At 45.4% G+C, this 144,179-nt stretch overlaps 2 protein-coding genes across 6 annotated transcripts; one reads left to right on the top strand and one right to left on the bottom strand.

Annotated features, from left to right (window-relative positions):
- Positions 1-32,136: 32,136 nt before the first annotated feature.
- LOC144280222 (rano class II histocompatibility antigen, A beta chain-like) lies at positions 32,137-37,477 on the bottom strand. The gene is made up of 5 exons (XM_077842085.1): positions 37,357-37,477; positions 36,825-37,091; positions 35,788-36,069; positions 34,706-34,816; positions 32,137-32,420 (listed from the first exon to the last, which is right to left on the bottom strand). Exons 1-5 carry the CDS (start codon positions 37,460-37,462, stop codon positions 32,338-32,340), a joined length of 849 nt encoding a protein of 282 aa, XP_077698211.1. The 5' UTR covers positions 37,463-37,477; the 3' UTR covers positions 32,137-32,337.
- A 15,345-nt stretch (positions 37,478-52,822) lies between these two features.
- NARS2 (asparaginyl-tRNA synthetase 2, mitochondrial) lies at positions 52,823-143,704 on the top strand. Of its 5 annotated transcripts, none has more exons than XR_013344833.1 (15): positions 52,823-53,128; positions 54,982-55,091; positions 56,089-56,209; positions 56,924-57,064; positions 63,609-63,689; positions 77,067-77,167; positions 99,412-99,544; positions 109,081-109,179; positions 109,324-109,361; positions 111,310-111,376; positions 112,730-112,867; positions 113,548-113,669; positions 114,536-114,633; positions 122,265-122,291; positions 131,095-131,206. XR_013344833.1 is itself a non-coding variant. In XM_077807494.1 (15 exons), exons 1-14 carry the CDS (start codon positions 52,991-52,993, stop codon positions 131,237-131,239), a joined length of 1,437 nt encoding a protein of 478 aa, XP_077663620.1. In that variant the 5' UTR covers positions 52,823-52,990; the 3' UTR covers positions 131,240-131,282; positions 136,989-143,704. The 5 variants fall into 5 exon arrangements, 4 of the variants coding, with proteins under 4 accessions (XP_077663620.1, XP_077663639.1, XP_077663611.1 ...); XM_077807494.1 differs by lacking the exon at positions 113,548-113,669 and adding an exon at positions 136,989-143,704 and having other exon boundaries at positions 131,095-131,282; XM_077807485.1 differs by lacking the exon at positions 113,548-113,669 and having other exon boundaries at positions 52,824-53,128; positions 131,095-131,554.
- Positions 143,705-144,179: the final 475 nt, after the last annotated feature.

Here is a 144,179-nt window from a genome sequence, read left to right as displayed (position 1 = left end):
CCAAAAGCCATTATCATCAGATGGCTGGTTTTGAGCTATGTTAAATGAAATTGGTGGTTCTCAGTTCACTTCCTGCTGAACAATGTTTGTATCATATAACTGATCACCACCAGTTAGCTCAGATTCAAGGGTTCATGGACCAGAAGTCAAAACAGGTTGCAAGGGGTCATGACCCTCCATTCTTTCCCATATTGCTAAATGGAAAGTGGGGGGTGGTCTTGGGAGACCTGGCTGGAAAACTTCCATTTGTTAGAAATTGCCCATTCGCTGAAAACGAAACGTTCAATTTCCATGAATTTCTGCCAGAATCCTGTCTGATTTCCCCTACCTGTCTCCTCAGCAAAGCCTCCAGCAGGCCAACAGAGGGCTCAGACTTCCAGGCTTGCATGGCTTCCAGTGCTCATAGCTCAAGGGCAGCCTGCCAGGGAGACTGCCCTAGAGCCAGGCCTCCATTCCCTTTTGCAGAGAATTTTAAGATGTTTGGTTTTAGTTCCAAATCAGAACAAAACCAAACATCAAAACATTGAAATCCTCTATGAAATGGCAGAATCACCTTTCTCTGCCCAGCTCTAGTTCTAGCTATATGAAAGGGCAGGGAGGGGGAGAAGGTGTCCCCGTATGGAAAAGTTGGTCTACATATTGAAACATCTGAGAACTGATGCCCGAACTGACAATCTTAGCAGAGTGGCGGAGCACAAAAGAGGTGTGAACAACAACACTTTTGGGCAAATTCTGGCCTCATAGACTTTAAGGCCAGAAAGGACCATCATGATCATCTAGTCTGACCTCCTGCCAATGGCAGGCCACAGAACCTCACCCACCCACTTCTGTAATAGACCCCTAACCTATGGCTGAGTTACTTAAGTCCTCAAATCATGATTTAAAGGCTTCAAGTTAGAGAGAATCCACCATTTACACTAGTTTAAACCTGCAAGTGACCATGCTGCAGAGGAAGGTGAAAACCCCCCCAGGGTCTCTGTCAATCTGACCTGGGGGGAAAATTCCTTCCCAACCCCAAATATGGCGATCAGTTAGACTCTGAGCACGGAGGTAAGACCCACCAGTCAGACACCTGCGAAAGAATTCTCTGTACTAAGTCGGAGCCCTCCCCATCAAGTGTCCCATCACTGGCCATTGGAGATATTTGCTGCTAGCAGTCACAAATCACCTACATGCCATTGTAGGCAGTCTCATCACACCATCCCCTCCATAAACTTGTCAAGCTCAGTCTTGATGCCTGTCAGATTTTTTGCCCCCACTGCTCCTCTTAGAAGGCTCTTCCAGAACTTCACTCCTGTGATGGTTAGAAACCTTCGTCTAATTTCAAGAATAAACTTATTGATGGCCAGTTTCTCTCTGTTTGTTGTTGTGTCCACACTGGTGTTTAGCTCAGGGGTGAAAGTAAGGCTTTAAAGGACCCTGCTTAAAGCGCTGCTCCTTTTGTGTCCCCCTGTTGGCGGCCCTGCTGGGTCCCTACTGGCAGGGCCGCCGAGGGGAGGGAGCAAAATGGGCAGCGCTATTAAAGTGCTGCCATGGCAAAAGGACCCTGCTTAAAGCAGCTGCGCTTTAACGTCCCTGCCCCCTTTTGCTCCCCCTTCCCCCCCACCGGCTGCCGATGCGGGAGGGTGAAAGGAGCAGCTACTCCGAGCCCGGCGATTTAAAAGGGCTCGGGGCTCTGGCTGCTAGGGCAACTGTGGCAGCGACCAAAGCCCCAGGCCCTTTAAATCAACACTGGGGCCCAGCCCCACCCCTTCTGCCTGAGGCCCTGCCCCTTCCGAGGGGGGTGGGGGGAAAGCTGTCCCCCCACACCAGTAAGAGAGAAATTTTACTTTCACCCCTAGCTTGGCTTAAATAACTCCTCTCCCTCCTTAGTATTTATCTCTCTGATGTATTTAGAGAGAGCAAGCATATCTCCCCTTGGCCTTCATGTGGTTAGACTGAACAAGCCAAGCTCTTTGAGTCTCTTCTCATAAGGTAGGTTTTCCATTCCTCGGATCATCCTAGAAACTTTCTCTGCACCTATTCCACTTTGAATTCATCTTTCTTAAACATGGGAGACCAGAACTGCACACAGTATTCCAGGTGAGGTCTCATCAGTGCCTTGTATAATGGAACTAACACCCTATCGCGTCTGGAAATACCTCCCCTGATGCATCCCTAGGACTACATTAGCCTTTTTCACAGCTGCATCACATTGGTGGCTCATAGTCATCCTGTGATCAACGAGGTCTTTCTCCTCCTCTGTCTCTTGCAACAGGTAAATCCTGAGCTTATAGCAAAAATTCTTGTTGTTAGTCCTTAAGTGCATGACCTTGCACTTTGCACTATTCAATTTCACCCCATTTCTACAATTCCAGTTTTCCAGGTCATCCAGATCTTCTTGTACAATATTCTGGGCTTCCTCCATATTGGCAATACCTCCCAATGTTGTGCCTTCTGCATATTTTATTAGCACACTCCCACATTTTGACCTGTAATTATATCTGGTGAACTCACCTGCCATGGGTATAACTGAGGGTGGTTTAATGGTACTTAGTTCTTTATACCTGCAAAGCACTACCTTACCCAATTAATCCTCAGAACCCCCTGGAAGGTAGATAAAGGGAGGTGGGTTTGCATTCTTCAAGCACACACCCTTGTGGTATAGCATGCCACTGGAATCCCCTACCTCAGTTTCCCTGAAGGTTCCTGGAAATAGAATCATAGGATTAAAAGGGATTGCAAGGGTCATCTAGTCTAACCCCCTTTCAAGATGCAGGATTTGTTATGTCTAAACCATCCAAGACAGATGGCTCTCCAGCCTCCTTTTGAAAACCTCCAGTGAAGGAGCTTCCACGACTTCCCTAGACACTGTTCCATTGTCCTACTGTTCTTATAGTGAGGAAGTTTTTCCTGAGATTTAATCTAAATCTGCTGTGCTCTAGTTGGAACCCATTGCCTCTTGTCTGCCCTCTGTGGCAAGAGAGAACAGCTTTCCTCCATCTTTTTTATGGCAGCCTTTCAAGTCTTTGAAGATCACTATCCTGTCCCCCCTCAATCTCCTCTTTTCCCAACTAAACATACCCCATTCCGTCAGCCATTGCTCATATGGTTTGCGTTCCATCCCTTTGATCATCTTTGTCACTCACCTCTGGATCCTTTCCAGTTTCTCTACAGCCTTTCTATACATTGATGACTAAAACTGGACACAGTACTCCAGCTGAGTCCTAACCAGCACCAAGTAGAGCGGCATGATCACCTCCTGTGACTTGCATGCTATCGCCTCTGTGATAAATGAAGGGGGCGGTAGCTACCTTTTATGGACACCCAGCCAGCCAGTTAGCTATAAAATCCCCGTTAGTAGCTGTTCTCTACTTGCTTTACCTGTAAAGGGTTAAAAAGTCTGACTGCATGCATAGGTAAAGGGAAGTGAGTGGGCACTTGGTGAAGAGAGCCAATGGGAAGGCTAAAACTCTTTAAAATTGAAACAAGACTCCCATTTTGTCTGTCTGTGGTTGTTCTTCCTGAGAGGAGACACAGAGCAGCAATGCTGTAAGAAGCTTTGAGCCAGGTATGAAAACTCATCAAATCCTACCTAGGAACTACTCATTTGAAACCCCAGATATGTAAGTAGATCAGGAAATGTCTAGGAAGACATGATTCGGTTTCTCTCATTTATTTCTTTATGGCTTGTGAACTCCTCTGTGATAACCCCAGGTGTTTTTGTTTTACTGGTAACCTTTAAACGGGACCTCAAAGTTATTTTGAGGCTTAACCCTTATAAGTGGTTCTTTTTAAAATCTAGCAATAGTCTGAGTTTTTAAGATGTATTTTCTTTTTGTTTTTAATAAAATTTACCTTTTTTAAGAACAAGATTGGATCTTGATGTCCTACAAGGTTTGTGCAGATGTTGTTTAATTAGCTGGTGGCAACAGCTGATTTTCTCTGTTTTCTTTCTCAGCTCTTCCCCGGAGAGGGGGTGAAGGGGCTTGAGGCACAGGAAGGAATTCCCAAGTGCGTCTTCCTCGGTTCTCAAAGGGGTTTTTTTGCACTTAGGTGGTGGCAACATCTACCCATCCAAGGTCAAAGAAAAGCTGTAACCTTGGGAGTTTAATACCAGCCTGGAGTGGCCAGTATTAAATTTTAGAATCCTTGCGGGCCCCTACCTTCTGCACTCAAAGTGCCAGAGTGGGGAATCAGCCTTGACAGACTCTGTCAATGCAACCTAAAATTGCATTTGCTTTTTTTGCAACAGTGTCATATTGCTGACTCATGTTGAGGTTGTGATCCACCACAACTTCCAGATCCTTCTCAGCAGTGCTGCTGCCAAGCCCGTTATCCCCTATTCTGTATTTGTGCATGTGGTTTTTCTTCCCTAAGTGTAACACCTTACTTTGTCTTTGTCCAATTTCATTTTGTTGTGTATAGCCCAGTTCTCCACTTTATCAAGATCCCTGTGAATTTTAGGTCTGTCTTCCAAAGTGTTGGCAATACCCCTTAAGTTTGTATCATCTGCAGATTTAATTAGCATACTCTCTGTTCCTACATCCAGGTCATCTAGTCCTAATCCAGTCACAGCCAAGGTCTTTGAAACAATATCCCCTTCCCCCTAAATCATTAAATATCACTCCGCTCCCCAGGCCTCTTTCCACTCACCCTTCAGCTTTAGGGATCACAGTCTCCCTTTTCTGGGACTGTTTCCAGGCCTGGCCTGGCCTGCAGACTCTCTGCTCCGGTTCAGGCATTTCACGCCCTGTTTGTTGGGGCAGCATCCTGCCTGAGTTCTGCCTCTCAGGAACACTTGCACCAGCTCCTTTTTTGACCAATCTTGGAGCTCCCTTTTTAGTCGCTCACCCAGTCAACTAATCACTCTTGTGACCTCCCCAGGCAGGTCTAATAATTCCAAGCACCTGTCTCCTCTGGCTGGGAGAGTGCGGATCCTTGCCCCCACCCATTCTCCAGACTCCTGGTCCCAGGCCCTTAAAGGGACACGTTCTGGGTTTTCCTATACTTCACCATCCCAGACACTATTCCCCAGGACCATCTTCTCTCCTGGCTTCAGTTGTTTCTTTTGGCTTCATTCACTTTCTCTAGACACACAAAACAGGGTACATACCTTTTCTGCCCTTATCCATTACAGTAAGCTATATTATCCCCATTTTACAGACAGGAAAGCTGAGTTACAAACAGGTTAAGCACCTTGCTTAAGGCCACTTTGCAAATCAGTGGTAGAGCCAGTATTAAACGTGAATAGTTGGTTAGCTATCCAGTACCTAATCCTTCCTTGAGGTGCTGAGGTATGCTGCCCAGCCGTGAGGGAAGTTTGCTCACAGCTCCTACTTGGTCTGGGTGAGTTTTACTGCAAGCTAAAAGACTTCAGTCTCTAGGGCTGTCAAGTCTTTAACTAAAACTGAATTGTAATAGAGCTTTTGCAGTTTCGCTTGGTTTACTTTGTTCCTTTGATGTGCAAGGATTTAGTGACATGCTTAGGAATACTGTAGCCTGAGAGACCTTGCAGAAAATCAAATCACTGCTAGTACAGAAGATTCCAGATGTAAAGGCTCACTTGCTACCACAAACATGTAGCTGCCTGACTGCAGGCTTTTGGCCTGAGACTCAGGCTTTGGGGGGATTTCTCTGAACCCTTTGCAGCACCGCAGCTGAAGGCACCAAGGCACCTGCACCATGCTACGACTGTGAAACTGACGTTGAATGGCCTAAGGGAGAAATATAGGGATAGCCAGGAGCGTCACTGCCTAAAAATGCCTTCTTGCACCTTCCGCTCAACAGGAAGCTTAGCCCCTTCTTCCTGGACAAAGACCTGGGCACAGTGGTCCAAGTATTTGTCACTGTCAGGCTGTATTACTGTAATTCACTGTCTCGGATGATGAGCGTGTAACCCTTCTGCCAGGTAGAGCCGGCAGCAACAAGGATTGGGTTCAGTATTGAGGGGTTCCTTTTTAACAATACAACACAGAACTGAATCAAGCCCCTACCCAGTAACTTGGGCCAATTACACGCCATCCTGGGCACCTGTACACACTTCCCCTCTCGCAAGCACTGACTGTGTGTATGTAGAAAAGAAACTTTTAACAAAAAAGGGGAAAATAACCCAGCATTAACTTGGGAAAACACCACAAGCATGGTTCCATAAGCATAAGACCATGAGCAAAACACCCACCCCGGAGTATGTTGGGCAGTGTCTGTTGCCTCAGGTCCTTAAGTCCAACAAACAAAAGTTCCTCTAACCAGCCCTTCCCCACTCCCTCCACTGCACCCCACTCACAGTTGTTATCATTGGTCAGTGAAGACTCAGAGGTGCATTCACATGAATTCACCTCCCACCCAGAGATGGGGGGAGTAAAAGCACCTTGCTTGCTCCACCGCACACTCTAGGATGTCTAAAGGTCCCCCCTTCATGACACAGCTCTCAGTACGTTCAGCTGTTACTGGGGGAGCCTCACTGCTGATGCAGGCTGGGCAGTCTCTTTCACCACAGGCACTGTCCCAAAGTAAGTCTAATGCTTAGAGCTGGTTATCAGTTATTTCAACTCTATTAATCTGCCACAAAGGACTCTCAGTTAAGTCTTAATCAGCTCTATCGTTACACGGTAGAAAGAGGATGGGTTATATAGTGCCTAAGGCCCTTCAGCACCCCAGACACAAACACCTATCCCCACTCTCTCTCATCTCTACTGGCTTTTGGCACCCCTACCCCCTGCTTAGCAGTTCAGCTGAGGGTAAGCCCCTCAATCAGGGCATGCCAAGCACCGTTCTACTGCTCTTTAGTCACACACCAATGGTAACACACTTTATTACCCCTGCCCCACAATAACAAACTGACTTGCAATCCAACACCAGCCAGAAGCGATCACTTGGGCAAAGCAGCCCCATCATGCTGCGCACACAGGCATCGTGGGCGTGTCTATGCAAACAAGGTCAGTACCTGAAGTCTTCCCTCCCAGCTCATTACTAGATGTCAAGGGCGAGCTCATTCAGACCCTGCTTACAGCTGTGAGGAAAGAGCCTGCACTGCAGATGATGAAGGCTGCAGCTGTCTGCCTTCTCCAGGCGCAAGACCCTGGCGGCGAGTCAGCCACCAATGCCAGTTTAAGGCTTTAGTCCTAATCTGCAAAGCAATTAATGGATCAAGCCCCAGCTACTTCAAAGACCAAATTGTGACTTACGAATCCCTACAACAGCTGTGCTCCTCTGGGAGAATGCCCACCCCTAAGCCCAGGATGGAAGCTGGGGACAGATCGTTCTCCATGATCTCAGTGGGAGTTAGCACCTACCCTGAGTAGGTGTTTTTGAAAATCCTACTAGGTGCCTATCTGCAACTTCAGGTGCCTAAATACCTTTCAAAATCTGGGCCCTGGATACGATGGTGATGGGTGGCAGTATGAAACACTAAGCAGGACTGATAGTGTGCTGGTCAGGCAGGCTGCAGAGCAGACAGTGCTGCATCCTTACAGGAGGCAGTATAGTGATTTAAGAAGAATTCATTCTCGCCTCCACATCCCAAATGGCACAGGAGCTTGGCTGTGGGTTGGAGGAGCTAGAGCAGGTCAGCTGAGAGGAAAATATCTCATTGTAGTGCATGTTAGGATATAGATATTCAGGCCTGTCGGTAAAGGCCTGTACTCAAAGAATTTAGGTGTATTCTTATCACTTGGGTATTTAGAGATATAAAAGAAAGAATCAAAATCACTGTCTGCCGGTGTAAGGTCCTTCTCTTCCTGTGACAGTCTGAGGCCCTGTTCTTCGATTAAGGCCTTTGGCTAAGCAACAGAGGCATAAGCTGGGAAGTGAATGGTCACATCCTCACATTCCAACCTAGTCACATTGAAAGAAGGTGCTATTGGGCTGTTAGGAATACAATCCTGTCCTGATAGTGCCTATCGCCTCCAGAGAAAGGGAAGTGCCTAGAAAATGTAAAAGGAAACTTAGTTTCATAGCATCCTGTCTGGCAAGAACTCACTTATCAATAGCTGGGATGTGAAATCCTCACTTCTATATTGTCTTGTCATTATAGTTCCTACTTTGCTATTGTTTGTCTGTATAATCTCTGCCTGGTTCTGTGATTGTTTCTGTCTGCTGTTTAATTAATTTTGCTGGGTGTAAACTAATTAAGGTGGTGGGATATAATTGGTTACATAATCATGTTACAATATGCAAAAAGAAAAGGAGTACTTGTGGCACCTTAGAGACTAACCAATTTATTTGAGCATAATCCATAAAGTGAGCTGTAGCTCACGAAAGCTTATGCTCAAATAAATTGGTTAGTCTCTAAGGTGCCACAAGTACTCCTTTTCTTTTTGCGAATACAGACTAACACGGCTGTTACTCTGAAACATGTTACAATATGTTAGGATTGGTTAGTTAAATTTCAGGAACATGATTGGTTAAGGTATAGCAAAGCAGAACTCAAGTTTTACTGTATAGTCTGCAGTCAATCAGGAAGTGAGTGTGTGGGTGGGGGAGATGGGAACAGGGAATGTGGGGTAAGGAAATTGGAATCATGTTTTGCTAAAGGGGGAAATGGGATCAGGGAATGGGAGTGGGGAAACTGGAATCATGTTTGGCTAAGGGCAGGAATGGGAACAGGGACATGGGTGTAAGGCTCTGTGGTGTCAGAGCTGGGAAGGGGGACACTAAGGAAGGAAACTGGAATCATGCTTGCTGGAAGTTCACCCCAATAAACATTGAATTGTTTGCACCTTTGGACTTCGGGTATTGTTGCTCTCTGTTCATGCGAGAAGGACCAAGGAAGTGAGTGGGTGAAGGAATAAGCCTCCTAACAGTGCATCTCCTCGCTAAAGCTCTGATCCTGCACCATTAATGCTAATGGGTGTTTTGACTTCAATGAGCTCTATCAAGCTCTAAAGCCCAAATCATCAGTGGTATTTAGGCTCCTAATTTCCATTAACTTAAAGAGAAATTAGGAGCCTAAATACTAGGGCTGTCAATTAATCACAGTTAACCCAGGCGATTAACTCAAAAAAATTAATCACAATTAATCTCAGTTTTAATCACACCATTAAACAATAGAATACCAGTTGAAATTTATTAAATATTTTGGATGTTTTTCTACATTTTCATATATATTGTAGTCTGTTGTAATTGAAATCAAAGTGTATACTATTTTTATTACAAATATTTGCGCTAAAAATGATAAACAAAAGAAATAGTATTTTTCAGTTCACCTCATTCAAGTAGTGCAGTGCAATCTCTTTGTCATGAAAGTGAAACTTACAAAGGTAGATTTTTTTGTTACATAACTGCACTCAAAAACAAAACAGTGTAAAACTTCAGAGCCTACAAGTCCACTCAGTCCTACTTCTTGTTCAGCCAATTGCTAAGACAAACAAGTTTGTTTATATTTACAAGAGATAATGCTACCCTCTTCTTATTTACATTGTCACCAGAAAGTGAGAACAGGCATTTGCATAGCACTTTTGTAGCTGGCACTGCAAGGTATTTACTTGCCAGATATGCTAAACCTTCGTATGCCCCTTCATGCTTTGGCCACCATTCCAGAGGACATGCTTCCATGCTGATGATGCGTGTTAAAAAAATTAGGCGTTAATTAAATTGGTGACTGAACTCCTTGGGGGAGAATTGTATGTCCCCTGCTCTGTTTTACCCGCATTCTGCCATATATTTCATGTTATAGCAATCTCAGATGATGACCCAGCACATGTTGTTCATTTTAAGAACACTTTCATAGCAGATTTTACAAAACGCAAAGAAGGTACCAATGTGAGATTTCTAAAGATAGCTACAGCACTCGACCCAAGGTTTAAGAATCTGAAGTGCCTTCCAAAATCTGAGAGGGACAAGATGTGGAGAATGCTTTCAGAAGTCTTGAAACAGCAACACTCCAAAGTGGAAAATACAGAGCCCTAACCACCAAAAAAGGAAATCAACCTTCTGCTGGTGGTATCTGACTCAGATAATAAAAATGAACATGTGTCAGTCCGCACTGCTTTGTTATAGAGCAGAACCCATCATCAGCATGGACGCATGTCCCCTGGAATAGTGGTCAAAGCATGAAAGGACGTATGAATCTTTAGCGCATCTGGCATGTAAATATCTTGCAACGCTGGCTACGACAGTGCCATGCAAATGCCTGTTCTCACTTTCACGTGACATTGTAAACAAGAAGCAGGCAGCATTGTCTCCTGCAAATATAAACAAACTTATTTGTCTGAGTGATTGGCTGAATAAGAAGTAGGACTGAGTGGACTTGCAGGCTCTACAATTTTAGATTGTTTTATTTTTAATGCAATTTTTGTACATTATGCTACATTTGTAAGTTCAACTTTCATGATAAAGAGATTGCACTACAGTACTACTTGGCTCTGGGAAGAAGGATAAAGGAGTTTGAGGTGCAAGTGGTGTTCTCGTCCATCCTCCCCGTGAAAGGAAAAGGCCGGGGTAGGAACTGTCAAATCGTGGAAGTCAACGAATGTCTACGCAGGTGGTGTCGGAGAGAAGGCTTTGGATTCTTTGACCATGGGATGGTGTTCCATGAAGGACGAGTGCTGGGCAGAGACGGACTCCACCTAATGAAGAGAGGGAAGAGCATCTTTGCGAGCAGGCTGGCTAACCTAGTGAGAAGGGCGTTAAACTAGGTTCACCGGGGGAAGGAGACCAAAGCCCTGAGGTAAGTGGGCAAGCAGGATGCCGGGAGGAAGCACAGGCAGGAACGTCTGTGAGGGGAGGCTCCTACCTCATACTGAGAATGAGGGGCGATCAGCAGGTTATCTCAAGTGCCTATATACAAATGCACAAAGCCTTGGAAACAAGCAGGGAGAACTGGAGGTCCTGGTGAAGGCAAGGAATTATGACGTGATTGGAATAACAGAGACCTGGTGGGATAACTCACATGACTGGAGTACTGTCATGGATGGTTATAAACTGTTCAGGAAGGACAGGCAGGGCAGAAAAGGTGGGGGAGTAGCACTGTATGTAAGGGAGCAGTATGACTGCTCAGAGCTCCGGTACGAAACTGCAGAAAAACCTGAGTGTCTCTGGATTAAGTTTAGAAGTGTGAGCAACAAGAGTGATGTCGTGGTGGGAGTCTGCTATAGACCACCGGACCAGGGGGATGAGGTGGATGAGGCTTTCTTCTGGCAACTAGCAGAAGCTACTAGATCGCACGCCCTGGTTCTCATGGGCGACTTCAATCACCCTGATATTTGCTGGGAGAGCAATACAGCGGTGCACAGACAATCCAGGAAGTTTTTGGAAAGCGTAGGGGACAATTTCCTGGTGCAAGTGCTGGAGGAGCCAACTAGGGGAGGAGCTTTTCTTGACCTGCTGCTCACAAACCGGGTAGAATTAGTGGGGGAAGCAAAAGTGGATGGGAATCTGGGAGGCAGTGACCATGAGTTGGTTGAGTTCAGGATCCTGACACAGGGAAGAAAGGGAAGCAGCAGAATACGGACCCTGGACTTCAGAAAAGCAGACTTCGACTCCCTCAGGGAACTGATGGGTAGGATCCCCTGGGGGAATAACATGAGGGGGAAAGGAGTCCAGGAGAGCTGGCTGTAATTGGAAGGAATCCCTATTGAGGTTACAGGGACAAACCATCCCGATGTGTCGAAAGAATAGTAAATATGGCAGGCGACCAGCTTGGCTTAACAGTGAAATCCTTATGGATCTTAAACATAAAAAGATGTGGAAGATTGGACAGATGACCATGGAAGAGTATAAAAATGTTGCTCGGGCATGTAGGAATGAAATCAGGAGGGCCAAATCGCACCTGGAGCTGCAGCTAGCAAGAGATGTTAAGAGTAACAAGAAGGGTTTCTTCAGGTATGTTGGCAACAAGAAGAAAGCCAAGGAAAGTGTGGGCCCCTTACTGAATGAGGGAGGCAACCTAGTGACAGAGGATGTGGAAAAAGCTAATGTACTCAATGCTTTTTTTGCCTCTTCACGAACAAGGTCAGCTCCCAGACTGCTGCGCTGGGCAACACAGCATGGGGAGTAGGTGGCCAGCCATCTGTGGAGAAGGAAGTGGTTAGGGACTATTTTGAAAAGCTGGACGTGCACAAGTCCATGGGGCCGGATGCGTTGCATCCGAGAGTGCTAAAGGAGTTGGCGGCTGTGATTGCAGAGCCATTGGCCATTATCTTTGAAAACTCGTGGCGAACGGGGGAAGTCCCGGACGACTGGAAAAAGGCTAATGTAGTGCCCATCTTTAAAAAAGGGAAGAGGGATCCTGGGAACTACAGGCCAGTCAGCCTCACCTCAGTCCCCGGAAAAATCATGGAGCAGGTCCTCAAGGAATCAATCCTGAAGCACTTACACGAGAGGAAAGTGATCAGGAACAGTCAGCATGGATTCACCAAGGGAAGGTCATGCCTGACTAATGGCCTTCTATGATGAGATTACTGGTTCTGTGGATGAAGGGAAAGCAGTGGATGTATTGTTTCTTGACTTTAGCAAAGCTTTTGACACGGTCTCCCACAGTATTCTTGTCAGCAAGTTAAAGAAGTATGGGCTGGATGAAGGCACTATAAGGTGGGTAGAAAGTTAGCTAGATTGTCGGGCTCAACAGGTAGTGATCAATGGCTCCATGTCTGGATGGCAGCCGGTATCAAGTGGAGTGCCCCAAGGGTCGGTCCTGGGGCCGGTTTTGTTCAATATCTTCATAAATGATCTGGAGGATGGTGTGGATTGCACTCTCAGCAAATTTGCGGATGATACTAAACTAGGAGGAGTGGTAGATACGGTGGCAGGTAGGGATAGGATACAGAGGGACCTAGACAAATTGGAGGATTGGGTCAAAAGAAATCTGATGAGGTTCAACAAGGATAAGTGCAGGGTCCTTCACTTAGGACGGAAGAATCCAATGCACCGCTACAGATTAGGAACCGAATGGCTAGGCAGCAGTTCTGCAGAAAAGGACTTAGGGGTGACAGTGGACGAGAAGCTGGATATGAGTCAACAGTGTGCCCTTGTTGCCAAGAAGGCCAATGGCATTTTGGGATGTATAAGTAGGGGCATAGCCAGCAGATCGAGGGACGTGATCGTTCCCCTCTATTCGACATTGGTGAAGCCTCATCTGGAGTACTGTGTCCGGTTTTGGGCCCCAGGCTACAAGAAGGATGTGGATAAATTGGAGAGAGTCCAGCAACAAAAATGATTAAGGGTCTGGAACACATGACTTATGAGGAGAGGCTGAGGGAACTGGGATTGTTTAGTCTGCAGAAGAAAAGAATGAGGGGGGATTTGATAGCTGCTTTCAACTACCTGAGAGGTGGTTCCAAAGAGGATGGTTCTAGACTATTCTCAGTGGTAGAAGATGACAGGACAAGTTGCAGTGGGGGAGGTTTAGGTTGGATATTAGGAAAACCTTTTTCACTAGGAGGGTGGTGAAACACTGGAATGCGTTACCTAGGGAGGTGGTGGAATCTCCTTCCTTGGAAGTTTTTAAGGTCAGGCTTGACAAATCTCTGGCTGGGATGATTTAATTGGGGATTGGTCCTGCTTTGAGCAGGGGGTTGGACTAGATGACCTCCTGAGGTCCCTACCAACCCTGATATTCTATGATTCTATGATACTTGTATTAGGTGAATTGAAGAATTCTATTTCTTTTGGTTTTTTTTACAGCGTAAATACTTGCATTCAAAAATAAATATAAAGTGAGCATTGTGCACTTTGTATTCTGTGTTGTAATTGAAATCAATATATTTGAAAATGTAGAAAACATCCACAAATATTTAAATAAATGGTATTCTATTATTAACAGTGCGATTAATCGTGATTAATTTTTTAAATTGCTTGACAGCCTTACTAAATACCTTTGAGCAGTGGGTCTCAACCTTTCCAGACTATTGTACCCCTTTCAGGAGTCTGATTTTTCTGCATACCAACAAGTTTCACCTCGCTTAAAAACTTCTTGCTTACAAAATCAGACATAAAAATACAAAAGTGTCACAGTGCACTATTACTGAAAAATGGCTGGCTTTCTCATTTTTACCATATAAATACAAAATAAATCAACTGGAATATAAATATTATATTTACATTTCAGTGTATAGTATATCGAGCAGTATAAAAAGTCACTGGATGAAATTTTAGTTTGTACTGACTTTGCTAGTGCTTTTTATGTAGCCTGTTGTAAATCTAGGTAAATATCTAGGTGAGCTGATGTACTCCCTGGAAGATCTCTGTGTACCTTCATGGATACATATACCCCTGGTTGAGAACCACTGCCTTTGAGGAGCTGAGTTGCACAGTCTATACTGAACTGAACACGAACTGGACAGCTGATCCCCTTGAGATTTAAAGTTATAGTACGCAGGAAAGAAAGGCATAAACATTACATAGCTACACCACAAACATTACAAGGAAAAAATGGTGACCCATAAGAAGAATGAACCTCATCCTCCAGTCTTGCACTAGGATAAAATGGTAAAATATTGCAAAATTGTAAAATGATTTCAAATTTCTACTGTGCTTTTTTTCCCCCCTAAGAACAAAACACAAGATCTTATCTAAGAGCTGCGGGCCCTAAAAATTGTTGTTGGGGATTTAGGTTTTTGAATTTTATAATGAAAACCTTCCCTACAAAATCTCCTATGAAATCATAATCTCCTATGGAACTCTGGGCAAATATGCATCATGTGTCTTTTCCATAGTGTCTTGGGATATTTTTCCCCTTCTGTTTCATTATCACCACCAGACGGACCTCTACTGTTATGTCTACACTACGAAATTAGGTCGAATTTATAGAAGTTGGTTTTGTAGAAAGCGTTTTTATACAGTCGATTGTGTGTGTGTCCCCACACAAATGCTCTAAGTGCATGTAGTCGGCGGAGTGCGTCCACAGTACCGAGGCAACCGTCGACTTCCGGAGTGTTGCATTGTGGGTAGCTATCCCACAGTTCCCTCAGTCTCCGCCACCCATTTGAATTCTGGGTTGAGATCCCAATGCCTGATGGGGCTAAAACATTGTCGCGGGTAGTTCTGGGTACATATCGTCAGGCCCCTGTTCCCTCCCTCCTTCCGTGAAAACAGGGGCAGACAATCGTTCTGCACCTTTTTTTTTTTCTTGAGGTACCTGTGCAGATGCCATACCACGGCAAGCATGGAGCCTGCTCAGCTCACCGTCACGGTATGTCTCCTGGGTGCTGGCAGACGTGGTACTGCATTGCTACACAGCAGCAGCTCATTGCCTTTTGGCAGCAGACAGTGCAGTATGACTGGTAGCCGTCAACGATGTAGTCCTGGGTACTCTTTTAACCTACCTCGATGAGGTCAGGAGCGCGTGGGCAAACATGGGAGTGACTCAGCCAGGTCATTTCCCTTTTAAGTTTCTTCTCATGGCGATTGAGTCCTACCGGCAGTCCACAGTCTTTTAATCAGCAGCCAGCAGAAGATGATGGCCAGCAGTCATACTGTACCGTCTTCTGCCGAGCACCCAGGAGATGATGGCTAGCGGTCGTACTGCACAGTCTGCTGCCAGCAAGATGTATAAAGATAGATGAAGTGGCTCAAAAGAAGAAATAGACCAGATTTGTTTTGTATTCATTTTCTCCTCCCTCCCTCTGTGAAATCAATGGCCTGCTAAACCCAGTTTTGAGTTCTATCCTTGAGGTTTTGAGTTCTATCCTTGAGGGGGCCATTCTGTTTCTTGCAAAGCCACTCCCTTTGTTGATTTTTAATTCTCTGTAAGCCAACCCTGTAAGCCATGTCGTCAGTCGCCCCTCCCTCCGTCAGGGCAACGGCAGACAATCGTTCCACGCCTTTTTTCTGTGCGGATGCCATACCACGGCAAGCATGGAGGCCACTCAGCTCACTTTGGCAGCTAAGAGCACATTAAACACCACACGTGTTATCCAGCAGTATATGCAACACCAGAACCTGGCAAAGCGATACCGGGCGAGGAGGCGACGTCAGCACGGTGACGAGAGTGATGAGGACATGTGGACACAAACTTCTCTCAAAGCACGGGCCCCGGCAATGTGAGCATCATGGTGCTAATGGGGCAGGTTCATGCAGTGGAACGCTGATTCTGGGCTTGGGAAATAAGCACAGACTGGTGGGACCGCATAGTGTTGCGGGTCTGGGACGATTCCCAGTGGCTGCAAAACTTTTTTGCATGCGGAAGGCCACTTTCATGGAACTTTGACTTGCTTTCCCCTGCCCTGAAGCGCATGAATACCAAGATGAGAGCAGCCTTCACAGTTGAGAAGGAAGTGGCAATAGCCCTGTGGAAGCTTGCAACGCCAGACAGCTACCGGTCAGTTGGGAATCAATTTGGAGTGGGCAAATCTACTGTGGGGGCTGCTGTGATGCAAGTAGCCCACGCAATCAAAGATCTGCTGATATCAAGGGTAGTGACCCTGGGAAATGTGCAGGTCATAGTGGATGGCTTTGCTGCAATGGGATTCCCTAACTGTGGTGGGGCCATAGACGGAACCCATATCCCTATCTTGGCACCGGAGCACCAAGCCGCCGAGTACATAAACCGCAAGGAGTACTTGTGGCACCTTAGAGACTAACCAATTTATTTGAGCATGAGCTTTCGTGAGCTACAGCTCACTTCATCCGATGAAGTTATCCAATATATTGGGTATCCAATATTCCCACTGTTATTACTGCTTGCTGTGTGCTCCACAATATCTGGGAGAGTAAGGGTGGGAGGTTGAGGCAAATTGCCTGGCAGCTGGTTACGCACAGCCAGACTCCAGGGCGGTTAGAAGAGCACAGGAGGGCACGGTCCGCATCAGAGAAGCTTTGAAAACCAGTTTCATGACTGGCCAGGCTACGGTGTGAAAGTTCTCTTTGTTTCTCCTTGATGAAACCCCCTGCCCCTTGGTTCACTCTACTTCCCTGTAAGCTAACCACCCTCCCCTCCTCCCGTCGATCACCACTTGCAGAGGCAATAAAGTCATTGTTGCTTCACATTCATACATTCTTTATTCATTCATCACACAAATACGGGGATAACTACCAAGGTTAGCCCAGGAGGGGTGGTGGAGGAGAGAAGCACTAGGAGGGGTGGTGGAGGAGGGAAGGACAAGGCCACACAACACTTTAAAAGTTTAAAACTTATTGAATGCCAGCCTTCTGTTGCTTGGTCAATCCTCTGGGGTGGAGTGGCTGGGTGGTCGGAGGCCCCCCCATCGTGTTCTTGGGCATCTGGGTGTGGGGGCTATGGAACCTGGGGAGGAGGGCGGTTGGTTACACAGGGGCGGTAGCGGCGGTCTGTGCTCCTGCTGCCTTTGCTGCAGCTCAACCATACGCTGGAGCATATGAGTTTGATCCTCCAGCAGCCTCAGCATTGAATCCTGCCTCCTCTCATCACGCTGCCGCCACATTTGAGCTTCAGCCCTGTCTTCAGCCCGCCACTTACTCTCTTCAGCCTGCCACCTCTCCTCCCGGTTATATTGTGTTTTCCTGCACTCTGAGATTGTCTGCCTCCACGTATTTTGCTGTGCTCTGTCAGTGTGGGAGGACAGCAAGAGCTCAGAGAACATTTCATCACGAGTGCGTTTTTTTTCACCTTCTAATCTTTCACTAGCCTCTGGGAAGGAGAAGATCCTGTGATCCTTGAAACACATGCAGCTGGTGAAGGAAAAAAAAAGGACAGTGGTATTTAAAAAGACACGTTTTATAGAACAATGGGTACACTCTTTCATGGTAAACCTTGCTGTTAACATTACATACACAGCACATGTGCTTTCGTTCCAAGGTCGCATTTTGACTCCCCCCACCACGTGGCCAGCGCCGCCCCCCCCCCCCCGTGGCTAACAGTGGGGAACATTTCTGTTCAGCCACAGGCAAAGAGCCCAGCAGGAATGGGCTCCTCTGAGTGTCCCCTTAAGAAAAGCACCCTATTTTAACCAGGTGACCATGAATGATATCACTCTCCTGAGGATAACACAGAGAGATAAAGAACGGATGTTGTTTGAACGCCAGCAAACATACACTGCAATGCTTTGTTCTACAATGATTCCCGAGTACGTGCTACTGGCCTGGAGTGGTAAAGTGTCCTACCATGGTGGATGGAATAAGGCTGCCCTCCTCAGAAACCTTTTGCAAAGGCTTTGGGAGTACATCCAGGAGAGCTGCGAATGCCATGGCAAATTAATCATGAAACATGCTTGCTTTTAAACCATGTATAGTATTTTAAAAGGTACACTCACCAGAGGTCCCTTCTCCGCCTGGCGGGTCTGGGAGGCAGCCTTGGGTGGGTTCGGGGGGTACTGGCTCCAGGTCCAGGGTGAGAAGCAGTTCCTGGCTGTCAGGAAAACCGGTTTCCCTGCTTGCTTGCTGTGAGCTATCTACAACCTCATCGTCGTCATCTTCCTCGTCCCCAAAACCTGCTTCCGTGTTGCCTCCATCTCCATTGAAGGAGTCAAACAACACAGCTGGGGTAGTGGTGGCTGAACCCCCTAAAATGGCATGCAGCTCATCATAGAAGTAGCATGTTTTGGGCTCTGACCCGGAGTGGCTGTTCGCCTCTCTGGTTTTCTGGTAGGCTTGCCTCAGCTCCTTAAGTTTCACACGGCACTGCTTCGGGTCCCTGTTATGGCCTCTGTCCTTCATGCTCTGGGAGGTTTTGGCATTTCGAAAACTGGAACGTAGTTCTGATAGCACGGATTCCTCTCCCCATACAGCGATCAGATCCCGTACCTCCCATTTGGTCCGTGCCGGAGCTCTTTTGCGATTCTGGGACTCCATCATGGTCACCTCTGCTGATGAGCTCTGCATGGTCACCTGCAGCTTGCCACGCTGGCCAAACAGGAAATTGAAATTCAAAAGTTCACGGGCCTTTTCCTGTCTACCTGGCCAGTGAGTTGAGAGTGCGGTCCAGAGCGGTCACAATGGAGCACTCTGGGATAGCTCCCGGAGGCCAATACCGTCTAATTGCGTCCACAGTACCCCAAATTCGACCCGGCAAGGCCAATTTCAGCGCTAATCCCCTTGTCAGGGGTGGAGTAAGGAAATCGATTTTAAGAGCCCTTTAAGTCAAAAAAAAGAGCTTCGTCGTGTGGACAGGTGCAGGGTTAAATCGATTTAACGCTGCTAAATTCGACGTCAACTCCTAGTGTAGACCAGGGCTAAGAGTATAGATCACATCACCTACGTGGAGAATCTGTACAAAGTGGGGATCTGAGCCAGAAAATATCTCTGCATGGGCAGGCCCGTCTGCCCATACAGAGCTCGTGGTAAAATCAGGGCTTAGCTGAGCCCACTTTAATAGCGTTCCAGATGCAGGAATCAACTTGTTAATTGACTCATGTTTCAAAACCCTAACCTTTTCTTCCTTGTTATCTGTACCTGGTAAAGGCATTCCTGATAAAGCAATCATTTGTAATTAAATAATATTTTAAAAGCCTGTGTCTGATCACTTATCTAACTCCTCTCAATTAACTAGTAAATGGTAATTACTGCAGGCACTAAAACCTATACATCTGCCTGTCTATCTAAGGTACTTACTGTAGTATTTAGGTACTGATTCCTGATTACTGCAGAAATCCCCCTGAGAGGCATCTACTACTGTAGTCCTCAGCCAGGATCAGGGCCCTGTGTTGCTAGATACTGTAGATATGCACACAGTAAGACACTGCCATTGCAGGGAAAGACTTTGCAATCTAAAGCGCTGATGCTGCAAATTTTTATGCCTATGAGCATTGCTACTAAGTTTACACCACACTTACCGGCATAGTCTCTGAGCACCTTGCAGTAGTGTTCTACGCCGTGGAAGAGAAGTGTGTGCAGTGGAGTGTCTTGTTCTGATTTTGAAGGTTGTGGGGGTGGTTTTGATTTGAATTAGGTTTTTTTTTTTTTTGCGGGGGGTGGGGTTTGTTTGTTTGGTTATTTTTTTAAATCTACATGTTGTTCTGTATTTATGTTGGAGAAGGCAGGCCAAAGAAATGTGCCTTGCTCTTGGAGTGGAAGTTGGTGAGGTCTGCTATGATTCTTTGTTCCTGGGGGGAGTTTATTCTACAGACCAGCCCTCGAGAACGTTCTGTCTCCCGTGCAGTCAACCTTTCTCTTATTGTTCCATTGGGCCAGAGAAGTGAAGCTGTCAATCACAGTTTTCATCCCAGAGCTTTAGGTAGTCTCTTAGCTATCCTGAGTCGAGACCAAGGGGACTAATTTAAGACAAGAATGCACCAACAGAAAATAAGGAACAGGGAAGATGAAGGTAACCAAGGCATGGCTACATAGACTAGCTATGAGAACAAGCAGGCAGTTCTGAGTCAGTTATTATGTTTATATATAAACTTCTTCTCCTTGTATGCAAACATCAGAGCTCAATGTCCAAGTTCCATAACCAGAGGGCAGCCTCTGTATCAAGGGAGGCTAAGGATTGTAGATTTCTGGTTGGGCACTCTTCCAGCACATGAGTTTTTGTCTGCAGTGTTGCCCCACGGTCTCAGCATGGAGAGAAAGACAGGCCAATCAGGGACATAGCTGTGGCAACTCTCTATGAGCCAGAGAGTAGCCTGTTGAGCCTGGGCCAGGATCTACAATCGAGGAAATAGGCCTACAATCGACAAGGAGGCTGGTGCAGCAATGGGCTCCTCGATTTACACTCTTGTGTTGGACTCTTTCCTACCAATGATTCCCTTCTTTAAGAACACAGTTTTCAGCTTCTGGTGGTGCCGATGATCTGTGCACGGTAAAGGACTAGTAACGCTCTTGTTCAAGAGTGCATGGGCTGCCATAGCAAAGGGCTGTCAAGAGGTCAGCTGTCATGTCACACTCTGGTCTGCATATTGGGATTCCTCCCCTGGATAAGACCAGACTGTCAAGTTGGCGCTGTGTATGGTTTCCTGTCTGAGAATGGGGCATCAGCCAACTGGAGACATAATAGGTTGGTTTCATTTGTCGCAGTTCTCCAAGCAGACTTAATAGCATTGACATCTCATTGAAGGTCGGCTGGCGGAGCTGCTAGCACATGCAAACTGGAGGTTGGTGTATAATTCAAGCAACCACAAATAATTCAAGTGGCTGAATTCACTTCCGTGTCAACAAGCTGAGTGTGGCAACTGCACCCCCAAACCACAGAGCAAACTCCAGGGCCAATACAGAGTATCGAAAGGTCTGCTCCCTATGAGCTTCCAGATAGTTTTGGTATCGAGGCAGTACGGGAAGAGATCTTTATTTTCAGGTGTTCCAGTTGAGGCCAGTATGTCAGGCTCTGGTTGAGCTTTTCTCCTACAACTATTTGCAATGGCCGTATGTGTCCTTGGACATGGATCAAGATGGGTCAATTGGCGAGACAATTGTTTAGATGGAAAGTAGTTGTTACTGTCTTGGTTTCATTGAGAATTAGCTTCCATTACTGTAAGTAAGGGTCAAAATGGGGAGTAAGTCTACTGCCTTCACATGGAGCCCCTGTCAGTAGTGAAAGCAAAGCTAAAATAGATGAAATGCAAAATCGGAGCTCACGTTCTCATCGTATATAATCCATAACAGAAATAAATAGCCATCCCAAATCCCTAAGGCAACGTTTAACATTTAACAAGATGTCAAAGGCATGAATTGCTATTTCCTTGGCGGTATTTGTAGGGTACGAATTTGAAATCAGAGTTTGGAATTATTAGCTGGTGTAGCATTGGTGGGAGCCCTGCTGGCACCAGGTGGCTGAAGTGTAGAAATGTGTAAAACAGGAAATGGAGAGGTGACCAGGTGTGGATAAAGGAAAGGAGAGGTTTATTGTGAGAGCCGGGGACTGAAGTTGGGAAGCAAAAAACCACTGTGCTGTGAACAGCTGGAGTGGAATAAACTACCAGCAGTGAGAGAGGATCTCTGCCATCACACCTTCAAGCTGATCACCCACTAAACGGACGGGGTGTCTGTGGCAAAGGGGGATTCCTCTAGCTTTTAGGACACTGTCTTGTGCTGAGACATCTTATGCCAACTGGGCAGGCCAGTCTCCTGGGTTGTGAGGAAGCTAGTACGGGGTGCTGGGCTGGGAAGGAGGGACTAGGTTAGGACTGCTAGGCAAAGTAAGGAACCTCCTCTCTGTTCCCCTGTTGGCCTTGTCTCCATCCCTGGTCCCTGATTCTTGCTGGGAAGCAGAAGCAGGTGGGGAGCTCAAAGTGGCCAGCCTGTAGGGAAGGCTGTTGTGATGGGATGTAGGCAGTCTGGCCTAGTAGTCAGAGCAGGAGTCATGTCTAGTGGGCAGAGCAGGTGTCCAGGTTGGGGAACAAAGCTGAGGGCCAGGACCAGAGTCAACTGCCAATTACCAAAGCCAAGGGGTCAAGCCAGAGTCAGAAGCTGGGGTCAGAGCCAGGACTGGTAACTGGTGGCGGAAGCAAGGTAAGGGCAGGAACTGGAGGAGAGGCAAGGATCAGACACGGAGCAGGAGCACGGTGGGAAGAGGGGCAAAGGCAGGGGTTCGGCAGGAGCAGCGCAGGAGTCAGGAACAGTGTTTGGGTGCAGGAAGCAGGCGCAAGCAGAGTCCATTGCAGTTACAAGAGGAAACCACCTTATTGCTCAGACAACTGCCTGTGCCTCTTTCCGGCTTAAATAAATAGCATGGCTGGACCAATTGGTGGAGCCAGGCAATCCCCCAATCACGGCTTCCGTGGGTGGTGCCTGGGCTGAGCCTGTAGTCCAACTGGCTTCTTGGGCCACCCCACCAGCTTTCAGCAACCATTAGGTGGAGGCCAGGATATGGTGGCTGTCTGGGAATGCCTAGACCTGGGCTCAAGACCTGGGATATCACAAAGGGTAGGCAGGTGGCTCTTCTTGTCTATGCGGTGAAGGGCTTCTTGGGTGTATGTGTGAGGGGTGATTAGCAAAGGTGGAAGAGCTTGTTTAGCAATTATAGAAGGGAGGGGTTGAGTAGTAGGAGAGAGACAGGAGATGTGTGGCCTGGAGGAATATGCATTAGAGGAGACTGAATTCTACTAGTGCCCCCAGCTCACTGTGTTGTGATCTATGGCAAGGCACCCATCCATCACCCTCTTTCCCCCCCTACAGAATGGGGTATAATGGTTCTTAACTGCCTGCCTCACGTGAGTGCAGAGGAGTTGTGAGTTAATGCTTGAAGAGGTGAAATCCTGGTCCCTGCTGAAATCAACAGAGGTTTTGACATTGACTCCCCCCACAAAGGAATACCAATAACTGGGCTCTTTTCCCTCCCCCGAGAGTATCATCTTGCTCTAAGGGTTAAGAGGACTTGATTCCCTCCTTAGTGTTATTAGGGCTTTAGAAACTGATTCTGTTGGTTCCCTTTGTTTCTGGAGATTGTTTCTGTCTGTGATTTTACCCCTCTGCTGGAACGTGCTTGGAGAGAGGATATTTAATGTGAAAATGTTTTAAAACTTCCCTGATTTAATATGTTGGTTACAGACCCTTGGTTTGTTCTTGAGCTCTATGAATCACTCAGTTATGTTCGCAGATCTCCCAAAGGATATTTCAAAGATATTTTTTTTATCTGGGAAAATAAAATATGGAACACAACCAATCATTTCTGGTGACAGCTCCTCTATCTGCAAACCAATTCTCATTCATTAGGTGGCATCTGTTTGGAGGGGGTGGGGGAGAGGAACAGCTGCAATAAAACACCTCTTAATCCAGAGCCAGAGAGCAGTTGGAAGCAGGGAGTCAAAAACCAATATTTATTTTGCTTTGGCTTAGGTTTGGGTTCAATTGCATTCAGTGTGTTCTGGTTCAAGCCATCAAAAAAAAAAAAAAAAAAGGCATGGTTTAGTTACTGGTTCAAACAGTTTCAAATCAAATGTCAAATGTTTTAGTCAGTGATGAACTGCCAGAAGCTGAAGAACCAGTTCCTTCAGTCACTCCGGGCCTTCGGTGGCACGTCCGTCACTCGCTCCGGGTCTTCGGCGGCACTGAAGGACCCGCTGCCGAAGTGCCACCGAAGACCTGGAGTGACTGAAGGACCTGCTGCCGAAGGCCTGCAGTGCCCCCGGGTGAGTAAATTTCTCAGGGGAGCCTCCCTGAGAGCTAGGCAGGATGAACAGGACGGTATGCGGCCCGCGGGCCAGAGTTTGCCCACCCCTTTAACAACCGGTTCTAAACCAGCTTCAAAATTTAACAACCGGTTCGTGTGAACCGGTGCGAACCGGCTCCAGCTCACTACAGGTTTTAGTGGAAGATGTGGTGAGATGCTGGCTGCATGTGTGTGTGTGTGTGTGTGTTCATTCAGTGTACTGTCCTAGCTCTGTGAAGATAGCAGAGATACCAGACCTCAATTAAACTGCCCAATAAATCCACAGACTAGGTTTTCAGCAAAGGCACTCGGCCAGGTTTATTGTCGACGAAGCACGGTAATAGCCCCTGGCAGACTCTACGAGGATATTGAGACGTGTATACTTGGGACAATGGATGCAGCTCTGTCAGTGGCGGGACTTACCACTGCCCCCTTGGCCGGCCAAAGACACACCCTCTGAGATATATCTTTATACACCAATACAAACAAGGTACATATCGCCTCTGACATATCAGGGTGCCACCCTCTGACATATTACGCTGCCACGCATTGCCTAGTTCCTGTTGGTTTGATTAAAACATCTCTCTCCATCATGCTGTCATCCTGACCTTATCTTTAGGATGGGTCAGTGTGTTCCTGTTCTCTTTGGGGAATGTACTGGTGTCAAGGTGTTCTGGTACCGCCCTTCTGGAATGCGCTTGCGTGAGTGCTCTGTGCCCGGCACCTCTTAGGAATATGTTTTTATGCAATATCAGCCCCATGCTTGCCAAATTCTGTGAGCAGGGCCTGCCTCTTGCTCACAACCTGACTTTCCTTCATATCAGTGAAGCTTTGACCACTACTTTAGTTCAAACCTCAGGCCTCATACTAGGCCTCTGATACAAGGGCTTATGTCTCAGGCTCTCTTGCTATTATAGAAGGAAGTTCAAAAAAGAGAGCGGAAGCTTAAAATTGATTTGATTTGTGACCACTTACTTATTTTCAACTCTAATTTTACATGAGTTTTGGGATCAGAAAGGAATTTTCCCCAGGTCAGATTAGCAGAGACCCTGGGGGGTTTTCACCTTCCTCGGCAGCATGGGTACAGGTCGCTTGCTGGTTTGAAATAGAGTATATGGTGGATTTTCTGTAACTTGAAGTCTTTAGCTCAAGATTTGAGGACTTCAGTAACTCAGCCAGAGGTTAGGGGTCTATTACAGGAATGGGTGGCTGTGGTTCTGTGGCCTGCAATGTGCAGGAGGTCAGACTAGATGATTATGATGGTCCCTTCTGGCCTCAAAGTCTGAGTCTATCAATATGTCTACACTGCAATAAAAGACCCATAGTATGGCCATGGCTGACCCAGCTCAGCTGACTCAGGCTCACAGGGCTCGGGCTGTGGGACTATAAAATTAGTGTAGACATTCAGGTTTGGGCTGGAGCCCAGGAGACTCCAGAAGGGGGTGAATCTTTGAGCCTGGTCTCCAGCCCGAGTCTGAATGTCTATACAGTTTTTAGCCCTGCAACCCAAGCCCTGTGATCCCAAATCAACTGAGCTGGGCTCTGAAACTTGGTAACTAAGTTCCCTCTAAGCTGCTCTCCCCCGTCCCTGGGCTGCTGTGATGAGAGAGGGCTGGGGGGAGTCCTGTTTTCCCACTGCAGCCCCAGGGCAGCCTGCACTGCAAACCCCTTATCCCTGGCTCCACCCCAAAGCATGCACCCCCAGCCTTAACCCCCTCGCACTCCAACCTTCTGCCTCAGCCCTGAGCCCCCTCCCACACTCCGAACCCCTCGGCCCCACCTCCACCACACATCACCTCCATATTGGTGCACATAACAAAATTCATTCTGCACATGGATGTAAAAAATTAGAGGGAACATTGCTTGGTACCATGGGTTTTTTTGTGGCAGTGTAGATGTACCCTATAAGTTTTCCTAGTGTTTTTGTGGTGTCATATAAACACAATTTTTTTATGACTGATTTGTTTGAGAGAACTCAAAAAACATCTTCTAATGTTTGCTCTGTCATACAGGACCTCTGTGGTGAAAGGATACATTTGAGTTTGGGGGCAACTGGAGAGAGGAGCTGCACCAGGGTTTGGAGATGGGTGGGAAGAGGCCTGTCTAAGGGGGAGAAGTGTTGGGGAGCCATTACCATTTCCCTTGAGCTTGAAAAGTTATTGTCAATTTTGGGACCTGGGAGCATCCACCTCTTCTCTCCCCAGGGGCGAGTCTCAGAGATGGTGCATGTATTTCTTGGGGCCCCTGGTGTGCAGGCAGCTCCTAAGCATCCCCTCTCCCTCCATACTCTGGTGGGCTGGCCTCTTTCTAGTCTCATTCTCTTCTCATTATACTGGGGCAGGCCTTGCGGGTAGCAATCACATGGCCTATTTGTTATTTTGTTGTCTTGTTTTATAATGAAAATAAAATCACAGGACTTTTTTTAAATATTGAGCTTAAAAAAAATACGGAAACTTTATTTTAACCAGTAACCCAGTTTTTGATTTAGTTTAGTGCCAGTTTGAGTTCCGCAGGTAGGACAAAATTATGGGACAGGCTCTGGTTCAAGTAAAAATACTGGTTCCAATTTGGGTCTGATTCAACTCCCTTGTCTGAAGACCTCATTCTCAACCACATGCATTCCCCACTCACTCCCCCTGCCTGGGAGATGAGTTCTGTAGATGGTGAACTTCCACACCAGATCACGGCTTCCTCGGGAAGGCCTCCTTCATATGAGAACACCATGAAAATTGGCTGTAGGTAGTTGAGTTGAAATGTTTTCTTCAATTTGCCCCTCCTTAACAAAGGAGGTAGTCTAGGTATAACCAGGGCTGGATTAAGGCATAGGCATTATAAGTCTCTGCCTAGGGCCCCAGCTCCCAGATTCATGTGATAAGGGCATAATCTCAGTTATCACTGGTGGGGAAAAAAAGTAAGTTTCTATCCCCCATGGTCAGAAAGAAAAGCTTGAAAATGTGACCTACGTGTAACCTGTTCAGGGATGTCTGTGTGAGTTTACAAAGAGCCTGAAACAATAGCTCCAATGAGTTAAATTTACCCCATTGAGATGCATGGGAGTTAACTCCCAGTGATCTGTGGGAGGAGCGTGAAGCTCCCACTGGCCTGCCAATGCCATCCCAGCAGAGGACTCTGTGAATGACAGAAACAGCAGGCCTGGCCCACTCACTCAAGCAGATATTCCCTGGCAGCTTGGGTAAATGGTGGGGTGTTTCCCCATTTCTTCAGGTGTGAAGGGAGTCTGCTGCCATTCCTGGATGAAATTATAGGCGCCAACTCCGTGGGTGCTCCAGGGCTGGAGCACCCACAGGGAAAAATTGGTGGGTGCTCTGCACCCACCGGCAGCTCCCCACCCTGCCCCCTCCCCTTTCCTCCCCTCCCCAGCTCACCTCACCTCCACCTCCTCCCCTGAGCGCATTGCATCCCCGTTTCTCCTCCCAGCGCTTGCCACCACGAAACAGCTGTTTTACGGCATAACAAGCTATGGGAGGGAGGGGGGAGGAGAAGGAATGCGGCGCGCTCTGGGGAGGAGGCGGGAAAGAGGTGGGGCCATGGACGGGGATTTGGGGAAGGGGTCCAATATTGGCAGGGAGGGGGCGGAGTTTGGGCAGGGACTTTGGGGAAGGGGTTGGAATGGGGGTGGGGCAAGAGGGGGTGGGGCCGGGGCAGGGGGGCCCGAGCACCCACTGGCACCAGGAGAAGTTGGCGCCTATGGATGGAATAAAGGGGTCTTATGCTGCCCCTGCAAATCTATGAGGGGAGGCAGGATCATGGAGCGGAGGCAGGGCCATAGGGGTAGAGCCTAGGACCCATATTGCCTTAATTCTGACCAGGGTCCAACTGCTTTTGTTTCTGCATAATAAGACACCACATTTTCATAGCTGCGTATCTACAGGCCACTAACTTCAGGCAAATATGCTGCAGCTGCATAAACATAATAAACATAGCACAGACTATCCAAAGTATAGGCTGTCCTGGAAACACTGGCAGCAAGCAGTATCATTTAGGGGAATCAGTTAAGAGTGACTGAATAAAGTGCAGAACTGCTGAGAGGAAGCATGATTCTGTGAGTAAGACACTGGACTAAGATTCAGATTTAGGTTTGGTTTCTAGCTCTGCCACAGACTCCCTGTGAGAGCTTGGCCAGGTCAGTCTCTCAGTTCTATATCCATAAAGTGGGGGTGATTCCTTTCTTCTCTTCCCCCAACCCCTTTGCCAGTCCTGTCTCTTTAGAATTAAATACTTCAGAGGAGGCAGCATCTCTTACAGGGGGTTTGTACAGTGCCTAGCACAATGGGGCCTGTAAACCCAAAAGAAATGAACAGAATAAGTCTGTCCCTTTTAATAAGGTCTCCAAGAAAGAGCCCAAGAGAGAGACTACCACCCACAGCAGCCTTACGTAGCTTCTGGTCCCCAACTCCTCAGCTTTTTATAGAGAACACCTGTCCCCTTCTCAGCTGCATCCATTAGTGAAGCATGCTGGCTGGCCGGCCCCATGTCTCTGGCCCTTAAAAGCCCCCTGTTACAAGGTCCCTGTTTGTAATAAGAAATAAACTGAGGGGTCCAACTAGCCTTAGATTTTGCTAGTGCTAAGACTGGGGGAGAAAGTGATTTGACTCACACACACACACTAAAAAAAATGATGGCAACCACCCAACAGATCATCTTTTTGTTGTGTGTTTGTACAGCACCTAACACAATGGGGTCATGGTCCATGACTGATGCTTACAGGCACTGCTGCAATACAAAGAATAAATTCAACTTTCCTATCCTTTTTTCCAGGTTAGCAATAGTGGGAACGAAGATTTTGGCCCCTCCTTTCAAGCATTAGATTTTATTCCTCATTGCACAACTCAGTCCCTGGTGGTTCATTTTGCCCATTTACTTATATGGTCTAGGTGCTTAGATTATGCTTCGCACTGTGGTATTTAATGTACAGATTTTATTTTTATGACACCCCCAAAAAACTGTCCAGAATTAAAGCAGCAAATAAGAGAAATTGAGAGATCAAGAAAAACCCTTGCATGCCTTTTAAACAATACTTCCCTTCCCAGGCAGCAAGGGTAGTTTTATCACACTTCTCAAAAGGAAAGCTAAGCAAAGTCCCCAAGCCTCACAGCAGCGGGGCACTCAAGATAAGACAAGGAAAATATTTCACTCATAAGGAAACTATGCTCATCTTCTTGTCATGGCTCTCTTCTCTGGAATCCAAGGCAATAATTACAGCAATTTGTAGATAATTATTTGTTAATTAGAAACAGGCTTGCTGGATATAGTTACCATTTCCTCCACAGGCTGTGTGGAGCTGTACAAAAAGACCCTGGGGGATTGAAGATTTCATAGATTCATCCATTTGTTCATTTTGAAAGCCATCTTTGGTGGGTCATCTGCTCCCTCTGTGACTCCGTGCATCATGGCAGGATGGATTAATTATCCCTATGTATCCCAGGTTGATGAATGCCCAGTTGTCCCTTGAATATTTCCAGTTAAGGTGATCTCACCATCTCCCACAGCAGCTTGTTTCACTGGATAATCTAATGAACTGTGCAAATATGGGTTAGTTTCTGCCCATCAGCATTTAAAGACTACTTATTACGGTGGCAGATCTAAGGGCCCAGTCTTGTAACAAGTAGTCCCATTAACTTGACTTCAATGGATCTACTCATGCTAAGTAGTCCACCCACCAGGAAAGTTTTGCAGGATCAGTCGTGAAGTCCTATACAACAATTTAAGTCCTACATGTGATCAGGGGTCCTACCATGACTGTGACTTCTCCATTCCACTCTACACCAGGTTTAACCTTGTATCAGAGGGGTAGCTGTGTTAGTCTGTATCCCCAAAAACAACGAGGAGTCCGGTGGCACCTTAAAGACTAACAGATTTATTAGCGCATACGCTTTCGTGGGTAAAAACCCCACTTCTTCAGATGCACGGAGTGAAAATTACAGAAACAGGCATAAATATATATTGGCACATGAAGAGAAGGGAGTTGCCTTACAAGTGGAGAACCAATGTTGAAGGTCAATTCAGTCAGGGTGTATGTGGTCCACTCCCAATAATTGATGAGGAGGTGTCAATACCAAGAGAGGGAAAATTGCTTTTGTAGTGAGCCAACCACTCCCAGTCCCCATTCAAGCCCAAATTGATGGTGATGGCCAGCGGTGTTCTGTTATTTTCCTTGTTGGGCCTGTCCTGTAGTAGGTGACTTCTGGGTATCTGTCTTGCTCTGTTTTTCAGATTGACAGAGTGAGACAGGTACCCAGAAGTCACCTACTACAGGACAGGCCCATCAAGGAAAATAACAGAACACTGCTGGCCACCACGAACAGCCCTGAAGTAAAACCTCTCCAGGTCATCATCAACGATCTACAACCTATCCTGGAAAAGAATCCCTCACTCTCACAGGCCTTGGGAGACAGGCCAATCCTCGCTTACAGACAGCCCCTCAACCTGAAGCAAATACTCACCAGCAACTACACCCCACACCACAGAAACACTAACCCAGGAACCAATCCCTGTAACAAACCCTGTTGCCTTCTCTGTCCCCATATCTACTCTACTGACACAATCCTGGGACCCAACCACATCAGCCACACCATCAGGGGCTCATTCACCTGCATATCTATTAATGTGATGTATGCCATCATGTGCCAGCAATGCCCCTCTGCCATGTACATTAGCCAAACTGGACAGTCTCTACGTAAAAGGATAAATGCACACAAATCAGACCTCAGGAATGGTAACATATGAAAACCAGTAGGAGAACAGTTCAATCTCCCTGGACATTCAATGACAGATTTAAAAGTAGCCATCCTTCAACAAAAAAACTTCAAAAACAGACTTCAAAGAAAAACTGCAGAGCTACAATTCATGTGCAAACTTAACACTGTCAATTTGGGCTTGAATAGGGACTGGGAGTGGTTGGCTCACTACAAAAGCAATTTTCCCTCTCTTGGTGTTGATACCTCCTCACCAATTATTGGGAGTGGACCACATACACCCTGACTAAATTGGCCTTCAACACTGGTTCTCCACTTGTAAGGTAACTCCCTTCTCTTCATGTGCCAATATATATTTATGCTTGTTTCTGTAATTTTCACTCCATGCATCTGAAGAAGTGAGTTTTTACCCATAAAAGCGTATGCCCTACTAAATCTGTTAGTCTTTAAGGTGTCATTGGACTCCTCGTAGGTTTAACCTTGGGGGTGCTACTTTTCAAAGCATCATTGGTTTTTATGCTGTGTTGGTTCATTTCTTGGACACTGCCAAGTCACTGAGGCCTGAAATCCAGGTTTTGGTTTATCACTCTGAGTTTGGCACCACTGTCTCTCCTGTTTTTTCCCAATGACCTCTAATAGTTTATTCTCCTGAGGACTGAAATGCTTTGGTCCAACTAAAGTCTTTCGGCTCAACATAGGGGGATGTATACATAATTTATACAGGAGATCATATTGGAAGAGCTAATGGTCCTTTCTGGCATTAAATTCTATGAAATCTATGATGAGTGTCAGGATAAAACCCTAAGGTAAGTACAACAGCAGCTGAGTAGTGCATGAGAACCACACAGTGAACCTAGTTAGAGACAGGAACTGAGACTGAGCAGCCTAGTTTCAGTGTCTGTGCTGACTGAGACCGTTGCCAGGAGTAAAAGCAGCAGCAAGAACAAACCAGCAGTGACAGTGAAAGGCACATTAGAGTGTAAACATTTTCTCCATGTTTATAATCTCATGGGTTGTTAGTTACCCGGGGAAGGCTTTATCTCTTTAATTTGGTGTTCTACACAGGTTTTCATGTTCTGCTCATCAGCTGCGTACAGTACAATCTCCATTAGCCAAAGGGTGGGGTGTCATGATATACAGAATCACAGATCTGCTTCAGAAAGTTACCAAACAGATGAAATTAAAGATCAACACCAGGTTAATTAGTACTTTTAATTAACTGACAGTTATCAAATCCTTTCGGATCCTTAGACAAAATTTCTCTAAGTGCAAAGCATTAGTTAGAAACATTATTATTTATTCTCCTCTTTTCTATCTGGGTATGTGCTGCACTTGGAGTAGCTGGACATCCATCCTCAGCTCCATATGACAGCTGGATCCTGCCCTCCTCTTCTAGTGGAGATTCCCCAAGTCAACAGCTTGCATGAAATCAGGCCCTGGGGGACAATCTCAGATCTACAAGTGCTTTGGTTCTTTAACTGCAGAGCAGTTAAATCTGGGGCAGAGCAGCAGGAAAAACTGGCAGGAGGGGAACCTGCTAGGATTGAGGGAAAGCAATGACTCCCCCCGCCAGCACAGTTTTGACCTGGGCAAGAGCTCACGAGAAACAGCTAGCAAGGGGAAGGGAGAGAGTAATGGCTCATGAGTGAATGCAGAGAGTTAAAGGAAGATTTAGAGATGGCCCTTCACAGAACTTGGAAGGATTTAGTCACAGAGCAGTAAGTTTGTAGAGCTACCCCTGTCACTCCCAGCAGCTCGAGATTCTCCAGTGTCCAAGCACAGGTACCCTGTGGGGAAAGAGAAAAGAGAAATAACCACTGGGGGACAAGTGGAAATTTTCTCTTGCAGGCTCCAGGGCATTCCCCAGTGACTCCATCTGGCAGCCTCAGGGAGGTGAAATACTCTAGCAGGAATCAGGACATTCTGCTGCTCGGGGAGGCTCCTACTTCACCCTCAATGGAGGGAGCAAAATCTGCCTGATTCTCACACCACCTCTAGCCTCTCAATATTGTTCGGCCTGTTCTACACTACAGGGTTAGGTCGATGTAAGCTGCCTTGTGTCGAACTAGCTGTGGAAGCATCTCCACTTAAATTTGGCTCCCGCTGACATAAGGGCCTCTCTACACTGATTTAGAAACACCCAGCTCCCCGAGCAGCATAGTCGCGGTCGATGTCAGTGTAGACAATGTGTTGCCTACATTGACTATAACTGCCTCCAGGAGCTGTCCCACAATCCCCCACACTGACAATACAATCGATACAAGCGCTCCTGGTGAGGACGCACACCACAAACACAAGGAGCCAAGTGTGCACACGCACAAGCGATTTCATAATTGTGGTGGCTGTATGCCAGCGTAAGTTAGATCAACATAATTTTGTAGTGTCGACATGGGTCTGAGTATATAAAGGATCTGGAGATAACAAATAGGGAGATAAGAGGAGACAATAGGGGCCCCAAATAAGGGCAGCTGAAGCGATACCCACTCAACCAACATCCTTTCTGCTCCTCTTTCCATCCCTACAGCACATTCATCCAGGGGGCTCTGATGGGGGAAGAGAGTATTTAATGGGTTGCAGAATGAAGTCTGAAGTTACTTTGAGTTTGGGTAATTTGGAACCTTGAAAAACCGAAAGAAATGTGCTCAGAGCCTTAGGCAGGCTAGAGAGCTGGTTCTGGCAGGGTCAAGTCTCCAGTCCCTGCTCCCCCATTCCTCTTAATTTAAGGAGAAACTGGTGTTTGGGAACTATTTTTCTAAGGCAGTGGTTCTCAGCCTTCTCCACACTGAGACCCTACCCACAGGTCCTGGTCCCATCTAGCCAAGACACCCACCCAGTAAACAATTTGGGATGGGCAGGGAGGTCATAACTGGAGCTGGCTGAAATTCAGGGATTTTGGTATTTACAAAGTTAATTTCATTTTGATCTGGAAGGAAAGCAAATTTACTGGAACTGGAGATCCCTGAAAATTTCATGACAAAACAGCAAAATATGGTATTTCTGAGACAAAATGTGAAATAGCAGCCATGAAACTGACAAGAATGTCAATTTCATTGCTGGTAGCCTCCCTGCCCAGAAACTTGGAGCCTAGCAGTAGCAAGAATCCTGCCTGCAGATGCGGAGAACCAGTTGTCCCCCAGAATCCTGGCTCCAGCTGGGCACTTGCAGGCTGGCTGCTGTGTTGCAGGGAACCTGCCAGTCTCCAGCTGGGTGTCTGGGGGCTCAGAGGCTCCCTGTCAGGGCTGTGGACCCTGGAATCTCGGTAATTTTCCAATTTAAACCTGCCTATGTTTCAACAAAAGTTTCACGGACACTATAATAGGCATGACAAAACATTTTGGTCCTTGGCCAAGGACCCCTGTTCTTAAGAGAAATAGACCAAGAATGAAGAACCTGCTAAGTTTGTTTAAGAAAAGAGGAAGTCATTGGACAGGCTTAGGCTGGAGAAAGCTTGCGAGTGCTTGTGTGAGAGAGATCCTACCATCAGGATTTTAACCGGTCATTCTAGTTCATTTTAAGTGGAAGAACTTAAATTTATGTTAGTGTACTGAGATGAGAGAGAAGTTGGCAAAAGGAACAACCAACCAAAACTTTGCGGTCAAGAGTTCATAGGTTTCTTTTGATTTTAAAGGAGAGGTTTCTTAATTCTTTTGTACATAAATATGAATTTATCCATATCCAGAGTCTACTAACTGTCTGCAATAAAGTGATGTTGCTAGAGTCTGTGGGGAAGAAGTGGAGAATTTGCCATAAGTGAGCACCACCACAGTCCAGAATTCAGATGGTCTGTTTCAGAGCTATACCAGGTCAGAGACTGATCTTTCAAGGCACAAAGGATGGCCCAAATGGTTCCTGGAAAGGTCTCTAGTCACTGAAGGCCCAATCCAATGTCTGTAGAAGTCATTTAAAACTGCCATTGACTTCAATAGGTGTTGGCATAGGTCCTAAGAATCCAAAATGTGCTTGAATTTCAAGCTAACTGACTTGGTAAATCTAAATTATAGTGAAATCCTAAAGACTATCGGGCCATCTTACTGGGGACACATTTCACCTCCTTCGTTCACCCACTACTCACCTTTCTTACTCTTCTGGTAGATGAGGAGTCCCATCACCATGAGGCTCAACCCCAGTACGAAGCCCCCAATTCCAATGAACATCTTGCTCTTGGCAGAGTCAGACTGTGCTACTGTCAAAAGAAGAGCACAGAGGACTAGGGCTCAGCCTGGACTCTGATTTCCCTTACAATATCTTTGTTGTCTTACTGAAGCGCGTGAGGAAGTAGGTATGTGGGGCACTGTGCCCCCTTCTAGATGGTTGTTACCCTGCAGCACCTGTTGCCTCCATTTCCCCCCCACTTCCTTTGGCCTTCTCCAGCTGTAGGAGTGACCTGGCCCTCCAGCCAGCCCACTATACAGAGTCCAGTCCCTTCCGGGGCCTCAGAGTCCATGTTTGTTAGACTTTGGTGAAAGAAACAACCAAACCTTCATCCCAGCTGGGTTCAGCAGGCCACCTCTTCCTCCCAGGCATGCTCTGAGTGCTACAGTCTTTTCCCCATGCCGCACACCAGGTTCCTATGCCTCCAGCAACCCCACTCTCCAGGGGCTGGCACACTCCTCCCCTCACTCAGGGGCAGTGGCATTGGAAATATTTTTATAGTGAGGGTGCTGAAAGCCATTGAACCAAACTGTAACCCTTGTACACAGTGGAAACTACTTCAAGTTAGGCATGCTGCTGCTCCCACAGTGCTCCTGGTTCCAGCACCCCTGCTCAGGGGTTCAGGAAAGCTGCAGCCCAGCAGTGTCCCTGCCTCCAGTCAGGCTTCCAGTTCACCTGCTTTGCTCAGCCTTCTTTCAGGCTGTTCCCTAGAGTGAGCTCAGCCTAGTCTCCCTCAACTGGGCTCACCCAGCTCTTTATGGAGGGGGAGGAAGAGGGGAAGGAGAACCCAGCTGGGCTTTATCTCCAATTAGGCCTGGCCTACCTGAACAGTTACAAGCAGGTGGGTTAATTGGCCTCTCGGGCACATATTAACCCTCTCACAGCACGTATAGGACACACATCCCATCACAGTCTGCTTCACGGCCAGCCTCTGGTCGTCTCCATAGAGCTAGGAGTGACCCCAAGGCATCCTCCGGGGTTGCCCCAATGTCAGTCTCTTACCCCACTGCATGGTGATGGGCGTTTGCAGGCTGATGTGCTCCACTTGGCAGGTGTAGACATCTCCCCACCTGGGTTTCATTTCTAGTGTCACCTGGATCTGGAAAGTCCAGTCTCCGTTGTGTAGCAGCTCCCTGGATACAACTCCAGCTGTCTCCTCTTGCCCATTTTTGAACCACTTGGTCACTATCTCGGAAGGATAAAACCCTGTTGCGGAGCAAACCAGCAAGCTGGGGCGGTGGGAAGACTCTGCTTTCAGGGTGGAAATTTTCACTCTGGGCTTAACTGTGTGTGTGTGTGTGTGAGAGAGAGAGAGAGAGAGAGAGAGAGAGACACCTTGGCAAAGGGGACCCAAAGCACACACCTTCTCCTGTTCTGTCCTATCAGAAATTGCTCCTTGCTGGGACATGGGTGGGAATGGGCCCAGAGCGGGCCAGCTCAAGTCTACACCATCTGGATTTCTCCTTGAAACCCACCTGTCTGCATCTTCTTCAGCAGCCCTGACCCTGAAATGCACAGCCATGACTGTATTCTGCATGACACCCCTTCCAGTCACACTGGTCCCACCCTCATCACTGTCTCCCAGGTGAGGGATCCCTGTGGTACTTCAGTGCCTCCTACAGAGAGCTTTGGTAGGGGATGGGTGGGAGGGTTTCACCCGCTGCCCTTAGTCCCAGTCCCACTGCCTGCAGGGGCTGGCAGGATGGGGAGGACCCTGTGTGGAGCTCTGGGGTCCTGGCCTGTCTGTGGGGCTCACCCAAATTATTTCCTTCAGTATCAGGTTTTGGGAGAATTTCCCTCAAAACTGGAATTTGGGGCCTAATTAAAGCTGAGAGCAATCCTTTGCTATTAAAGATTCTGTCTTCTCCAGTCCCGTCCTCCGACTCCCACTCTGCCCCTTCAAGATCAAACCCAGCCCCACTGATGCTCAATTGCTGCCTGGTAGGGAGTGTGCAGAGGGAGGCAAATATAACACCACCAGATCGGGGGCTGACTCAAAGCTCCAAGTTCCAATTTGGTCTCCTCCCCCTTCAGCTCACCTCGCCTATCCACAGTGATGTTCTTAAATCTCCTACGGTTATAACTGCAGAACTTCTCCACTGATGCCCACAAGTAGCTCAGCCACTCCAGCCTGTTCCAATACTCCGCGATCGGCCGACCCAGCTCCGTGCGGGCCACCGAGAAGCCCAAGTCACTGTCATAGTAACAGATCTCCTGCTGGCCCCAGATCAGTCTTTTCAGATACCTCACCCGCTGTGTGCTGTTGGTGTAGTGACACTCAGACTTCTGCTGCAGCAGGAAATGCTCTGAGAGGAGAGAGGAACAGGTCAGGAACCCACCTTCACCCACCTCTGCTGCAGCCTTTCCCCACCTCCAGTTGCTAGTCCCTTGCAGCCTTTCCCCACCTCCAGTTGCTAGTCCTCCCCTCTCACCTCCAGTTGCTAGTCCCTTGTGTTGATCCTGTAAGAGAATCTCTGAGCCCTGAGCTGGGCAGGGGGAAAGCTTTTGTGTTCCCCATCCCGAGAGCCCAAAAGGGCTTCCCCCCCCCCCAGCACTGGGGTCTCTGCTCACCTGGAGGGTCTGTGCAATGAGTTCTGTGAGTTCTCAGTGCTATCACCACTATTAGAGCCCCAGCCCAGCAGTTCCTGGCGACCCCAGGGATCCCTCCGGGGGCCATTGCTGCTCAAGAGGGGGAAGTTGATGGGGAGATCAAAGCTGAGAACAATAATATTTCACTACAGCTCTCGAAAATGGAAGTTCTCTGCAAAGTCCTGACCACAAAAACTTAGGAAGTTGCCTAATACCTAGGGGATTGGGTGGCCCCCAGCCAATACCACTGCCAGCCTTGGGCCTGGGCCATATCATTGGTCACTAGGCAGCAATGGGGCCAGCTTCTCCTTTGCGGTAGAGTCAACTTCCTAGAGCAAGACAGACCCAGAGTCCCAGCAGCAGCCAGTGTCCCAGAGCACAATCACAGCAGAACGGGCAGCACAGCACCTGGGATGCTGTGACTGTTGCTCCGGCCCTCTCTCTCCTGGGACTGATGTCTCCAGGCCCTCCCCGTCCACACAGCCCATGACAGGAGAAGTGACCTTGGAGCACACTGGGCTGCAGGAGGACAGGGGTGAAAGTCCTATTTGCTGGGACCAGTCCTGCCCATCCTGGCCACCTATTCCACTGCAGGCTTGGAGCATGCCAGGCATCAGCCCTATACCAGCAAGGACCCCACAGCGAAGGGGGCTGAGAGGCAGCTGGGGGCAGCATAGATACCTTTGCTTCAAAGCTCATAATCAGATGGGGAGGGTCCATTTGTCTGACCCCTTCTGAGGGTGGGTGTCAGGGCAGGGAAAGGGCAGGGTGGGATCTGAGGAGAAACAGCCAAATGAAAGAGTCCCATTCAATTACATCACATAATGGCAGACAACTAAAAAGTGATAATATTTTAAGTGCTTATATACAAATGCTAGAAGTCTAAATAATAAGCTAGATGAACTTGAGTGCCTCATATTACATGAGGATATTGATATAACAGGAATCACAGAAACTTGGTGGAATGAGGATAATCAATGGGACACAGCAGTACCACGGTACAAAATATATCGGAAGGACACAACAGGTCGTGCTCGTGAGGCAATAGCAGTATATATGAAAGAAAGTGTAGAGTCAAATGAAATAAAAACCTTAAATGAACCAAACTGTACCATAGAATCTCTATGGATAGTAATTCCATGCTTAAATAATAAGAATATAGCAGTAGGGATATATTACCGACCACCTGACCAGGATGGTGACAATGACTGTGAAATGCTCTTGGAGATTTGAGAGGCTATAAAAAAGAAAAAACTCAATAATAATGGGGGATTTCAACTATCCCCAGATTAGCAGCTCAGGACAGGATGCAGAGATAAAGTTTCTTGACACCTTAAATGACTACTTCTTGGAACAGCTAGTCCTGGAACCCACAAGAGGAGAGGCCATTCTTGATTTAGTCCTAAATGGGGCACAGGATCTGGTCCAAGAGGGAATATAGCTGAACTGCTTGGTAACAGTGACCATAATATTAAATTTAACATCCAGGGGGTGGGGGAGAATACCACAGCAATCCACCACAGTAGCATTTAATTTCAGAAAGGGGAACTACACAAAAATGAAGAAGTTAATTAAAAAGAAATTAAAAGGTACAGCACCAAAAGTAAAATCCCTGCAAGCTAAATAGAACCTTTTTAAAGACACATAATAGATGCTCAACTTAAGTGTATACCCGAAATTAAAAAACATAGAAAGAGGACCAAAAAAGTGCCACAGTGGCTAAACAACAAAGTAAAAGAAGCAGTAGGAGACAAAAAGGCATCCTTTAAAAAGTGGAAGTTAAATCCTATTGAGGAAAATAGAAAGGAGCATAAACTCTGGCAAATGAAATGTAAAAATAATATTAGGAAGGCCAAACAAGAATTTGAAGAACAGCTAGTCAAAGATTCAAAAAGTAATAACAAAAAAATGTTAAGTACATCAGAAGCAGTAAGCCTGCTAAATAACCAGTGAGGCCACTGGACAATCGAGATGCTAAAGGAGCACTCAAGGACAAAAAGGCCATTGTGGAAAAACTAAATGAATTCTTTGCATTGGTCTTCACAGTTGAGGATGTGAGGGAGATTCTCAAACCTGTGCCACTCTTTTTAGGTGACAAATCTGAGGAACTGTCCCAGAGTAAGGTATCATTAGAGAGGTTTTGGAACAAATTGATAAACTAAACAGTAATAAGTCACCAGGACCAGATGGTATTCACCCAAGAGTTCTGAAGGAACTCAAATGTGAAATTGCAGAACTACTAATTGTGGTATGTAACCTGTCATTTAAATCAGCTTCTGTACCAGATGAGTGGAGGATAGCTAATGTGACACCAATTTTTTAAAAGAATCCAGAGGCAATCCTGGCAATTACAGGCCGGTAAGCTTAACTTCAGTACGGGGCAAACTGGTTGAAACTATAGTAAATAACACAATTATCAGACACATAGATGAACACGATTTGCTGGGGAAGAGTCAACATGGTTCTTGTAAAGGGAAATCATGCCAAACCAATCTACTAGAATTCTTTGAGGGGGTCAACAAGCACAGGGACAAGGGTGACACAGTGGGTATAGTGTACTTAGATTTTCAGAAAGCCTTTGACAATGTCCCTCACCATAGGCTCTTAAGCAAGGTGAACTGTCATGGGATAAGAGGGAAGGTCCTCTCATGGATTAGTAACTGGTTAAAAGACAGGAAACAAAGGGTAGGGATAACTAGTCAATTTTCAGAATGGAGAGAGGTAAATAGTGGTGTCCTCCAGAGGTCTGTACTGGAACCAGTACCGTTCAACATATTCAGAAATGATCTGGAAAAAGGGGTAAACAGTGAGGTGGCAAAGTTTGCAGATGATACAAAATTACTTAAGATAGCTCAGTTCAAAACTGACTGCAAAGAGATACAAAAGGATCTCACAAAACTGGCTGACTGAGCAACAAAATGTCAGATGAAATTCAATGTTGATATATACAAAGTAAAGCACATGGGAAATCATAATCCCAATTATACATATACAATGATGGGGTCTAAATTAGTTGTTACTACTCAAGAAAGAGATCTTTGAGTCATTGTGGAGAGTTCTCTGAAAACATTCACTCAATGTGCAGCGGCAGTCAAAAAAGCGAACAGAATGTTGGGAATCATTAGGAAAGGGATAGATAATAAGACAGAAAACATCATGTTTCCTCTATATATAAATCCATGGTATGTCTACATCTTGAATACTGAGTGCAGATGTGGTCGCCCCATCTCAAAACAGATATATTGGAATTGGAAAAGGTACAGAAAAGGGCAACAAAAATGATTAGGGGTATGGAGCAGCTTCCATTTGGGGAGAGATTAATAAAACTGGGCCTTTTCAGCTTGGAAAAGAGATGACTAAGGGGGGATATGATAGAGACCTATAAAATCATGACTGGTGTGGAAAAAGTAAATAATGAAGTGTTATTTACTCCTTCTCATAACACAAGAACTAGGGGTCACCAAATGAAATTAATAGGCAGCAGATTTAAAACAAACAAAAGGAAATATTTCTTTACACAACGCACAGTCAACCTGCAGAACTCTTTGTCAGAGGATGTTGTGGTGGCCAAGACTATAACAGGGTTCAAAAAAGAACTAGATAAATTCATGGAGGACAATTCCATCAATGGCTGTTAGCCAGGATTGGCAGGGATGGTGTCCCTAGCCTCTATTTGCCAGAAAGTGGGAATGGGCAACAGGAAATGGATCACTTGATGATTACTTGTTCTGTTCATTCTCTCTGGAGCACCTGGTATGGGCCAAGATTGGAAGACAGGATACTAGGCTAAATGGACATTTGGTGTGACCCAATATGGCCATTCCTATGGTCTTATGAAAGAGGGAAGAATCCAGTCCTTCCTACTGGAGATGTGGAAGCTGTGGGACAGGCGGGCAATAACTGCTGAAGGCTAGAGAGATAGTGCCCCATTCCACAGTTGCTGGTTTATACCCCCATTCCCCTGTAGTAAGAGCCCAGAGAGGACCAGAGCCCCCAGCCCATTGTGCGCTGGACAGCACAGGGAACCGTCACAGCAGGGCAGGGCTGGCAGAGGTTGGGACTATTTGCCCTTAGGCACATCACTTATAACAGCCAACAGCCCCATCCCAGCTTCAGACTCAGACCCCAGGGAGGAGAATCCAGCTTCACCAGTTGCTCACTCCCTGTGCGGGGACAGACCTGAGCTCAGCTACTGCGTCAGGATCTTCCCCCATACCATGCACATGGGGAGCTGCACCAGCTCTCGCACCCCGGGAGGCTTTGATATCGGATGACAGGACACCTGCAAAGAAAGAAAGAACCGATGTCAAGTCTCCCCAGGAGTGAGCCAAGCGTGTGCCTCTCCCTCTGCGAGACCCACCGCCTGCCTCCCCTCTCAGCACAGGACAAAGGCGCAAGAGACAACCACAACCCCGTCCCCACCCCAGCAACCCTCACCCCACACTCCTCCTCATTACAGTAACATTCCCATTTCCATCATCACCAGGCCCATGAGGGGCCCCATCAGTTCCCCTCCCCAGCAATTCCATCACCCCCATTTTAGTGCTGGGATCTCTCTATCTTTAATCTGGCATCGCTGCACGGCAGTTTCTTCATTGTCTCCTTAGCCTGCTATGTAACGCTCCTGTACCAGATATGGACAGGCTACAGAGCTTGCTTATGCACACCAGATTTGTTCATCATAAGATACTTCAAAGCTCTGCCAGGTATGGCTGAGGTTTGTTTAAATAAAGTATTTTACACACAGCCCTCCCTGGTGGCTGAACAATATAATAGAGATGAGCATCCCATTACATCTCCCCCTTTAAGTTCTGCATTCCTACCATATACAATATTTACACTATTGCACTATCTTTGAAGTTCAGTATGTATCAGTCTGTTAAGTGTCTCTGAATTGGACTGGCTTTCTAATTACACGACCCAAGCGCATGACAAAGTGGTCATCTGGCTGTCCATTAGTTGCAACAACTGGCTGTGGTTTGTTCAGAATTCTTGAGTCTTCTTCTTCTTGCTCTGCATCTGCTGTCTGTAGAGTTTTCTCGGTTGATTGTTTTCTGAAGAACAAACTGTAGATGTCTGGAGTTTCTGCTGAACTCTCCACTGTTGGTCTCGATCACACACGATCTGGGTGCTGAATTGTTTTTCTTTACGACAGCTGGGGCTGTCTGTCCCTTTTCTCCAACTATTTGACATGATCACAGTCACCACGGTTCTAGACCTGGCAATTCTCTGAGTGACATCTTTAGTAAAAGTGTTCATAAGCTTTTTTTTAACCTTTTTATCCTATTTGGCTACTCTCTTCATGTCTGGCCACCTTGGAGATAGATGCTTTCCCAAAGTTGGAACGGTAGTTCTGAGATGTCTTCTCAACAGGAGTTGTGCTGAACTATATCCAGTAGCTGCTGGTATGTTGATCTGTAACTCAGAAGAGCAAGGAATGGATCTTCCCACTGTAAGATTTTCTCAGCTGTTTGTACAGCTCTCTCAGCCTCTCCATTCGCTGGTAATGGGTAATGTAGGTGCTAGTAATACGATGAAAATAATATTTTGTTTGGAATGACTTAAATTCTGTTGCAATGAATGTGGTCCGTTGGCCTTTATTAGTTGTTCTGGAATACGGAAGTGAGCAAAAGTGCACTTCAGTTTCTTGATAACACTGTGACAGGTTATATCTTTTAAGTTATTTCTATATACCTGGAAAAATAGTCCATGACGACCAAGTAATGATGTCTTCTGAATATGCATGAATCTTCAGCTAGCCTCTTCCAAGGACTGCCTGTTAGAAGTGTTGTTATTAAAGGTTCTTTGTGCTGTGTTGGTCTATTAATTCTGCAGTATTCACATACAGATACTTTATTCTTTATGTCCTTGCTGATGCACTGCCACCACATTGGCTAGTTGGTCCACTCATGGCATTTAGTTAATCATTAATGTCCTTCATGGGTGAGGCTTAAGATTTCTCTTCTCATTTCATCTGGAATTATGATGCCATTGTCTTTAATCATGAGTCCATTTGACTTGCTTAATTGTCCACACACTGCAAAATAGTCTCTTGTCAGTTCCTTAGTGTCTTTTAGATACTTGGACCAGTCGCCCCTAATGTAACGTAGAACTTCCTGAAGTTGCATATGTGTCAAGGTTGCTTTTTGTAGCTGGAGTAGTCTCTTTTCTGACACTGGTCTCTATGTGTTGATAGCATCCACACACATCTTTACATCCTCTTCGAGCTCACCAGTAATTGAGTGTGATGCTGGGTTCTGTGACAGTGTCTGCTACTACCAGCTTTTTCCCCAGAACATATTTAGCAATTGGGTCTTTTTTGTTGATGAGGTTTGACATTATCCAGCATACAGTCTGGACTGATGAACAGCTGTGTCCCCTCAGTTCCCCAACCTGGGTTGCCTTTTACACTGATTCACGGTGAGAGTTACCTCTCCTCACACAGCCAACAGCATGTACGTTACTCACAGTTATAATGTATGAGCACCATGCCCAATCACTCATGAATTACACAGCAGAGCAACACCAGCTAATTCCCAGTCCCAGACTTTCCCCCAGAAATCTATGTCTTGTACTGCCCAGCTCTCTCCTGGACAATACAAGCTCATATAAAATCCATCATTTTATTAATAGAAAATTATATGTATAAATCCTGTTAACTCAAATGGAGTTTCCCGAACACACTTGTTTAGATAAAACAATTAAACGAGTTTAATTAACTACAAAAGAGGGATATATTTTAAGGGAATATAATAATGAGGCATAAAAGTCAGAATTAGTTACAAGAAAAATAAAAGTAAAATACAACTAATGCCTAACTTAACAAACTAGAGTCAATTCAAAGCAAAGGTCTCTCTCACCACACGTTTCACCAGTTTTAGGGCAGTCCTGCACTACAAACTTGCATTGGTGACACTGCGTCGGTGCTGGTGCAGCGCTTCTGGTGAAGATGCCCTCAAGCAATGAGAGAGAGCTCCCCTGTTAGCTTAATAACCCCACCTCCGGGAGAGGCGGTAGCTATATCAGCGAGAGAAGCTCTCCTGCCCAGAGCGCTGTCTACACATAGGTCGGTGTAACAACATCACTCAGGGGTGTGGATTATTCATACCCCTGAGCGACATAGTTCAACCAAAGGAATTCTGTAGAGTAGACCAGGGCTTACTGGCTAAACTTCTTTCAGTCAGGATCTCTCCCACAGTCCAGTGCTGTTTCCTTTATTCTGCCGATGTCACGGGCCGTGAGCAGAGAGAAAGGTAGGAATAATTTGGGGCATCTGCTCCTCCTTCTTATGGTTCTTTCTCTTCTTCAAGAAGCATCTCCTGCAGGGGTGCTGAAACAGGGGGGCACAGGTGGCCTTCCCACTTTTTACTGGCTGTAAGGGCAAGTGACTGGGGGGAGGGGGCAGAGAGGAGCCAGTGGGGAGCTTGGGGCGGGGGAAGAGGCGGCACAGGAGCAGGGACTCAGGGAAGGGGCAGTGCAACGGCGGGAGCTCTGGGGAATGGGCAGCTCGAGGGCAGAGGTTTGGGAAGAAGGGGTGGCATGAGGATGAGGGCTTGGAGAGAAGGGGCGGTGCAGGGGGTGGGGGCCTTGGGAGGAAGGGGCAGCACGGGGTGCAGGGCCACAGTGTGGTCACCGGTGGGGTCCCCCCATACTTTTAGGAAGCTTCTACCTTTCCTGGTCTCCAGCTGAGGTTCAGGAGACAGAAAAATCTGAAAAAGCTGTTTCTTTGTCAAAGTGTACATTTTTGCCCACATCCTCTTTTCTGCCAAAGAATGGCCACTTACCCAGGTGATGGTCCATTTGATTTTGTTGACACCTGGATGAGGGGTCAGCTTGCCTTTTGTCTCTGGGGAACTGGTTTATGGCAGATCCCCAGACTTGAAACATGTCTTAGTAATACCATACAGCGGAATCTTATAACTTTACATACAGAGTTGCCACACATATTTTACCAGGACAATAATGATCTGTGAATTATGAGTTTTCAAATGATACCTCACAAGGCATACTTTGTACAAAATTATCATATTCCTGTGAAAGGGGTAAACACAGGAATACTGACCATCACACCCTCCTCTGCACACAGCAACAGAGAGCACAGGGGGCTATCAAAGAGCTAAGGTTAACTCATCATTATCAAACACTTTCAGATACCTAGGTAAGTTGCCAGATATTAATTAGAGTCACTATTATTTATTCTTCTGGATATGTGTTGCACTCGGAGTATCTGACCATCTATCCATGTCTCCATGGAACAGCTGGATCCCCAATGGCAAATCAGTTTCCCAAAGTCAATGGTTCCAGTGAAATGAGCGAATGGTACAATCCGGGATCTGCAATTTCTTTTCCCACAGATCAGTTTCTCTAAAGTTTCAGAGGGCAGTGGCATTAGCTATCTGGGGCTAACCTAGAGAAAAGTTCAACTACTGAGGAGTCTGCAGGAGGACAACCTTAGGCAGAGCCATATTGTCTCTGGGGAAAAGGCATGGAGGAGACTGAGATGGGGAGGGACTCTTAACAAAGGATGATGGCTGCTGTATGCATTCAGGGAATTAGAGGAAGATTTACAAACATCCCTTCAGGGAGTGTAGAGGGATCTAGTTACAGAGCAATCAATCAACAGTATTGCCCCCATGAATCCCCAAGTTCTACACTGAACAGACTCAGAAAGATTCCATTAGTAAAGAATCAGAAATTCTTGCTTGACGTGATCCAAAGTCTCAGGAGCTAACTCAGGACCCCTGCAGGGAGAGAGAGGGAAGAGACAGAAGCACTTGGGGACAGGTGGGGGAAAGGGGAATTTTCTCTTACAGGCTCCAGGAAGTACTCTAGCACAGTGGTTCTCAGACTTCAAGACTGAGCATCCCACAGCTAAATCTCACAACTGCTTGGCCTATCAACTTTATCATTTAAATTGGTGTATCAAGAATGGATTTTTAGTTGATACCGTACTTCAAAACAATCCATGTCCTACCATCTGAGAACCACTGCTCTAGCAGCCCCTGGGTGGTTCCTGCCTTGTACCGAATCAAGGTTCCACCTGACTGTCCAGGGTCTGATTTCCACAGATGGTGGGGCATAGGGCCCCAGTATAAGGGGAGCTGCAGAGACACCAGCTACAACTTCATCTTTGCTGCTCCTCTCTCCAGCTCTACGGCACATTCAGCCAGGCACTCCTGTATGTAGGAAGGAATTAACAGAGTGCAGAGGGAAGCTGGAAATTATCTAGAGGCTAGGTGGCAGGATGTCAGAGCCCTGGGCCAGCTGGAGAGACAGTTCCTGTAGGGTGAAAATTCCAACCCCGATCCCCATTTTTACTCAGTTTAAGAAGAGTCTAGGAATCACTGTTCAAAGGAGAAAAGGCATCAGGGAGGGTAACCAGTTCTTTATTTGTGGAACGATGGGACAGTCATTCATGCTTAGGCTGGAAAAATATTCAGAGATGTTGTGTGACATTGTGCATCCAGCATTTTAACCTGTGCAATCCTTCTGCCAGGTGAAGTCGGCAGCAACCAGGACTGGATTCAATATCTAGGTGTTCCTTTTCAAAAATACAATACAGAACCAGCTTGAGCTCCTACCCAGTAACCTGGGAAAATTACACACCACCTTTGGACGCCTCTAAAAGGCAATACGTCCCCTCTCTCAAGCAGAGTCTGAGTGCAGAAAAGAAACTTTTAATGAAAGGACGGAAGTCACCCATGCAGGATTCACTCGGGGCTTCTCTGTGACAGAGAGGGAGAAACCTGGCAAAGGGGCACAAGTGCAGAGGAGGGCTGAGAGAGATGAGGTGACCCTCCTTCATCCCAGAGAAAGGTCCCCTGCTATTTGGGTTTTGTCCATTCCTGACCCATGTATTGCTCTGGGCTGGATCCATCAAAAAGCGCCAGTGGACAACCGTGTTTCATTCATTTCTTGCAGGAACAGAGGGATGTTCTAACCTTTGGGGGCCCAAGGAGATTGAGTCTCAAAACCACAAAGACAGGAAACCCTCCCAGCACCTATGCAGATCTTGAGATGGGATTTTGACAATATTCCTCCAAAGCTGAGAATGTAGACTAGTGCAAGGTTGGAGCAATGCTTAATTAAAAGCGAAAATAATTCTTGCCCTCTCCTGCCTTTTCCCATTTGATTCTGCTGCTGCCTGGTCCCTCCCACTGCTCCTGCACTTCCTGGCCACATTATTGCTCATCTGCAAAGCAGAGAGACTGTATGGTCCAGTGCTCCTCCCACCCCACTCCCATGCATGGCAAGACTCTCCTAGAGCAGTAGTTCTCAACCAGGGGTACAAGTACCCCTGGGGTATGCAGAGGTCTTCCGCGGGTACATCAACTCATCTTGATATTTGCCTTATTTTACAGCAGGTTACATAAAAAGCACTAGTGAAGTCAGTACAAACTAAAATTTCATACAATGACTTGTTTATACTGCTCTATATACTATACACTGAAATGTAAGTACAATATTTATATTCCAATTGATTTGTTTTATAATTATATGGTAAAAATGAGAAAGTAAGCAATTTTTCAGTAATAGTGTGTTGTGACACTTGTATTTTTATGTCTGATTTTGTAAGCAACTGGTTTTTAAGTGAGGTGAAACTTGGGTCAGGCAAGACAAATCAAACTCCTGAAAGGGGTACAGTAGTCTGGAAAGGTTCAGAGCCACTTTCCTAGAGAACTGGAGTAGTTTGGGGAAAGGCAGCTTGGTTTCAGCAGTAAGCAAATCTTGTCTGTCACAGACAATCTAACTAACAGCTGCCAGATGGACAAAGGGATGTGACCCCGCTCAGGGTTCTGGGTTCATACCAAAACTAACTTTCTCTTGAGAAATTCAGCAGCTGGAGGTGGCTTTAATGCACTTGTTCAGAGAAGTTACTAGAAGAGAGTTCACGTCTCCCTGTGTGTATAACTGACCAATCCCCTTCAAGAGAGTGTCAGTGGAGATCAAGGCCCAGATGCTCAGCTGGTAGAAGTCAGCATAGCTCTGCTGAAGCCAATGGAGCTGTGCCCGTTTGCACTGAGTGAAGAGCTGACTCAAGAGTCTGAAGTTCATGTTAATATCTCATACGCTCCCTGTCTTTGACTTTAGGCAGCTCCAGGCTTCTCATCCATTGTACATAGTTTCTTACGTGCACTCAGCACTCTGGTATCTGAGCAAAAAAAAAACAAACAAAAAACAAAAAACCCCAAACCATCCAACTATTCAGGGTTTAACCAGCAAAACTGTTAATAAACCCAAAGTCACAGTAATATTGCTGCCTCCTGACCCAGTGTCAGTGCTGAGCCTGCCTGCCTGACCCATCGTTGAGCTGAGGCAAAACTTCTACCTCAACACGAGGAGCGGATGAAGGATATGCCAGCAGGGACCTTCCCTGCCTTTCATCCAGGAGCACTGGAGAGACATCACAGGAATGGTCTCTGTAACAGTAGGACACAGGTGAGTAACCTACAGACCCCTGGGGGACACCTCTATTTACCTCTCTCTATTCTGAAAACTGACTATTTATTCCTGCCCTTTGTTTCCTATCTTTTAACCAGTTACTGATCCATGAGAGGATACTTCTTCTTATCCCATGACTGCTTAGTTTGCTTAAGAGCCTTTGGTGACGGATCTTGTCAAAGGCTTTCTGAAAGTCTCAGTACACTATATCCACTGGATCACCTTGTCCACATGTTTGTTGACCACCTCAAAGAATTCTAGTAGATTGGCGAGGCATGATTTCCCATTATAAAACCATGTTGACTCTTCCCCAACAAATCATGTTAATCTATGTTTCTGATAATTCTGTTCTTTACTATAGTTTCAAACGAGTAATTGCCAGGATCACCTCTGGAGCCTTTTTAAAAAGTTGGTGTCACATTAGCTACCTTCCAGTCATCTAGTACAAAGAAAAGGAGGACTTGTGGCACCTTAGAGACTAACCAATTTATTTGAGCATAAGCTTTTGTGAGCTACAGCTCACTTTATCGGATGCATACTGTGGAACGTGTAGAAGAACTTTTTATACACACAAAGCATGAAAAAATACCTCCCCCCACCCCACTCTCCTGCTGGTACTAGCTTATCTAAAGTGACCACTCTCCTTACAATGTGTATGATAATCAAGTTGGGCCATTTCCAGCACAAATCCAGGGTATAACAAGAACGTCTGAAGGGGGGTGGGGGGGTGTAGGAAAAAACAAGGGGAAATAGGTTACGTTGCATAATGACTTAGCCACTCCCAGTCTCTTTTCAAGCCTAAATTAATTGTATCCAATTTGCAAATTAATTCCAATTCAGCAGTCTCTCGCTGGAGTCTGGTTTTGAAGTTTTTCTGTTGTAATATCACAACTTTCATGTCTGTAATCGCGTGACCAGAGAGATTGAAGTGTTCTCCGACTGGTTTATGAATGTTATAATTCTTGACATCTGATTTGTGTCCATTTATTCTTTTATGTAGAGTCTATCCAGTTTGACCAATGTACATGGCAGAGGGGCATTGCTTGCACATGATGGCATATATCACATTGGTAGATGTGCAGGTGAACGAGCCTCTGATAGTGTGGCTGATGCGATTAGGCCCTATGATGGTGTCCCCTGAATAGATATGTGGGCACAGTTGGCAACGGGCTTTGTTGCAAGGATAGGTTCCTGAGTTAGTGGTTCTGTTGTGTGGTATGTAGTTGCTGGTGAGTATTCGCTTCAGGTTGGGGGGCTGTCTGTAGGCAAGGACTGGCCTGTCTCCCAAGATTTGTGAGAGTGATGGGTCGTCCTTCAGGATAGGTTGTAGATCCTTGATAATGTGTTGGAGAGGTTTTAGTTGGGGGCTGAAGGTGACGGCTAGTGGCGTTCTGTTATTTTCTTTGTTAGGCCTGTCCTGTAGTAGGTGACCTCTGGGTACTCTTCTGGCTCTGTCAATCTGTTTCTTCACTTCAGCAGGTGGGTATTGTAGTTGTAAGAATGCTTGATAGAGATCTTGCAGGTGTTTGTCTCTGTCTGAGGGGTTGGAGCAAATGCGGTTGTGTCGTAGAGCTTGGCTGTAGACAATGGATCATGTGGTGTGGTCTGGGTGAAAGCTGGAGGCATGTAGGTAGGAATAGCAGTCAGTAGGTTTCCGGTATAGGGTGGTGTTTATGTGAGCATCGCTTATTAGCACTGTAGTGTCCAGGAAGTGGATCTCTTGTGTGGACTGGTCCAGGCTGAGGTTAGGCTTGAATAGAGACTGGGAGTGGCTAAGTCATTATGCAACGTAACCTATTTCCCCTTGTTTTTTCCTAACCCTCCCCGCCCCCCCACACACACACTGTTCCTCAGACGTTCTTGTTAAACCCTGGATTTTGTGCTGGAAATGACTTGATTATCATACACATTGTAAGGAGAGTGATCACTTTAGATAAGCTATTACCAGCAAGAGAGTGGGGTCGGAAAAGAGAAAACCTTTTGAAATGATAAACACCCATTTTTTCATGGTCTGTGTGTATAACAAATCCTCACTGCATTTTCCACTTTATGCATCCGATGAAGTGAGCTGTAGCTCACGAAAGCTTATGCTCAAATAAATTGGTTAGTCTCTAAGGTGCCACAAGTACTCCTTTTCTTTTTGTGAATACAGACTAACACGGCTGCTACTCTGAAACCTGTCATCTAGTACAGAAGCTGATTTAAATGATGTTACATACCACAGTGAGTAGTTCTGCAATTTCATATTTGAGTTCTTCCATAAGTCTTGGTTGAATACCATCTGGTCCTGGTGACTTATTACTGTTTATCAATTTGTTCCAAAAATGTGTTTATTACCTGTATCTCTCCCAGAAAATTCAGTGGAACTGGAGAACTGACCTCTTAGGGAGGTCGGTTGGGCCAGATCACAGGACTGGCTATACCAGAATACTACGCCTGCCCCAGATTTATTCCCCTGCCCCAGATTCCTATATCCTCTTGTTGGTCTTTCAAGAGAAACTCAAAGCCCTGAGTTTACCTGGGCCTTCTGTAGCATGTGGAGGCATCAGCTATTTGGGGGCAAATTAAGAGGAGGGGCTGTAAAGCAGCAGAAGAAGCTGGAGGGAGAAGAGGCACTTAGTGTGAGTGAAGGCATTACAAGAGAAACAGCAAATCATCAAAGATGGGCAGATTAAAAGCTTTTCTCCTCCCCTTTCTCAGAGCCCAATGGGGCTTCTTTCCCAGTGCCGGGGACTCTGCTCACCAACTCTTTTCTCACCTGGAGGGTCTGTGCAATGAGGCATGTGGTTTCTCAGCACATCATCAGTAACTCTGTTAGAGGTCCCGCTCAGCAGCTCCCAGCCCCCAAAGCCACTGCAGCTCAGAAGGGGAAGAATACAGGAAAAGCGAGGCCAGGAAGACCTAGGTCTCACTGGGATTCCCCCCCAGAATGAGAACTTCTTTGCAAAACTCAGAGGAAGAAGTTTCTGTAGAGGGAAGTACAAACTGGGCCGAACAAGTAGCCAAGCAGCTCGGACACACGAGGCGCGTGTGTTAATTTAACCCACTTTGTCCCACCCCTGCCTCTTAACAGCACTTGGCCCCTGGAGAGCTGCCTTTCACCCCAGGGGACTCAGAGCAGTGTACAGGGGTAGAGAGTCAAAAATTGTTATCTCCCTTGCCTAGGATGAGCAAGGAAGGCACAGAGATGGGGTCTTCTTGCCCAGAGGTTAGGCAGGGATTAGTGGCGGAGCAAGAACAGAGCCCAGGGGTCCTGACTCCTGCCCTGCTCCAACAGGATCTCTCGCCCCTGCCTGGGCTCGGACCCAGGAGTCCGGAGCCCCGCCCCGCGCCCGGGCTCTGGGGCTGGGACCCAGGAGTCCGGAGCCCGCCTCCCTCCCGAGCCCGCGGCGCTTCCACCAGCTCGAGCCCTGCGTCCTTCTTTTGCCTCACCACGTTACATATCATTTGCATATAAAGTAGCTCATTTGTATAATACGTCTCCTCTCGGCAACACCTGACCCGACCCCGCCTGGCCCTGGCCCCCGCCCCAGGCGCCGGGGTCTCCACAGGAGGCGGCCCCGCCCCGCACGCAACCCAGCCTCCGAGCCGCGAACTACACTTCCCAGAGCACCTTGCGCCCACGGGAGGTACTTCCGGACATCGCCTCGCCTCCTGATTGGTTCATCGAGGCCCCTTGCGGCGACCTTGGCCGCGAGGGGTCACGTGAGCGCGCGGGACGCGGCGAGTGCTGCCGCCTGCTTGCTTTGGCCTCCCGTGGGTAGATCGGGCCGGGGCCCCGGGCGCTTTACGCGGGGCCTTCCTCCCCCGCCCCCTCCTCCGGGCAGAGCGGCTGCGGCGGCCTGGGCGGGCCCTGGCCTCCTGGAGCCGCGGGGCAGGGCCCACCGCGAGACAGGACGAGTAGGGGCAGCTGGGCCTAGGAGCCCTCTGGAGATAGGGGGGCAGCGGGGCGGGGGGCAGCTGGCCCTGGGGGTAGGGTGGGGGCATCTGAGAACAGGGCAGCGGAGGCTGCGTGGAGTCTCTTTCCGTTGCCCGGAGGGGCGGCTGTGGGGAGACAGAGGTGGGAGTGGCGTCGGGAGGCAGGAGGGGCGCGCCACCCGCGGGCGAGGGAGCAGAGTCTGAGGCGGGTCTCGGCTGTTAGCCGCGGCGGGGCAGGTGCGGAAGGCCTTTAGCAATGTTTGGGGCCCGGTGTCTGCTCCTGGCTCTTCGCCCTTGTTCCTCTGCTCCCTGTCCCAAGCCCGCGCAGGCTGCGAAGCTGAGGGTCCGCGAGGCACTAGGGGCCCAGGAGGTGAATCGTGATATTAAAGTCCAGGTCGGTGGGGGTTTTATGTTGTTAATTCACGTAGTCATTTCTGTGAAGTTCTTCTTACTCCTGTAGCTCTGCCGTTTCTGAAGATCATCTTGCAGAGGCTTCTCCAGAGTAGCTGGTTGGGCTCTGCGGCTGCCTGCATGCCTTTGAACTGAAGATGTAAATTCCAGCTGGAGGAGACATACCCATGCTGGTTCTGGTCTCCCTAGTGCACTAAAAATAGTAATGGGGCAATGGCAGGAGGGGCTTTGAGTGATGCCCCAATAAGCCTGTAACACATACTCACATTCTCCCTTTGCCCTCTATGGAACAGGAGCGCCCTATACTTAGCCTGCTCCACAAATTGAACACCGCATCTGCTACATTTTACAAGACCTTGAACTGTAGAATACCATCAAATGCTCTACTTTTGCTTCCCCTTAATAAAACTTCCGTGCCACACTCATCTCCACTGCACTGCTAATGATCTTTGGGCTCTTCTAATGACACAGCCTATATAACACAGTGATGAAATGAGATATATCTCCCAAAGTTCATATGCATTTTTTTCCTTTGATCACACATACAGGCCTCAGAAAGAGGAGCTCACGTACACCCCCAGAGGGCCACAGTTGCGCAGATCACCTTGTATCACAATTAGAGCTCTTCTAAGCTGCTGTATCTTATTCCTTCACCACTCAGTACAGCCACACCTCACACAGTTTTCAGAGTAACAGCCGTGTTAGTCTGTATTCGCAAAAAGAAAAGGAGTCCCTGTGGCACCTTAGAGACTAACCAATTTATTTGAGCATGAGCTTTCGTGAGCTACAGCTCACTTCATCAGATGCATACCGTGGAAACTGCAGCAGACTTTATATATACACAGAGAATACCTCACACAGTGAATGCAGCTGGAGTGCATGAAGATAATTCTTAAGGACTATTGCTAGCTCCAGGGGGACAGAATCAAGGTTTCATGGGCATTTATCTTAATTCTGTGATTTCCTTGTTTTCACAAATGTGAGTTTTGCTGAACTGGACATTCTGGAAGGGTGCATGTTATCACCAGGCATCTTTAACTCTGTGCTAACAAAGGTTTTGTCAATTTTTTAATTTTAAATTTAAGTCCAGCTAGAAAACTTTGTTTTAATTTGAGAACCACCCAAAACAGTGAAACATTTCTATGGATTCTGCATATGTAGAGTGCGTAGCACAATGGGTTCTAGTCCATGATGAGGTGCTATGATAATATAAATAATAGTAATATTAATTGGTTTTGATTTTTTTCCCTTAAACAAAGCCTACGTTCTGGACCTAATCTCCTTGATATTGGCCTCTTTATTAAGGCAGTACATGTTCACAGTAGGTATGGACAAATAGCCAATTAGGAAACAGATTTCAGTTTCAGGCTTCCCGCAGATGGTTGTACATAGCAGTGAAGAATAACAATACATGAGAATTACCATGACACTGCCCTTTGAAGGAATGGTGTTCTGATTGTCTCTGTTGTTGCAATAAGGAGTGTTTACAAGGGACATAATGATATAGCATTTATGGAATGCTTTTCATCTTCAAAGTCTGTCACTGACTTTAATCTTCCCAGCTCCATGGTGACTCAGGTGAATCCCTATTGTGCTGAGGCGAAATGTTGAGGTGTCTCTCCCTCAGGATCTACTCCTGCTTGCTTTGAAATCTATAGTAAAACTACCACTGATTTCATTGGAATCGGGATTGGGCCCGAAGGGAATCTTTCCATTGACTCCAATGGGAGTTGGATCAGGCTCGAAATGACTTGCTCAGTGTCAGTTGGGTCCTGCTTATAACTAGATTGAGTTCAAACAAGGCAACCACCAACTTTTGTTTTCTTCCTCCTCCAGGGCTGGGTTCGTTCTGTCCGGTCCCAGAAAGAGGTTTTGTTCCTACACATAAATGATGGCAGTTCTTTGGAAAGCCTCCAGGTTGTAGCTGACCCAACCTTGGAACATAGGTTTGCAGATTTTACGTATTTAAAGAAATTTCTGTGCAGATTCTTGGTTGAAAAGGGTTGATGATGTGGTTGTAAGGCTCAGCTCCACCCTATCTTAGACTAAGGGGATTGATTCCCAGGCCTGGTGTCTCACCTGCTGTGGCAGCAGGGATATGAGTGCTGCAGGGGCAGTACGTTCAGCAGTTGCTGAGGGTGTTGCACTTGGTGGGTTCAATAGCTATCAGTTAAGGAGCTGGGTTAACTGGTTCTGAAGGGAGTAGGAAATAGGGGGCACTTGTAAATTGAAATTTTGTCTCCACTGAAATCAGTGGCAAAATTCCTATTGATTCATTGGGGCCAGGTTTCATAGTGTTTTTTCCATGGTGTGGCTTCCCATGCCGCTTATTCTTCCTGTGTAGGTCAGGCTGTACCTTACCAGAAGCTAGGGTTGCCATGTTTAGCCTTTCCTCAACCGGATCTCTTCTGTAAGCTCCTTAGTCTTTTCCTGCCTTTTGCGCCAGTGAGCTGAGGCACCACTTTTGCAGGCTCAGCGCAAGAGAGAGCACAAAGGGGCTGGCAAACCTTGAGGCCTGTCCTTATGAACAGACATTGGGGCTCATCTTGGATCAGTCATGGAGAGCTTGCTTCTAATGAAAATAAACATTTAGGCGCCATTAGTTTTCAGCTACAGAAGAAGATCCTGTGCAGTTTATTTCTTGTATGATGGACAGCTTGGTGGTTTATACATCAAATAATTTAAAATATCCAGACTTTTGGAATCAGGGGTTCAGATACACACATGCTGAGCTCAGATTCTTTCCATGGGGGATATATTGCATGCCATGTGAATAAAATATAGCAATCAAATTGTAACAAGCTGCCTATTTATGATAATAGATACGGTAAGCGTAGGACTTGATCTAAATTAACCCAAATAAGTCAGCATGGGTTCCTTGAATTCAGTGGGCTTTATGTCAGGCCCATAGTGATACATTGTTGTTGTTGATGTTTTTTCCAGAGATCTGACTTTTGGAAGCGCGGTGGAAGTGCAAGGGAAACTGGTAAAAAGTCTTCATAGGATGCAAAATGTGGAATTGAAAGCTGAAAATATTCGTGTAGTAGGACCCTGTGATACTCTGGTATGTTATTGCACTTAACAGTCAAGCTCACAGGATGCCTTTTGGAAAATGACTCATTTCAAAATATTCCCATTTCTGACAGAGCACATTTCAAACTGTATTTTCTGCTATTTTTTCTAAAGTCGTCTCTGTTTTTAAGGTGTTTTCTACTCTCCCATTGATGTGGACAAGGGCCTTTTCATTAAGGGAGAAACTGACTAATAGACTGGGCATGGGGAGGAAACTGTGAAACTAACTGGATACTAAGGACTGGATTTGCTAAAGAATTGCGGGCCAGATTTCCCAACTGCTCAGCACCCACAGTTGGAACCAGATCTCCAAAAGTGCTCTGCTGCCACTGTGAAATGTATAGCAAGATGTCCGAATGTGATTGGCACCCACCTTGCTGGACTCTTTTGAAAATCTAGCCACTTACTTTGGCACTCAGTCCTGTTGAAATTCTAATTCTGAATAGGTGCTTATATGGACACCATCACGGTGGTGTCTGAGCATTTTCCAAAAGTGATCAGCATCTGTCCCTTGTGGTTCATTCTCTTTCTGCCTGTCTTTTTAAAATCCACAAAGTAAACTGGAAAAAAAATAACAAGTATTATTTTGCCTCTGACTTGTGTCACTTATTGAACTTTAATAGTCAGTGACAATATTTCATGGATATCTGTAAAATTATTCTAACTGCAGGTTCTCAGGGTTGGTTTTTTCCTGTCCTTTCTTTAGATGTTCCCTTTTAAGCCAAGAGAGAGGCAACCTCTGGAATACAGCCGGCAGTTCCCTCACTTACGATGCAGGACCAACACACTGAGCTCCCTGCTGAGGGTACGCAGTGAAGCTACTGCAGCGATCCACTCATTTTTCAAGGTGCTCTGCTTCTTCACTTGATCTTGTTACTTGTGTTTTCACATATACAAATGATGGTGCCACATAACACTCCCACCTTCCCATTGCAGTTATGTAATGGGTGACAGTGGGAGACATGGAATCGGGTCTCTGAAGTTCTATTCCTAGTTCTGACACTGACTTAGGACAGGCCTGCACTGGGAACTTATATTAGTATAGCTGCGTCTCTCAGTGGTGTGAAAAATCCCCACCCCTGCGTGACGTACTTACGCTCACCTAACCGCTACGCCTCCCAGCTGCAGAGTAGACATACCTTTACTATTCTAGATTCTATGTTTTGTGGGCAGAGGCCGGAAGTGTTACCACTATTCTCCCTCTTTCTCCCCCACATACTTTGACCCCTGAGGTCATGAAAATCATTTCAGGTCGAATGAAATGTTTTAATTTTGAGCACTTTCTAGGTTTTTTGAATAAAATACATTTTTATTTTAAATCTCCAGGCCCTGTTATCACCCAACATGACAGCAGGTGGCGCCACACACCCAAATGAGCTACCTGAGTGCTTTATCTAAGCCACTCAAGGACAAACAGGAGACAACTGCCAATTTCCCAGCTCCCCAGCCTTGTACCCTTGCTGGTGTATAAACCCAGAATTATACCACCTTGCACTGTACAGGGATCTGTGTAACGCAAACTCATTAGTATAGTTTGCTTTCCCCTCAATGTGGGAAAGATATGCACAACAAGCTAGTGTTAACCAAACCTGAGATTTTCCCAGACATTTTACTTAAAGACACGCTGGTTAAGATAAAACATAAAATAAGTTTATTAACTACAGAAAGATTTTAAGTGATAGTAAACAGATCAAAGTAGATTACCTTGCAAATAAACAAAAACGCAAACTGAGCCTAATATACTAGATAGATAGGATTTGAATTAGCAATGTCTCTCCCTGCCTGATGATACAAGCAGTCCACCAAGTTTTTATACACAGGCTAGAAATCCCTTTAGCCTAGGACCAGCACTTCCCCCAGTTCAGTCTTTGTTCCTCAGGTGTTCTCTTGCGTGGGGAGTGAGGCCCTGAGATGTCACTCCCCACCTTATATAATTTTTCCATATGGTTGGAACCCTTTGTTCTCAGCTAAGTTCCCAGCCCAGTCTGTGGAAAAATACAGGTACCAATATGGAGTTCAGTGTCATGTGGTCTGGTTGCATGCCTTGCTGAGTCATAGCAGCCATTACGTATAAGATAGCTGAAAAGTTCACAGGAAGGCTCACCAGGCCGGGGGATAAACTGCTCCTAAGGGCTATTGTTTCCCCTCATGGCCCATTACGTTGAAGAGGCCCTTCACAACCAGCTGTGTAGACTGGAAACATCTTGCCTAGTGGGTGTCACCAAGGTGTAAGCACATTTGAGATACGGATACCTAGTCAATATTCACAACTTCAGATACAAAAATGATACATGCATACAAATATGATAAACATATTCAGCAAATCATAACTTTTGCAATGACCCCTCACATGACATAATTATAGGTCATAAAATATCATAATCATACCACTATGATGACTATGGGGTGCAGTGTCACGGTAGACACATCCAATAACTGTATCAGGACAGATAGAAATTGACGTGCAGGAGAACTCAGGCCATTTAAAAACTAACTCCTAACAAATACCAGTCGTTTCCAGTTATTATTGCCTTGCATTGTACGTAGAAACTTTTGTCTCTATATCTATCCTGACTGTAGAAAACTGGAATAAGATTCAGGAAATAAATCGGTAGGTCCATGCAAAGAGCAGCTAATACAGAGTAAAGAGCAGTCATTTCAGTCTCTTGAGATACTGCTTCCTTTTACAGCTCTACCATGGGACTTGTTTATGTTCCCTTTGAGCTGGGAGTCCTCCATGGAACAGCAGCATTCAAAGCTAATAGTCGGATTTCTACACACAGTGTACTAAGGAACCTATTTTCCCTGTGTAGTAATGGATTGTTCCACTTCAGCTGTCAGTGCAGTTTCAGTTGGATACACTGTTCTTCCAGTAGCGTAGCTAGGCAGGGAGCGGGGCAGCGGCCGCTCCTGCACCAAGCACAAGTGATGCCTTTTTAATTACTTGGCGCCTTTTAAATTTTTACTCACCTGGCGGCGCTCTGGGTCTTCGGCGGCAGGTCAGGGGGAGTGTAGACTAAAAAAAAAGGCACCACTCCTTGGTACTCACCCGGCGGCGCTCCGGGTCTTCAGCAGTACTTTGGCGGCGGGTCCTTCACTCGCTCCGGTCTTCGGCAGCATTGCGGTGGCGGAGTGGGCGGTCCTTCAGAGCGAGTGAAGGACCCGACGCCGAAGTGCTGCTGAAGACCCGGAGCGCTGCCGGGTGAGTGCCAGGGGGTGGCGCCTTTTTTAATCTCCGCTCCCACTGTTTTTTCCACCTGGCCACGCCACTGTGTTCTTCGCTTCCTAACCTGAATTTCTATTGTAGTTGTGGATGCTCAGCACCTCTGAAAATAAAGCCCCTGTTCTCCTAGCTTGGATACCCAGAAACTGAGGCACCCAAATTTGGTGGTCGCTTCATTGGAAGCGTGGCCATTAGTGACGTGACCTAGCACGTACAAACAATGGCAATGTTGGGGTTAGAATTTGTCAGCTCCTGGCTCCCAATCCTAAACTCGGACCACAGCTCCTACTTTGTTAGTGGAGAAAAGGGTGGTGAGTCCTCTGGAGCCCTTGAGTTCTCCCTTAGCTCTCACTACCGCTGCCTGTAAAGCTCTGTCTTAAAATGAGCCTCCCTCTTGGATCCGTACAATATGTTTCCTTGGAGCCAATGAGAGGGATTCAGGAAGGGATTCCCCCCCCCCAATGCATTTGGTTTTGTTTTGTTTATCTCCTTCCTCTCAAGCAGGGTTGGCCCAAGCTGGAGATGGGAGACTGGATGGGGAGGGCCAGGCTCTGAGGGGGCACCAGACGTTCTCTCTTTCAGGTGCTTGGCTGGCTGGTTCTTGCTCACATGCTCAGTGTCTAACTCATCACCATCTATGGGGTCAAGAAGGAATCTTCCCCAGCTCAGATTGGCAATGATCGGAGGGGCAGGGTTCACCTTCCTTTCCAAGACGTGGGTCATTTGCCACGATTGTCTGGATATATCTCACTTAATCATTTCCCTCCCATTGCAGGTGCCTCAGGCACTTGTGGACCTGGATCCCTCCTGTTGTCTGTCTGCAGCACATTATGGTCTAGTCTCCTGTGGGCTGTAATACTTTGGTCTCGTTTCAGTTGTTGGGTTAATGGGCAAGTGGCCTGTGGTCTACGTGAGATCTGGTTATCCCTTCTGGCTTTAAAGTCTATGGCTTGAGTGAGTTAAAACTACATGCCAAGCACTCTTCCTCCAAAACTAGACCTGTGGATTATTAGGCAGTTTACTGTCATAAAAGGGTGAATCAGACCTCCTGTAATTTGAAGGTATAGTTCCAGAGAGCCTTGGTATTTCAAATCTGATACTTAGATCATTAAGCCAAGCATAGCCTTCTCAAGAGAGTACTGTGCAATATCATATGGATTTTAGGATTGCTTTAACATCAAAATATTGTGCCTGTTAAAGCTACTGTTAATTTCTGTACTGTAACAGCTGCTTATAGGTAAGACTAAGTTTTTCTCACAGATATTTTTAGTGAAAGTCAGGGACAGGTCACAGGCAATAAATAAAAATTCATGGAAGCCTGTGACCTGTCCCTGACTTTCACTAAAAATATCCCTGACAAAATGGGGAGGTGGATTCAGCACCCACTCTCGCTGGGGCTCTCAGGTCCCCTGTTGCTGTGGGGAGTGGGAGTTCTGGGGTTCCCCTGCCCATGGGGGCTGGGCTACTACGTGGTCCCCATGGCTCCCTGGGGCAGCTGGTAGCTCAGGGTGATCCCCTGCTGCAGCTGGGAGCTATAGGGTCCTGCAGCCACCCGCTGCGTCTGGGCAGCTGCAGGAGGTTCCCACTAGGGTGGGGTCTGGGAACTGAAGGGTGGGGCGGCTGGCTGGGAGCTCCAGCCCCAGGCAGAAAGTGTCACGGAGGTCAAAGGAATTTACGGATTCTGTGATTTCCATCACCTCAGTGACACATTTGTGGCCTTACTTATAGGACAGACTTGGTTAAGAAAAAGCCCAGGGAGGTGAGGTTATATCTTTGATTGGACTGACTTCTTTTGTGGGACGGGTACAAGCTTTTGAGCTATACAGAGCTCTTCTTCCACCAGCAAAAGTTGGTCCAATAAAATATTATCTCACTTACTTTGTCCCTCATATCCTGGGACCAACAGTGCTACATCATCACTTCATTAAGGAAAGTCAGTACTGGTGTTTGCCCACTTGATGGCAATACCCACAATAGTTTGACTTCGGATGGTTGCAGAAGACGTGGATGGATGTTGAAGAACATCTTATCCTGAAGGAGGTTTTAAAGAGCAATAGGAAAATGCTGTTAGAATTACCAGTAAGCATGAAATTCTGGTAAGATGTTTATATCTTACTGTTGCTAAAGCAAATACCTCGCCTGTAGTTATTTTCAATATTGTGATATTTTTCATGTGGAGTTCTTCTGCTTAATGTGATATATATTTTGAAGCTAGATGCTTAATGATACTTGAATGGATTTTTAAAGGAACAATGAACGTAAGATTAAATTTGGCCACAAACTTAGACATTTGTAAAAATAAGCTTTTGCAAAGGCTCAGACCTATAAGAACATGTCTAATTTATTTTATTTCTTTGTGATCCAGTGGAAATGACCTTTTTTAAAAAAGAATCCAAATCTTCCCATGCCGTACTTGCAGTCCAAACATTACAGCATTGTGCACAAGAACTGGAAAATGAAACTAACTAGTCTGTTTTCATTGTGCAAAACTGAAAATGAAAAAGAGCATAAAGCTAAAATGTAAACAGTAGATCTTTAACTAATCATGTAGTAGGCGAAGCTTCTTTTCATTTTTTAAAAATGCTCTTATCCCAAGGACTTTTTCACCTGACAGTGCCTGATTAACGCTATAATTTTTGCTTTGGATGTCTAAGGCTAGCAACCCACCTTTAACTTTACCCTTGGGTAGTTCAGTACCTGTGAGATGTGAATACTCCTCCTAGCCTTAAGGACCCTATGCTCCTAGACACAGGGGGTATATCTACACTGCAATTAGACACCCACAGCTGGCATTTGCAAGCTGACTTGGATTCATGGGGCTCGGGCTGTGGGGCTGTTTGATTGTGGTGTAAATGTCCAGGCTCAGGCTGCGAAGTGGGAGGTTCCCAGAGCTTGGACTGCTCCCTGAGCTGGAATGTTTACATCTTAATTAAACAGCTCTGCTGCCTGAGTCCCACAAGCCCAAATCAGCTGGCATGGGCCAGCCACAGGTGTCTGATTGCAGTGTAGACCTACCCAGTGAAGCGTATGCAGCATGAATATCTCCTCTGAGCTCTGAATTCCACTGCTGCTGTGGGTTCATGGCAGAGCCACTGATGTTACCATAATATTTTTTGCAGTTTGATAATGGAAACTGTGCTAAGTCTCTGGGGGGCGGGAGGGGGGGGGGGAGACACTGTGGTTCTGGGCACCCTTATGATGAACCCTACTTCTCAGGCATTTCCTAAACCAGGGAGGAAGTCTGCTAAGGTGAAATGCACTCTGCTGCCAGCTTAATGGTGGTAGCTGCCATAAATTACACTGGCCTTTAGAAACTCTACTCCCTACCTGTTACTTTAAATGTCTTCTTGTAAAATGTATTGTACACCAGCCCTGAACTTTTCGAATTCACGTGCCCCTGCCTTCCCCCAATTCTTTGGTTCAGATAGCCCCAATTTGCTGACATTTAGGGCAGGCTGCAAATCCCATTTATTTTCCCAGGCTGTGTGTGGGAGGAAGGATGTGCTGAAGGATGGGATTTATGGCTGGAGGGGTGGGTATTCTGCTCCCTGTTTCAGGGAGGTTGCTGTGTGTGTTTTTGTTTATATTTTGAAAGGCCCCTAGAGCCCTGCATAGGTGCACTCATAGGGGTTTGCATATGTAAATAATGTGGAGCTGACATTATTTTTATTGTTGTGTCAAGAGACCCAACCACAGTTGGGCTGCATTGTGCTAGGAGCTGTACAGGAAGAGTGGTCCCTTCTGCCTACAGTCTAAATGTGCTCTTTCCATAGTCTCATTTGCCTGAGTGGCCTTTATTTTTCTCTCAGGCTTTCAGATGTAAATACTTGTTTCCTACAGAGATTTTGGCACTGTGGACTAGTAAGTAATGGAGCTCTCTATTCATATGGTAGAATTGTTGTGATTATAGACCCCTCTGCAGGGTTTGTTCTATAGTGTGAACACTGAAGCATCAGGCACTAAATTTGCATGCTCCAGAAATCCATCTAGTGTTTAGCACATGCCATGGTATCTCTCACGTAACGTGGAAGCGATTCTAAAATGTTACACATGTTGTCTTTGGTCCTGGGCTGGTAGATGCATCCTGACTTGTGCATTTTGAAATCTTCCTTGGATTTGACACATAATATCCTTGGACTGGCAACTTTCTATCTGCTTTCTGTTTCAGGATAATGGCTATGTGCACGTTCATACCCCTATAATTACGTCAAATGACTGTGAAGGTGCGGGGGAGCTCTTTCATGTCAGGGTAAGTTGTACTTACAAAACAACTTTGTAATTACTGGGTGTTAAAGGGACACAGTCAGTTTCGTATACTATATTTTTTTATGTACTTCTCTGAGATTTAGTTTTGTCACCTACAGCTGTTCCTTGTGATACTTATAAAGTGATGATTCTAACCGGAATAGATTAAACAGCTGTTTTAATCCATTTCACTTTTATTCTGTACTTTCCCCAGCACCATATGTATTGATCAATTTCTCTATCCTGAGTTGTGTGGAAAAATTTAGAGAGAAATGGGGAGAGGGGGTCAAACATCTTCATAACCAGGAAAATGTGGCTGTAAAATTAAAAAAGTGGGAGGAGGGCCCTGGGTCAGGCACAGCTGAACTCCTGTGAAACTAAGTAGACTTCATGTTAATCGGCTCCTGCTGGAAACCACAAAATGACTCCTGTTTTTTCCCCCACCAGCTTCTTATTTCTTGCTGCCTCTCTCACTTCCTTTTGTCCCTTCCTAAAAGCTGCCCGTGCTGTAATTATTGGCCCGTTTCTTCAGTGTTGCAAAATGAAGTTCAGTGCATTAAATTGTCATCCTGTTGACTTCAGCACTCGTAGAAATCATTCTTATCCCCCATCAAAAACTCCTGTGTGCATTTCAGAGCAACCCTAACTAAACTGCAGTATTCCCCAAATTTGCAGTAACACCCCCAACCCCCACGCACACAAAATTGTGTGCACTCCCATAAGCCCCTTTGCCTTTCACAAAGAAAAATATATTCTTTGGCCACAGAATGATTGCGTCTGCTTATGCTTATTGGCCACAGCTTTGCTGGTGAATCATCTCTAAGCAAAAAATTGTTGAGGTAGCGTGCAGTTACAGCTGCAGTGTCATTTCTACAGCTCCTTGTATCTCATTAATCTGCTGGTCAGAAACCTCCAGTATTGGTTCTTCAGGATTGAAAAACCTGCCCTGCCCTGCCCCACTGGCAGCACCCTCACAGACCAGTCCACAGCAACATGTGTGCCCCAGCTTTCTACTTACTCTTGATAGTACAGCCCAGCTAAACTGCTCCTGGCTAATTGAAATACCTTAGTGCTACCACAGTGTGCTCCTGGCTGTTGTTTGCAAATTAAGATGTGGAAACAAGTGACGCTTGACAGTAAACACATTATATAGTTTTCAGTCCTACAGCATATCTCTGTTTAGTCTTCTGCATGAACTATATCTACCTGTTAAAGTAAAGGAGTCCTTGTGGCACCTTAGAGACTAACCAATTTATTTGAGCATGAGCTTTCGTGAGCTACAGCTCACTTCATCAGATGCATACCGTGGAAACTGCAGCAGACTTTATATATACACAGAGAATATGAAACAATACCTCCTCCCACCCCACTGTCCTGCTGGACACGGCTGTTACTCTGATACCTGTTAAAGTGTTCTGCTCACTGCAAGTGCACCTCCTTGTGGTTGGGTCTGGGAATTATCTCTTGACCTGTCTGGTGCTCCTTTCCATCACTTGCTTGCACCGTGTCCCCCCTCTCTCTCTCCGGGACTTGGGGTGCTTCCTTTTCATGACTCGGCCCTCCAGCCAGGTCACTATATAGTCATCCCCTGCTAGGGTAACAAAATCCCACTGGACTAGCTGTCCGGACTCTGCCTCAGATGGTCTTTGGTTCCACGTTTCCAGGTCCTGTGCCACTTTCCTGGTGGCTGGTAGGGGAACCCAGGTCCTCCATGTACACTGGGTTCCAGCCCAGGGACCCTGTAACCAGCAGCCATGGTCTGCACAGTGCCATTCCTTCCTGCTCTTTCCGTTAGGCTTCTTCCGACTCAACGTTCTCTGGTGTTCTTCCCCACAACTTCTCTGGCTTGACCCTTTATTCAGAAGCTAGGATTCCAGGGGTGGTTCTCCCCCCCTGGGTTTCCAACTCATCACCTTGCTGCTCCCAGAGAATGATTGCACATGCCCTCACTGCAGCCCTCTTCTGCACTCAACTTCCTGGCATTATGCTGACCAGCCTACTCCTGAGTTTCATGATCAGTTAAGCCAGGCTCTCTCTCCAGGTGCACCCAGATAACATAATTGGCCTCTCAGTCCCACATTAGCCCCTTCAGGACCTGTCTGGGGAGCACACCCCATCACACCACCCCAAAACTTCACAGAACCTAAATTATGTAGGACTGCAGTGTGAATGTCTTAAGTCACAAAAGCCCTTGTGCAAATGTTGATTGGGGTGGGGATGGGTAGCTGTGATCTAGCAGACGGGGCCTGGGAAACTCATGAAAACTGGATTTTAGTTGACTGAGGCCATGGGCACGTCATTTACATTTGTACCTTGGTTCCCCATCTGTAAAGCACTGTGGGATTTGTGGTTGAAAGGTGCTGTGTGAGTGCCAAGTATTAGTCTATTAAATAGTGTATATTTACTATATAGCCCCACATTTGTAGCACCGTGCTACAAATGTGGGGCTCTGAAGCCCTGATCACCACTGGAGAGGGGGAAGCTTCCCCTCATTCTCTGCTTTCTGCACTGGCTCCCCATTGAGCAGAGGATCCCAGCTCCTCTGGTCAGCTGCTTCATTGCTCAGTGAGTTTAAAGGGAAACACAGAATCCAACCTTTCACCCAGGCTTTCCCACCGCTCTACCTCAAATGCAGACTCCCACTCGTTTGTGTTCAGTAATAACTTGGTGAACAAACCATCTGCCTGCCGCTTGCTGTGGGAGGGAGCAAGATTTTTAGGGTGTGTCTACGCTACAGACCTTACAGCGACGGAGCTGTACTGCTGCAGCGGCACGGCTATAAGGTCTCTTGTGTAGCCGCCCTGTGCCGGCAGGAGAGAGCTCTGCTATGGGCATAATTGAGCCACCCTCTATGAGCAGCAGTAGCTGTGTCAGCAGGGGAGCATCTCCCACTGACATAGCGCTGTCCGCAGTGGTGCTTTTGTTGGCGACGTTTTTGTCGGTCGGGGGCGTGGGGTTTTTTTCCCCACACTCCTGACCGACAAAAATTTTGCTGACCAAAGTGCTGGTGTAGACAAAGTCTCAATCGTGGCTGCTGCTCAGATACCATGATGATGGGCTCCTGTATAAGAGCATAGAGAGATGAACCATTTGCAGAATATAATCTTTCAGTAAAAGAAAGTTCATAGTGTTTGATTTATGTTCCACATGTGACTGGGATATAAACCAATGTAAACTTGCTTCCTGACCCTTCCATCATCTCTAGTGCATCTGCTGTTGCTCATAGTCTTCAAGCAGTAGGCAAGTAAAACAGACTAGATTCTGCTCAATTTCTCTGCTGTTGCGTAGATCCCTTGAGCAACACTGAAACTGGCAAAAATCCTATCGCTTTAGCTCTCCTGTTCATGGGAAAAGGTAGGAGGCACTGGAGCTGTGACCCCTGGACTCTACTGGAGGGTGCTTTTACCTCCCAATTCACCATCTTTCATATCTGTCTTTCTCTAACTGGGAGGTTTAATCCTCTGACTAATGATGTCTGGTAGCTGACTAGGGTTGTGCATTCTTTCAGAGATGGTAGGGAGAATAGATACATTTGTAGGGGAGATTTTTAGAGAAAGGGAACAATAACTCCCTGCTTTAGAAAGAAGATCTGAGGAATTTGAAGGCATGTAGTCTTCGGGTTTTTAGACCTTCTTAATCCTGTTGGATTTGGATTTGTTTACATGTTTAGTCTGGAAAAGAGAAGACTGAGAGTGGACGTAACAGTTTTCAAGTACATAAAAGGTTGTGACAAGGAGGAGGGAGAAAATTGTTGTCCTTAACCTCTGAGGATAGGACAAGAAGCAATGGGCTTAAATTGCAGCATGGGCGGTTTAGGTTGGACATTAGGAAAATTTTCTTAACTGTCAGGGTAGTTAAGCACTGGAATAAATTGCTTAGGGAGATTTAGCTAATTGTGACCCACATAAACGATCCAAGTACCGGTCATTTCAAGAACTTGGCCAGAGATTACATGCTGTCAGTGTGTATTGTCCTGTCAGGAAGTAGCCACCATATAACCGCTTCCCCATTCTCCTAGCAATATGAGCATGTCCTTACTTAACATGGGATGGGATGAAACCTATAATAAATATGCCTCTGTAACTCTAGATCTAGACATTAACTCCTTACCTTTCCTTCAGTACATCCAAAACAAACCCTATTGACCCCAGAGGGGAACATAGTCACAATTTTCCCCAATAGATTAACCTCAGCAAAAGTAGCGTAGTGTGGATGCAGTGAGTGTCTGCCAAATGTTTCCCTTCCAGCCAGTAGCGGAGCTGTAACACAGTCTGGTTGGGAACTGATTCCAGAGGTGAAGCTCTTTGATTATCGTAGACTCGTAGGACTGGAAGGGACCACAAGAGGTCATCTAGTCCAGTCCCCTGCACTCATGGCAAGACTAAGTATTGTCTAGACCATTGTCTCACCTGCTCTTAAAAATCTCCAATGACGGGGATTCCACAACATCCCTAGGCAATATATTCTAGTGGTTAACAACCCTGACAGTTAGGAAGTTTTTCCTAATGTCCAACCTAAACCACTCTTGCTGCAATTTAAGCCCATTGCTTCTTGTCCTATCCTCAGAGGTTAAAGAGAACAATTTTTCTCCTTCCTCCTTGTAACAACCCTTTATGGTTGCCTCATGCTGGGATGTCGGAGGGTTTTCAGCAAAAGTTGGAGTGAATTGGAGCTCATGCCAAGCTCATATTGGTCTGTACCATTCCTGACGACCAAAATTTCTGCTTGATCCACAAGCTGGTAGTCTGTGCCTAACCCCTCTATACCTATACATCTAATTGGTACCTTAGAGAGATTACCTCAGCCAAGTCAGTGAACAAACGGGATACTGTTATGCAGTAAGATTCAACTCTGTCAGTTAGGCCTTGCCTCACATGCTCTGTTTGTTTTTTTAAATAGCCCTGACTCTCTCAGCTTTCACTATAGGGATGTGTCTTCACTGCAGAGGTAACCTGGGTGACTGGCATCTGGGCCTGAGTCTCTGGGCTAGCCTAGCCCAGGTCTGAGCATTCCCACAGCAAAGCCCTACCCCTGTTACTGTGTCCACACCATTTCTGCACTTGCTCATCTGTGCCTAGGGGCATGTCTCATAGTTCTCTGTGTTGAAACAGCCTAGGATTCTTTTCCAATCAATTGCAGGAGAACTTATCTGTCCTTTGGCGAGGAATTGCAGGATGGCATTGGAGGACTCATCACTCCAGTGATTTGGACTGCAGCCTCCCTGCAAAGTTGCAAACTTCCCATCTTAATTAAAGTGGATCTGGGATGCTGACCCACAAACCCAGCTGGATAAATGAGCCCAGACTTAAAGCACCTCCAAAGCTGGGTGAGAGCGTTTTCTTTGTGGATAGTAGTGGGGTTTGAGCTAGAGCCATGGTTAGCTGTGCAGTGAAGGCATACCCTGAAAGGGTGATAGATGAGCAATTTAGGTAGGGATTAAAATTCTGCCTCTTGTCAAGATTTAATAACATCTCATTTCTGGACTGGAGGAATGACTCCTGTGGTCCTTTCGGTTCTTTTTCTCTGTCCTCTTCTTCCATTACAATTGTAAGGAGTCCATTGTAAAATCAAGTGTTTTATTGTTCCTAAAGCAAATAGCCTCTAGTCAGAGTAATATATCCAAAGGTCTCAGGGTAAATAAAAATTGATTTTCTTTTAATTTAAATCAGATTTTTTAATTCAAATTAAATACAGGTTTATTTTTTAAAAATATTTGAAATTGACAACATATGTTATGGCCTAAGTTTATAATAATCTGTTAAAATTATTTAAATTAAATTCCAAAATTCATGTTTGCTGCCAAATTTTAATGCAGTTCAGACCACTGAACTGGTAAAAGGCACTGGCTAAGAACCTGGAGTCAGAGTTTGTTGAGGCTTTGGATGAGCTTTTGGCAATAGTAGCCTCCTCTGCGGGTGCAGAGAAAATGTCTACAGGTCTTCAATTCACTCCGTTCAATGGCCTGTTCATTCAAAATTAAGAAGCTGATTGGGAGTTGGAAAAGCAGAAAAGTTTGTTTTTCCTCTTCCAACTTATGAATCAAAATTAGGTGTGAGGATGAGATCTAAAAGTTCTAAAACCTTGGAGGACACAGTGACCAGAAACAATCTGTTCAGTTTGCTAACTACAGATAATATACTTCCTTTGTTTAATAAGTCATTTAGTTTTAAATGCAGAAGGTGTTTTGTTACAAAGTTTCTGATAAACTTTTTTCTTGTGTATCCATATTTAATACCTTTATTTATTTGACTAATAAAAAATGTTGCTGTTGTGCGTTTTTAAATGAATTTGAATTTCCATCCATGGAGAACTTGACACAAATCGCAAGTAAAAAAATTAATCTAGTAAATAAGAAATGCATTGCTCAGCATTTTTAATACTATAAATGTAAGTTAATTTACGTAATTGCTTAAGTAAATATGCATAAATATAGTGTGTCTTCATGGAAGTACAAATGCAAACCAAAATTAAAATTGATTATTGGAATTAATGTTTCTTGCTAGTTGATTTATGTCATGATTAAAATCAGTTATTTAAATCAGTCCATCCTGCCAGCAACCGCCCTCCCACTGCAGACGTAACTGTGCCAATAGAAGAGTGCTTCTGTTGGCGTAGCTCGGGGGTTCTCAAACTGGGGGGTCAGGACCCCTCAGGGTGTCACGAGGTTATTACATGGGGGGTTGTGAGCTGTCAGCCTCCACCCCAAACCCCAAAGCGTTTATAATGGAGTTAAATATATAAAAACGTGTTTTTAATTTGTAAGGGGGGAGATCCCACTCAGAGGCTTGCTATGTGAAAGGAGTCACCAGTACAGAAGTTTGAGAACCACTGGCGTAGCTCATGTCCGTTAGGGAGGTGTAGCTTTGCCCCTGGGATTCTGTCAGGGTATGCGACATCTCCAGTAGGGGGCTCTGCTGGCGTCGCTATGCCAGCTGAGGTTCTGTAGTGCAGACAAGCCCTAAAATGAAGATAACACCCAGCTCCTGTGGAGGGTGTGAGGGGCAGTGAATGTTCGCAAAGCTTTGGAGAGGTGAAGTGTTAAGTTACATTAATTCTACTCGAAAATACCTGCTTGCTGAGGTGCTCAGAGGGTCCAATCTTACGCCTGTTGAAGAAAATGGGATTCTTTCCATTGACCTCGGTGGAAGGTGGATTGGGCCTAGGGTGCTTCACGATAACTCCCAAAGCTTTACAGAAATACTCAGGGGATCAAAGAACTTCTTCAAAATGTGAACAAAGAACCAAACAGAAACGGGCGCAGTGCTGAAGAGAGGGTGGAGAGAAATAATCAGCATTTGGGTGAAGGGGAAGCAAACTGTTTGTAGAGGTTTAAGTGGATGTAGCCAGCATTTACACTGGGAAGGGCTTGAAGAAGCAGCGTTCAGCCTGAATTGTCAGTGGAATACAGCCTGATGGTTGCTAGCTGCATGCAATCATGTCTTGGAAGTTTTGTTCCTTTCTAAGATGGTTGTATGTATTTAAAGCCTTTAAAACTATAGTTTGACCTCTGTAGTCTGCCCCCATACTCTTCTCCCTCCAATCTGCTGCTGTTGCTGCATCTTTCCCCTTCCCTCCCTTAATTGTGGTTAAATTTGTGGAGAAAGAGAAAGGAAAATGACATGAAATCGTTATAAATAAACCAAATCACAGTCACTGGAGGTGCAGAGATGCCTGTATCCCGTTTGTGGAGAGGGAAGAGCACTCTGAGATTTCATCTCTGGCTTTCTGTCTCTCTCCTCCAGTTACTACTTGGTATAAATCTCATATCCTATTGAAAAGGATTATATATAAGGCCCTACTTGAATTGCGGGATGATTATTAAAAAAAAAAAAATAGTGGCTGAGACAAGCCATGGAAAATCGCAGAAAAGTAATAATGGATCTTATTTGCGGTAATAAGGTCCATAACCACTTTTCCACGATTTTTCTCTGTTGGTGACCCGGGGCTGAGAGTGGGAGCCTGGGGCCGACAGTGACTGGTCTCCCACTGTCAGCCCCACACACAGCAGGGTTCCTGCTGTCAAAATTGTGGTGAAAGCCTAATATTGTGGTATTCACATTTGCTACAATATCCCAAATTAAGTTGGGCCTTAGTTGGGCTTTTCTCTTTACTTATCCTTAGGGATCATAAAAGAGCAAGGGACATAATTGAATTGAAGTTTTTGTTCTGTTATGAAAATTGGGTAACTTATGGGTGACCTACAGCATTCACCTGTTTGAATTCTTATACTCAACCCATTGCCATGGTATAAGAGCGCCAGTTTGTGGGGGAGGTTTTTAAAAGAAAGCAGTGTTTTTTTATATTTTGTATCTGAGCGTAAAACACTTGGTTTGTGTGAAGAAAATATCACGGGCCTGATTTTGCTGGAACGGCAACCCTCTAGAATTGAGGTGCAGCTCCTCAATAATGTGAATTATCATAGGTCTGTTGATTTCAGTGGAGCAGTGCAGGTTTACACCCGCCGAGAATCTGGCTGTTTAAATATGGTGTAATGAAGCATGGTCTGTATGGAGGTAAACTATCCTCTGATCTGAGAATGAAGGTAGCTGACCGTATATCTTAGAGGTGAACAGCAGAGCTTTAAAAAAACAAAAACAAAACAGGTTCCAAGCTAGTAAGAAAAATGGCAACTTGAAGAAGCTCAAAGGCTCTAGAACACTGAATGAGCTCAACCTAGTAACGCTCCATGAGGTCCTTCTATTTTACAAGCTGGGAACTGATGCAGGAAGTGACAGATCACGTGGCAGGTCCTTGGCAAAGCTGGGAATAGATGCAGGGGCCTAAATTTTGAGAGCTGGATATTGTAGGCACCTGAACCCACATCCTACACCCAGATAAGTGGTCTGACTTTTGTTTTCAGAAATGTTCTGCCTCCAGAGCGCCTTTTGAAGGCACTGGGAATTGTGGTTGCTCAGATCCTTTGAAAAGCAGGCCATTTATTTAGGTGCCCAGCTTTTAACACCCAGGTGTCCTGTCTTTCTCTGCTTTGCACATTCTGGCAGACCATGCTGTCTCCCCTGAGTTCAAAATCTGTTCCTCTCGCCATAGGCATAACAAGCTGTGGGAGGGAGGGGGGAGGAGCGGGAACACGGTGCACTCAGGGGAGGAGGCGGGGAAGGGGCGGAGAAGTTGGTGCCTGTACCTCTTGCACGTAGCTGTCAGGTTCTGAGTTCAGGTTCTGAGTTCAGGTATTTGTATTTCCTTTGTCAGTGCGGTCACTGCTAGGGTGAAACTTGCGAGCTGTTGGATGGTGCATAGTGACTGTACAAAGCAGTTTAGTTCAGGAAGTGTAGAACACCATGCCCAGCTACAGGAGAAATTTGAAGTCAAACAGAATGTAACTAGCCTCGAGGGAATTCAGCCAGAGCACCCATATCTTGTGAAAAGTGCTCTCGAATCATTAATGACCACAAGCAGTTGAGCTTACGTGCCTCATCCTAAAGTTACCTTGGAGAAGGAATATTTTACTTTAGAATGAAATAAACTTCAGCAATAGGAGAGAAAACCGTCTGGATCTAGTGAGTAAACTTGAGGAAGGGGGTAGATGGAGAAGATCTTAACTAAGAATGTTTAATAAGAAACCTTGCATTTTTTACAAGGGTGGAGACAACCCTGCCAAGCCCCCTGCCCCTCAAAATTAGGGGTTACATGAACAAATGAAATACCGAGTTTGAAACAGTTATAATTTCTCCATTTATTAGAAGTGGACATATGTAATCATGGTACAAAACCACTCATTAGAGCAATATCCAACAGCTTTTCTTTTCTTTTTAACTCTAGGCCCTCCCCCAATAAAAATGTTGTCTATGCCCAGCTAAATGTTCCAGGGTGTTTTTTTGTGTGCAAATTGTTCAATGACCTGGAAAGATACGCAAGAGCTGGAAGAAAAGGTCATTTGTGGCTCTGTGCTCCTATAACGTGTAATCTCCATATTGCTGGAGTCTTTTATTTTTTCAATGATAGAATAACAATGAAGAAGCAAGAGAATATTCCATTTTCTTTTTTTCTCATTACCATAACCCTTTTTCTAATAGAATCAAGTTCATTTCCCTGTGAAAGAAAAATAGCACTGATCAAAATTTTTTTAATAAACTTGAGCCGACCTGCCTTAGATGAAAAACACACCCATTCATCCCCTCCCCTATTTTCTTATCAGACTTAAAATTGAGCCTTTATGGCAGTGATGTGTGAAACTAAAGATATTCTATTGGCAGAAATTCTTAAAGATTTTATTTTCCATGATCTTTGTGGAGAAGAATGAAATAATGCTTAAGGTTCAGGACTAGATTGGACAGTCTGGGTTTGTTCTCCAGTACTGCTTTTCAAATGATTCAAACCTTTAATTTTGGATGCCTCAGTTTCTTAAAAACTTAGGAACTGATTTCCACTCCCCACCCCCTGAGGTTCTGAGCATTTACAGCTCTGATTAGCTGTGTGTTCTCAGCTCCTCTGGAATTCAAACCCTAAGTGTCCCAGTCTGAGCTCCTGAAATTAGGTTACTGCTGAAAATTCAGGCTTCCACCTCTTTGTGCCCGTTTCCCTATCTGTAAAACGGGTTGAGTAGAGGCACTCCCTCCCTGTGCTTTACATTGCATCTTGTTATACTCTTTTGTTGCTCTTCCTATTATAACCCTGCCCTTTGATTGCCTCACAATGTAAGTTGTGCTCTCTTGCAATAACATACACTTCAATTACATGACCATTTGCATAGACTTCAAGCAAAATTCAGAGTTGCTAACCCACTTCTAGTCCTATAGGCCTGTGTAACTGAAGTAAGAAGAGCTGCATATTTTTAGCTTTCTCCAAGGACCCCACAGTGGCATATAAATGTGAATCCCCCACTTCTGTTACAAAGTAAATTTCTTCTATTGCTGTTTGCATTACAGTAATGCTTGGAGGCACCAACAACAATCAAGGCCCCACTGTGCTGTACACCTAGTAAGAGATTGTCTGTGCCCTGAAGAACTTAGTCTTACAAGACAAATGAAGTGCTTTTCTCCCCATTTCACTAATGAGAGACTGAGGCACAGAGAGATTGTGACTCATCCAAGGTCATGCCAGGCGTCTTTGGCAGAGCCAGGGAACTAGACCCAGTTCTCCTGAGTCCCAGTGCAGTGCATTATCCACAAGACTTTCCTCCCTAGCTCGTTTCTGCTGCACTTGGTGGCTTTTTTCCCTTGTCAGTCTTTTTGCTTTCTGTTACCACATTAGTAAATTATTTCAGAGCCATATAATAACCTTAGGTATTCACCAAAGTTTAAGGGCCATATCCTGCACTTGATGTGTATGCTACCATTGAAGTCAGTGGGAACCAGCCTTCAACCAAAATTTGGCCTACTCATGTGGTTATAATACACCGATCCTGTAAACACTTAAGCACATGCATAAATTGACTCATCTGACTAGTCCCGTTGACTTTGATGGGACTGTTCATGTGACTATTTAGACCTGTGCAGGATCGAGAGGGAAATAGTTTTCTGTGTCCTTTTCTAATAGCTGAACACACTGCTGTCTTACAGAAAATTGTTTATAATGCAGTTAATTCTGTTGCTGGGGTCGGGGGTTGGGAATAGGAATTTGTATTTGTTACAAACCATGTTTCATGGCTTATATAAGCAGGCAGTCCAGTGTTCCCTCTAATTTTTCCCACCCATGTGGAGAATTAATTTTATATGTATCAATATGGAGGTGATGTGTGACCTCCGTATTGGGGCACATAACAAAATTTTATATGTATCAATATGGAGGTGATGTGTGACCTCCGTATTGGGGCACATAACAAAATTCATGTGGCGGGGTAGGGCTGATGGGTTCAGAGTGTGGGAGAGGGTTCAGGGTGGGGGTAGAGGGTTGGGGTATGTGGGGGGTGAGGGCTCCGGCTGGGGATGCGGGCTCTGGGGTGGGGGATGAGGGGGTTGGGATGTGGGGGGGTGTGAGGCCAGGGATGAGGAGTTTGGGGTGCAGGCTGTCCCGGGGCTACAGCGGGGAGAGAGGCTCCCTGCCACGGCAGATCCGGCTGGGCTGGGTGGGGGTGGGGCTCCTCTCCCCAGCAGCTCCGGAGGGGCTGGGCCAGGCCGGGCCGGGTGACTGTGCGGCCTTAAATAGTCTGCTGCATGGCCGCGCAGCTTACAGGGAACCTAGGCAGCCACCCATAAATTGTGTGTCCCTCTCCACTCTCTCATATATGCAATTTATAACTAGTTAGTGACTTAAATACAATCACATGCCACTACTGTCTAAATCAGGGGTGGGCAAACTACGGCCCGAGGGCTGCATCCGGCCCTCCAGATGTTTTAGTCCGGCCCTCGAGATCCCTCCGGGGAGCGGGGTTGGAGGCTTGCCGCACTGCATGCGGCTACGGGAAGCAGCAGCATGTTCCTCCTCCGGCTCCTACGCTTAGGGGCAGCCAGGGGGATCCGTACAATGCCCCTGGCCCAAGCGCCCCTGCAGCTCCCATTGGCCGGGAACCGTGATCAATGGGAGCTGCATGGACGGCACGTGCGGACGGGGCAGTGTGCAGAGCTGCCTGGCCACGCCTCCGTGTAGGAGCCGGAGGGGGGACATGCTGCTGCTTCTGGGAGCTGCTTGAGGTAAGCGCCACCTAGAGCCTGCACCCCGACCCCCTCCTTCGCCCCAACCCCCTTCCCCAGCCCTGATCCCCCTCCCGCCCTCCGAACCCCTCGGTCCCAGTCCAGAGCACCCTCCTGTACCTCCAACCCCTCATCCCCAGTCCCACCCCAGAGCCCGCAGCTGGAGCCCTCACTCCCTCCCGTACCCCAACCCCCCATTTTGTGAGTATTCATGGCTCGCCATACAATTTCCATACCCAGATGTGGCCCTTGGGTCAAAAAGTTTGCCCACCCCTGGTCTAAATCCTCCTTAAGAGACAATTAAGAATCTCTTTTTGGTATATTTCCAACTTTTGGAGTTGGTTTCTCTCCCTTTCCCCCTCCAGATGTTCTGTGGGCTACTTCAGTGACAACAGGTGATACCATTTTAAATCACGCTGAGGCCCTGTCTAGACTGGAGATTAGCCCCAGGTTCTCATGCATATCATGGCTTTCCCTGTCTACATTAGTGGTTTCCATGGTGCAGCTATGCTGAAATAGGAGGTAATTGCCAAGTTAGAAAAGGCCCCAAACTGGTTTTGAAATGGAATTAGCTTGAACTACTTTTAAAACCAATTAGACAGTGCTCCTGGTGTAGACAAGCCCCTGGTGTATGGCTTTACTCCTGGAATCATGGGACCTTGTCCTGTTCTTTTTTCATTTGGATTGAAGCACCTGTAATTTTCTGAGGAGGGGCACGAATGATAAATTAGGAGCCAGGATCCTTAATTGTCGATTAATAGTCTGGCATGTTGTGTGTTCTTGACTTACAGACATCAAATAAAGTACAGGAACCTGGGGAAAACTCCCATTTCTTCAATGTTCCTGCCTTCCTGACCGTCTCTGGACAGCTCCATCTGGAAGTGATGGCTGGGTATGGAAATCTTTTTTTCTTGACCTAAGGGAGTCTCATAAAACTCGGTCAGAGCTTCTGTCCAGTAGGCTTTGTTTCACATGTTCCACCTTCCATGTGCTTGCCAAACACCAAGTTGGGCATTGTTTTGTGGTCAGTGCTATAGAGTCCAAATCACTGTTTGAAGAAAGCTGGATTCCATTTGAATTCTGGAGAACGAGTCAGGGTGTAAATTTAAGATACAAACTCTCCTCCGTCCCCCCTGGAAGAAGGTCAGTGAGAGGTTATCACAGAGATCCAGGCTGGGACGTGACTTTTATGTAATAACTTAGTTATTATCATTATCTGTTATTTGTCCAGGACCTTATCCAGCATCGCTTAATGGGGAAATCTGCTTCCCTTTAGACCAATGCTGTTCCTGGTCTTTGTTTCTCTTCCTTCCCCATCCTTTCTCTGTTTCTATCCCTTTTCCCGGTGTTTGTGTGCTTTCTCTCTTCTTCCCTCTGCATCTCCTTCCCTGCAGAACTCCCAGTGCTTACTATGCTTTTGCTCCCAACACCTCCCCTTTTCCAGCTGTGAAAGTAATCAGCAATTGAATAGTTGTTGATGATATTGCAGTGTTGTCATTAGCCTTCAGTGTTAACACCCCCATGAGATGTAGGGGATGTGAGAATTCACACCTATCAGTGCCACTGTTTCAGTCTCTCTGCAGACTCGGGTCTGGTCTACACTAAGCTTTCACAATGATTTAACTTAATTGTTAGATTAAACGAGTGGGTCCCCCTCCCCACATGTTGGTGTCATTCTATTGATACAAAGGTGTTTCTCTCGGGGCTTGTCTTCACTACTGGGGAGATCTACGCTGCTGCAGTCAATGCAGCGGGTGTCAATTTAGCTGGTCTAGTGAAGACCCACTAAATCAACGGCAGAGTGCTCTCCGATCGACTCCAGTACTCTAGTCCCTGAGAAGAATAAGGTAAGTTGACCGGAGAGCGTCTCCCATCGACACAGCGCAGTGAAGACACCGGGGTAAGTTGACCGAAGCTACATCGACTCCAGCTACATTATTCACGTAGCTGGAGTAGCGTAACTTGGGCCGATTTACCCCAGTAGTGAAGACAAGCCCTCACTACAGCTGGGTTGCACTAGTTAAGTCTGTGCTTCTCCTGATTGAATGAAATTGTTGTAAAAACTGAGCATTTAGCAGGCCTCAGAAAGACAGCAGTGTGTCAGCTTACCATGCAGTGCACATTAGGAAGGTGATCCTCGTAACCATGGAGGAAAGAACCCTTTATTTTTTAATGAAAGCTTTGGTTCTGCAGAGTTGAATGTTCAGTGGCATCCTCAGAAATACATCACCAAACAAGTCAGGTGTTTGAAATCTCTGAGTTAGAGAACAGGATTGAGAGACTTGGGTGCTAGTGTGGTTTCTAGTGCATATTTGCTGTATGACCCTGGGCAAGAGTCACTCTTGCCTCAGTTTGCCCATTGAAGAACTGGGTATAATAACCTACTTCACGCTGCTGTTGCAAAGCTAATTGACTCTCAGTAAACAATCTCCATCTGATAGAGTCCAGGCCAGGGAGAAGTAAAACTTGTATAGTAGCGTATATCCATTGACCGCTAAGGATGAAATCCTGATCTCAGTGAAATCAGTTGCAGAACTCCCACTCGCTGGAGTTGGGCCAAGCTTTCACCCCTAGAGACCGAGAATATAAGGTGCTGTGGAAGTTTTACTTCTCTCTGGCTTGGGCTCTAACAGCCCACCAAAGCACCTAAGGTCAGCTGAGGTGCTCATACTAAGTTTTCACGAGAGTGGATATGCTTCGCAGAGTGTCCTTGACATGCTCTCTAACTTGCTGCCCTGACTGTTCTGACAGAAGTGGAGCTTACTGACAGCCTAAGGCTATTATATCCTCCAGGGCAGTTGTCTGCAGGATGAGATGATGAGAGAGTTGAGAGAAGGTTGATAATTTGTAGGGGGGAGGTGTTTTTCTGCACCTCTGAAAAAGGTGGGATTTTATTTGTGTGTGTGATGAAATTACATCCATGCCCACTGACCTTTATTGGAGGACATACTCCTATAAATCAAATAAGGATGAAATGGTATTTTAACTTAATAACATCTCCATTAAATTAGTCTCTTTTCTCAGAATAGCACACCGCCTACTCTGGGACTAGAGAGAAAACTAATTGAACAAATACCAGGTCTTTTCTTCTAAATATTACTCCACTGGCATCATTCAGATGCTCCTCGTTATCTAAAAAGGGAAAAAATGGGGGACCTTGTTGCACCTAGTACAGGATGTTATAGCTTCATGCTTTATTCTGCAATAACATGTTGTTTTTCCAAGCATTTTAAATAGATCAAACGCCAACTAAATTTAGCTGAGCTATATTTATTCTTGATCTATAGCTGTTCTGAGAACCTGCTCCTTTTTTTTTTTTTTTTTTTTGATTAAACGACATATTTCTGAGGTTTATAACCAAAATGCTATTAAATAGCTCAATCTTCAAAAACAGACCAAGTGAGAAGTCCCTGTGGGCTCAAAAATATCCGTCATGGAGATGCATCATAGTTTCGTTGTGATATTAACTGTAACATAAGCGCTGCCATACTGGGTCAGACCGTGGTCCATCTTGCCCACTATTCTGTCTCCATCAGCGGCCTATGCCAGAGCTTCAGGGTGGGTGTACAGAACAGAGCTATTAAGGAGTGATCCACTCATCTTCCACTTCTGGAAGTCAGAGGTTTAGGGTTGCTCCAAGCATGTGGTTGAATCCCTGACCATCTTGACTAATAGCCATTGATAGACTTATTCTCCATCTAGCTTACCTAGTTCTTTTTTCAACCCAGTTATACTTTTGGCCATCACAACATCCTATGGCAATGAGTTCCACAGGTTAATTGTGCATTGTGTGAAAATTTACTTTCTCTTGTTTGTATTAAACCTGCTGCCTATTAATTTCATTGGATGACCCCTGGTTTTTGTATTGTGGGTAAGGGAAAATAACACTTCTCTATTAACTTTTTCCATACCATTCATGATTTTATATACTTTTATCATATGCCCCTTCATTCTCTTTTCTCAGCTGAGCAGCCCTAATCTTTTTAGTGTATCCTTGTAGGGAAGCCATTCCATACCCTCAATCATCTTTGTTGCCCTTCTCTGAATCTTTTCCAGTTCCACTGTATACTTTTTGAGGTGGGATGACCAGAACTGGACACAGTATTCAAGGTGTGGGCTCACTATGGATTTATATAGTGGTATTATGATATTTTCAGTCTCATTATCTATCCTTTTCCTAACTTATTGTTAGCCTTTTTGACTGCTACTGCGCATTGAGTGAAAGTTTTCAGAGAACTGTCCATGGTGACTCCAAGATCTCTTTATTGGGTGATAATGGCTAATGTATAACCTATCATAGTATTTACATAGTTGGGATTATTTTTTCCAGCGCGCATTACTTTGCACTTATCAATGTTGAATTTCATCTGTCATTTTGTTGCCCAGTCACCTAGTTTTGTGACAGGTTTCAGAGTAACAGCTGTGTTAGTCTGTATTTGAAAAAAGAAAAGGAGTACTTGTGGCACCTTAGAGACTAACCAATTTATTTGAGCATAAGCTTTTGTGAGCTACAGCTCACTTCATCGGATGCATACTGTGGAACGTGTAGAAGATCTTTTTATACACACAAAGCATGAAAAAATACCTCCCCCCACCCCACTCTCCTGCTGGTACTAGCTTATCTAAAGTGACCACTCTCCTTACAATGTGTATGATAATCAAGGTGGGCCATTTCCAGCACAAATCCAGGGTATAACAAGAACGTCTGAAGGGGGGTGGGGGGGTAGGAAAAAACAAGGGGAAATAGGTTACGTTGCATAATGACTTAGCCACTCCCAGTCTCTATTCAAGCCTAAGTTAATTGTATCCAATTTGCCAATGAATTCCAATTCAGCAGTCTCTCGCTGGAGTCTGGATTTGAAGTTTTTCTGTTGTAATATCGCAACTTTCATATCTGTAATCGCGTGACCAGAGAGATTGAAGTGTTCTCTGACTAGTTTATGAATGTTATAATTCTTGACGTCTGATTTGTGACCATTTATTCTTTTACGTAGAGACTGTCCAGTTTGACCAATGTACATGGCAGAGGGGCATTGCTGGCACATGATGGCATATATCACATTGGTGGATGTGCAGGCATTCTGTTATTTTCTTTGTTAGGCCTGTCCTGTAGTAGGTAACTTCTGGGAACTCTTCTGGCTCTATCAATCTGTTTCTTCACTTCCGCAGGTGGGTATTGTAGTTGTAAGAATGCTTGATAGAGATCTTGTAGGTGTTTGCCTCTGTCTGAGGGGTTGGAGCAAATGCGGTTGTATCGCAGAGCTGGGCTGTAGACGATGGATCGTGTGGTGTGGTCAGGGTGAAAGCTGGAGGCATGTAGGTAGGAATAGCGGTCAGTAGGTTTCCGGTATAGGGTGGTGTTTATGTGACCATCGTTTATTAGCGCTGTAGTGTGCAGGGAGTGGATCTCTTGTGTGGACTGGACCAGGCTGAGGTAGATGGTGGGATGGAAATTGTTGAAATCATGGTGTAATTCCTCAAGGACTTCTTTCCCATGGGTCCAGATGATGAAGATGTCATCAATATAGCGCAAGTAGAGTAGGGGCGTTAGGGGACGAGAGCTGAGGAAGCGTTGTTCTAAGTCAGCCATAAAAATGTTGGCATACTGTGGGGCCATGCGGGTACCCATAGCAGTGCCGCTGATCTGAAGGTATACATTGTCCCCAAATGTGAAATAGTTATGGGTAAGGACAAAGTCACAAAGTTCAGCCACCAGGTTAGCCGTGACATTATCGGGGATAGTGTTCTTGACGGCTTGTAGTCCATCTTTGTGTGGAATGTTGGTGTAGAGGGCTTCTACATCCATAGTGGCCGGGATGGTGTTATCAGGGAGATCACCGATGGATTGTAGTTTCCTCAGGAAGTCAGTGGTGTCTCGAAGGTAGCTGGGAGTGCGGGTAGCGTAGGGCCTGAGGAGGGAGTCTACATAACCAGACAATCCTGCTGTCAGGGTGCCAATGCCTGAGATGATGGGGCGCCCAGGATTTCCAGGTTTATGGATTTTAGGATTGAATAGAGACTGGGAGTGGCTAAGTCATTATGCAAGGTAACCTATTTCCCCTTGTTTTTTCCTACCCCGCCCCCCCCCCCAAGACGTTCTTGTTATACCCTGGATTTGTGCTGGAAACGGCCCACCTTGATTATCATACACATTGTAAGGAGAGTGGTCACTTTAGATAAGCAATTACCAACAGGAGAGTGGGTTTGTGTGGCGGGGGGAGGGGGAGAAAACCTGGATTTGTGCTGGAAATGGCCCAACTTGATTATCATACACATTGTAAGGAGAGTGATCACTTTAGATAAGCTATTACCAGCAGGAGAGTGGGGTGGGGGGAGGTATTTTTTCATGCTTTGTGTGTATAAAAAGATCTTCTACACTTTCCACAGTATGCATCCGATGAAGTGAGCTGTAGCTCACAAAAGCTTATGCTCAAATAAATTGGTTAGTCTCTAAGGTGCCACAAGTACTCCTTTTCTTTCTAGTTTTGTGAGATACCTTTGTAACTCCTAGCAGTCTGCTTTGGACTTACAAAATTATTCAAGATAGTTATCATCTACAAACTTTTCCACTTTACTTTTCACCCCCTTTTCCAGACTGTTAATGAATATGTTGAACAGCACGGATCCCAGTACAGATCCTTGGGGGACCCTGCTGTTCATCTCTCTCCATTGTGACTGTTGATTCCCAACCTTTGTTTCCTATCTTTCAACCAGTTACTGATTCATGAGAGGACCTCTCCTCTTATCCCATGGCTGCTTAGTTTCCTTAAGAGTCTTTGGTGATGGAATTTCTCAGAGGCTTTCTGAAAATCCAAGTATGCCGTATCAACTGGATCACCCTTATCCACATGTTTGTTGACTCCCTCAGAGAATTCTCATAAATTGGTGAGGCATGATTTCCCTTTACAAAAACCGTGTTGACACTTCCCCAACAAATCATATCCATTAATTCTGTTCCTTATTATAGTTTCAACCAGTTTACCCGGTACTGAAGTTAGGCTCACCAGCCTGTAATTGCCAGCATCTCCTATTGAGCCCTTCTTAAAAATTGGCCTGACATTAGCTACCGTCTAGTCATCTGGTACAGAAGCTGCTGCTTCTTTCTTCGTTTTCCTTTATGCTGCTTTTCCTGATGAGTGTTGTGGCAGCGGCGGCAGTATGGAGAGTAAGGGGGACTAGACCTCCCTTTGCTCCACAACAGATGTCAGCTCCTTCTGGGGGGTTCCCCAATGTTCTCAGGCCAGCAGGGAGATATAATCCCTCCAGCATGTGCTGGGTCAGCCTCAGGGCCTCCTCCCAGTGGGACGTGCTCAGTAGAGTTCCAAAGGAAGCCTCCCTGTGGGCATCTTTATCAGGTGCCCAAACTACCTCGACTAGCTCCTCTCAATCCGGAGGAGTAGTGGCTCTACTCCGAGGCTCTCCCGAATAGCCGAGCCCCTCACCCTGTCTTGGAGAGTAAGCCCACCCACCCTGTGAAGAAACCTCATTTCTGCCACTTCTACTTGTAATCTCGTCCTTTTGGTCATTACCCAAAGTTCGTGACCATAGGTGAGGATGGGGATGTACATTGACCTTTAAACCAAGAATAATAGAATATCAAGGTTGGAAGGGACCTCAGGAGGTCATCTAGTCCAACCCCTGCTCAAAGCAGGACCAATCCCCAATTTTTGCCCCAGATCCCTAAATGGCCCCCTCAAGGATTGAATTCACAACCCTGGGTTTAGCAGGCCAATGCTCAAACCACTGAGCTATCAGCATTGTCCTGGTTCCTAAGGGTTTTGGAGGAAAACCCCTGTTCCATCTACCCCATGTAGCCAAGTCCTGCCCTGACCTGCTTGGGAAACAGGAGTGGGCAGACACCTTCAGAAGTCTGTTAGTAGCTGGGGTGGAGCAAAACGGGGATGGAAGACCGGAAATAGCTCTGGAAAGCAGGGCTTATGCAGAGTATTGAAGAGAGCTTATTGAGAAGATGAGAGAGAGTGTGGTTGGGTTGAATGGGTAAAAGCAGAGGTTCCTCAGCTGCTTTTTCCAAGCATAGAGCCATAGGGATGAGCAGGCAGTTTGTTGGCAAATAGCCTTTGGGAACAGTTTTGGATATTTCTCTTTCTTCCCTGTGCCTCATTGCAAATTCTTTAGTGACCCCCAAGGTCATGCGTAGAGCTGGAACTGTATTTAGCTTTTGCTGCCATAGTATCTAGAAACTTGGTTTAAAAAAAGGTTTCAGAGTAGCAGCTGTGTTAGTCTGTATCCGCAAAAAGAAAAGGAGTACTTGTGGCACCTTAGAGACTAACAAATTTATTTGAACATAAGCTTTTGTGAGCTACAGATTCTGCAGGAACTGCTTTTACCCCTTGAGAAAGACTGACATTGAGCACCGCCCCCTATTCACTCAGTATGATCCCACAGAAATGGCCTGCTTTTCAGTATAAGAGCAAAGTAACCTTTATAACCAACATTTTTAAATTGGCTCTTGATTGTATTTAAACAGAAGACTGGTTGAGACCTTAACTGTAGGCGGCCCGCTATAGTTAGCCATAGCTTTTTTCCTAATTTCCTATGTATTTCCTGCTAGTTACTTTCTCTGAGGCATGGATGTTTTTTTCACACATTTTTCTGTTCAGGTTCATGTCTCTCCCTCATCACTATCGTAGTCTGTGTTTGTAAAGCACATAGCACAATGAGGTGCTGGTCAATGACTGAGGCTTCTTGGTCGTGCCACAATAGTCGTCATAATTAAGCAACCTGACTAGCATTTGTCATAAATTATGTCCCTTTGTAATCCTAAGAACAGAGACCTTACTAAAGCAGATGGGACTTCTGAGATTTTATTTGCAGCTCACCTTAGGGCACCCTTTCCCAAAAGGCTAGGTATGCCCCCCGGGAGGGTACGAAGTATTAGCTGCAGTGATGGGTGCAGATCGGCGTCTCAGTTATTCTCCAGAGCCCCAGCTTTAAGGTTAAGACTATGGCTGTTCTAGTTGCACAGAGAATCTCAAAACTGTGACCCATGTGTAACAATGGAACAATGTCTGCCTGTGTTTGCGGAGAGCCTGAAAAAAAACAGCCCTGAGGTGTGAACTGCCCTATTCTTTTTGGTGGCTGCTCAGACGTCAGTAAACTTGAATGTCAATATTTCACTGCTCATCCGAACATGGAGGAAAGGAGTAGTATCACACTAGAAGGATCTACACTATCTGCTGGGACTGACCACTCGTTTTGGGGTAGGCTTTAACAACACAGAGCAGGGCTTCGTTTTCCCATTGGTATCATTTTCCTGAAGAAGGCTTAGCTTTCAGAAGGTTGGGAAATGCTGCCTTAAAGAATGATGAAATTCGATGCTTCTCAATTATGCAGCACATGAAAGGAGATTCCCTCCTGTATTCTCTTCATGCACATCACTGCTCTGCCTTGTACAGTCTTAAATACGTTTGGATGCAGATGCGTGAATGCTGTATAGGACCTATTCAGCACCCCTGCTGTTAAGAGTTACCAAGTGTAAGGCGTAATTGGCTAATTTATCTTGGATCCTTTTAAAACAAAACTCTTCATGAAGTGTCTTGTGCAACATTTGTCTGAATCACCCTCATAACACAGACTCTTGTAATTAGATGGCAAACTAACTTCCATTAATTAGACTGGTACAGACACTTAATTGGAGCTATAAAAAGCAGCCATGACATGTCTGTTTTAATTCAATTACTGCACACTACAGTCTTGTTTGTAATTGCTCTAGTGATTTTTAATTACTTTTTTTTTATTTGATGGGAATGCGATTTTAGTGTTTAAAGCAGGGGACCTGGGAATTGGGACTCCTGCTCAGAGGTTTGCAACTTGCTTGGACAAGCTGTTTGACCTCTCTCTACTCATCTGTAAACTGGGGTGACATCCCTGGGGGTACAATCAGTACAAGAGATGTGCTAGGTTGACGGTCAGCATGGCGAGACGTCCTCTAGTTGAGGCACATGCTGTTGGGCTTGATGCAACGATGGTCTGAAGTAAATAGGATTAAATTCAATAAGGACAAATGCAAAGTACTCCACTTAGGAAGGAACAATCAGTTTCACACATACAAAATGGGAAATGACTGCCTAGGAAGGAGTACAGTACTGTGGAAAAGAATCTGGAGGGTCATAGTGGACCACAAGCTAAATATGAGTCAGCAGTGTAACACTGTTGCAAAAAAAGCGAACATCCTTCTGGGATGTATTAGCAGGAGTGTTGTAAGCCAGACACGAGAAGCAATTCTTCTGCGCTACTCGGTGCTGATTAGGCCTCAGTTCGCATATTGTGTCCGGTTCTAGGTGCCACATTTCAGGAAGGATGTGGACAAATTGGAGAAAGTCCAGAGAAGAGCAACAAAAATGATTAAAGGTTTAGAAAACATGCCTTCTGAGGGAAAATTGAAAAAATTGGATTTGTTTAGTCTGAAGAAGAGAAGACTGAGAGGGGACATAACAGTTTTCAAGTACATAAAAGGTTGTTACAAGGAGGAGGGAGAAAAGTTGTTCTTAACCTCTGAGGATAGGACAAGAAGCAGTGGGCTTAAATTGCAACAAGGGCTTTTTAGGTTGGACATTAGGAAAAACTTCCTAACTGTCAGAGTGGTTAAGCTCTGGAATAAATAAATAAAATAAAACCTAGGGAGGTTTATGAATCTCCATTTTTAGAGGGTTTTCCCTTCACCCTCCCACTTCCCTGGTTCTTGTCACACAGACAGTAAGGAGCAAAAGACCGGAAGTCTGAAGCACAGACAACACGATGTTTATTGGGGTTAGTTTCCAAGCAAGCAGTCGGGCTTATCTCTATACGCCAGTAGAGCCTGTTCCCTGTTGTCCCCAGCGTTTACCCCGTATCCCCCTTCCCAGCTCTGATGCTGCAGAGCGTTTACCTCGTGTCCCCTTCCCAGTTTTGATGCCGCAGAGCCTTGCCTGTGTCCCTGTTCCCCATTCCCATTCTCCCCCCTTAGCAAGCATGAGTCCAATTTCCCTTCCACCCACTTCCTGTTTATGTAGTAATAGTCTCAGCTATACCTTAACCAATCATTTTACTGAAATTTAACTAACCAATTGTATTCCACTACCCTAATTAACTTACACCTAGCAACATTTATTGTATGGCAGACAGAAACAATTTGAGAACCAGACAGATTAACAATAGAAAAGTGGGGGCCATAAAGATAAAACGTACAGAAATGAGGGTTTCACAACCATTGAGAAGTGATTTCTTGCCAGACAGGGTGATATCAAACTAAATTCTCTTTAACTGTCTTAAGTTCTGTTTAAAACTTCAGAAAAACCAAAAGTGTGAAAGAGGGGGTGGGGTGGAAAGCAACCAATTAACCCCGTGAAGTTGTTTTAAAGTACAGGATAACAGCAGCAAATTAAGCAAACTGAGGAGGAGGAGAAGGAAAAGAAGAAATGGGTATAGTTAGCTCTGAGCCAAAAGTAGGACTCCTGGGGTTGAAACAGTTGGGGACGGTTTCGGTTGGACATTAGGAAAAACTTCCTAACTGTCAGGGTGGTTAAGCCCTGGAATAAATTGCCCAGGGAGGTTGTGGAATCTCCATCATTGGAAATTTTTAAGAGCAGGTTAGACAAACACCTGTCAGGGATGGTCTAGATCAGTGGTTCCCAAACTTGTTCCGCTGCTTGTCCAGGGAAAGCCCCGGGCGGGCCGGGCCAGTTTGTTTACCTGCCGCCTCTGCAGGTTTGGCCGATCGTGGCTCCCAGGGTCCGCGGTTCGCTGCTCCAAGCCAATGGGAACTGCTGGAAGCAGCGGCCAGTACGTCCCCTGGAGCAGCTCCCTGTGCCAGCTGTATCTCAGGAACTGACTGTAGTTAGCTGAAGGCAGAAAGCAAACTCTTGCTGCTTTCCACACCTCCCTTAAAACAAACTGATTGCATCACAAAACAAACAACAGCAAGCATTTCTTTAAAGATGAACAGTGCTTGCACCCTAAGAAAAAGAAAGTGGAAGTGATGTGTAACAGCACTACCTGGCGAATGTTGCCATAACCACTTTTTTTCAGGATTTTAGCATAGTCGTTCATTTGTTTTGCATGCTGTAGGTTTTGAAACCTGCAGGATTTAAATACTTGGATCCAGACTTTTAAAGGGGCCTCAGCCGTATTTCCATTCGTACATCGGAGCAGCTGTGTGCGTAATTTTTGAGCACTGTTTTTGTGCTGCATGCAATCAGTAGAATACAGGGACTACACATAGTTTGAAAAAATTGATGCTTTAAAAAACTCTTTAAAGCCACTCCACTGCAATTTGAGGAGGGTGTGCATCCTCTCCAGCACAGAGGGTAAAGATGGGACACAACTGCTTTCATTAAAGTCGTGTTCTTTGCCCCTCTCATGATCAGGTTTTGAATGAGATCTTTGCTACATATTTTATCTCAGTTTGTGGAACATTTTGTGTCATTCCACTATGAAATGTCCCAGTTAGCTAAGACATGGGAATGGTTATTTGAACTAATGCCTAAAAACTGGTGTGCTGTCATTGCTAATCTGGAGGCTTTATTGATTTTTTAAAAAATAAAGTGATTTGATGAAAATCAAAACCAGGGAAAAACAAAACTCCACTGAAAATAAGACATCATATAGTAAATGCAGAGGAGTAGTGCTTAGATCTCAGTTCTATTTGTGGTCCAGCCATAAGCTTGCAGTATGGCTTGAAGCAATTCATTTTACCTCTGTGTGCTGCAGTTTCCCCATCTGTAAAATAAGGATAATGCACAGGTGTGTTGTGAGGCTTAATTCGTATGTCACGTGCTTAGAGGGCCTGGGATGGCAGGTGGATGTAGAAATGCAAAGAATATGATTAATATTTGTTTATTAGATGATATGAATATGCCTGGATCTGTGTCAATCTGACCTGGGTGACCCTATATTAATTTTGTTTGGTACCTCCTTCAATGTCTTTATCCCCAATTCTTTGCACCGAGAGCAGAACTGATGAAATTGCAACTGGAGAGAGCCAGGCCTCTAGGTATGGTTGTGCTATTGTTCCGGGCCCGCTCTTCATCCTGCAGCGGGTGCAGGGCTCCGTTTGCCCCTTGGCAATCACGGTGTGGGAGACTGCTGCCTGATCTGACTGACTGGTGGCAGAAGTTTGGCACTTCTCAGTCCGTGCCTGTCTAACCATCTCAGATAGCAGCTTGTTTTTGGCTGTATACAGAAGGAAGTATAGTTCTACCTTGTCACATCAAGTATTGAAACAGCAGCCACCAGCATCTCCTGCATAGGCCTAAAGCCACCCTTGCATTGCATGAGCAAATGGTCGAGGTGTATCTTTCCACGTCTATAGTTATCAGTAGAGCTGATCAAAAAGACTATATTTTACAGAAATTATTTCAAATGAATTTTTCCAAATTTTTTCAACAAAAATCCCCCAAACCTGAAAATAAATATATATATATAAAAACTAAAAAAATGGACTTTTTGTCACCCCAGTGTCTGTTTTTCAAATGAAGGCAGGGTGGGGACGAGGAAGAAGTTGGGGCAAAATCACGTGTTTTGCTTTTTCTCAAGTTTTTTAAAACAAATATTCATTGTAAATGTTTGTTTTCAAGAAAGGCCATTTTTCATCTTGAAAGGAGTTTCAGTTAAAGAGTGTGAGCCGGCTCCAGCCAGCAGCCCCGTTCTATCTCCTTTCCTCCCACTGACTTTCTTAGGATCAGTGGGTGCTCAGCTTCTCTGACAGCCTGGCCCTGTGTGCGTTGGCTCTGCCTGCTTGAATGAGCAGCGGCATATAGTGCTTTGTATCCTGAAAGGTCCCACGGCCTGTCGCGAACCGCAGCATTGCTTAAAGACAGCCTCCCCTGAGTTTAGAGTGGCAGCCAGCTGGTGCCCAGTGGTTGAGGGAGGGGGAGTCTTGGCCTTGGACATTGGGGCAAAATCCTCCATTTATGGAAAGTGCCTGGGGGGCAGGTTGGCCCTCAGTGATAAAAGCCTCATAAAATGAGCAAGGTCAGGTGAAATACAATGGAACTATGTAAGAATGAGCCTTTTTTGCACTCCTCTTCGGCTTCCTTTCTGTCCAGAGAGGACAGCATGCTGAGGAAGCTCAGCCTCAGGTGCTTTCCCATCCTTATCTGCTGCTCCTACTCTCTCTTGACGTCATGTCTTGCTTACCACCCTTGGATTGACACACTTTTTAGGTTTTTGATCTGACGTTTAAGAAAGGGCTTTTCATCTGGGAACAGACTGTGGGGGTGGAGGATCAGCAAAGAGAACACTATCTTTGTAGGTCACATTCTGTGTCCACTTACTCTTGTTTCAGAAAAGGATTTATTCCCACTCAGCACAGGTTGCCTTCTGGGTCAAACCTGCCCTGAAGACCCATTCCAGTGATTTCTTTGTGTTGGCAATGCACCTGCAACTTTGGGAGCACTGCAGCAAAACAAATAAGAAGTAATAAACGTGTGTATGTGTGGTCTAGTAGCTAGCCCTGAGTCAGGACTCCTGGGTCCTATTCCCAGCCTTGTCACTAACTTGCTGCGTGATGGTTATTAAGCTGACTGTGTAAAATGGCTCAGAGGTATATTTGCTTAGTTCGGTGACACAAGTAAGTCTTTATTATTCCTGCAGAGCCCTCGCTGTGAGAAGGGGAGCTGGATCCTTTCCTTGCCCATGAGTGATTAGCAGAATTGTTAACTAAAGTTGAATTGCAGCATAAAAGTCATCAATGGAGCTGGGTGGCTGAGTCCAAGTCTGCAATGTTGCTGTGCTGGTTTAAAGATGTGCTTTTAAGCCAGTTTAAAGTGGTGTAGCTTTGGGCCTCTTATATTGGTTTAAACCTAGCTCTTACCATTTAACATGCTCCTGTAATAGTTGTTTTTTAAATCGACTTGAGTGAAACCAGCGTAACTTCTACATATGGACAAGCCGTGAGAAAGGGAAGTGGGGATAGCCAGCCATCAGCCGCCTGGCTGCTCCCCACGAAATGGGTCAAATGGGAGAGAACCAGGAGGATTTGAGTAGCAAGGGAAATAGAGGTGTTGGAGTGGAGAGAGATGGTCATTTTCCCCGTGTCTTGGTTTCCCTTGGTCCTGGGAATATACATACAGGTCGGACTCGACTAATGATCTCTGAGTACAGTTCGAAGACCTGGATCACAAGGGCTCAGTCCTGCAAGGTGCTGAGCGCTGTGACCCCAATCCAACAAAGCACTTAGGCTCGTGCTTAACGTGGAACATGTGAGTAGTTCCATTGACTTAGATGGGGCCAGTCACATGCCTAAAATTAAGCATGTGCCTCAGCGCTTTGCTGGATCAGGGCCAGAGTGTTCAGCATCTTACAGGATTTAACATGCTGGTGCCATAGGATGTGTGCTTTGTGTGGTACAGTACAATGTTGGGCTCCAGACTGGGAGTGAATGAGAAGAGAAGTGAATGAAATCAAATAGCAGTTTTGGAGAGAGAGCAGTTTATTAAAGGTAGTGTTGCACTCTTTGCTAGTGCTGTTTTCATTCAGATAGTGTCTATTAGCACTGTGAACAGTTGGCTCCGGTGGGCTCAGTCCTGCTTTGTGTGAAATTGGCTACCGAGGGTCTTGTTTCAAAGCCTATTTTGTGTTCCTGTGGTAGCATATATCAGGACAGTATTACAGACAATAATGCCCCAGCTGCCACGCTTTGGCACACGTTAGGGTTTGTCTGGTATCTTACCCCCCACTCGCCCCCGGTTGCATCTGAGGACATAAAAGGGCCTGATTTTCAGAGGTGCTGAGAACCATCAGCTCCCATTGACTTCAGTTGGGATTGAGGGTGCTCAGTACTTCTTGGGATTCTCCATCACTGACCATTTTTAAATCAAGATTGGCTCCGTTTCTAAAAGCTCTGCTCCAGGAATTGTTTTGGGGAAGTTCTATGGCCTGTGTTATACTGGAGGTCAGGCTAGATGGTCACAGTTGTCCTCGTTGGCCTTGGAATCTATGAATCTTATGAAAATTAAGCTCCTGATTTTCAGATGTCACTTTCAAACGCTAAGGTTATGTCTGTACTGCGATAAACTCATGGCACGGAGTCCTAGAGACTGGGTCAGCTGGCTCAGGCTGTGGAGCTAAAAATAGGAGTGTAGACATTTGGGCTTGGGCTGGAGCCTGGGCTCTAAGACCCTCCCCGCACATGAGGTCTCAGAGTCTGGGCTTCACCCCAAGCCCAAATGGTAACTGGGATAAAATACAGCATGATTTTACAAAAGGTAGATTGTGCCAGACCAATGTGAGCTCCTTCTTTGAGAAGAAAAGTAATTTTTTTTTAGACAAAGGAAATGCAGTAGGTCTAATCTACTTGGATTTCAGTAAGGCATTTGATACAGTTCCACATAGGAAATTATTAATTAAATTGGAGAAGATGGGAATTAATATGAGAATTGAAAGGGGGATAAGGAACTGATTAAAAGGGGAGACTACAATGGGTCATGCTGAAAGGTGAACTGTCAGGCTGGAGGGAGGGTACTAGTGGAGTTCCTCAGGAATCGGTCTCGGTACCAATCTTATTTAACATTAACATAATGAGCTTGGCATAAAAAGTGGGAGTGTGCTAATAAAATTTATGGATGACACAAAGTTAGGAAGTATTGCCAATATTGAGGAGAGCTGGAATACCATACAAGAAGATCTGGATGACCTTGAAAACTGAGTAAAAGAAATGGGATGAAATTTAACAGTGCAAAGTACAAGGTCATGCACTTAGCGACTAACAACAAGATATTTTGCTATAAGGACTTATCAGTTGGAAGTGACAGAGGAGGACAAAGACCTGGGTGTATTGATTGATCACAGGATGACTATGAACTGCCAATGTGATGTGGATGTGACAAAGGCTAATGCATTCCTAGGATGCATCAGGCGAAGTATTTCCAGTAGAGACAGAGAAGTCTTTATACCATTATACAAAGCACTAGTAAGACCTCATTTGGAATACTGTGTGCAATTCTGGTCTCCCATGTTTAAGAAAGATGAATTCGAACTGGAACAGGTGCAGAGAAGGGCTAGTAGGATGACCCAAGGAATGGAAAACCTACCTAATGAGAGGAGACTCAAAGAGCTTGGCTTGTTTAGCCTAACCAAAAGAAGGCTATGGGGATATATGATTGCTCTCTATAAATGCACCAGAGGGATAAATACCAGGGAGGGAGAGGAGTTATTTAAGTTAAGCACCAATGTGGACACAAGAACAAACAGATATAAAGTGGCCATCAATAAATTTAGGCTTGAAATTAGCTGAAGGTTTCTAACCATCAGAGGAACGAATTTCTGGAAAAGCTTTCCAAGGGGATCTGTGGCGGCAGAAACCTAACTGGCTTCAAGACTGAGTTTGATAAATTTATGGAGGGGATAGTATGAGAAGACTGCCTACAATGGCATGTAGCCGATCTGCAACTGCTAGCTGCCGATATCTCCAGCGGCTGGTGATGGGATACTAGATGGGGAGGGCTCTTTCGCTGGGTGTCTGGCTGGTGGGTCTTGCCCACGTTCTCAGGATCTAACTGATCACCTTATTTACGGTTTGGAAGGAATTTTCCTTCAGGTCAGATTGGCAGAGATGTTGGGGTGCAGGGAGTTCACCTTCCTGTGCAGCATGGGGTAGGGGATACTTGCAGGTTTAAACTGGTATAAATGGTGGATTCTCCGTAACTTGAAGTCTTTAAATCATGATTTGAGGACTTCAGTAACTCAGCCAGAGATTAGGGGTACATTACAGGAGTGGGTGGGTGAGGTTCTGTGGCCTGCAATTTGCAGGAGGTCAGACTCGATAGTCCCGGTAATTACAGGCCTGTAAACCTGACTTCAGTACCGGGCAAACTGGTTGAAACTGTAGTAAAGAACAATATTGTCAGACGTATAGATGAACATAATTTGTTGAGGAAGCATCAACATGGTTTTAGTAAAGGGAAATCACGCCTCACCAATCTACTATAATTCTTTGAGGGGGGTCAGCAAGCATAGGGACCAAGGGGATCCAGTGGATATAGTGTACTTAGATTTTCAGAAAGCCTTTGACAGGGTCCCTCACCAAAGGCTCTATGCAAAGTAAGCTGCCCCAGGATAAGAGGGAAGGTGCTCTCATGGGTTGGTAACTGGTTAAAAGATAGGAAACAAAGGGAAGGTATAAATGGACAGTTTTCAGAATGGAGAGAGGTAAATAGTGGTGTCCCCCAGGGGTCTGTTCTGGGACCAGTCCTATTCAACATATTCAGAAATGATCTGGAAAAAGGAGTAAACAGTGAAGTGGCAAAATTTGCAGTTGATACACAATTACTAAAGATAGTTAAGACCCAGGCAGACTGGGAGGAGCTACAAAAGGATCTCTCAAAACTGGGTGACTGGGCAACAAAATGGCAAATGAAATTCAGTGTTCATAAATGCAAAGTAATGCACATTGGAAAGCATAATCCCAACTATACATATAAAGTGATGGGGTCTAAATTAGCTGTTACCACTCAAGAAAGAGATTTTTGAGTCATTGTGGAGAGTTCTCTGAAAACATTCACTCAATGTGCAGCGGCAGTCAAAAAAGCGAGCAGAATTCTGGGAATAATTAAGAAAGGGATAGATAATGGGACAGAAAATATGTTGCCTCTATATAAATCCATCGTATGCCCACATCTTGAATACTGAGTGCAGATGTGGTCACCCCATCTCAAAACAGGTGTACTGGAATTGGAAAACGTTCAGAAAAGGGCAACAAAAATGATTAGGGGTATGGTATGGCTTCCGTATGAGGAGAGATTAATAAGACTGGGGCTTTTCATCTTGGAAAAGAGACGGCTAAAGGGAGATATGATAGAGACCTATAAAATCATGACTGGTGTAGCGAAAGTAGATAAGGAAGTGTTGTTTACTACTTCTCATAACACAAGAACTAGGGGTCACCAAATGAAATTAATAGGCAGCAGGTTTAAAACAAATAAAAGGAAGTATTTCTTCACACAACACACAGTCAACCTATGGAACTCCTTGCCAGAGTGTGTTGTGAAAGCCAAGACCATAAGAAAAAAGAACTAAATAAATTCATGGAGGATAGGTCCATCAATGGCTATTAGCCAGGCTGCGCAGCAATGGTGTCCCTAGCCTCTGTTACAAGAAGCTGGGAATGAGCGACAGGGGATGGATCACTTGATGATTATCTGTTCTGTTCATTCCCTCTGGGGCACCTGTCACTGGCCACTGTCAGAAGACAGGGTACTGGGCTAGATAGACCCTTGGTCTGACCCAGTAGGGCCATTCTTATGTTCTTATCACGATGGTCCTTTCTGACTTTAAAGTCTGAGTCTATGCTACAATTTGATATCTCTGGAGCCTGAGCACCACGAGCCAGAGTAGACTGACGTGGGCCAGCCACAGCCACGCCAGGAGTCTTTTATTGCAGTGTAAACATACGCTACTGGTCTTAAGGGAACTGGGAATGTTATTAATTGTATCGCAGTAGCATCTAAGAACCCCAGTCATGGATCAGCCTCTTGTGCTTGGGAGGAGCTCCCCGTAAACATGCGCAAAGCTAGTTCCCTATTCTCCTTCAAATGCCTCCTTAAAATTTTCCTTTGCTGTGATACGTTAGGCCACTGGTGTACTGTCTATCATGCTGACCAATATTGTCTTGTTTCCTTGTGCTCCTCTGGCTGTCCGTTTCCATTGGTTGTCTCTTATCTTGTAAGTGATGAGCTAGGAAAATGATTTTTCCAACAGCATTATCATTTGTCTCATTCCTGGTCATTACTGGACAGTGGAAGTGCTCTTTCCTCCAAATAGTACTGTATAAACTTTTGCAACATGGAGATCAGAAGGAAGAGCTAACTGATCAATAACATGCATGTTCCTTTTTTTGGAATCCTATGACGCTTTTGAAGCTTTTTAATTTTTTGTGGTCTTGGGTTTTTGGGGTTTTTTTTTTTCTTCTTTTTAACCCTTCTGTTTATCAGAATTAACATGAATGGAAACTTTTGTGATCAGATTTTTGTCAGCTGCACATCCTCTTTCAGTGTGTACCCTTACTGAGTTTGTCTCGGATTCCATGTACAACTCCTGCACTTCACTGCTTCGCGTGAATATCAAGGAACTCTTAATCTTTACTAGGAGAGTTTATGTTTTCCTGTATGCTGCCTACCGTTAAAGATAGTGGCAGGTAAAGAATAAACCGAATGGCACAGCTAATCTAGACCCATTCTACTGTTCGTGATCACAGCTATATTCTGCTGAAGCGGGGGTGGCGAACCTGTGGCTCCGGAGCTACATGCGGCTCTTGAGAAGTTAATATGCAGCTCCTTGTACAGGCACTGACTCTGGGGCTGGAGCCAGGGGTGGCAGGTTTGTAGAGATTTTGGTGGAGCCCAGAACCCACCCCCGCCCAAACGCCGCCCACCACCTGCTCTGGGAGGGAGTTTGGGTGGGGGAGGAGGTCTGGGGGTGCGGGCCCTAGGCTGGGGCAGGAGATTGGGGTGCAGGTTCTGGGAGGGAGTTTGGGGATGGGAGGGGGTGCAGGGGTAAGGGCTGTGGGGTGTGGCTGCAGACGAGGGGTTTGGGGTATGGGAGGGGCTCAGGGCAAGAGTAGGGCTGAGGGCTCTGTCTGGGGCTGGGAATGTGGGGTGTGGGAGGGGCTCAGGGTTAGAGTAGGAGTGTGGGGGGTGAGGGCTCTGTCTGGAGCTGGGGGGTTTGGGGCTTAGAAAGGCTCAGGGCTGGGGCAGAGGGTTGGTGTGCAGGGGGATGAGGGCTCTGGCTGGGGCTGGAGATGAAGGGTTTGTGATGTTGGAGGGGGCTCAGGGCTGGGGCAGAGGGTTGGGGTGCGGGGGATGAGAGCTCTGGCTGGGGCTGGAGATGAGGGGTTCGGGGTGTTGGAGGGGGCTCAGGGCTGGGGCAGAGGGTTGGGGTGTGGGGGGATGAGGGCTCTGGCTGGGGCTGGAGATGAGGGGTTTGGGGTGTTGGAGGGGCTCAGGGCTGGGGGTAGAGGGTTGAGGGTGTGTGTGGGGGTGAAAGCTCTGTCTGGGGGTGTGGGATCTGGGGTGGGGCAGGGCTGGGGATGAGTTTAGGGTGCAGGCAGGCTGCTCCGGGACAGGGGCCAGAGAGGAGGACTCCCCCCAGCCATTTCCCTGATGGCAGCAGTGAGCTCTGGGGGAGGAGCCCCCCTTTCCCGCCCCTCCAGCAGCATACTCACCCCCACCACTGTCACGGCATGTGCTCTAGGGTCCCTCTCAGGTCCAGGAATCTCCCCCACCTCCCCCATGGTGGGTGCCGGGGGGTGCTGTGTGCCCCTCCCCTGCTGTTGCCCTGACTGTAGTCTCACTGGGGGTGAGGGATGGGGCTGCCCCTTGCCCAGCATGGGGCAGGAGTGGTGACTGCCGGCGTGGGGGCCCCCTGTGCTGGTGGAGGGTCCCGCCAGAAAAGGGAAGTGTCTGAGGTGGAAGGGCAGGCTCAGAGTCAGTCTGCCCTGCCAGTGGAGATGGGAGTTGCTGTAGGGAGGCAGCATGGAGCTGCAGGGCAGAGGCGGAGGCAGGGAGGCTCGCAGTGGTGGGCCGGGGGCAGCAAGCGGGGGCCGGGGGACACTCAGGGGAGGTGCGGGGGGGGGGGCTGAATATGGTGGAGCTGGGCCCCTGGGCTCTGAATATTGCTGGTGCCAAGGTACCTCGTGGAGATATAACTCGCCGCCTGGCTGGAGCTACAGGTGCCAACTTTCCAATGTACCAGGAGGTGCTCACTGCTCAACCCCTGGCTCTGCCACAGGCCCTGCCCCCACTCCACCCCTTCCCGCCCTGTCCCCTAAGGCTGCCATGCCCTCGCTCCTCCCTTCCCCCCCGCCCCAAACCTCCTGCATGCCACGAATCATCAGCAGGTGTTGGGATGGAGGGGGAAGTGCTGATCGGCAGGGCTGCCGGTGGGTGGGAGGCGCTGGGACCGGGGGGCAGGGAACTGATTCGGGGAGTGCTGACTTATTACTGTGGCCCTTTGAAAATGTACATTGGTAAATTCTGGCTCCTTCTCAGGCTCAGGTTGGCCACCCCTGTACTGAAGTGTAGGGGTGGGAGTGACAAGGCTGTTTAAGCCGCTGGCCTATTGCTGTAAAGCTCTCTCCTGAATTAGAACTTCCATGAATCTGGCAGTCTTCAGATCACAATGGAAAACTTGCTGCTTTGAATGTAACCTTCCCAGGATAAAAACAAATTAAACTGAAAGGGGTTGACTTTCGGTAGGAAGAATTTTTGTGGAGGAAGATGGTGATCTGGAAGGCCCTCAGTTTCCATGCTAATGAATTTGGCATAAGAGAGAGAAGAGATGAAATAGATTCCATGGAAGGCTGTTGGGCAAATACCAAACAATTAGGAGACAAGCTTTGAGCACATTTAAGTCACACAATGCCCCAGATGGGTCACTGGAAGTGGGGATTGAATGTGGGACCTATGGATCTAAAAGAAGGAGTCTCTACTCCCTGAAATGAATAAGACCCGGGTCTATTTATCTCAAAGGCTGTTGCAGACCTGTAAACCTCTGTGGACCAGCCATTAGAGGGCGGCAGAGAGCCACACTGTGTAAGAGAAGGTTACAGCGATACTACAAAATATTTCCTGTTGCCGCTAGCACCTGTTCAGTTGCATCGGTGATGGGAGCCCTCATGTCTACCAGACTGCAGTAGCTTGAGGCATTTTTACCACTACTATGTCAGTTAAACCTGTTGAAGAGCAGGTGTGAATAACATGGTCGAACAATAGTGTCTGGCAGCTGGAGCTTTGTCTGTCCTGAGCATTGTGATGTGCCAGCATGTCTCTGAGACCCTGATTTCTGCAGTGTTAGCTCTCATTTACTAAGAAAAATGTGTCTAGCACTAATGTGGATGGCAAAACCCATCCACATGCCATATGTTATCTGAATGAGGCTGACTCAGTAACAAAGAGGTGGGAACTGCCTCACTTATCTCAGTGTGTTATCTCTGAAGCATAATGATGGCAATTTTAAATGACAGTGCTGATAACTGTTTCGCTGAATCAGTTTAACAGAAAGATCCCAGCTACTCTGGGATTGTGGGAGGAAAATGGGATTGTAGGTGGAGCTTGGGTAGAATGTACCCATCTGTGCTCCCCGTTCAAAATCTGCCTTCATATCTTGTGTCTAAACTGCATCTTGTTTCTTTTTGCATTGCAGTGCATTTACACAGGTGTTCACCTTCGGCCCAACCTTTCGAGCCGAGAACTCTCAAAGTCGCAGGCACCTGGCAGAGTTCTACATGGTAGAAGCAGAGATGTCTTTTACTGAAAGCCTCCAGGACATCATTCAGGTAGGTACCAGTTTGTGTGTGATTTTAAAGGTATTGGAGCTTTCTCCTCCATTCACTGTGTTCAGCCTCACAGGCAGTGGAGTTGAACCTCCTATCTATATGTATATACATCTCCCCACTGTATTTTCCACTGAATGCATCCGATGAAGTGAGCTATAGCTCATGAAAACTTAAGCTCAAATAAATTTGTTAGTCTCTAAGGTGCCACAAGTACTCCTTTTCTTTTTCCTATCACCTACTGTAATCTCTCTAGATAAATCAGGAGTTGTACTGAAGACAGCTAAGCATTTAAGCTCTCTGTGAGCAGAGGAATGGCCATTGAGGGGAAATGAGGAAGGATTTGAGAAAAGGGCTGATCCAGTGTGTGAGCCATTGGCCAAACAGAGATATCTACGACGTGCTCCAGGACAGCGCTAGTTTTTAATACAAAGGAACAACCTGCAGAGATTACTATTCCCAGCGTGTAATATTCCACCTTGATTTTAGCAGAAGGCTGGAACATGTAATCACTGCTGGTCTTACCTGCGTACTAAAGCTGAGATGAGAGCCATTTTGCACAGATGCCACCCTCTGGCTCTCAGAAAGCACAGTTTACACATTGCTGTCCTAGTTGTTCTGAGGACCCCACCTCCTGGGGCTTGTGGGGAAGAGTCAGTCCAGAGGAAATAGAGAATTAGAATCTTTCAGAATTTCTCAGGTTCTGCAATTCAAAAATAATTCAAAGTTCTGAAAGGTTTATGGGTTTTGCTCTGTTTAGAGGGAAGGAAAGAACTTTTCCCCTTTGGCTTTGAGAATTTTTGTTGTTGTTGTTAAATGTCTTGCAAAATCCTAATTTCTCTGGGTTCTCCCCTCCCCCCTCAATCTCTGACCACCATCAGCAGCTGTGAGAGAAATTCTTCTTCCTATCACAGTGGTTTATTCTACAGGTCACATTCGGGATTGCAAAATACTTATTCTTGTGATGTTCTTATTTAAAGAAGTAGAGTTCCTGTTTCTTGAAATCACTGGGCAAGCCATTAAAAAATATCTGAAAGCTGCACTAAGGCCTCAGTTAAGTTTCTGTTTCTCCATATGTTTTTAGAGAAACTGATCTAAATGCAACACCCTTGCACAGCTCAGTGCACTGTGCAGTTTTTCTGTTGAAAGTTTGTTGTCACTGGGTTTAGTGCTTTACAAAGGATACCCAGTTGAAAGCCCTGGCAACTAATGGCCAAATTTGCATGCGTGGGTGTTTCAAGTTAGGTTTCTAAATCCATGTCTTGGTACCAAAATACAAACAGCCTGATATTTCCGAAGTGTAGACTACCTGCACCTCCCATCAGTGCCAGTGACTGGGAGTTTTGGTTGCTCTATTCTATTGGATATCAAGCCATTTGTATAGGGGCGTCAACATGAATACACAAGCCTTACTTCAGGCTCCTGCGTGTGAAAATTTTGGCCTAAGTCCTGACACTGCCCTATTGCCACTGAGGCTGACCTCTTACCCAGATGGGCTACGTGTGTGTGTGTGTGTGAGAGAGAGAGAGAGAAAAGTTCAGGATCTCTGTCCATTCTATCCTTGACCTCTTTGATACAAGCAACGAGGACTAGTTATTGCCAGCACAGGAGTGGTGGCTTTGGGGCTGTAGACGCCTGCCCACTAGGAAACAGACTGAGATGGCAAAACTTATTTCGCATAAGCCACCAATAGCTCATACCACTTTTCATTCAGTATCTCCCAGGATGTGATAGTTTTTTTACTGTCATCCTGTAATGAAAGGTACTGTGTTGCATTACACAGTCCCCAGAGCTGTCCCACAATGTTGCCAACTCTTGTGATTTTTATCCCCCGTCCTGTGGTACTCAGCCTCTTTTCTTAAAGCCCCAGCTGCGGGAGTCATATGATTACATGAGACTCTCAGCTTTCATTTAAAAACCAGTCAGTTCCTAGTCCTCAAAGTCATGGAGAAGAGCTTGAAAACATGACCCAAGTCTAACCTGAAGGGTCAAAATCCAGAAGCCAAATAAAAAAGCACCCAAAATGTATTATTTAAAAAAATAAACCCTCATGATGTGGGTCTTGACTCATGTTTTTTTATGCTTGGGGTTGACAATACTGCATCTGTTCCCAGTTGTTTTTCTTATGGTAGTTAGTGAGTATTTAATTCTGAATAATTATGACTTTCTGCTCAAGCAAGGGAATCACTTTAGAGCAGATGAAGCTAGGTCCCTGCTGCTCTGGTTGCTGTCACCTGGCCACTGACAGACCGACAGAGCTGGGCTTTGTGTGGGGGAGTTTTTGAGGACCCGAGTGCGAATAGTGTTCTCGACATTGTTGACACTATATGTGCTGCGTTCACAATGCCAGACATCCAAGACTGAAGGGGATATATGCAATGCTTTAATAGCAACGTATGCACTTATTCGTCTGCTGTGATGGCTGCAGGCTCTTTAAAGACAGGTTTCGCATTCAAGGAGTTGTGTCAGATCCCCTGATTAAGCAGATATCATGGAATTAAATCTTGTCAATGTCCACTATATCAGTGCAGCCTTAAGGTCGAGAGTTTAACCACACAAGATGGAAAATTCAGAATGAAGAAGTCTACATCAATGAGAACTCCACTCCCTTGGTCCTATCCATTATGACATATGATGACATCATTCTACTCCGATTCAGAGCCAGTCCTCATCACCATGGTATCTGAGCACCTTCCAGAACTGCTCAGAACAAAGGCTCAGTCCTGCTAGATGCTGAGTAGTGTGATTCCAATCTAGCAAAAAACTCAAATACATGCTTGCTTTTGAGCAAATGTGTCGTAGTCCCATTGGAGTCAATGGGGTTGCTCACATGCTCGAAGTTAAGCACATCCTTAAGTGCTGTGGTGGATTGGGGATCCTGCATGGTGCTGAGCACTCTAGCCAAGTCTCCTGATTACCGTGTCACATGTGGGTTATTCTATCTCCTCTTCTCTCCGAAGAACATTGGGCTATGTCACAGAATAGCTAGCAAATATTATAACAGGAAGCTATTATGCAGGCTACATGAGTAGGCTACTAGAAACCTGTGGTGCATTGACAGGCATGATGCCGAAGGATACATGCCACTAACTACCAGAGAGGTGCACCAACAGCACACTAATATGCATATGGACGTTATAGCTGTGAGAGTTTGGCTGAAGAATTTATAAATAGTTGCATGAAGAAAACCTTAGCACTATTTGGGGGAGCAGCATTATCCCCATACGCTTCCTCGAGGGAAGTATAGCTCCTCATAGACAGACAAACGCCTTTTCCGTTCTGTTATTTTGTTAACCCTTTCTGAGGTCCCGTGGGCAGTTTGAATTCCTTCTGCTTCCTCTGATTTTCTCCACGCTCTGTTGCTTTGTCAGCAGCACTTCATGGCCCAACGCCACCTTTTGCTGCTCTGCACTAGACACTGTATTTGGACTATTGAGCAGCTGGTGGAGGTTAGGCTTTACCCAGGAAGATGGGTTAAATTTGACAGATTGCTGATGAAAAGGCAGCTTGGCAGAAGCAGTCATGTCACTCTCTTTCATGCAGACCCTCCCTTTCTTCCTCCACGGATGCCGTTCCCCGCTCCAATTGCCCTGAGTTCCACCCCCCCACCCCCCATTGACTTTTTCCTTGCCCATCATGGGTCTGGTCCAGTAGTTCGTGTGCTAGGCTGGGATTTGGGAGACTAGAGTTCAGATCTCTGCTCTGCTCCAGGCTGCTTCTGTGATGCTCTGTCCTTGGCCTTTGTGCTCCTGATTTGGAGTGTTGTGCAGATAAATGTATATTGCACTAATGGGGGCTGTATAAGTACCTTAGGAAGAGCATCAAAAAGACCCGACCAGTCAAACAAACTGTAGCTTTGAACAATCAGTATCCACAGACAGACTCCCATACTGCCTCGGCATGATTCCACGTAAAAATAGTTTAATAAAACGTTAACGTTGAAAAAACTGAACGCTTTTTTTTCTTAGGAAACAGCTTCTTTTTGTATCATCATAAAGCATTTGTCAAGGAACGCAATATGTAATGTAGTACAAATGGTATTGCAGTTGTCCACTCTTATACATGTTAACTTAGTCATTCACAGTCCTATGATTTGGCTTGCTATCAGTCACTCTCAGTGAGATCTCCAAAAACCGTACAAAAATACTGACTTGGTAATGTTAAAGGTATGAATGGTTAAAGATGAATGACCTGCAAGATGAGATGGTCTCATCTCTTAGCTAATCACAGAGGTTGGGCAGGAGATAGTCCAGAATGTACACCTTCATTGCCTTTGTCTGCATTAGTGAAAGCTGGGGGAGAGAAGGAGAGGGGAGGGGCGAAGCTGGGACTGGCTGGGTCAGGGGACTGGGACTGGGATGGAAAGCCTGAGTGGAGACTGGGACTGGCTTGGTTGTGATAATGGGACTGGGATGAGGAGCCAAGGGTGGGGGAAGAGACCAGGACCAGTGGAGGGACGCGGAGTTATTTAGGGCAGAAGGGGTCGAGCTTGGAGGGAAGGGGCAAAAGAGTCTGTGCGTGTTAGAGCACACTGCCCTCCAGCACCTGGCATGGAGCTCAACGTCCATGAGTCCTCAGTTCCCCTGCTGGTGCAAAGCATCACTGATGTAAAGCATCCCATCCTCCACTAGTGCTGGTCCACATAGGCAATTACAACCTACTACTGCTGTCAGTTACTCCATTAACTCAAGTGGCAGAAGTCTGTGCAGTGCACCTAAAGGTTCCAACTCTTCTGATGACCCATGTGGGTGTTAATATGATACCCCATGATGGAATATTTCAGCTTGCTTTCATAAAATCCGACTCACTTGCACACACAAAAACTACATTAAAAGAACATTATTAGGGTTGCAAAGTCAAACACTCATTAATTAGGAAATGCCAGAATTAAGGTTGCCTGTGCAACCTTAATTTAACCTGCTTGTCCATATGCATTATGATACAGTCTTTAATTACATGGTTACATAATATTTTCCCACAGGACCCCTGCCTCATTCAGTGCGCGTTGTGGCTGGTGCTCTGGGGGTGAATCAGTGCTATATAGTAGGGGAGGCTGTTATCTGCCTCATTTGTTACGGACGTCGGAAGGTGCATAGTGAATGAGACAGGGCATTGCAGGAAGAGAAAGGACAGTCTTGTAGTACAACTGAATGCTGCCCTGAAGAATTAGATTCAATTCCTGCCTCTGCAATAGAGTTTCCGTGAGACACTAGACAAACCACTTAAACCACACTTTTCACAGGTGGCTCCTAATTCTGTGTTCTTCATTTTCTGGGTGCCCAACTTGAGACACCTGGGGTCTGATGTAGAAGTGCAGAGCACTCACAGCTGCAATTGAAGTCAACAAATAAAGTGATATGTTATGCTAAGTGCACTAAAAAATCATAACCTAGGTATCTCAAATTGGGCACCCAAAATTAGTGGATACTTTTGGTGTTAAGCTCTGTGTGCTTCAGTTCCCCATCTGTAAAATGGGGGTAATAATAGCCCTCCCCTCACAAGGGGTGTAGTGATAATTAATGTTTGTGAAGTGCTCAGATAACATAATGATGAGCACCATAGACAAGCCCTTGAGGAAATTAATAATTCTGTCTTCAGAGCAGGATTTGAATCATGTGTAGTAAATAAGGCTGTGGTCAAGGAGAAAACAAACTGTTAAGTAGCTCCTCATTAAGTGAGCACTGCTCATCCTGTGCACTTAATGAGGCAGGGGTCTTGTGGAAAAAAATAGTATGTAATGATGTAATTAAAGATCATCATGCATGTGCACAAGGGGACTGAATTAAGGTTGCATGGGCAACTTTGATTTGGGCACTTCTTAACTTGATTGCTTGACTTTGCAACCTTAATAATGTGCCTTTAATGTAAGTTTTGTGTTTGTCATTAGGAAATAGGTCATTGTCAACACAATGAGAAATATTCTCTTTGCAGCTGTTCCACTGACAAATTATTTCTGTGGGTCTTTCGGAGCAATTGTTTCTTGAGGCAAACATTTCCTGTACAAAAATGGTGAAAGAGCTCCACTGGGATCCCAGAGTTGGTTTCCGGGGTGATGTGTTTGCCTACGACGGTGTTCAGTTACATCATTCATTTGCACCAGACCAGTGTAGACAGCTGGGTGACACCGCTAACTGTTCTATTGTGACACACCATGAGCACAGCCCTTGCTCTCTAGAATGTCGCTCCTTACACAACAGCTATGCACACAGCGGAGGTGAGCGAGTATCTGACATGAATCTCACCATTTTGTGTGAGGAAGCATGAAGAGGATAGGAATATCAGTGCATGAAAACTCGGGTGAATCGTGACAAGTGCATGATTGTGCTTGAACATGTAGCAACCTGCAATCGACCGAAGACTACATCATTGTCATTGGGCATGATTCAGGGTGAACGTGAAGACAAATAATCCCATGCAGGAGTGTATCAGTGATTGTGCCTTAGGCTGACAGCAGAGATGCTCACACATTCTTCTCCATCGCACAGCAGCCCTGTTGTCTCAAACCTTCAATTTTGTTGCAAATACAGTGCTGCTTTGTTGAAATATCTACTGTTTTCATTTCAGATGTAGGCTTAGCTTGGGGATATCGAAAGTCACAAGCAGAGTACCACAAAGTTAAGGTCTGAGCTCAGAATCCCAGTTGGAGACCTTCAAGAAGTCCTCCAGCAAAATCAGGGAAGCCCAGGCTTGATGTTGTCAAGACTTTTAAAGTTTAAAAAGAAAAAAGCAGAAGAAAAATTTGGGGTGGAGGATGTTAAAACTACACCACCACCACCACTCCGCCGCTACCTCCCTCCCTCCATCTCTCCCCAGCTTTTATGCCTCCTTTATTAAGAAATAAAGGGAACAGACAAAAAAAATTTCCTTTGCAGGTAACACTTCTTCCAGGAGGTCTATAAACCTGGCCCCTCCAGTCCATCCCATCACCAAACTGCTAACAGAAATGAAATTAACAAGGCATTGGCTATATTCCTCCACTTGCTTTTGTGATATCCTATTTCCCATCCCTCCATCTTGTCCAGTTAAAATTATAACCTTGTTGGTATGTCTTCACTGAAAAGGAGGGTTTTATTGCAGCATGGGTAGGCATGCTGGCTTGAATCTAGCTAGCATGGGTAACAAACATAGTTTATACATGGTGGCACGGGCTTCACTATGGGCTAGCAACCTATGTAAGCTCTCAGGGTAACCAACAGGCTTGTGGCTTGGGTTGCTAGCTCATGCTACCACGTCTTGACTACTATTGTTACCTGTGCTAACTGGATTAAAGCTAGAACAGGTATGCCTACCTGTGCTACAGTCACACCTTCACTTTGCAGTGAAGACATGCCCCTTTAGAGCAGAGATCTTTCTTCTTGATTTTGCCTTATAAAGTACCTTGGCAATGCATATATAAATAAGAGTAACGGCAGTTAGGAAGAGACAAAGTGTGAACCATGTGGTTTTGGTTTTTCCAAAATATAACCTCAGTCTCAAGCTTGGAAATCTTTCTCAGCTTGTTTTTTCCCATACCACCCACTTTTTTTCCCGCAAGAAGAAAGCTGCTTATGTTGGATGCTGTGGGAACCTAATTCTTTCTTGAGCACAAAGCAAAAACAAAAAATAGTGCTACTTAAACAAAATAACGTTTTGGTTTCATGCACTAGATGGTACTTTCATTTCCTAGAAAGAGGAAGCTTAATGCAAAATCCCTTCGTTGCTGCCTGCTTGAAACTGGGCTGTTGTAATTATCAATGAATTTTCCTAATTTCATTTGCATAAGCCTTTTTCTTGCTAGTTTAAAGAGAGTGCAAAGTCAACTGTTGGGTCACTTGCTGCTCCGTCAGTTCAACTGTAGGAATGTTGGCTTTTAATTTATCCCGTGTAGGTGTAGCAATAATGGTAACGGTCTTTATTTCCATGTGGTAGGGCCTTTCAGCCATTTGGATCTGCAAACTCTTTAGAAACTGGAGGACAAATTCTGTTGTTTATATCCAGGCATCCCTGTTGCTGTCCATGGAGTTGTAAAGAAGTAACCGAGAGCAGCGTTTAGCCCTGTAGGAATCCATTTACCCATGGTGGCAATACAGCCCCCTCTTGGGAAGAAGGCAGCAAGTGTTTAATAATGCACAGCAGCGCTTCAACAGTTTGCGACAGGAGGTGAAGAAATACCTTCTCCGGTTGAGACTAGCTGGAGAACTTGGACAGAGTGCCTAAAAGCTGGTCTGTACTGTGATTCCAATCCACTTTTAAACCTGCTTTAGCTGAACTGGTTTTAAATCCAGTTAGGAGTTTGGGAGGAAATTTCCCCAGTGTGGAGAGGCACTAGAAGAGAGATTTTTGGAGGTCTATGTTCGCCCTCCCTGAAACACCTGTGTAAACCACACACACCTCAGCTCTGCAGCAAGGCTGTGTATGTCCCAGAAGCCCTTGCTGCCTCAGGTTCTACTGACCGGGAATTGCTGCACCTCAAATGTTCAGTTAGTCGCTGTTGGGCTAGCCAATGGCTACTAGTAACCTGGAGTAAATAGTAGATTCAGGACTCTGCTACTGAGGGCACAATCACCACTTGCGATCTGAGAGAATGCCTCAGAACATGTTAAAACCTCCCTTTTATTGGGAGGTGCTAAGCTTTAGTCCCTGCTTCAGCTGAGCTGCGGCCCGACTGCACCATTCTATCCCTGACACAGGCCTGCGGAGTTGGGACACTGCCGTGAATTGGAAAGAAAGCAGGAGGCTTAGCAAATGTTCACACCCCATCGGTATCACATTCTCCTCTACATGTACCACAGAAGAGCAAAATTCCAAAGGAAGGATATGCTTGTGGTTGGTGCACTGGGCTGGGACTCAGGAGCTCTGAGTTCAGTTCCCAACTCTACCACAGACTCCCTGTGTCATGCTGGGCAAGGCTCTTCAGCCTAGTTCCTGAAAGGTATTTGGGCACCTACCTCCCATTGAAATACCTTTGTGGAGATGTCTCTTAGTCTCTCTGTGCACCTCCTTGTCTGTAAAAATTGGAATAATGTTTTTCTTTCTCCCACCCTCTGTCTGTTTGGCTTGTAAGCTCTTCAGGGCCAAAACTGTCTCTTACTCTATGATTATACAGTGCCTTGCACAGTGGGGTCCTGATCTTGGATGGGTCCTCAAAATGCTACCATATTACAATTCATAATAACAAAGCAGGAAAAGAACTGTTCATTAAAGGGCAAAACACCCCTCATGAACTGGCCCGAGACCAACAAATACAGGCGGTAACAACTTTTCTTTGCTGCTGACCTGGGTTGCTGTTTGAGTGTTTTAAATACATGTCTTTCATTGCCAAAACCTTAAGAATATCAGGTCATCAGAAGGGAGCAGCTCTCAAAGCCCACGCCTCAGCCTCTTGGGCTAAAAGATTAAGCCCTTTAGTTAGAAGCAGGAACAAGCTGATAGGCTCTTATGTAGTCCAGCCACTAGAGGGGGACAAAGATACTCTTGGTCTGCATGTGACACGTTTTATGTCTAGCCTAGGATATATAGGTGGTCTCAGTTTTCATGCTCTTCTGTGTTTTCCCTGTTAGGTTATGGAGGATCTTTTCAAGACCACGACAAGCATCGTGCTCTCCAAATGTCCTCAAGATGTTGAGCTTTTTCATAAATATGTATCTCCTGCCCAAAAGGTAATAAACATGAGAGAAAAACTGCAATCCCCCTATATCTTGCAAACACTCTTGGTAGTGCGTAGGCCTGAATTTAGCAGAGTTCTCTTGTGTTACCCATTAAGAGTAGGTTTACATTTTTTTTTGTCTTTTGTTTTAACCAAGGGCAGGTTAGAACAGATGCTGAAGAACAAATTCATAACGTGAGTACTATTTTTGATTGCTGACATACGATATGCTGCTGTTGGTCGAGCGCCTCGATTGTTATTCTCCCCCATCCTCTTGTCATGCCACTGACTATTAATTCTGCACAATGTCTTTTAAAGGCACTAATCACAATTCCCTACCTGTATTTAAGCTGTTCTGTTTGCCCCAGGAATGGTTACTGTCTCCCTGACCACTTTGCTTGTGTGTTGCATCTGTTTCTCCTCCCCTTTGTTTTTGTCTTCCCAGACGCTTTGGCACAGGGACTGTCTTTCTGATGGGGTGTATGGCTGTGCAGTGCTTACCCCCACTCTGGGTGCTACTGCAAAATACATAGTAGTTCATAGGCTGCAGCCGTGCCCCTTTAGGCGGTGAGATGCTCCTCTTTCCTCGAAATCCCTGCTGTCCTCTATTAGCTCTATAGCCCTTGACTGCTTTTAGTTAAGAGAGGACTTCAGTCCCCATTCTGGGCCTCCAAGCATCTCCTTTTTGCTTCACTCTCATCTGAGCCCTTGACTTCTGGTGGCTGTCCATTCATTCTGCCAAGCCATACCAGGCCACCCGACCACAACTCTCCCGGGTGTTGCACTTAAGCTAGCCTGCTACATCCATGCTTGATGACAATGGATTTGTGATCTATAACTTTCAATGTTGTTATTTTTCATCTGCACAAGCACCACAAAACATTGCTGAGAAGTGCAATGTGTGTGTATGTCTGTGTGTGTGTGTGTATGTGTGTCTGAGAACATGAGTCACATTTGAGCTATGGGCCACTTCAAAAGGCTTCAGGTAGCAAAAGTAGGTGAGATTCCAGCCAAGTTATTATGGAATCACATAACCCAAGCACATGGAACAGTGTATTCCTCACTAACTGTTTGTTTCAGAAAGCTTTAATGTGTTATTGAATCCTTGTGGATCTTCCTTAGGGAGCTTGGTCTAGAACTGGATTTAGCCAGTGATACACAGAGATTTGATTATTGTTACCAGGCTAATTTAGTTTTCCCAGTGATGGCTTGTTTATGTTGTTACAGCCTAGTATGTGGAAAATCCATCACGCAGCCTGCTTGGTTTGGTTTTGATTTCCAGTCACATTTTGCAGGTTGCAAAGGAGACACTGGGACAGATTCTCCACTCTGTTATGCCAATTTTCTCTGCCAGTTGCTGTATTGATTTACAGCGGTGGAGAATCTGGTGCCAGAATTGCCTTTTTGAGGACATGGAACATGTTGATGAAAATAAGTCTGGCATTTTACATTGTGACAATCGTAACCCTTCTATTAATGTAAGTGCTTTATGGCATGATCTGTCCTCTTGTAGAGTACTATGTGGAGCACATGTTTGATGCTATGCTGTTGGGAGTTCCTTTCATCCTGAAGAGCCCCTTATACAAACTAGATTCTAACGGAATCACTTCACTCCTAGATGATATGCAGCCACTTCTAGGGTGGAACATGAAGTCTGTTTAACAGTGTGTTGTAACAATATAAAAGAAGCATCATATGAAATGAAGGCAAGCAGAACATAATCCTACAAACTGGAATTTGCCTGGGCCACTGGGACTAAGCCCCAACCCAACACCACCACCTCTTGAGAAGAGTATCATGTAATCTTTGATCTCTCCAGGTGCTCATTGTTAAGGCATCATGTGTGGTAAAGCAATAAGCAGCACCAAGCTGGGACCTAGGTTCAATGACTGACTCAGTGAGAAAACCTGCCATCTACTAAGTTACCAGGAGCTCTTCCTTTGATATTCTAGGGTCCCTTTAGGAAAGAGGTTTCCATCCAAGGTACATAAGAGTTGACCTTGCTTAGCTTGAGAAATCTGAGATCACAACCTAAGGTGGCATGGCTGCACTGTCCCTTTCGTTTTCCAGTGCAATACTTAGGAAGGGACCCTCTTGGTACTCACATTTGCAATGTCAAATGCTTAGTTTTTTTCTGTTACAGAATTTCCTATACTGAAGCAGTGGAAATTTTAAAGCGAGCTCCTCAGACGTTCACTTTCCAACCAAAGGTCAGTGGGTACCCTGGCTATGAGAGAGCCAATGCCTGGTTCCTGCTTCTGTGGTGTGGGTCTGCACAATGCTCTCCATTTCTAAATCCTGGGGAAGCCTCACTTCTCTTTCTTATGTTGCAACAGAGTTGTTAGTTCACTCAGTACATGTTAGTCCTTTTGTGTTATTGCACGGTTGCAAACCAGCCATAATCCAGTGTAACCACAGTAGCTTAGAAGATGAAGCATGGAATAATTTAGGAAACAAGTTGTTACAAGAGTGAAGTGTGCATAGTGAAGCTAAGCAATGGCTTAAGAGAAGTGGCACAATACCATTAGATTGTAAGCCCTTTGCAGAAGGTGTTGTCCCTGCCTGTGTGCATGGACAGTGCCTAGTGCACTGTGTATACTTCAGGAACACCTAATAGGCGAGAGGAATTTAGGTCGTACCAAGGGTTTAACTAGGAATAATGAAGTAAAACTGAGTCAAAACACTGTATTGCGGAGATAGGTAAAGGGAGTCCTTTGTTCTTCTAAAAGACTACTGTAGCCAAGGAGAAAGCCGTTTACAAATTACAGTGTTCCTAAAACTCCTACTTCATCCCTGCTTCTAACAGATGCCACAGTAGACAAAGTCCTCACTTGAGCACCTACTTCTAATCTCGCATACATAGTCATTAGTCTTAACAGTCCTCATTCCACTGCTTTGAGGATAAGTCTGGCTGGGCCCACCTTCAGCGCAGATAGCCTAAGATCAACAGATAAACTCTGAGCCCATTTTTGTACGAATAAATTAATAAAGAGTTGTAAATCCTCTATCCGGATACAGCTGTCAGTTACACTAGCAGTTCCCCTGCAACAAATCATTCATGGCTCACACTCCTGCCACAATTGATGCGGATACACCTGATGGTCTCTTCCAGGGGGCATTGGTTTTCCTAAGCGAGAGGCTGCAGAGATGGTGTGGCATGCACCAGAGTGCATCTGGGAAGGGAGGGAAGAGACAGGGAACAGGATGGATACAAGCAGTGGTTAGATAAATTCACTTTAGCTGGTTGCTAAAAATTGACCTGGTTTGTTGGGGGGCAGGTGGAACCTTTGTCCAGATAGTCTGTTCACTTAGACAACATAACAATCTGCTCTACTTCAAGCACAAGTTATTGGGAGAGATGCAGGGATTCCTGGGTGGGAGTCTCTGGCCCATGTTATGCAGGAGGTCAGACAGACCCTGTGAGAGGCGGAGCCCTTCCTAGTATCCAGCCTTTGAAAACGGTGCATCTCCACTGTATGGGGTCTTACTGTGTCTTCTAAAGTGTACGCACTGCACTACGCAGGGTCCAACTTCCCTTGCTCTCCATGTTGTTGTCTTTACAGTGGGGCAGCGATCTCCAAACTGAACATGAGAAATACCTGGTGAAGCACTGCGGCGAGGTTCCTGTGTTTGTAGTTAATTACCCATATGATCTCAAACCTTTCTACATGCGGGACAATGAAGATGGACCTCAACACACAGTAAGTCCGTGTGTGTGCATCTCCATACTTTTTGGTCACACGCCCTGTCCTCCCTCATCCTACCTAGCAGTAGATTATCATTGTTCTGGTCTCCAGTCAGGAAGCAGGAGATAAGATACATCAATCAATTGCAACAGTTAAGCCCCAGTCCAGATCCTTTCCTTCCTTTAGAGAGAGATCCAAAACAGGAGAGAATCCAGTCAGTCAAGAGAAGAATGGACAGCCTAGGTCTTTGGAAGGCAGCCAGTTAGGTTTGCTGTAGTCAGTTTCTTTTTAAGGGAAGTTCAAACATAAAATAAGGTAGCAAGTTTTTTTAAGAGGAGTCTCTTTAATGACAACCAATGCACATAATATTCATTGGCATTGTTCTTCTGCCTTCCCAGCCCAGTCTGTGAGTATTTTATCCTCCTACCAGCAGATGGGGACAGGAAGTAAACTCCTTCTGGGTTCTGCTTTGAGCATGGGGTCCCTGTGCTGTGTGACTCCAGGCACTCCGTCTGGAGGAATTCCTCTGTGCCTTGGACAGTCGAGGCATAATTGCGTTTGCCTTCCTCCCCACAGCTTGTTCTTGGGTTCTTCATACCCCTTGGGGCTTGGCCACACACAGACTTACCCCAAAATAAATGAATCTGTTTCATTTCACACTGTTTGTTATTTCGGTGTGGACACTTTTATTTCAGAACGAAAGGGGCCTACTTCGATTTGATTTTGGTATCAGTCTGGTATTTTTTACCCTCACTGGCAGATGGCTGCTGCATTTAGTGACCCTGCCCCTCTGCAACATGCATTCTGCAAGTCCGAGGTAATGAAATGAAACATTTGCTGCTGCTATAAACAATCATGGCTGGAGAAGCTCTTCTGGAGTGTGTATATATTTACATAAGTGGTATCCTAGACTCAGCAGAGGAAGCTTGAGTCGCAGTTGTAGTGACTGGATGGGAGAGCCCTCCCCACCTGACAAGAGGGAGCAGCATTTGGGAAAGGGTCTGTGAGGACCTCTGTAGAAGCCCATGTTTCCTCAGTGTGCTTCTTTGTCCCCCTCTAGTAACAAGAGTTCATGAGTCTGCTACAGTCTTTGACTCACACAGCTGGGTTTTTTAGCTCAGGCAGTAGAGGCTCCTGCTTTTCTATCCAGAGGTTCTGGGTTCAATCCCTGCATCCGATGACCAGCCAGAATATGTCTTCTGTGGAAGGTGTAACTTCCAGCTCGAGGAGACATACCCTCTCTGGCTTTGATCAAGTTAGCATGCATAGAAGTGTAGCCACCTCTACCACATGGTTTCAGACAGGATTGTTCTCAGGGTTGCTAGCTGCTTGCACCGCCATAGCTACCCTTTTATTTTTTAGCACGCTAGCTTGATTAGAATTAGTGCGGCTATGTGGTCTTGATCTGGAAATTACACCATAGCTCCAGGGTAGACGTACCCTAGGATTCCTGATCTGTTGTACACCATATAAGCTATGCCATCTGTTATCTTGTGCTAGTCACTACAATGTACAGCTGCCAATAGATTAGATCACTGTCTAGGTACTTGCACATGGTCCATCTCCATAGTATCGGAGCCCCTCACAAACAGGAATGAATTTCTCCTCCTAGCAGCCCTAGAATTACTGTTGGACTGCACAGGTAAATGGCATGGCTCAGTTTATGGTTCTTTTTCCCCCAAGGTGGCAGCCGTTGATCTTCTGGTACCAGGAATAGGGGAGTTATGTGGCGGCAGCCTGAGAGAGGAGCGACCACATTTTCTTCAATCACGCTTAGCGAGGTATGGCGAAAACTTATGGCTGATTACCAGCAGTAGGGGAAGAACAGTCTGGTGAGGGAGAGTGTCAGAGGCCACTGGAGTTTGGTGGGAGAAGGAGTAGATGTGCAGACAGTAAATGTTCCATTATGTTTATTGGCTTTGAAGTATCTGTTAATCAGCTGTTTATCTATTAAGCAAAATATGGCTGTATCCCCAAATGATGACTTGCTCCTGGGGTAAACATGCAAAGTGCCTCTTTGTATCATCTCACCACAGAAGAATGTTGCATGCTACTCCGAAAGAACCTCTCCTATCACACGGGCTCCAAGGAAGCGATCTGTAACCGTTAGGACCGTCGAGTGATTAATCGCACTGTTAAACAGGAATAGAATACCATTTATTTAAATATTTTTGGGTGTTTTCTACCTTTTAAAATATATTGATTTCAGTTACAACACAGAATACAAAGTGTAGTGCTCACCTAATATTTATTTTTGATGACAAGTATTTGCACTCTAAAAAAAACCCCAAAAGAAATAGTATTTTTCAATTCCCCCCCAATACAAGTACTGTAGTGCAATCTCTTTACCATGAAAGTTGAACTTACAAATTTAGAATTGTGTACAAAAAAATCTGCATTCAAAAATAAAGCAATGTAAAATTTTAGAGCCTGCAAGTCCATTCAGTACTATTTCTTGTTCAGCCAATCGCTCAGACCAACAGGCTTATTTACATTTGCAGGGGAGAATGCTGCCCGCTTCTTGTTTACAATGTCACCTGAAAGTGAGAACAGGCATTCTCATGGCACTGTTGCAGCCGGCATCGCAAGATATTTACATGCCAGATGCGCTAAAGGTTCATATGTCCCTTCATGCTTCAACCACTATTCCAGGGGACATGCGTCCCTGCTGATGACGGGTTCTATTTGATAACAATCCAAAGCGGTGTGGACTGATGCATGTTCCTTTTCATTATCTGAGTCAGCTGCCACTAGCAGAAGATTGATTTTCTTTTCTGGTGGTTCGGGTTCTGTAGTTTCCGCATCGGAGTGTTGCTCTTTTAAGACTTCTGAAAGCATCCCTTTCAGATTTTGGAAGGCACTTCTGTTCTTAAACCTTGGGTCGAGTGCTGTAGCTATCTTTAGAAATCTCACCTTAGTACCTTCTTTGCATTTTGTGAAATCTGCAGTGAAAGTGTTCTTAAAATGAACCACGTGTGCTGGGTCATAATCCGAGACTGCTATAACATGAACTATATGGCAAGAATGCGGGTAAAACAGAGCAGGGGACATACACTTCTCCCCCAAGGAGTTCAGTCACAAATTTAATTAATGCATAATTTTTTTAACAAGTGGCATCAGTATGGAAGCATGTCCTCTGGAATGGTGGCTGAAGCATGAAGGGGCATACGAATGTTTAGCATATCTGGCACGTAAATACCTTGCAAAGCCAGCTACAAAAGTGCCATGCAAATGCCTGTTCTCACTTTCTGGTGACATTGTAAATAAGAAGCGGGCAGCATTATCTCCTGTAAATGTAAACAAACTTGTTTGTCTTAGCGACTGGCTAAACAAGAAGTAGGACTGAGTGGACTTGTAGGCTCTGTAGTTTTACGCTGTTCTGTTTTTGAGTGCAGTGATGTAACAAAAAAAAAATCTACATTTGTAAGTTGCACTTTCACAGCGAAGAAATTGCACTGCAGTACTTGTCTGAGGTGAATTGAAAAATACTATATCTTTTGTTTACAAATATTGCACTGTAAAAATGATAAACAAAAATAATATACATTTTGATTTCAGTTACAATACAGTATATGTGAAAATGTAGAAAAACATCCAAAATATTTAATAAATTTCAATTGGTATTCTATTGTTTAACAGTGCGATTAAAATTGCGATTAATCATGATTAATTTTTTTAGTCGCGATTAATTTTTTTGAGTTAATCTCATGAGTTAACTACGAGTAATCGACAGCTCTAGTAATTGTGTCTGGCACATGGACTCCCTCCTTAGGCCTTGTCCCCACGCACCAACATGGTAATTCGCCACCAGTGGTAGCAAAGGTGGAAGCTGTAGTGTAGATGGGGCGTGGATCTCTTTGACTACGGCCTGATCTACACTGCAGGGGGGGATCGATCTAAGATACGCAACTTCAGCTACAAGAATAGCGTAACTGAAGTCGACGTATCTTAGATCGACTTAAAATCACTTACTTCGCGTCCTCGCGGCGCGGGATCGACGGCCGCCGCTCCCCCGTCGACTCCGCTTCCACCTCTCGCTCTGGTGGAGTTCCAGAGTCGACAGCAGAGCGATCGGGGATCGATTTATCATGTCTACACTAGACGCGATAAATCAATCCCCGATAGATTGATCACTACCTGCCGATCCGGCGGGTAGTGTAGACGTGGCCACAGTGTTGTCTAACCCTAAGGAATCACGCTGCAGTGAATTACAGCTATGAGCTTTGCTAATGTAGATGCAACCTCAGTGCTGTCATTTCAGAAAGTGTTGTTCTGTGCTAAGAGATGTTGATAAGTTAATTAGGAAGTGGAACCCATGTTAGTTTGTCACAGATCTCTGCTCTTTGACTCCACCCCACCCCACCCCACCCCACCCCCCTGGTCTGTAGCAGTCTGTGTGATTTCAAGGTGCTTTGAAGTCATCCGGAAGCAGCACTGTCTCCAATTATCAAAGCTGGCATTGAGGGTGCAGTCCTGTGATTCTTCAGGGGGGAAATCCTCTTCAAGGGTTAAGCTCAGATCCAATCTCCATTTTCAATGGATCCTTCACAGAGTTCAGCCCTGCCCCTTTGGGCCAGTCACATACAGAAGGCATTTTTGGAGGATTTTGGAAATCCCAGTGTAAGATTAGTTACATTTGGCAAATGCATTTAGTACTTAGAGCAGTCACCTATTCAGCTGAAACATGTCTAGTTAATGAAGTACAGTGAAGCCTACTTCAGCATAATGAACCAAAGAAGGGCACTGACATTTTGTAGAGGTACAGGATCTGGGTGGGGAGAGATTAAAACCAGAACTGTTTAATTTGGAATGCTGAGGAGTAAGAGCCCGTACAACAGAGGTGTATAAATCAATGAAATGTATAACTTGAATGGGCTTAAAGTCCAGCAACTATGTGAAAACGGCATCATCTTACTCTGGGATCTCTTCCTTTTGAGTATTCAGGGTCAGATCTGCTGACTTGATCTGCTGAGTAAAGGAATTTTCATTGGTCTTAACTCATGTTTAGCCCTGAAGAGCTACTGTAACTAAGAGAGAGTTGGATTTTATAATACAACTGTATAAAGAAACTATGGCCCCGATCCTGCAAAGACTTGCACGCATGCTTAACTTCATTCACTTGAGTATCCCAGTTGAAGTCAATAGGACAATTCATATGTGTAAAGTTAAGCGTGTGTACAGGTCTTTGCAGGATTGGGACCTTACTCCGTTAGAATTGGTACAATACGTTTAGGAAGAGCATTGTTCAACACCACCAAAAAAGAACTACTTTGTATTTCAGAAACCTCTGCTATTGATTATGCTTCTTTCCTCTCTTCCCCTTTTTGTATTAATTAGTAGGGCTGTCAATTAATCCCAGTTAATTCTCGCGATTAACTCAAAAAAATGAATCGCGATTAAAAAAAGTTATCACAATTAATCGCACTTATAACAATAGAATACTAATTGAAATTTATTAAATATTTTTGGATGTGTTTTTCTACCTTTTCAATATTAATTTCAGTTACAACACAGAATACAAAGTGCACAGTGCTCACTTTATATTGTTTATTACAAATATTTGCACTGCAAAAATGATAAACAAAAGAAATAGTATTTTTCAGTTCAGCTCATACAAGTTCAGAAATGCAATCTCTTTATCTTGAAAGTGTAACTTAGACATACAGATTTTTTTTTGGTTGCATAACTGCACTCAAAAACAAAACAGTTTAAAACTTCAGAGCCTACAAGTCCACTCAGTCCTACTTCTTATTCTGCTAATCGCTAAGACAAACAAGTTTGTTTACATTGATGGGAGATACTGCTGCCTGCTTCTTATTTACAATGTCACCTAAAAGTGAAAACTGGTGTTCGCATGGCACTGTTGTAGCCCCCATTGCAAGGTATTTAAATGCCAGATATGCTAAAGATTCATATGCCTCTTCCATGCTTTGGCCACCATTCCAGAGGACATGCTTCCATGCTGATGATGCTCGTTAAAAAAAAAAAAAATTGTCAATTAAATTTGTGACTGTACTCCTTGTGGGGAGAATTGTATGTCTCCTGCTCTGTTTTACCTGCATTCTGCCATATATTTCATGTCATAGCAGTCTCAGATGATGACCCAGCACATGTTCGTTTTAAGAACACTTTCACAGCAGGTTTGACAAAACGCAAAGAAAGTACCGATGTGAGATTTCTAAAAATAGCTACAGCACTCGACTCAAGCTTTAAGAATCTGAAGTGCCATCCAAAATCTGAGAGAGGCAAGATGTGGAGCATGCTTTTAGTAGTCTAAAAAGAGCAAAACATTGATGCAGAAACTACAGAACCCAAACCACCAAAAAAGAAAAACTGGTGGCATCTGATTCAGATGATGAAAATGAACATGTGTCAGTCCGCACTGCATTGGATCATTATCAAGCAGAACCTGTCATCAGCATGGAAGCATGTTCTCTGGAATGGTGGTTGAAACATGAAGGGACATATGAATCTTTAGCACACCTGGTAACTAAATATCTTGCAACACCAGCTAGAAAAAGAAGAAGAAGAAAAACACCAGAAGAAAAAGCAGAAAGCACACAAGGAGTGGAAGAAGGGAGGGATCAGCAAGGAAAGCTACCTTATTGAGGTCAGAACATGTAGGGATAAAGTGAGACAAGCTAAAAGTCAAGTAGAGTTGGACCTTGCAAAGGGAATTAAAACCAATAGTAAAAGGTTCTAAAGCCATATAAATAAGAAGAAAACAAAGAAAGAAGAAGTGGGACCGCTAAACACTGAGGATGGAGTGGAGGTCAAGGATAATCTAGGCATGGCCCAATATGTAAACAAATACTTTGCTTAAGTCTTTAATAAGACTAAAGAGGATCTTAGGGATAATGGTAGCATGACCAATGGGAATGAGGATATGGAGGTAGACATTACCATATTTGAGGTAGAAGCGAAACTCAAACAGCTTAATGGGACTAAATCGGGGGTCCCAGATAATCTTCATCCAAGAATATTAAAGGAATTGGCACATGAAATTACAAGCCCATTAGCAAGAATTTTTAATGAATTTGTAAACTCAGGGGTTGTACCGTATGATTGGAGAATTGCTAACATAGTTCCTATTTTTAAGAAAGGGAAAAAATGTGATCCGGGTAATTATAGGCCTGTTAGTTTGACATCTGTAGTATGCAAGGTCTTGGAAAAAATTTTGAAGGAGAAAGTAGTTAAGGACATTGAAGTCAATGGTAAATGGGACAAAATAGAACATGGTTTTACAAAAGGTAGATCGTGCCAAACCACCCTGATCTCCTTCTTTGAGAAAGTAACAGATTTTTTAGACAAAGGAAACACAGTGGATCTAATTTACCTAGATTTCAGTAAGGCATTTGATACCGTGCCACATGGGGACTTATTAGTTAAATTGGATAAGATGGGGATTAATAGGAAAATTGAAAGGTGGATAAGGAATTGGTTAAAGGAGAGACTACAAGGAGTCCTACTGAAAGGTGAACTGTCAGGCTGGAGGGAGGTTACCAGTGGAGTTCCTCAAGGATCGGTTTTGGGATCAATCTTATTTAATCTTTTTATTACTGACCTTGGCACAAAAAGTGGGAGAGTGCTAATACAGTTTGCGGATGATACAAAGCTGGGAGGTATTGCCAATTTAGAGAAGGACAGGGATATCCTACAGGAGGATTTGGATGACCTTGTAAACTGGAGTAATAGTAATAGGCTGAAATTTAATAGTGAGAAGTGTAAGGTCATGCATTTAGGGATTAATAACAAGAATTTTAGTTATAAGCTAGGGACACATCAATTAGAAGTAACGGAGGAGGAGAAGGACCTTGGAGTATTGGTTGATCATAGGATGACTATGAGCTGCCAATGTGATATGGCCGTGAAAAAAGCTAATGCGGTCTTGGGATGCATCAGGAGAGGTATTTCCAGTAGGGATGAGGAGGTTCTAGTACCGTTATACAAGGCACTGGTGAGACCTCACCTGGAATACTGTGTGCAGTTCTGGTCTCCCATGTTCAAGAAGGATGAATTCAAACTGGAACAGGTACAGAGAAGGGCTACTAGGATGATCCGAGGAATGGAAAACTTGTCTTATGAAAGGAGACTCAAGGAGCTTGGCTTGTTTAGCCTAACTAAAAGAAGGTTGAAGGGAGATATGATTGCTCTCTATAAATATATCAGAGGGATAAATACAGGAGAGGGAGAGGAATTATTTAAGCTCGGTACCAATGTGGACACAAGAACAAATGGATATAAACTGGCCACCAGGAAATTTAGAGTAAAAATTAGACGACGGTGTCTAACCATCAGAGGAGTGAAGTTTTGGAATAGCCTTCCAAGGGAAGCGGTGGGGGCAGAAGATCTATCTGGCTTTAAGATTAAACTCGATAAGTTTATGGAGGAGATGGTATGATGGGATAACATGGTTTTGGTAATTAAATATTCATGGTAAATAGGCCAAATGCCTGTGCTGGGATATTAGATGGGGTGGGATCTGAGTTACCAAGGAAAGAATTTTCTGTAGTATCTGGCTGATGAATCTTGCCCATATGCTCAGGGTTTAGCTGATCGCCATATTTGGGGTCGGGAAGGAATTTTCCTCCAGGGCAGATTGGAAGAGGCCGTGGAGGTTTTTCACCTTCCTCTGTAGCATGGGGCACAGGTCACTTGCTGGAGGATTCTCTGCTCCTTGAAGTCTTTAAACTATGATTTGAGGACTTCAATAGCACAGATATAGGTGTGAGGTTTTTTGCAGGAGTAGTGGGTGAAATTCTGTGGCCTGCGTTGTGCAGGAGGTCAGACTAGATGGTCATAATGGTCCCTTCTGATCTAAATATCTATGAATCTATGAACAGGGCCATGCGAATGCCTGTTCTCACTTTCAGGTGACATTGTAAACAAGAAGCAGGCAGCATTAACTCCTATAAATTGTAAGCAACCTTGTTTGTCTTCGTGATTGGCTGAACAAGAAGTAGGACTGAGTAGCCTTGCAGACTCTGAAGTTTTACGTTGTTTTATTTTTTTACATAATTCTACATTTGTAAGTTCAACTTTCATGATAAAGAGATTGCACTACAGTACTTGTATGAGGTGAATTGCAAAATACAATTGTTTTTTACAGTGCAAATATTTGTAATAAATAAACTGAGCACTGTACACTTTGTATTCTGTGCTGTAGTTGAAATTAATATGTTTGAAAATGTAGTAAACATCCAAAAATATTTAAAGTAAATGGTATTCTATTGTTATTTAACAGCGTGATTAATCACAATTAATTTTTTTAATCACTTGACAGCCCTATTAATTAGTAATATCTTCCCTTTTCTTTCTCTGTGTATTTCCATGCACCAAACTGTTAACAGATCACACAGCTCATACGGATCTGCTCTGCTGATTTATTGACAAGAGTTTGTTTATTCCACAGATTAGGACTTGCAGATGCCTACCAATGGTAAGTCTATAGCTTGGTCTACAAACAGTATCTGTTCTCTTACTACTGTTATGGAAGAAGCTTTTTCACTGAGGCCCTCAGTGAGTTGCAACCAGTAACAATGAAATGGCCATCTCACCTGAACAAAGTTTAACCTTATGTTACTTAAAGTTTATCCTCCGACTTCTTTAGTTGCAGCCAGAGTTGACTCTTTCATACCTTTCATTATTGCACAAAATGGATTAACTTGCTGCTCATCAACAATTTTTAATATGAAATCCTTAAACTGTATGCAAAAAACCCAGAACGTTACTGAAAAATCCCAGGTGCTGTTGTATGAGATAAATAGAGCACAAAAACCACAAGCTATTTTTGATCTTTAGTGGCCACATGAAAAACTCCACTTGCAATTGGCAGGGTAGTAGTTGAAGTAATTACAGTTGTCCTCCTAAAGAAATAGAATAGAACAGTCCTTGAATTTAAGAAGGGAAAAATGGGCTCCCTGAGTTTTCTCCTATTAAAGTGACTGTCCAGACTGTGTCCCTTTTGAAAAATTATGAATTATTTGTATTATCATAATAATGCTTAGGATGTATCTGTTAATTATCTGGTAGAGGAGTAATGTTGCAAAGTGTTTCAAACGTCAGAGAGTTTATCAAAAAGTACTTGGGTAGCTAGAATAGCCGTTAGGGAGAAGAATGCTTTTTAAACTGATAACTTGGATTAAGAAGCTGTAATGAATGCAGGATTCCCTCCTGCATCCTGAAATTGCTTGGGAATAGCACAGCACAAGGTACCACAAGCCTCTACGTCAGCAATGTGTAGGCAGGGCAAATGAAACTTCTTCCCATCTTTCATGGATTTGTAGGCCAGAAGGACCATGATGATGAGCTAGTCTGACTTACTGCTTAGCACAAGACATAGAATTTCACCCAGTAATTTTGGTGTCAAGTCCGTAAATTCTTTTGGAACTATGGCATATTGTGGAGGAATTCACTCACTGCAGGAGCACCTCCTAGTGGCCAGGCATGGCACAGTGGCTCTCTGCTCACTGAGTGCTGCCCCCTGATTGTCGCTCCAATGCTGCAGTAGTCTCTTTGCCCATCATTCCACCCTTCAGCCAGGTCATGATTTAGTCCGACCCTTCCGGGGTAATAATGTCCCAGCTCAAAGGGACAAAAACTCTTCTGTGCTTCCCCAAATCAGTAGTCAGTATACCCCCGGCTCTGCAGAGTTTCTCCTCACTCTGTCACAGAGAGCTGCTTCCCAGGGCTTTCTCTGGAAGCTCAGCTCCTCCCAAACCACTGACACTCATTCTGCCCTGGAGCCTGTCTTCTCCCAGGCCTGCTTTAGAAAGTCTCTTTCTCCCCAGCTGCCCTCTCCCTCCAGGAACAGTCTCAGGGTACCAGCTCCTTCCTGCAGGTCCTTCTATTGATCTTTTCCCTTAGTCTGGGCCTTCTTCCATTGCCAGCTTTCCTAGCCGTGCCCCTCTTTCAGGGCTTAAACCCTCTTTCAAATTGCTTACTCAGACCTGCCCTTCTCTTAGGGCCTGCTGCCCAGGGGTGTTCCCTTCCCGTGCAATCCAGCTTTCCTTCCCAGCCTTCCCCTCATCTAGCTAGGATCCCAGGGCTTACCCCTCACTGCCTCTCTATTCCCAGAGAGGTATGGCAGACTCTTTTTTCCTCTCTTTCTCTCCATGGTGAAGCAGACTTAACTGAATAGTCTATAGCCGCCAACTATAATTGCTAAATACTCAGCCGCTGATATCCTTTCACTCTGCTCTGCGTCCATCAGGTGCCTTTCTGCTATGACCCCATTTCCCTGATATTTTTCTGAGTAACATGATATAACTTTTGTTACCTTAAGTTGTTTAAATTCCTCAAAAAGCTTTGCCCTTTTTTTAATCAAAGCTCTGACATACCCATAAAAGGTGATCAGTTTGTTTCTTTTACCCTACAGAATGCACATACTCCATCTTTGTTTGTTTGTTTTTTCAAAAGAGTTTTGTTTAAATCACAGTGACCAGTCAGTACTCTAAACAAAATCACTTGATTTTTCCTATTCAAGCCCTGAAATATGTTGTTGTTCTCAACTCCACGGCACGGTTCAAAATATCTTCTACCTCTTCTTTCGTTGATCCAAAGATTTTGCCATCCTTCTTTGAAATTTTTCTGTACTACACTTTAGAATTCCCATTTATTCACGGTATTTCTATGTCAATCCTTCCATTTCTTACAGTGCTTTTGGCTGCTTTGTCCCACCTTTTCAGTCCCTCTTTACCCCAATATGCACTGGGATTCAGGCTAAGCTACATGTTTCCCCATCAGTATTAACTCTGTCACTGGAAATATAATTTGATTGATTAAATCACTTCTGCGTTCGGAGAGGCCCTTTCTTATTGCCATAAGGCCTGAAACTGAGTCTGAAAAAATGACCGCCGCTGCTGGGCGTCAGCCCCTTTCTGCTAGAGACGTTCTCTCTTTATACTAACCATCTTTCTCCTGCCCAGTTAAGGCTGGCTTCTCATCCAGGTGCAGCCTGGTACTGTTAATTGGCCTCTCGGGCCCATATTAGCCCCTTCAGCGTCCGTGTGAGAGACATCTTTTGGAGACATCCAGTCATGACTTAAAGATTGCGAGTGAGGGAGAATCCTCCACATCCGTAGGTAAGAATGCAGGCCGAGAGCAGCTCATCTGCACTGCACGTGTTGTCAGAAAGCTGCCACGGGCTCAGGACATGGAGGGTGCTCAAGTTCAATAGCTGTAGCCGGTCTCTTGCTTACTCGTTGCACCCATAGAGCTGAGAATAGTGATTGAGACAAATCACAGGAACACAGGAGTTGTCATAGTACATCAGATGATTGATCCAATTAGGCTGCTCTCCTGCTCTCAGAAGTGCCTGGTGCTTCTGAGGAATGTGGCACCTAGTTTAATTGCACACAGCTGTAGTGTGTCTGGAGAGTGGAGGGTAACTTCTTACTATTTCCCATAGGAGGTCACCTTAAGCCCTGCAGCATTCAACCTGATTGTGCATAAATAGGGTTCTGCTGTTTGGCTGGATTTTAAACAATAGCTCTATGAAGATTCATGCTGGGAGATTGTGGCAGGCTATTTATGTAATGGCTATCAACAGTAGTACGAAGGCTGTGCCATATCTTTCTAACTTTCCTTGGGGAAGCACAAGGAGTCATTGTCAACAGCCTGTCTGTGTTGGTGCATGGGGTTTCCATCACGTTCTGGAGGCACTTTCTATTCTGTCCCCACCCTCCACCCTCCCATCAACCGTACCTCCCATCAGGAAAAATGTGCCCTCAGGACACAGCATAGGGATCCATTGACACTGTCGTAGCACTTGCAGCTCAACAGAGTGATAGCTTCTCGTTTGGTACCTGGATTCCGCAGGGGCTTGTGCGCTGGAAATCCCTGGATAGGAGTGCACAAAAGTGCTCCAACCCCTGATCTCTAAAGTCCACCCAAAGAGCAGGCAGTTATTGAGCTGATCTGCTTCGCTGTATCTGCTCCTAATTATCCATCAGTATTACAGCGGGATCAGTGGCGAATCCCCGAGTTGCAGTTGCACTGAGACTGACAATTCCAGCAGGACGGAACTTGCTTTCTTTACATTTTAATGATTGAATTTAGTCTCCAAATTCGACACACTAGCTCATTGGAGCGTAGTTGAAACTTCTATGTGATTTTTAAAGTAAGATATTGACTAACATTTGCACAGGAAATGCTTTAAAATGCTCCTTTTCTGAGATCCTGCATAGAACAGAGTATCTTTGTTTGCCTCTTCCTCCCACTGAGCATTGTGGGACCTTGGAAATCACAATCTGGCCGCTCCTCAGTGTGTTATTTAAGGAGTGGCTTGCCTCTAATGGACCCATTGTACCGCTGGGAGAGGAGGGTGGAAGGAGAGAATCAGTGATCTGAAACGGACAGTGTTCCTAGCCCATCATTTATTCAGCTGACGAGTGGGCTTTAATAAGAAAATACAGTAAAGTTCCTGAACCCATCTTGATCTTTCAGTTAGATACATTGTGTGTGTGTGTTGTAGATTTTCCTTTTGATTGGCATTGGAGAGGGACGTTCAGCATTGGTTTGTGCAGTTATTGAGATTATTTCCACTGTCCTTTCTTTCACACTGTAACTTGCAAGGAACTCGGTCACCTCATTTTAATGCTACTGGTTATCAGATTTCGGTATAAGCATCAGAGGGGCAGAGTGGTCTAGTTTCTAGGACACTGGACTCTGGGGGGAATCAGGAGATCTGAGTTTTCTGGCTCTGCCGTGTCTTTGTTTCCCCTCCCACCCTTTGTCTATCTTGCCTGTTTAGATTGTAAACTTGTTGGGGCAAGGACTGTCTCTCGCTGTGTATTTGTACAGCGCCTAGCACAATGGGGGCCTTTAGACGCTACCATAATAATAACAGGAACACTTTGTCCCCGAGCTGCTAGTTCTTGTACCGTGCCCACCCACACTGCACGTAGCAGCGCAGATACTCTCTAGATATTGGACTCACTTCCTCATTCTGACTTTCATCGTGGACATAAATGTTGAAAGTAGCTTCACACTTGTCCCATTGGCATCTCTGCCCAGGGATCTGGATTTTCTAGCATTCGCTCAGTGGGATAGCGACAGAGCAGATGGGTACATGTGATCTGCTCTTTGGAGATGGAGTCTGTTCTGTCCCATTGGAATTCATTCCCTTTTTGACTGGAGGAGGGCTAGCCAAGCTGGGCATCTCCATGTTGTAATATACTCCTCTGAGCCTCAATGGCAAGTATGATCTTTCTATCAATATGCTGAATAGGATAGAGGTGACCCTCTGTGGCAACAGAATAAGGAAAGAATGTAATGCCATTAGAAGTAAAAACAATCTAAAGCCATGTCATTTTAACTTCTTTCTACCTTTGCAACCCACTGGCTCCTCACTCCCACTCCCCTCCTTTATTATACAGTGGGGAGCAGGGCAGCAGAGGTAACCTGAGATACAGCAGTGCTCACTGGCAGCGGGTGAGCTTCATCTGTTCTAGCATTTCCAACCAATGGGTAATAGCAGCACTGATAGGCCGCATCTCCTCTTTGAGCCACAGTGCAAATGTTAAACTCACAATCCCCCTCTGAGGCGGGGAAATCATGTCTTCCTTATTTCATCGATGGGGAACTGACCTGCCCATAATTGCACGCAGTAAGTCAGTGTCAGAACTGGCCGATTGAAGTCAAGGGGCACTTTTCCATTGACTCCAGGGAGTGCTGATTCAAGCCTTTGTCTTTGGTTCATGGAGCTAAGTTTTGATCCGACTGCCTCTCCAACACAGCATGTCCTGTGTGGAACAGAAGCAGATATTATACCTACCATCAGTACGTAGCAACAGAGCCTGGATATTAACTGAAATATTCAATTTAAAATACGTAAGGCCAGAAGGGGACCACCACTCTGATCGTCCAGTCTGGCCTCCTGCATGTGTATTTCACCCTGTAGGGTCCTGAACAGCATAGGAAACCGAGAGAAACTTTGAGATGCAAAACTGAGGTTGTTTGAGGTCAGCATTGATCAACCCAAAGGTTCAAGGCCTTTTCCAATGGGAAGAAAATCAGTTTCTTCCCAGATGTGAGCAAAATCTTTTTCTTTCTGCTCTCGTCCCTCGTGGAGCGTTGGATCAGTCAACAAAGCAAGATTTCTTTGGGATTGTTGTAATTTCACTAGCACGTCTTTCAGTTTTACAAAGCATTTCCCCACCTTGAATGTTCAGGTGCGTGGGGTGCCCAGACACCTCTGTTCTTTCAGGTTTCAGAGTAGCAGCCGTGTTAGTCTGTATCCGCAAAAAGAAAAGGGGGACTTGTGGCACCGTAGAGACTAACCAATTTATTTGAGCATAAGCTTTCGTGAACTACAGCTCACTTCATCGGATGCATTCAGTGAAAAATACAGTGGGGAGATTTATATACATAGAGAACATGAAACAATTGGTGTTACCATACACACTGTAACGAGAGAGTGATCACTTAAGGTGATCCATTACCAGCAGGAGAGCAGAGGGGGACCTTTTGTAGTGATGATCAAGGTGGGCCATTTCCAGCAGTTGACAAGAACGTCTGAGGAACAGTGGTGAGGGGGGACAAACATGGGGAAATAGTTTTACTATTTATGTAAATGACCATCTACTCCCAGTCTCTATTCAAGCCTAAGTTAATTGTATCCAGTTTGCAAATTAATTTCAGTTCAGCAGATGGACAGTGCCAGAAGATTAGCCAGAAGTCACCTACTACAGGACAGGCCCAACAAAGAAAATAACAGAACGCCACTAGCCGTCACCTTCAGCCCCCAACTAAAACCTCTCCAGCTCGTCATCAAGGATCTACAACCTATCCTGAAGGACGACCCATCACTCTCACAGATCTTGGGAGACAGGCCAGTCCTTGCTTACAGGCAGCCCCCCAACCTGCAGCAAATACTCACCAGCAACCACACACCACACAACAGAACCACTAACCCAGGAACCTATCCTTGCAACAAAGCCCATTGCCAACTGTGTCCACATATCTATTCGGGGACACCATCACAGGGCCTAATCACATCAGCCACACTATCAGAGGCTTATTCACCTGCGCATCTACCAATGTGATATATGCCATCATGTGCAAGCAATGCCCCTCTGCCATGTACATTGGCCAAACTGGACAGTCTACGTAAAAGAATAAATGGACACAAATCAGACGTCAAGAATTATAACATTCAAAAACCAGTCGGAGAGCACTTCAATCTCTCTGGTCACTCGATTACAGGCCTAAAAGTGGCAATACTTCAACAAAAATATTTCAAAAACAGACTCCAAGGAGAGACTGCTGAATTGGAATTAATTTGCAAACTGGATACAATTAACTTAGGCTTGAATAGAGACTGGGAGTGGATGGGTCATTACACAAAGTAAAACTATTTCCCCATGTTTATTCCTCCTCTTCCCCCCCCCGCCCCCGCCGTTCTTGTCAACAGCTGGAAATGGCCCATCTTGATTATCACTACAAGAGGTCGTCCGTCCCCCCCCCCAGCTCTCCTGCTGGTAATAGCTCACCTTACCTGATCACTCTCCTTACAGTGTGTATGGTAACACCCATTGTTTCATGTTCTCTATGTATATAAATCTTCCCACTGTATTTTCCACCTCATGCATCCGATGAAGTGAGCTGTAGCTCACGAAAGCTTATGCTCAAATAAATTTGTTAGTCTCTAAGGTGCCACAAGTCCTCCTTCTCTGTTCTTTCAGGCTCACTTCTTTAACCAGCAGAGGGCAAGGAGATTTCAGTGTAATGAGGGGATTAAAAGGAATGGATTATGTTGTTTGGAAAGGAGACAGAAAAGGTAGAAATACATCCTACCGAGAATGGTAGTGAAGAGGGTGCTCCTTTTCGCTGTGCCTTGTAATACAGCAACAGGGCATGTGACAAAGATAAAAGGATACATGTTTGAAATGGATGAAAGGAAATGCTTTTTGAACTTGGTATATAATAAACTTCTGGAATTCACCACCCTGGGATGTTATTGCAGTACATAGTTTAGCAAGATTCAAAGGTTACACAGGCTATCAACTCTTCAGCTGCAGGGCATAAACTGATTGCCAGCTGGGGTCATGGAAAAATATTTCCCTTCATGGAATTACATTGTGCAATCAGCCAGGTGCAGGGGGAGCAGTTCACTTGCCTCTTAAGCTTCATGTGTGAGCCACTGCAAGAGGCAGGATGCTGGGCTAGTCTGTGGCTCTTTCATGGTGGAAAATGTGCAGCGTGCAGCTTGTTGAATAAAGAGATCCTCCAGGAGCATTTTCCAGCATAAAGGAAATTTTCCGTGCATCTGCCACAACCTGCCTTTTCTCTTGTCAGTGCAGTATTGAAAATGTCTCAACTCCACCGCTGGTGATGCGCTGACAGGGAAAGAGCTGCTCCTATAGCAGTCATCAGAAATGGGTTAAGTGCCTGATCCAAAGCCCATTGAAGGCAGTGGGAGCTTTCCATTAACTTTAATGGGCTCTAGATCAGCGCCCAGGTCTGAATGCGTAGGTTAGCCTAGTGCAGGTGTGAGCAGCCACTTGCAAAGCCCTACCCAAACCCAAGTTGTTGTATCCTGTGTGTGTGTCTGTGTGTGTTGCTGCGGTTTCTGGGGATATATTCCAGGGTTGTTTGTGCTGTAGTACACTGAGCTGCTGTATGATTTTTTCCTAGTGAATTTTGGGAGAACTTGTCTGTCCTTCCGGGCACATGGGGAGAATTGTGGGAAGGCATTAGACATCTGCCGGCGCTTCAGTGTTTTAGCCTGCATCCTCACTGCAAAGCGGGTGTGTTAACAGCCTGTGCAAAAGCTCTAACCTGTACTCGGAGCTGGGCCAGCTAGCCTGGGTTTAAAACATTACCAACCCCAGATGTGAGAGGGTTTTGTGTGTGTGTGAAGGGAGAGGAGGGGAACGAGGGGCAACACCTGAGGAAGTGCCCGAGTTAACTCTACGGTGAAGACATACCTTTAATGCCAAGCCCTGTTAGGCAACGGAATAGTGTGCCAGGGCACGTTTTGGCAACCCCATCACTTAGGACATTTAAAATGGGACTGGGTGGAAAATTAAAGAATCCCTGTAGGGCAAAATTCAGCATCAGTGGGGGAAGGACTAAATGAGCTAATTAGATGTCTTCCATTTCTAACTACAGATACTTTCGATGTTGCAAGAGTCTGGGTCAAGCAAAGTAATTAAGATGAAGGAAAAATTCTAAATGGAAAGAATCGCTTTCATTATCTGAGCATAACCATGTTGTGAACGTAACTATTTAAATTGCAGGTATCTAGATCTCCGGCAGTTTGGATCGGCCCCTCATGGAGGCTTCGGAATGGGGTTTGAGCGCTACCTGCAGTGCATCTTGGGAGTGGACAATATCAAAGACGTTATTCCTTTCCCGAGGTTTCCTCACTCCTGTCTTTTGTAGCTCCATGGCTGACTCACATGGACCTGTCTGCGCTGGAGTGTTTGTATGTATAATGGGTCTGCATATGACTGCTTGTGATGACATTGGGGAGAGAGGGAGAGAATTTTTGTACCAAATAATCTTGTGGTAAATTTAATGGAGGGAGTTTGGGAGCGAGACTTTTCATTGGAGATTTTAGACCCTACCATTTCTTAGTATTATTTATATCGCACGTTAAATTGTCAAAGCAATGAATCTTGCTTAACTAAGGGGTTAAAATCCTCATGGGAGGAACAAAAGTTAGGACTATAATGAATAAACATTGTTGAGAGCTGATATTTTTTAATGTAAGATTGTTATTAAGGGGGTGCGACGCAAGGACAGGATGGGAGCCAGGAGTGCTATGAGGCTTAATTGCATGTCTGTACAGTGCTTTGAAGACTGAGTGTGATAGAACTGCATGGTGTTACCATTACTGTGACACATTTGCTTTTAGGGTATGTCTACACTATGAAATTAGGTCGAATTTATAGAAGTCGTTTTTTTAGAAATCGGTTTTATATATTCGAGTGTGTGTGTCCCCACAGAAAATGCTCTAAGTGCATTAAGTGCATTAACTCAGCGGAGTGCTTCCACAGTACCGAGGCTAGAGTCGACTTCCGGAGTGTTGCATTGTGGGTAGCTATCCCACAGTTCCCGCAGTCTCCGCTGCCCATTGGAATTCTGGGTTGAGATCCCAATGCCTGATGGGGCTAAAACATTGTCGCGGGTGGTTCTGGGTACATATCGTCAGGCCCTCGTTCCCTCCCTCCCTCCATGAAAGCAAGGGCAGACAATCGTTTTGCGCCTTTTTTCCTGAGTTACCTGTGCAGACGCCATACCTCGGCAAGCATGGAGCCCGCTCAGCTCACTGTCACCATATGTCTCCTGGGTGCTGGCAGACGCAGTACTGCATTGCTACACAGTAGCAGCAACCCATTGCCTTGTGACAGCAGATGGTACAATAGGACTGGTAGCCGTCATCGTCATGTCTGAGGTGCTCCTGGCCACGTCGGCCAGGAGCGCCTGGGCAGACATGGGCGCAGGGACTAAATTTGGAGTGACTTGATCAAGTCATTCTCTCAAGTCCTGCAGTCAGTCCTAATGAACCATCTTATGGTGAGCAGGCAGGCGATATGGATTGCTAGCAGTCGTATTGTACCATCTTCTGCCAGGCAGGCAAGAGATGAGGATGGCTAGCAGTCGTATTGTACTATCTTCTGCCGAGCAGCCCTGAGATGTGGATGGCATGCAGTCCTTCTGCACCATCTGCTGCCAGCCAAAGATGTAAAAGATAGATGGAGTGTATCAAAACAAGAAATAGACCAGATTTGTTTTGTACTCATTTGCTTCCCCCCCTCCCCCGTCTAGGGGACTCATTCCTCTAGGTCACACTGTAGTCACTCACAGAGAAGGTGCAGCGAGGTAAATCTAGCCATGTATCAATCAGAGGCCAGACTAACCTCCTTGTTCCAATAAGAACAATAACTTAGGTGCACCATTTCTTATTGAAACCCTCCGTGAAGTCCTGCCTGAAATACTCCTTGATGTAAAGCCACCCCCTTTGTGATTTTAGCTCCCTGAAGCCAACCCCGTAAGCCGTGTCGTCAGTTGCCCCTCCCTCCGTCAGAGCAACGGCAGACAATCGTTCCGCGCCTTTTTTCTGTGCGGACGCCATACCAAGGCAAGCATGGAGGCCGCTCAGATCACTTTGGCAATTAGGAGCACATTAAACATCACACGCATTATCCAGCAGTATATGCAGCACCAGAACCTGGCGGAGCGATACCGGGTGAGGAGGCGACGTCAGTGCGGTCACGTGAGTGATCAGGACATGGACACAGATTTCTCTGAAAGCATGGGCCCTGGCAATGCATGCATCATGGTACTAATGGGGCAGATTCATGCTGTGGAACGCCGATTCTGGGCTCGGGAAACAAGCACAGACTGGTGGGACCGCATAGTGTTGCAGGTCTGGGACGATTCCCAGTGGCTGCGAAACTTTTGCATGCGTAAGGGCACTTTCATGGAACTTTGTGACTTGCTTTCCCCTGCCCTGAAGCACATGAATACCAAGATGAGAGCAGCCCTCACAGTTGAGAAGCGAGTGGCGATAGCCCTGTGGAAGCTTACAACGCCAGACAGCTACCAGTCAGTTGGGAATCAATTTGGAGTGGGCAAATCTACTGTGGGGGCTGCTGTGATGCAAGTAGCCGGCGCAATCAAAGATCTGCTGATATCAAGGGTAGTGACCCTGGGAAATGTGCAGGTCATAGTGGATGGCTTTGCTGCAATGGGATTCCCTAACTGTGGTGGGGCCATAGACGGAACCCATATCCCTATCTTGGCACCGGAGCACCAAGCCTGCGAGTACATAAACTGCCAGGGGTACCTTTCAATAGTGCTGCAAGCTCTGGTGGATCACAAGGGACGTTTCACCAGCATCAATGTGGGATGGCCGGGAAAGGTACATGACGCTCGCATCTTCAGGAATTCTGGTCTATTTCAAAAGCTGCAGGAAGGGACTTTATTCCCAGACCAGAAAATAACTGTTGGGGATGTTGAAATGCCTATAGTTATCCTTGGGGACCCAGCCTACCCCTTAATGCCATGGCTCATGAAGCCGTACACAGGCAGCCTGGACAGTAGTCAGGAGCTATTCAACTACAGGCTGAGCAAGTGCAGAATGGTGGTAGGATGTGCATTTGGACATTTAAAAGCGTGCTGGCGCAGTTTACTGACTCGCTTAGACCTCAGCGAAACCAATATTCCCACTGTTATTACTGCTTGCTGTGTGCTCCACAATATCTGTGAGAGTAAGGGGGAGACGTTTATGGTGGGGTGGGAGGTTGAGGCAAATCGCCTGGCTGCTGGTTACGCGCAACCAGACACCAGGGCAGTTAGAAGAGCACAGGAGGGCACGGTACGCATCAGAGAAGCTTTGAAAACCAGTTTCATGACTGGCCAGGCTACGGTGTGAAAGTTCTGTTTGTTTCTCCTTGATGAAACCCCCTGCCCCTTGGTTCTCTCTACTTCCCTGTAAGCTAACCACCCTCCCCTCCTCCCTTCGATCACCGCTTGCAGAGGCAATAAAGTCATTGTTGTTTCACATTCATACATTCTTTATTCATTCATCACACAAATAGGGGGATGACTACCAAGGTAGCCCAGGAGGGGTGGTGGAGGAGGGAAGGAAAATGCCACACAGCACTTTAAAAGTTTACAACTTTAAAGTTTATTGAATGCTAGCCTTCTTTTTTGGGGGCAATCCTCTGTGGCAGAGTGGCTGGTTGGCCGGAGGCCCCCCCACTGCATTCTTGGGCGTCTGGGTGTGGGGGCTATGGAACTTGGGGAGGAGGGCGGTTGGTTACACAGGGGCTGTAGTGGCAGTCTGTGCTCCAGCTGCCTTTGCTGCAGCTCAGCCATACACTGGAGCATACTGGTTTGATCCTCCAGCAACCTCAGCATTGAATCCTGCCTCCTCTCGTCACGCTGCCGCCACATTTGAGCTTCAGCCCTGTCTTCAGCTCGCCACTTACTCTCTTCAGCCCGCCACCTCTCCTCCCGGTCATTTTGTTCTTTCCTGCACTCTGACATTATTTGCCTCCACACATTCGTCTGTGCTCTGTCAGTGTGGGAGGACAGCATGAGCTCAGAGAACATTTCATCTGAAGTGCGTTTTTTTTCGCCTTCTAATCTTCACTAGCCTCTGGGAAGGAGAAGATCCTGTGATCATTGAAACACATGCAGCTGGTGGAGAAAAAAAAAAGGGACAGCGGTATTTAAAAAGACACATTTTATAAAACAGTGGCTACAGTCTTTCAGGGTAAACCTTGCTGTTAACATTACATACATAAAAAGAAAAGGAGTACTTGTGGCACCTTAGAGACTAACTAATTTATTTGAGCATGAGCTTTCGTGAGCTACAGCTCACTTCATCAGATGCATACCGTGGAAATTTCCACGGTATGCATCTGATGAAGTGAGCTGTAGCTCACGAAAGCTCATGCTCAAATAAATTAGTTAGTCTCTAAGGTGCCACAAGTACTCCTTTTCTTTTTGCGAATACAGACTAACACGGCTGTTACTCTGAAACCTGTCATTACATACATAGCACATGTGCTTTTGTTACAAGGTCGCATTTTGCCACCCCCCACCGTGTGGCTCCCCCCTCCCCGTGGCTAACAGCGGGGAACATTTCTGTTCAGCCACAGGCAAACATCCCAGCAGGAACTGGCACCTCTGAATGTCCCCTGAAGAAAAGCACCCTATTTCAACCAGGTGACCATGAATGATATCTCACTCTCCTGAGGATAACACAGAGAGATAAAGAATGGATGTTGTTTGAACGCCAGCAAACATACACTGCAATGCTTTGTTGTACAATGATTCCCGAGTACGTGTTACTGGCCTGGAGTGGTAAAGTGTCCTACCATGAAGGACGCAATAAGGCTGCCCTCCCCAGAAAACTTTTGCAAAGGCTTTGGGAGTACATCCAGGAGAGCCGCGAATGCCAGGGCAAATTAATCCTTTCACATGCTTGCTTTTAAACCATGTATAGTATTTTAAAAGGTACACTCACCGGAGGTCCCTTCTCTGCCTGCCGGGTCCAGGAGGCAGCCTTGGGTGGGTTCGGGGGGTACTGGCTCCAGGTCCAGGGTGAGAAACAGTACCTGGCTGTCGGGAAAAGCGGTTTCTCTGCTTGCTTGCTGTGAGCTATCTACAAACTCCTCCTCCTCATCATCATCTTCGTCCCCAAAACCTGCTTCCATGTTGCCTCCATCTCCATTGAAGGAGTCAAACAACACGGCTGGGGTAGTGGTGGCTGAATCCCCTAAAATGGCATGCAGCTCATCATAGAAGCGGCATGTTTGGGGTTCTGACCCAGAGAGGCCGTTGACCTCTCTGGTTTTCTTGTAGGCTTGCCTCAGCTCCTTAAGTTTCACGCGGCACTGCTTCGGGTCCCTGTTATGGCCTCTGTCCTTCATGCCCTGGGAGATTTTGACAAAGGTTTTGGCATTTCGAAAACTGGAACGTAGTTCTGATAGCACGGATTCCTCTCCCCATACAGTGATCAGATCACGTACCTCCCGTTCAGTCCATGCTGGAGCTCTTTTGCAATTCTGGGACTCCATCATGGTCACCTCTGCTGTTGAGCTCTGCATGGTCACCTGCAGCTTGCCACGCTGGCCAAACAGGAAGTGAGATTCAAAAGTTCGCAGGTCTTTTCCTGTCTACCTGGCCAGTGCATCTGAGTTGAGAGTGCTGTCCAGAGCGGTCACAATGGAGCACTCTGGGATAGCTCCCGGAGGCCAATACCGTCGAATTGTGTCCACAGTACCCCAAATTTGACCCGGCAAGGCCGATTTAAGCGCTAATCCACTTGTCAGGGGTGGAGTAAGGAAATTGATTTTAAGAGCCCTTTAAGTCGAAATAAAGGGCTTCATCATGTGGACGGGTGCAGGTTTACATCGATTTAATGCTGCTAAATTCGACCTAAAGTCCTAGTGTAGACCAGGGCTAAGAAACGGCTGTTGTAAAGAGAGATTTTCCCGCCCTGAATTAAAAGCACGTACATGTTGAGGTTGGAAAGTAGATCCTGATCAGCTGAATCTTGTCAGGAAAAATGTCTCTTCTTTGTAACTGCCGGGGTGAGGGAGTTGGTGGCAGTTGATTTTGTGAGTCAATAAAGATGCATCGTTGGCTTTTTCCCTCATGGTTTGTTTTTCAGTCAGAAGATTTTGGTGTTCATCATAATGGTGATTCTTTCAACCTGTTCAGCACCTGAATCCTTTACCTTACACCAGACACAGAGCTCTGTAAGAGGTGATCTATGCATACTGTCTTAAAGAGAACGCAAATTCGTGGGAAGAAAGAAATGTTCGGTTAAGTGGAAGTACCTTTAAGCCTCTGAAGCCAATGTGTACTTTCCCATTTTTATTGAGAAATGATTTCACGTTCAACTGGCCAAGCAGATTTACCTGTGTTTGTAACGCCACCCTACAACCAATACTCGCTCCCAGTCATTGTATATCATGACTCTCGTCACTGCAGGATCTGATACAATTTTTGATAGATTTTTCCTCCTCATGCCCCTAGGTAGGTAGAGAAGAATTTCTCCCCATTGTGCAGATGGGAACTGTGTGTAGATTAAGTGACTTGTCCAAGGTCACACAGGAAACTTGTGGTTGAGTTGGGACTTAAACCCAGGCTCCCTGAGTTGCAGTCCAGTGGCCCAGTCCACAGCCCCACCCTTCTTACCTTACACATACTGTCATAATCCTGTCCTGTGAGCTCTCTGGGGCAGGGTTTTGTGTCTCTCATTTGTATAATGCCTACCACAACGGACCCTAAGCACTGCTGTAGAATAAATAATATGTACAGAAAAGGACTTAAAAAGAATTGGGTTATTTTTAATGACTACCATGTAAATAGCTGTATGGAGTGTGCAGGAAATGCAGCAGAGCTGAAATAATTTTTCTCCCATGCAGGTGAAAGTGAAAACCAATGATTAGATAACGTTACTCTCTCACAGATGTCACCAGTGTTGTGCAGCAGTTTTACACTATCAAACCTTGAGTATCCAAAAACTATTTCTCCAGGCCAAGCCCAGTACCCCTCAATGTATCACACACATTGAGAAGTCCCTCTTGTATCTACATTCTTTTCATGTTTGATTAAACGAGTGTTTAGTGGGCATTTGTTGGTATATAGCTCCCAGTGTACTCCAGGGAATTATCCCTCTACATTTAGGGCCTGATTCAAAGACTCCCGTTGACATCAGTGGGCTTTGGGCCAGACCCTAATTTTGTAATTGCCCCTTGGTTAGCTGCAAGATTTGGAAAAACTCCTTCAGTCAGACAGCTCCATACTTGCAACATTACTAAGTAGCCTCCAGAAGTATATGGTATCCTTGCCAAAGTTATCAGTAACTTAAACTCACAAAATGGCCACACTGCCACAGCTGCAATCTTAGAGGCATTTGAACTAGTTCCCCAGCACACAGATTGTTTGTTTGTTATTGTTTAACATTTATTGGGCTGCCATAAGTGACAGGAATGAAGTGGGGAGTTGACAGCTCAATAAGCAGGCAGATCTGAATGACAGGGCAGGCTAAATGGAGAAGAGCCTTAAAGGCAAAGGTAAAGAGTTTACAGTTGATGCAGTGGAAGACACAAAGAAGGGGGTGATGTAGGCAGCCTGACAAGCCGGGAACAATGATTCTGGCAGCAGTGTTTTGAATGGGCTTAAGGGGAGCAGTGTGGTTAATACCAAGGCCAAAGAGGAGGAGATCACAATAGCATAAGATACTGGTGGCCTGAGCCAAGAGCATTGACAGTCTGGACAAACAGAAAAGGTCAAACCTTTGAAATATTATGTATGTTGAAGCAGCAAAATTTGGGCATATTGTTGAGAGAGCCAGGTCGAAGTTGCTGCCCGTATTAAGGCTGAATGCTGGTGAGTGGTGTCCATGGTGATGAAGAAACTAGGGAGAGGTGAAGGCTTGAGATGAAGCGTGAGATTGATTGATAGATTTTGTGGCCGGAAGGAACCATTAGATCATCTAGTCCAACCTCCTGCATAACACAGGCCAGTTTAATCCAATTACCCCTGTATCAAGCCCAATAACTTGTTTTTCTAAAGCATATAATCCAGAAAGGCATCTGCTCTTCATTTGAAGACTTCAAGAGATTGTGAATCCACCACTTCTCTTGGCAGTTTGTTTCAATGATTAAGCGCCCTTATTGTTAATTTTTTTTGCCTTATTCTTCATTTGGTTTTGTCTGGCTCTGGTTCTTGTTTTGCCTTTCTTCACTAGAGAACAAGATCAAAAGCTCAGTTGACCTTGAGGGCAATCTGTATCTCTCTGTGAAAGCTGTTGAAGAAGGAGGGACATTACCAGGATTGAGGCCCGGGTGGTGGTGCTGTCTGAGGGCATGTCTACACTTACCTCCGGAGCGATCGATCCAGCGGGGGTCGATTTATCGCGTCTAGTGAAGACGCGATAAATCGACCACTGAGCGCGCTCCCATCAACTCTGGTACTCCACCGGAGTGAGAAGTGTACGCGGAGTCGACGGGGGAGTGTCAGCAGTTGACCTACCCCAGTGAAGACATTGCAGTAAGTAGCTCTAAGTATGTTGACTTCAGCTATGCTATTTTCATAGCTGAAGTTAGGTAACTTAGACTTAGTCTCCCCCCCACCTCCCCAGGTGTAGATCAGGCCTGAGGCGAGTATTGTGACTGGCACTCCTGCACATTTGAAAGTTCCTGTGAGAGCTGAACTGCACGTTAGGCCTCCTGGTCCCTACTCCCTTGCAGCCAGTTTTCTAGGTATCTAGTGAGTGTGGGAGTCCTTTCCCTTCTGAGGCTGGCATTGTTAGGATCATGCCATAGGTACGTAATGCTAGCAGGTATTGCCAAGGATGAGTTGATTTTCCCTGGGATTTCCATTTGGTATGTCATGCATTTCCCTCAAATTTTATCCTAGAATAAAAGGAAGTTAATTTAGAGGTTTGGGAAGGTCGTTCCTGTTGGATGTATAGTAAGTGAAGCATGCCAAGAATCTTGCTGGGTCTTCATTTAGAATCTGTCTTCATTTACTGGTTGCAGCAAAATAAAGACTTTCACTTTTGGAAGTAAGATCCTCTTGATTATTTACACTTAGCAATCCATTCTTAATGTAAACATGCACTAAGGCAAGTTAAGTGGGGGCTTTTGAATGCAGTAAAGAGATTGGCTCTCATGTCTGGGTCTCCAGCCCAGACACTACATGCAACCACAAATCACAAAGCCAGTCAGCGAGCCATCACTGCCACATCTCAGGTTTCTCAGCAATCCAGCGGCCTGAGATTAGACTTGATACATTTAATAAACTTTGCTAGTTGTCCACAAAAACTGCATGCATGGAAACTGGCACAGAATTGTGGGAGAGGAATTTTGAAGCACTGCAAATAACAATAATAATAATAAAAATGCTGTTGATTCTGAACACTGATGTACTGAAACTCTTGCAGCCAAGAGCTTCTCCATAGGAATATTGAACATCAGGAGATTCCAAGAAGGCTACAAACGTGAGGATACTGTGTTTCTTCCAAACTATCTAGAGAAGAGAGACTTTTAGATTCAGTTTTAACTTTTAAAAAATAAAATATTTTAGCTTCCTCACCTCTAAATATTACAGGGGCCCAGTAATCAGCCTGGGAGCTGGGGCCCATCTATCATAAAGGTTAACTTCCTCCATTTATTATTATTTAGTATTTGTATAATGGTAGGGCCTGGCCGCTTCAGTCATGGACCAGGATCCCATTGTGCTAGGTACTGTACAAGCACAGGACAAAAAAGACAGCCATGGCCCCCAAATATTGACAATCTCCCCATGCAAAACTGCCACAGTTACCAATGGCAGGAACACCTGCACTAGAGTCCCACTAGCATATAGGGCAGCTGGCAGGGGACATGGGTTTGGAACCTATTCCCCTGCTTGGCCCATAATAGCTGATAGTTGATAGGCCATTGGGGCCCATTGGTTTTCCCCAGGAGTGAGGGGCTAGCAAAGCTCTAATCAGAGATCTTAAATATGGGTTTGGCTGTGGGCTAGTATTAGGTGTTGTAGAAGGGGGAGGGGAGTTACAGAAGTGATTTGTTCCATGGGGGTTTGAGAATTGTCATGAGCAAAGGACAGACGTACGTTCCCTTTTAATGGATGGTTGTGAGGTTTGAATAAATAATAAACGACGGTTCTGTGCCATTAAAACCCAATAACATTGGTTATGGCTGTGGTCTTTGCCTCCCCCGTAGACCAAAAGAGAATTACAGTAGAACCTCAGAGTTACAAACACCTTGGGAATGGAGGTTGTTTCTAACAATGAAATGTTTATAACTATGAATAAAATGGTATGGTTGTTCTATCAAAAATTTACAACTGAACCTTGGCTTAACTCAGTTTAGAAACTTTACTATGCAGAATTAAAATGCTTATTTTAACCATCTTAATTTAAATGCAGCAAGCACACAGACATAGTTTCCTTACCTTGTCAAATCTTCTTTTAAACTTTCCCTTTAGTTTTATAGTCGTTTACATTTAACACAGTACTGTATTTGCTTTCCTTTTCTTCTTCTTTCTTTTTGTCTCGGCTGCTGCCTGATAGCGTACTTCCAATTCCAAATGATGTGTGTGGTTGACTGGTCAGTTCCTAACTCTGAGGTTCCACAGTACAAAATTGGACTGGAGGGGAAAGGGGAGATATTTTATATAAAGACTGGCAGTCATAATTTCCTAGCTCTTCCCAAAGCTGTGGAGGCCACAAGAGATCATTACTCCTCAAGGCTGAGCTTATTGTTATATTTCATCGTTCCTTGCAAAGCTGCACCTTTCAAAGGATCATAAAGTTTGATTGTATGATCCAGATGGGAGAAAGATGTGTTGAATTTCACTGAAGAGTGCTGTACCAGTTGTTTCAGAAGTAGGCCAGACATGGGTCTGAGCAGGAGTTCAGATACTGTTTAGCAGTTTCTACTCAAAAGTATTATTATAGTTATTTGTATTACAGTCGTGCCTAGATTGTGACATTGCACTCCATATGTTTTATGGAAATATGCTTATGAGTGTGAATATGATGTAACTGGAATATGTTTTATGCAAAAGGTCTCTTGTAAGGTATCATTACAAAGGCTATAACCTACTGAATATATTTCTCCTATTTGTATGCATGTATCATTCTTGTATCTGAAGCTAGAAATATGAAGTATAACTCTGAGGTCCTATTGTAATTAATGCAACATGTGGGCCATTAATGGTGGTTTAGAATCTTGATGGCTCCCATTGACTAGGACAGTTGGTTGTAGATGGTTTATTTACCTGCAAACCTTCCTGGGTACGTGTGGAATGGAGGCTGGAGTCTCACAGGACATGTGAACGTGTCACCTGATACTGGAATCCATCTGAAACCTAGTGCTTTTCCTTTTAGAAGGAGCGGTGGAGACCCAGAGAGACAAAAGATTCCTGCCTTGTGCCAAAGCTATAAAAGGGGGTGGAATAGAACAAGGGGGGTGCAAATTATGAGAACGCCCCTGCTTTCCACCTAAGAACTAACAAGGACTGTGTCAGGGGAAAGGATTGGGCTCAGACTAGGAAGGCGTCTAGTCGATGAAAGAAGCTTATTGGAACATCTCTGAGGGTGAGGTTTTACCATTCAGTTTCTGAATGTATTAGGCTTAGACTTGCGAGTTTTTGCTTTATTTTGCTTGGTGACTTACTTTGTTCTGTCTGTTATTACTTGAAACCACTTAAATCCTACTTTTATACTTCATAAAATCACTTTTGTTTGTTAATTAACCCAGAGTAAGTGATTAATACCTGGGGGAGCAAACAGCTGTGCATATCTCTCTATCAGTGATATAGAGGGCGAACAATTTATGAGTTTACCCTGTATAAGCTTTATACAGAGTAAAACAGATTTATTTGGGGTTTGGATCCCATTGGGAGCTAGGTGTCTGGGTGCTGGAGATAGGTGACCTGCTGATCAGTTTTTGGTTAAAGTCTGCAGCTTTCGGGGTCTGGACCACACCTGGGTCTGTGTTGCAGCAGGCTAGTGTGTCTGGCTCAACAAGGCAGGGTTCTGGAGTCCCAAACTGGCAGGGAAAACAGGCTCAGAGGTAATCTCAGCATGTCAGATGACAGTCCCAAGGAGGTCTCTGTGACCGAACCCGTCACAGCAGGCTAGACATGGGTCTGAGCAGGAGTTCAGATACTGTTTTGTGGTTGCTACTCAAAGTATTATTTGTATTACAGTTGTGTCTAGATGTCCTATCAGCAATTAGGGCTCCATAGTGCTAGATTTTGTACTAGCACATAGTAAGGAGACAGCCATTGCGCACATAGAGCTTGCAGTCGAACTAGACAAGGCAGACAAAGAGTAGGAGAAGGGCAAGATTAGGTGTCTTTCTGAAAGACATCCTCTAGCTCCACCAGAAGTTATGGACTTGAGGCAGAAATTGCTGGGTCTGTGCTATGCGGGAAGTCAGATTAGATGAGCATAATGGTCCCTTCAGACTTTAAAATTTTCAAGTATTACTGTCCCCATTATATAGTTGGAGAACTGAGACACATAGAGACTAAGCACCTTGCCCAAGGAGGAAATGTGTGGTATAGCCAGGAATTGAGCCAAAACCAGTTGATTACAAGCCCTGTGTCTAGTCCACAAGATCATCCCTCTCCATTTACCTTTGGTTTGATTATGCTGCTAGGAGCAATGCTGAATGTTTGTAACTGATCTGGTTTAAAATGTGTTTTGTCCTATTATAATTTCTTGGTCTACGTTTTAATTATTTGTCTTCAGGACTCTTCTTGTTTCAATAAGAATGTGGCAATACGTTTAATAATTTTTTATTAATCTTACAATGAAATATTGTTTAGAATAATTGCTGCAAAGAAAATAAAAAGTAAACTTTCATTTATTTGCGAAGTCTGTTTTTTGTGGTTTTTGCTCTTCGGTTCACCAATAATTTTAATATACATTTATTTATTGCCATTCATTCAAGACTCTCAGGCCATTTTACAAACATTCCCGTTTGCACAGTACTGTGAAGGCATAGGCCTATATTTTCAAAAGGCACCAGTGATTTTGGTGTCTCATTTTGTGGGCGCCCACCATCAGACCCCCTCAACATGACCTGATTTTGCAGAAAGTATTGAGCTCTCTGAGTCTTGAGCAGTTGCATTTAGGAGTCCCAGAGATGGACCAGAACCCCACTGTGCTAGGTGCTGTACAAGCTCCACAAAAAGATGGGACCTGCCCCAAAGATTTTAAAATCTGAGTATAAGACAGGAGACAGCAGGTGGAGACTGACAGATGGAGCAAGAACAAGAAAACAATGAGACAATACTGGTGGACGCGAGAGGCAGTGGGTCTGAGTCTGCC

This window comes from Eretmochelys imbricata, chromosome 1, assembly GCF_965152235.1.
Source record: "Eretmochelys imbricata isolate rEreImb1 chromosome 1, rEreImb1.hap1, whole genome shotgun sequence".
NCBI lineage: Eukaryota > Metazoa > Chordata > Testudines > Cheloniidae > Eretmochelys > Eretmochelys imbricata.
Note: the sequence above shows the minus strand (reverse complement) of the source record. Positions and strands in the feature narration are given on the sequence as shown.

Coding starts and splice junctions, on each gene's coding strand:
- LOC144280222 (XM_077842085.1), bottom strand. CDS start 37,462: ATGGCCCCCGGAGGGATCCCTGGGGTCGCCAGGAACTGCTGGGCTGGG. Junction 34,817..35,787: donor GCCCATCACCATGCAGTGGG/GTAAGAGACTGA, acceptor TTCTTTTGACAG/TAGCACAGTCTGACTCTGCC. Junction 32,421..34,705: donor CTACCAGAAGAGTAAGAAAG/GTGAGTAGTGGG, acceptor CTTTCCCCACAG/GGTACCTGTGCTTGGACACT.
- NARS2 (XM_077807494.1), top strand. CDS start 52,991: ATGTTTGGGGCCCGGTGTCTGCTCCTGGCTCTTCGCCCTTGTTCCTCT. Junction 57,065..63,608: donor CGATCCACTCATTTTTCAAG/GTGCTCTGCTTC, acceptor TTTCTGTTTCAG/GATAATGGCTATGTGCACGT. Junction 109,180..109,323: donor ATGTATCTCCTGCCCAAAAG/GTAATAAACATG, acceptor GTTTTAACCAAG/GGCAGGTTAGAACAGATGCT.